Raw genomic sequence first — 138,982 nt, 5'->3', positions numbered from 1 at the left:
AAGCAGCAGACCTTATCCCAGGCTGCAGGAGCTGGCCAGTCCTAGAATCATGTGCAGAGGCTTAGGGCCTCAGGGCAGGGGCACATTCTGGACTGTCAGCTTTCTTCCCTCTGTCAGATATCTGCCTGTGGCTGAGAAGCAGTGGCCTAGGAAGACCACCTTCTCCTGGCAGTACTGGAGCTTGTCTCAGGAAACTTTGCAACCCTTCTGGAACAGAAAACACATAAGGTCAATAAATGCATCCTGGCAAACAACAACAGTAGGTCCTCCGCATACTGAAAAGGAGAACATCCAGTAAGGGGCTAGTCTGCCAGTCTACTCCCTATAGGGCTGTGTAGTATGGAGCACTGGCTGGGGGAGTTTTGGGAATCTGCATCAGATATACTGGAATACTGAACTGGTAAAGGCAAATAGGTACTGGTAATCCTCATGTAGGGGCACAGAGAGGAAAACATTTGCCAACAGGGAAGAGTTCTACAATGAAAGGCACTAACTCTATTTGGGGGGGCTTTCAGAAGAGGGGGACTGTTCTTGCTGACATCCTTGTCCATTACCACCCCCCTTGTCCCGCCCTGTTGGGGCCGTCTAAGTTTCCTAGACTGTGTCTCTTTGTATTCTTATCACAAGCAAATTCCTTTAAGTCTTTTAGATTGTCAGCTCTGTTTCCCCCACTCAACACAGATGCTTTCTGTGGCATCAAGGCCACTTCTCACAGACATAGATAAGCCAGCTCAGACAAAGCCCAGCTGCACAGAGATCTCCCCCTGATTAACTCTTTCAACTCCAGAAAGCAGGTACCAGAGACATTGCAGCACTTTTTCTACTAATTTTTCTGCAATTGTCAGAATCAAATAAGTTTAAAAATAAAATAAACAAAATAAACAAACAGCGTTGCACACTCAAAACTCTTAGCAAATGTTTGAAATTGGTAAAAATATTTACCTGCCGGCATTTTATTTATATTTCAAACATCCGCCAGGATGCCTCAAGGGTGACTCGGCTGCTATCCTACAACCAGCCTACAGTGTAGAGTTATAGGCAATTAACTTTCAGGGACTTGAAAACAATATACTGTCTTAAGATGGCCGCCACTTCTCTAACCCCCAGATACGGGGGTGGAGTCTAAGAGGGTGCTCTTCTGCATTCCAAAAGATTTTTTTTTTTTTTTTTTTTTAATGAGCACTCTCTAGGATTCCTGTCCCTCTGCCATTGGTCCGTCCATAGGCACTGGTCTAAGTCTCCAGTAATCAACCCCATCCACTTTCCTTTGTCATTAACTCTCTACTTACATCAAAACAACCTTCTGCCTGGGTGTGCCACTTTTGTCTTTGAGCCAGCCACCATTTTCATCAAGTGCTGTCTCCTACCTCTGCACACTCAGGGAATCATCTAACATACCCAAAAACTTCAATACCTCATAACTTCCTTTAACCCACTCTTTACCTTTCCTGTGTTACACTATGTCAGTTGCCTTTTTAGGTCTGCAGTGTCCAGCTACAGTCTTACTTTGCTCACTACCCATTTTGTGGAATCTGTGGAATACCTGATTTTGTTCAAGGGCTATAGATATCCTCCGTACATACAGCTCCAGACTACACCGCTAACTATCAGTAAGTACAAATTAGAGACCTTCACACAATATTTCAGAAATCAAGGAGAACCCTCAACTGTAAAATTCCTGTCAGTGTCCTTCCTGCCTCCATTGTCCTTCCGCATCACGGGGCCGCATCAATCCCGAAGGAATGATACGTAAATTTGGCCAGAATTTGTCTCTGCAAACTTCCAGATTCTATCCGCGCTTACATGAACAAAATCTCCACCATCACAAACTTTCTGAACTACATCAACAATCCACAAGAGGGCACTGCAGACCTTTTTCTACAACATACATTGTCACGTCCAGTCTCTGTCAGTCGATCACCTTACAAGAGATCCTTTATCACAATTAAAGTGAACATACTATTATATATGGACATATAAGGCAAAGTGCATAATATCACACAAGGAGATGACCTTACCCAGTCCCTTTCAGCCAGTGAAACAGAACTACAGTCAAGGCAGACAAAAATAGACTTGACTTACCCCGACGAGCGCTCATTGTCAGTTCTGGTCACTGGCTGCCTGGACTCTTGCGGAGGTCACCTCGATGGTTAGATGTCCATAAAAGTATGGCCAGCCAGGAGACGCCAATTCTTATAGATTTATATCTGGGGCTCAAACCCCTAATCATTGTAAGGTGACTTTCAAATTAAATGAGTCTGTGTCCAGCGCTGGAATGTGACTAACTTGAAAGAAAAGACAAGACCTGTCCTTGCAGGAAGTTAGCAACAAGACTGCTACTTTATTGTGGGACTGACATTTATAGAAAACCATAAGGCACTTTACATAAGGCGTGTAATTAGGAAAGCAGCAACTATAATTGGGTGTTCTCACCCAGGAAATGTAACACTATTGGATGTAAGCACACAAAGGAGTCTAATACTATTGGCTACATGCAAATACTGAAACTTCACATAAACCAAATGTCCAGATGTCCACCTGGATACCTTCCACTAGGTGGTGCTAGCGAGCACTAAGTCTTTGTGTGCTTGCTGAGGAATGAAACCCAAACTTAGTTATTATTTCACAAAGTTATGTGAAATAATGCTGAATCTTTAAAATGTCCGACAATACGTAAGATGGCGTCCGAGTCCAGTGTAATATCTTTAACAGTCATTAAATCAGGAAGACAAGCTTCTCCACTTTTTACAAAGACACAAAGAAACTTATCCAACCAATATGCTAGTAGTGGATTAATGGTCCAGCCCAAGGCCAAATAGATATCTGGGATCAGGGCAGCGAGGGGAATGCGTACCAAACGTGTTTGGTCTCAACAGAATCTACAGATTCAGTCGGATCCGATGAGACCATAACCCTGATCCCACTGCCTAGGAAGCGACCATCAAGTTCTTATCATGATAGTGGAGAGTTTCTCCTGGTGTCATGCACAGTATAATCTAAGCACTTCTTTATTTTGGCAGTGCACACATGGACCTTCAAAATACTTTCCTTGTCCTGGACAAAAGCTCCAATGATTATGGGAAAGGTAAATGACCTTGAGCCTTCCCCGTTCAGCTCCATCATTGTGGGACCCCTGGACTTCTTATAGATTCTCTCTTGTCTAGTTCATGGGGATGAGAGCTAGGACATGGATGTATCCCCCATTACCATGGATAAGGTGTGTGACGCCACCCCCCCCCCCCCTCCCCAATCCTATTTTGCACTAAAAGTAAGGTAATGCAGAGTCTGGTGCATACCTCCCAACCGTCCCGGTTTCAGCGTGACATTCACGGTTTTACACCAATGTCCCGCTGCCCCGGGCGGTTGAGAGATAGTCACGCTTTTCCTGCCATTGTCCCGGACCAAGAGACGAAGTCCCGTCTCCTGGTCCCGGGACACATTGCTGTAGATGCAGAGACACGGGCTCTGGAGCAGCGCGGCTGCAAGGAAGTGAGCTGACAGCTCCCAGCACTCCCCCTCCTCCTCCCCCGGGCCGGCCCCTCCCCCCTGTGAGAGCCTCGTGTCCGGAGTCAGTGCAGGTATCAGCACCGGGCACAGCAGGACCCGGCTATAGGAGACTCCCCTGCAGCTCCTGCTTGTTCCCCCTCCTCCTCCTCCCCCCTGTGAGAGCTGTCAGTGCAGGTATCATCCAGGGAAACAGCAGGACCCGGCCATAGGAGACTCCCCTGCAGCTCCTGCTTGTTCCCCCTCCTCCTCCTCTTTCCCCTGTGTGAGCTTTTCCTGTATCTCCAGTCATCACGGGGCACGGCAGGAGAGGTGACCCGGCCATAGGAGACTCCCCTGCAGCTCCTGATAGCTGTGGAGGGGGAGGGAGGCAGCACAGACAGAGACCACATCGCTGCCAACTCTACACTGACAATCTCCACTGCAGGGACCAGGGAGGACAACTACTCCCATCAGTGAGTAAGGTCAGTGACTGTATGATAGAAGACATTTATCAGGGCTTGTGTGTCAGTTTTGTGACGTACAAGCCCTGAAATAATCGCAACGCCTTGCAAATCGCCAGACATTGCGATTATTTTGCTCCTCGCGCCTTCTTCATGCCAAGAGGGCATAAGGGAGATGCAGACAGCGGCGCCTGCGCCCTCGCTATAACCTGTGAACTTTCATGACTGAAAGTTCACAGGTTACTAAGCATTTCCACACCTGTCTGATTGTAACCGATCTATTACAATGTGCGATTTACACATTGTAATAGATGATGTGGAAAATCCCCATATACTGCCATAATGTAGTATACTGTAGTATAGCAGTATATGGTAGGATTAATCAGACAACCTAGAGTTAAAGTACCCTTGATGATCTGAAAAATTGTAAAAAAAATAAAATAAACAAAGCCCATAAATATTCAAATCACCTCTTTGCCTAGAACTGATATAAATATAAATAAACAGTAAAAATCATGAACACATCAGGTATCGCCGCGTCCGAAAATGTCCAATCTATCAAAATATAATAACAGTTATTCCCAGAGTTTAACTCCGTAACGGAAAATAGCGTCCAAGTCAAAAAATGCCACTTTTTTGCCATTTTGCAAAATATTAAAGATGTAATAAAAAGTGATCAAAAGGTCTTACAGTCCTAAAAATGATAGCATTGAAAATGGCATCTCATCTCGCAAAAAATGACCCCAACCACAAACACGTGCACTGAAGTATGAAAAAGTTCTTAGCGCCAGAAGATTCATTTTTGTAAATGTATGAAAACATTATAAAACCTACAAATTTGGTATCCCATCACACAGCTCTGTACATGGAGAAATATAAAAAGCTCAGGATTGAAAAATGCAAAAATTAAACGGGCCATTAATGATGCAGGATTAAACTAATGTCTCTAACTCCGCACCAGACTGAGGCTGCATTCACATGAACGTATGGGGGACATATATACGGCCGATATACGTCCCCCATACACTTCTATGGGCTCACGGCCCTGTACGGGAGCGTTACGGTACAGCACACGTGCGGCACCATACTGTTCCGTAGCCCATAGAAAGTTGGGACATGTCCTATCTTTCTATGTGATACAGCGCCGTGCGCTGTATCTCCCTATGGAGAGCGGCGGGGGTGAGCTGTGCTCATGCCCTGCTCCTCTCCCCAGCGCCGGTGTATGCCCGCCATACTACGTTACAGCGGGCATACATCGTGTGAATGTAGCTTATTGCTCACCATTCAGATGGTGCCAAGAAGCAGATGGGCACGTGTGGGCATTCTTAAGGACACTATTGCATATTGCATGTATACACATCGAGGTGCGGTCACACGCACCACTAGGATAGTGTTTACACACGTAACACTAGCGCATGAGCGAATGCCTCGGCCCCATCTCATTTGCATTTCCATGTGATTGCTTAGCGATCACATGCTTTCATTGGAAACGCAAATGCGATTGAGCCAAGACGCGCCCAATACACTAGCGTTGCATTTGTAAATGTAGCGCTAGTGGTACATGTAACCGCACTCTGAGGCTTTCAAAAAGCATGTGATCACCTTTTTAAAATTCAGCTTTGAAAGAAAACAATCACTGAACAGCGAGAAGGGGGTGTGGCTAGGGGTTGTGGCCAAGGGCGTGGTTAATGTCCCTCTTTCTATTTGTGAAAAGTTGGGAGGTATGCTGGTGTCCTTCGTTCAAAACACAATAGGCACATTTTACAAACATGGTTTTATTGGGTGTATGTTATAAAAATCTGAGGAGTACCAGAATCTTCTCCAGGACACAGACTGTATCTCTGATGGACAGTGGATGGACTCTTCTGGCTCAATTGGGTTGGCTCCCTGAACCTGCAGCCCTGCCCCTTTTACCACCTAGCTCCTCCCATCCTCATTTCTTTTTAATTCTTTTCTCTCTTCTTTTCTTCTGGTCCTTTTATCTCAGCTTTATATACACTGTTATTGCAGCTCTAATCTACTTTTCTTTCTCTTCCTTCATAGAGTGTTGCAAATGAAAAAAAATTCATGTGGATTTCAACTGAGGTCTTCCTCTCACTTCAGGGTTCTCATTGGAATTCTAATTTGTATCTCTTCTGTATACTGCCAAATTGGGGCAGATTTACTTACCCGGTCCAGTCGCGCTCCAGCGGCGCGTTCTCAGTGGAGGATTCGGGTCTTTCAGTGATTCACTAAGGTAGTGTGCCCGATGTCCACCAGGTGTCGCTGCTACGCTGAATTCCGTCAGAGTTCACTGAAGTTCACCGTCCTACCCTGTGTGCAGGTAAGCGCGTGTCAAGCGACACTTTTTTTATTTTAAATACAGCGTTTTTTTTCCAAATCCGTCAGGTTTTCTTACGGTCACGCCCCCCATTTCCGTCGCGTGCGTGACGACACCAATGCACCATAATCCGATCGCGTGCGCCAAAATCCCAGGCTAATTCAGGGAAAATCGCAGAAAATCTGAAATATTCGGTTAACGCGACGGAAAAAACGTGATTTGGGTCCTTAGTAAATGACTCCCATTGTGTTGGGGATGGTCTTTCTTATTGTTCTATTTCTGTATGAAAAGTATTATAAAAAAAAATAGTATTTATTTTTAAAAAAACAGGGCGGAAAAAGTAGTTTAATCCTTAATAATGTACCATAAGTGTGACCTCCCTGTCTGAATAGTATCTAACTCTCTTTTAGTTCCTGAATACTCGCCGGCTGCTCCGTGAAGCATTTCCTCCATGCGATGACACATTGTGAATGTGGTGCATTATTAAAAAACAAGAAACAATTAACGTTCATAAAGGGGTTCATGGCCGACCTTGTTATTAGTGATACTCATGTGCCGAGCTGCCTCCAGCGTGTGGGGATAATAGACTCAAATTATCTCTTTCATCTGCTGGCGGCATATAAGAAGTGATTGCCTGAAAGAACAGCTGCAGAAGAGGAAAGAGCACCACAATGGAGCAGCGAGGCGAGGTACAGGAGATCCAGACATGAGCAACGGCAAGAGAATGGGTTACATACAGATGTCATACATCCCTGCACATGATACTCAGATAACAGGTTGTAAGCACATCCCAAATATTAGCAGCCACAACATTCACACACTACATAAAGGGTACACCGGTATATAGGCACTGCACAGTACCAACTCTATACCCCGCTATATAGGCACTGCACAGTAATCATATCTATAGCCTTGCCCTGTATAAAGACACTGCACAGTATCACTTCTATTGCCCTGAGAATCATGAGGTCTAAGGAACTGCCCAAGGAGCTCAGAGACAAAATTGTGACAGTGCACAGATCTGGCCAAGGTTACAATCAAATTTATGCACCACTCAAGTTTCCTAAGATCACAGTGGCCTCCATAATCCATAAATGGAAAAAGTTTGGGAGGACCACAACTCTACCTCGACCTGGCTGTCCAGCCAAACTAAGCAATTATGAGAGAAGAGCCTTGGTGAAAGAGGAAAAGAGAAATCCCAACATCACTGTGGCTATTCTCCAGAGATTCAGTAGAGGGATGGGAGAAAGTTCCATAAAATCACTTGCAGTCTCTGCAGTCTACAGCAGTCGGGGTTTTATAGCCGATGGAAGCCTCTCCTCAGTGCAAGACATATGACAAGCCACAAACAGGGGCTCATTTACTAATGGTTGCATGCTGCACTTTCGCCGGACTTTGCACTTTTTTCTGGTGTTTAAGGTAATTACAGGTATTTAACAGGTGTCTGCAACAGGTGGGATTGTGTCGCACGCGATCGTTTTTTGGCGCAGCTGTGCTGGCTTCCATGGGACACAAATCGGTGGGCAGGCTGTCAGACGATCTGACTGATTCAGACTGAGCGCAGAATTTAACTATTAAATTGTGTCGAATCCAATGCACTTACATGCACCAGGAAGAAGAAGGTGAACTCTGTCGGACCTGAGCGGGGAAGTGACACATGCAGGATATCAGTGCACGAGTGAATCACGGCACAGTGCATTATCATCGGACAATGCACTTTCAGGGAACTCATTAGGGCAGGTAAGTAAATGTGCCCCACAGTGTGCAAAACACATGAACTCCCAGACTATGAGAAATAAGATTCTCTGGTCTGATGGGACAAAGATAGAACTTTTTGGTGTTAATTCTAAGTTGTGGAGAAAACCAGCCAAATACAATCCCAACAGTGACACATGGTGGTGGCAGCATCAGGCTATGAAGGAAAGATAAATGCGGCCAAGTACAGAGATATCCTGGATGAAAACCTCTTCCAGAGCTCTGGACCTTGTACTGGGCTGAACCTTCCTACAATACAATGACCCTAAGTACACAGCTAAAAAAACAAAGCGGAGGCTTCAGAAGATCTCTGTGAGCATTCCAGACTGGCCCAACCTGAGTCCAGACCTAAACCCAATGGAGCATCTCTGGAGAGACTTGAAAATGGCTTCCACCAACGTTCACCATCCGACCTGAGGGAACTATCAAGGAAGAGGTAGAGGATCCCCAAATACAGGTGTGAAAAACTTGTTGCATAATTCCCAAGAAGACTCCTGGTTGCACCAGTGTTTTTATCTAGGACTCCAACAACCCTTTGCAGTTGTAAGGTGATTTCCAAATGAATTGCTATAACAGGGGACAAAATGGAAGCCAATACTAGGATGAGAGCAAAACCAAGCCACAGACTCTAGTCTCTTAGAAAATGCAACTCACAACTTTATTAGCGTGTGCAGCCGCGTATACAGCAAACAAGAATATTTTACATTGTGGCGTGGAAAGGTGATAGAATAATATAATGCTATAGGCTAGCCTGAATATACTCCCAGAACCTTCCCTTTCCCAAAACATGCAGATGAACTCTAAATATTATTTCTTATACTAAACACTAGGTCTCCAGGGAAACAGAATCTTTTCACTAAATGTCCTGAGAAGTAGGTTTCAAAGGCTCCTCAGTCATCAAAATAAGATAAGCAGAATGGGGTTAGAGTGCACATTAATGAGAAAAAAATAACTTTTTTGATCGAACCAATTGGCTGCAATGAAACATAGAATGAAAAAATTGAAAGGGGTCAGAATACTTTCCGTACCCACTGTATAAGCACTGCACAGTATCACCTCTATTACCCGGTATATAGACACCGAAAGTCACCTTTTATATAGAAACTGTTGTCTTGTATGTAGACATTGCAAAGTACCGCTACTCTTGCTCTATATAAACACACTGAACGGTACTTTCATTCTTGTTCTGACAGTGAAATAGGATTGAACTTTCCAACACATTTTTTTTAATTGAATGCCCTTTATTTTGAGCGGAATCTGTACTGAATATGGAACAGGATTCTATTTTACAGAATGGACTTGTTCAAAAATCCTGTGTGTTATCCTTGCAGAATAACAATAATAACAAACAGTACTTATATAGCACCATCATATTCTGTAGCGCTTTACAAATCATATATATAGGAGACTTATACAAATATAACATTACATTACAGAGTACAAACAGTCATATGGGTACAATAGGAGTGAGGGCCCTAATCACAAGAGCTTACAGTCTATGAGGATGAGGGGGTGACACAAGAGCTTACAGTCTATGAGGATGAGGGGCTGACACAAGAGCTTACAGTCTATGAGGATGAGGGGCTGACACAAGAGCTTACAGTCCATGGGGATGAGGGGGTGACACAAGAGCTTACAGTCTATGAGGATGAGGGGGAGACACAAGAGCTTACAGTCTATGAGGATGTGGGGGTGACACAAGAGCTTACAGTCTATGAGGATGAGGGGGTGACACAAGAGCTTACAGTCTATGAGGATTAAGGGGTGACACAAGCGCTTACAGTCTATGAGGATGAGGAGGTGACACAAGAGCTTACAGTCCATGAGGATGAGGGGGGGCACAAGAGCTTACAGTCTATGAGGATGAGGGGGTGACACAAGAGCTTACAGTCTATGAGGATGAGGGGTGACACAAGAGCTTACAGTCTATGAGGATGAGGGGTGACACAAGAGCTTACAGTCTATGAGGATGAGGGGGTGACACAAGAGCTTACAGTCCATGAGGATGAGGAGGTGACACAAGGGCTTACAGTCTATGAGGATGAGGGGGTGACACAAGAGCTTACAGTCTATGAGGATGAGGGAGGACACAAGAGCTTACAGTCTATGAGGATGAGGGGGTGACACAAGAGCTTACAGTCTATGAGGATGAGGGAGGACACAAGAGCTTACAGTCTATGAGGATGAGGGGTGACACAAGAGCTTACAGTCTATGAGGAGGTGACACAAGAGCTTACAGTCTATGAGGATGAGGAGGTGACACAAGAACTTACAGTCCATGAGGATGAGGAGGTGACACAAGAGCTTACAGTCCATGAGGATGAGGGGGGATACAAGAGCTTACAGTCTATGAGGATGAGGGGGTGACACAAGAGCTTACAGTCTATGAGGATGAGGGGGTGACACAAGAGCTTACAGTCTATGAGGATGAGGAGGTGACACAAGAGCTTACAGTCTATGAGCATGAGGGGGTGACACAAGAGCTTACAGTCTATGAGGATGAGGGGGTGACACAAGAGCTTACAGTCTATGAGGATGAGGAGGTGACACAAGGGCTTACATTCTTTGAGGATGAGGAGGTGACACAAGGGCTTACAGTCTATGAGGATGAGGGGGTGACACAAGAGCTTACAGTCTATGAGGATGAGGGGGTGACACAAGAGCTTACAGTCTATGAGGATGAAGAGGTGACACAAGAGCTTACAGTCTATGAGGATGAGGAGGTGACACAAGATTGCTCATAGTGGCCCTCTCCTGACTGATCCCAATCTTCCCGCTCCTATCTGGGCTTACTGGGATGCTGTAAGAAATGGGGCTACTTGCCTGTAAGGATCCCCCTGAGGCACTCCTGACCAGTAACTGCTGTGGGGTATAGGGGCGGCCTGTCATGGTCAATGTGGCTAGTCCAGGGACCCCCATGATGACAGTTGATTCCATATCTTTATTCTATATTCCGGAGCCGGAATCCAACAGCAGCAACAACAATAGTGCAGGATCTGTCTGGCAGCAGGCTGGGGTGAGGTAGTACTGACCGGGCTGTGGTTAAGGCCTGGATAGCTTCCTCTGATTTGAGGCTGGAGCACACAAAATATTTCCTTGATTCTGGGGCTGGATAAGTCTGTTGCAGCTGTGCAGTGAATGTATGCAGGCTGTCTATCTCTGTCTCCACTACCACTCACTAACTCCAATTCTGACTCCACTTTCTACTACCTTCTACTTCCAGTATCTTTAATATAACCTCTATGCACTCACACTTGGATATGTCTTCAAGCTGTAGGAGCTTGATGGACCAACACATTGCATACTCAGCCTGGTGACTAGATTTTTGGTCAACCAGCCGGTGTTAGACTGCGGCTCGTTGGTGCACCAGATAAAATTATTCTGAAGGCCTACCATTAATCACCCCAATGGTATATACCCTTCTACCCTCCAAATTGAGTTGTTGTCTGATGTAGCTTTGAGGTCCAATATTGGGTCACACCATGGGTCCACCAGACAATCTTCTGCTTCTCGATGGAACATCATACACAGCATTGTGAGAACCAGACTTAACCAACATTGGGGGTTATTTACTAAGGGCCCGATTCGCGTTTTCCCGACGTGTTACCCGAATATTTCCGATTTGCGCCGATTGTACATGAATTGCCCCGGGATTTTGGCGCACGCGATCGGATTGTGGCGCATCAGCGTGAATTCCGGTGCGTTCAGATGCTTTTCAGCGCAGCAGCGCCACCTGGTGGACGGCCGAGGAACTGCCTTATTAAATCCCGGCCGGACCCGAATCCACCGCAGAGAACGCGCCGCTGGATCGCGAATGGACCGGGTACGTAAATCTGCCCCATTGTGTCACCAAGGAGTCCTGGACTAAGAGGAAAAATTTTTTATAACTACAGAAACATCTTAATTCCAAGCCTGTTATTCCAACATTTCCATCTAAATAATTGCATGAAATCCGTTGTCACAGTGATGTGACCTCCCTGGAGGAGCTCTGACTTATGATGATTACAATACTTCAGCTAATGAGCTATTTATATAAAACAAGGTGATTCAAGAACAAGTGGTTGTGATTGAGGATTTGGTGAAGATTCTGGATTAATTAGGCAGAAACTTAACACCTTCAGTGCTGCAAGGCCTTGGTCAGACATGAGGGGTTGTGACATAGTCACATGCTGCTAATAAAAGTTTTTTCTGAAAAATGTGGGATTCTCATGAGAAACTTTGAGGAGGTTATGTGGGTTGGTCACCTAAATGGAGAATGTGACTGCACTGCATATGGGGGCTCTGTATATGTGAGGTTAGGAATGGGACGGTATTTTGTTTCGTGTGGCATATTCTAGGACTTTATTTGGTTGTCCTATCACTATAAAAGTTAAAGGGGTTGGCCACTATCAATAAACTTTACCAGGGTGAGAACAAGACCATAAAAGTTTCACCCATATAGTACATAACCTTGAAAAATTAAGGTAAAACGCACTTGGGAGCGGCGAGTGAACCACCTGTAGCAGGACTCGTGGATGGAGGAGGCTAAGTAATTCCTTGGAATATACTACAATATGTGAAAATGACCTCATAGTGACAAAATAAGGAAAACTAGGAATGCTGGGGTGGTCGAACAGGTACCATCCAATCTTCAGAGCTTTGCTCTGGGGACAGGAACAGGAAGGAAAGATAAGGACATATTCAAGCGTAGATTGAGGTATAAATTGAGGATTGCAGTAGATGTGATGGAGGTTCACCCTATGACTTTCTTGGTACATGTGCAATGCTCTAGTCCACGGTGTAAAGCAAAAGGCTCCTATGTTGCTTATTACAGGAATTTGAATTATTTGTTGCAAAATGATACTACTAGTTTCATCTCCCACTATTCACACTGGACTGATACAGATTGTTACTGGACTTCATTCACTGCATTCTTCCCTCCTGTTGATATAAGTTTCTTAACACACTGGCAACACTGTTACACCTGTTTCTTGACAAACTACTATGGCTGTAAGTAGGCCACCTGATGAAGGCTTCTGTACGAAGCAGAAACGTGTAGTTTATTTTACAACAAGTTCCTATAATAAGCACCACTTGGACGTGGAGTCTTAAATCTACACAAAATAAGGAAAAGGACAGAGTTGCATTAGGTAGTAGCTATGTTTTCTACTATTGACAACATGCACAAGACTTTACAATACTAAAAAAGAAATTAATTTTCAACTTCTCTCAGTGCACTGGGGGTTAGTCCTGACACTGCTCTGCCCTGTGTGCTCTGCATTGAGTTGTTCTATAGCACTTCCTGAGCTGTTGCAGGTTTCTGTTGTATTTTACATCTGTCATTCAGTGGGAAGACCCCATCATACAGCAGTATCATCGTATATAATGCTGGGAAAAGATACAGATCCATCAAGTCCAACCTTAAACAAAATGTTTTTTTCCAATGAAGCTTTTCACTGTGGAGGGCTAAGGGCACAGCAGTGTGAGGAGTGCACTTGGCAAAGCCAGGATTTAAATCCATTTTTCTACTGTCCTTCACACACAAAAATATGGTTACGCAGCTCTCTGGGGTTGCTACCTAACACTACCTGGGGGTGTACAAACTGCTGACAGATTCCCTTTAAGGTAGACAATGGGGGTCATTAACTAAGGGCCCGAATCGCGTTTTTCTGTCGCGTTACCTGAATATTTCCGATTTGCGCCGATTTTCCCTGAATTGCCCCGTGATTTTGGCGCACGCGATCGGATTGTGGCGCATCGGCGCTGGCATGCACGTGACGGAAATAGGGGGCATGGCCGTAAGAAAACCCGACGGATTCGGAAAAACGGACGTATTTTTTTAAAAAAAGTGTCGCTTGACACGCGCTTACCTGCACCCAGCGGAGGACGGTGAACTTCAGTGCACTTCGACAGAAATCAGCGCAGCAGCGACACCTAGTGGACATTGGGTGCACTACCTTAGTGAATCGATGGAAGACCCGAATCCTCGACTGAGAACGTGCCGCTGGATCGCGACAGGACCGGGTAAGTAAATTTGCCTCATTATATCACTCAGACCAGTGTAGGTTTTCATCTCATGTTCCTTCCATTTGCTTTGAAGTTTTCCATCCATAGGAGAGAGTGCAATGTGCTGCGGACTAGAAAGAGCTTGGTGTAGCATATATACTGCTGTGTGCTCAGAATGTATATGATCTACGGACCTGCTGTCACAGACTGTAGAACTGAAGGTCTATGTGGTCTGATGTCTTATGGGATTTTTACCACTCAAAAAAAACAGCAATAACCAAATTGTAGAAAGTATAAAATTACACACAAAAGAAGTCCACCAATGGTCAGATAACCAAATATACCTGATAAATAGATCACAGTTACCTATATAGAAGGCACCTTCCTCAGAACTAGTCAAGGGATTTACTTACAGACAAGTATTGCACATTATCCAGAGGAATAACAAAGGGCAATGAACACATACACAGGTATATACAGTACAGACCAAGGTTGGATGCAACCCGGCACAATAACAAAAATGTTAAAAGCATAAAATAGTTTTTCGCCTTGCTTTGTGAAGAGTAGTGACAAAGCAAGGCGAAAAACCATTTTATGCTTTTTACATTTTGTTATTGTTTCCTTTTTTTGTGGTGTTATTTGATTTTGGAAACTATTTATTTAATCTAAAGGGGGTAACATTGTGTCTGTGCCTCCTATTATTTGTATCATTGTTTATAAAGGGATTTTTGCAAAAGCGTTTCTTGATTCTCATTCTACATACATTGCCCCTTATTAAGCTAGAATTTGGAGTGCAGGGCTTGATATATTTCTCACTTAGTGCCTGTACGTTCCTTGAATGGTCATCCCATAGGCCCGGGGTTGTCACTAAAAATTGTTCAAGAAAGCAGTGGTCTTTCATAGGGTAAATGGGAAAGATCTGGGAGGCAGGGAGGCAGCTTCCAGTATAATGCAAAAAAATTGGAAGGGGGGGGGGTGGAATTCTTCTTAAAGGAAACCTACCATTTGATGCATTATGAAGCAAACATACCTTGCGAATGCTGTAGCTACACTGATGCAGAAACATATCTTGGTTAATCCCTGAGCTGAGTGGTTTTGCTGAAAAAACAATTATAACATTCAGGACTTTGGGAAAGCTGTATCAGGCTGGCTGCCTAGATCAACATGTTAGACACTGAGCTTGCAATTACAAAATGGAGGTTAGTAAAGCATGACTAATCAACCTGAGCTGGAACACTCATGCACAGCAGCTGGGGGATGGTGCAGCAATTGATTATTCTGTCTGGCAGGGAGAAAAGTGATTGCATCCTCTTCTCCTGCAGAGAAAAACTCATGCGCTAGGAGAAGCGCTTGACCCAAGCGCTGAAGGAGCCATAGAAGGGAGAGAGCTTCATTATCATAATGTTATATCTGTTTTATCAGCAAAACCACTCAGCTCAGGGATTAACCAAGATATGATCCTGCATCAGTGTAGCTACAGCATTCTCAAGGTATGTTTGCTTCATAATGCATCAAATCAAATAGTAGGTTTCCTTTAAAGGGGTGGTCTTCTGGCAAGGTGTCACTGTATGTATATATATACTGTATATATGTATTTTTTTTAAATCACAGAATGTCTGGCAGAAATATTCAGCTGTGAAGTCACTAAAGAAAAATAATAGTGCTAAAATATTTTAATTATGGTATACCCCACCTCCAGTTAAAAGTATACCAAAAAATATAATATATATATACACATATATAATATAAATATAATAAATATTAAAAGCCCTACCACCACCAACAAATTTGTACTCCCCTCTAAATCCCCTATCAATTACTGACCCAGTAATAGATCAAACCCAAAAATCAGGTATATTGGATATCAAAATTAACCAATAATATTGTAAAACAAAATTATGAAGGGCTGCTGTGTTGAATCACAAGAAGAAAATGAATTTGGAAAAATGAAGATACATAATAAGAGATGGGGAGATAAAAACAACATACAGTAACAAGTCTCATTTCTTAAGCAAGTACAAAACTTGACCTGGTATCTTCGGAGTAAGTAGACGTGACAGTAGCAGGGCAGAAAGTCACAATATAACCACATGAGGAAAACCGCAGCAGAGTTACAAAACAAAGTTTAAATGGTCACTAAATTTCCAACAAAGTTGACATATAGTAACAGTGCAGGCTGATCTACAAAAATATTTTAGAGGAAAAAACTTAGAGGAAAATGTTTTTTTTTCCCATTCCTAAACTCACATTCACTCAGTCTGTCTTGTCCTCCAAAGATAGACTTCCTCTAATAAAGGTATCAGATTCCATGTCAGTACAATGGGATGTATGGGGAGGAGAAGAGTGATCAGGTAGAGACTGCAGCATCCTTCTATCTCACCCTGAGTGCTTTGTTATCTCTTCATGTATTTTTATGCTGAATCTCAGGTAACGTATCCATTAGGGGTGTAAGAGCCAATCACACAGACGCCTTTTTTCATGCAACCTATTTAACCCTTTGAAGTGAATATGTCTAGGAAAAATAAAATCACACACAGTATGATTCTTGGTTAAAAAATTGTGGACCTCCCCCCTCTTGTTTGTCTACGGAATGTTCTTCATGACAACGAGTTAAAGGAAATCTACCATTCAAATCCATCATGATAAACCAGGGACACTTACCCCAGGGACTGGGGGGTAATCTTCTTATATTTGTTATCTATGGCCTTCTTAAAGTATCCTAAGATGCCTGAAGGGCTATTTGGGGTGCTACTAGAGCCCCACCATGCTTTTACTTCAAAGGCTATTACACTGTCTTCCTTCCCACTGCCTGCAGTACTCCAGCACAGTGTAACAGCGTGTAAAGTTGCGGCATGGAGAGACTCAGGTAACACCCCTATTAGGGTAATTTTGTTTATCAATGAAGGACCATGACTGCACCTGAATTAGTTAGATTTCCTTAAAGAGATCATAGGGGGTCTGTTTTGTGCTTAAAGGAAACCTACCATTTTTTAATGCATTGTGAACCAAACATACCTTGAGAATCCTGTAGCTACACTGATGCAGAAACATCCCTGATCCAAGTGGTTTTGCTAAAAAAAAAAACAATTATAAAATCGAGGACCTTGGGAAAGCTGGGTGCATACTGGTTGCGGTGCATAAACACAATACATGGAGCTTCCTGAACTGTCCATACAGGACTAATCAACCTGAGCTGGATGACTCATACACAGCAGCTGGGGGATGTTTCAGTGATTGATTACTTCTGCCTGTCAGGGACAACACAGTGAATACAGAGTTCTCTGGAGCAGTGCATAATAAGGGTAAGAGGAGAGGCACCGGGGCAGCCACAGGAGCGACAGAGCCTCATTATTATAATTTTATAATTCTTTTTTTAACAAAACCACTCAGTTCAAGGATTCAACAAGATATGTTTCTGTATCAGTGTAGCTACAGCATTCTCAAGGTATTTTTGTTCCACAATGCATAAAAGCAAATGGTAGGTTTCTGTTACCTGCTGAATGTGGGTTGTTTCTGGAGAAGGGGCGGGCCAAGAAAGCAATCTGCTGCTCCGGCTAGTTGTCTTACAGCCTGTTGCAGGAAGGAGGATAGGGTCAGGCTAGGGTAGACACTTAGAAATGATTAATTTCTATATTTCTCAGAATACGTTGTATTATAAGAAAAAAGAAGGGTGAATGAAATGAGGACATAATTGGCAGAAGAATTGGGATATTTTGTTTGTACTGTGCTTCTACAGCACAGGACATCAAGGACCACCACTTGCCCACCATATCCATGTCATTTCCGTGAATTCTTGATGCAGCACATTTTACGAATACACTGTGCAATGGAAATGCACTCTGGTGGGGATGAAAGAGGATCATCAGGATTGGCAGGTGTGTGATCGTCTAGCAGGTGGCAGCAGAATTCTGGCCCTATTATAAATTTACCTGTACGGTGACGGCTGGGTACGGTGTACTCATATCTAGTCTAGTATATAACGGGAGCATGTAAAACAAGGAATACAATTAGAGAGAAACAAATCATTATTGTGGTACTTTTTCATGTTTTTCATGTTTTTTACGTTTTTAGATTTGTATGTGTTTTTCCTTTGAAATTAGTAGGGAAACTGACGCTACAAAAATCTTAAACATACAATGGGGGTCATTTACTAAGGGCCCGATTCGCATTTTCCCGGCGTGTTACCCGAATATTTCCGACTTGCGCCGATTTTCCCTGTATTGCCCCGGGATTTTGGCGCACGCGATCGGATTGTGTCGCATCGGTGCCGGCATGCACGCGACGGAAATCGGGGGGCGTGGCCGAGCGAAAACCCGACGGATTCGGAAAAACTGCCGCATTTAAAACAATAAAAGTGTCGCTTGGGACGCGCTTACCTTCACTCGGTGAAGTTGAGTGCGTTCAGATGCTTTTCAGCGCAGCATCGCCACCTGATGGACGGCGGAGGAACTACCTTGATGAATCCCGGCCAGACCTGAATCCACCGCAGAGAACACGCCGCTGGATCGCGAACGGTAAGTAAATCTGCCCCATTATGTCACGGGTGCTCCTGCGACCCATGTCCTGGGTCGCAGGTGCACCTGTGTGCCTCCTTGTGCCTCTCTATGACAACAGCAGCTTTTCTCACCTGTCCTCGGACCAAAGGCAGTCCCCATGCTCTGGAACGCGCGTTCCTGCCTCCTAGGGCGCACTTGCGCCGGCTTTCTAAGATTTAAAGGGTCAGCGCGCCAATGATCAGCCGCCTTGTTTGTTAAATGTCTGCTCCTTTCCTGTGTCCCCTCTCGGATCTGAGTTTGATACCCTGTGCGTTTATACTGATTTCCCGTTGTGACCCCGATTCCGTTCCTGACTTCGCTCCTCTGCTTCCAGCCCTGACCTTCTTCTTTCCCTTGACTCTGATCCTGTGCTGCCTGTCCTGACCTCCTGCCTGTCCCCGAATACGATTCTGCTCAACGTCTTTGTACCTCGTCTTGGCCACCACCGCGAGCAGAGTCACACCTGTGGAGCGACTTGCTGGTTCCAACCTGCTTTGCGGCGGGCTCTGGTGGAAACCGGGTACCACTTAGATTCCGATCCCAGGTGTAGGCATGTGAATACGGCCTTAGTCTCTGTTAGTGCCACAGGCCTGAGGGTGTGGTCACACATCCCGCAAGCGCTGTGTTTACAAAGGCAGTGCTAGCGTATCCGGGCAGGCCTCAGCCCAATCGCATATGCGTTTGTATGGTAACTCATGCGATCGGTAACAAGAACCCAGTAAAACAATGCAACACACTGGGTTCTGGTCACCGATTGCTTGTGTTTCCACAGAAACACATATGTGCCCGGACCAAGGCCCGCCCCCATATGCTAGCGCTGCATTTGTGAACACAGCGCTAGCGGTATGTGTGACTGCTCACTAAGGCACAGGATTTAATATCAAAGACATCAATGTCATACACTTGGTGCAATAATGTCACTGGATTGCAATCCATGAGCCGGCCAGTTACCGATGGAGGGCGGTGCACATGTTGGGAAATAAGTCAATTGCAATTATTCTTTTTTTTTCTTGCCACAATAGGGGTATTTATTAATAATGGACACAATTTAAATTGAAAGCATCATCCAGGAGGTCTTACATTAAACGGGTGACCAGAGGTTAAAATACATGGCTGTTTTTTTTTTTCCAAAAACACTTCCTCTCCTGACCATGGTCACTGCATAGTTTTGCTACTAAGCTCCATTAATATCTATACTGCTGAGCTGCAATATTGGTACAAACCTTAGTTGGCACACATGGTGCATTGATAATTTAAGTGGGCAAAATTAAGGGTCTCAAAGCGGTCACTTAGGAGGGAATTATTTATTTATTACTTTTTAGGAGGCAGGCAGCAGGCATTATGACTGTGTGGGGCACTATTAATTTCAAAGAACATTTATGGTAATATTTATTTAAGGGTGGCATTATTCATTGTAAGAGACACACACTGCTATATTTATTGGTGGGGACATACAGGGGACATTGTTAATTTAACAAGTTGCACAGGTCAGAAAATAGTATAATTTCTTTGTGGAACCAAAAATGGTCCCTTCAGCTGTTTCATGCACAATTATATGGAGCACCATATAGGGTACAATTTTTTGGCACCATTATTTGTAACAACATTGGAACATGCTAGAGGAGCTGTATACGTGGATAAGTAAGGAGCCAGACATCTTAGTTCTGTCTTGCAAACTTTACACATTGTGGCTGGAAGAAGTCAACGTGGTGGCCTTGGTCATGACTTAATGCATACCTACCCCTTGAGTCAATGTCTAACTTATAACTCTAAAAAATAACCCAAGTCTTAGCAAGGAAAAGTATCTCAGGGTATTGCATGCCACTAGTACCCCCTGCCCTACTAGCGCTATCTATGGATGGATGTCCAATTCCCAGGTAAGATCATGGGTATGGGATAACTTTAAGGGGCCATTATACCTAAAAAATTTAAATATATGTATCCTTATCAGATATTCCTACTATTATTTAGCGAGATCTTCAAATTTTTTATCCGGGGATGAACTGTGTTTTCAGGGGTTTTTACCTTTTATTCAATGTAGCATGGAACGAAGAGTAAAAATGGCCGTCGCGCTCCGCTTAAGGATTTCAAATCCAAGGATGCTATGCTCCCAGGGAGCAATGTGTGAATGATCACTATATGCACCGCTCCTCTATTGGCTGTGTTCAAGGCAGCCAGAGGGTGCATAGGCTGGAGAGTTACTGGCGAAATCGGGAAGTATAAACACGTTGGGGCACATACCCCATTCTTACCTGTCTGACGGGATTCACAGAACGATAATGCACTGTGCCGCCATTCACTAAGATTGTGTGCCCGATATCCTGCATGTGTCGCTTCCCCGCTCAGGTCCGAAGGAGTTTATCATCTTCTTCCTGGTGCATGTAAGTTAAAAAAAACACGCAGGAATTGCTAACAACATTAAATTACTACAACCCCTTTCAGAAAATATTCTTTGCTTGTTATGAGCACCAGCGCTAAGATGCTAATAATTTGGCAGAGCACTACGCCAGGCAGTGTTGTCATGAGGACACAGTCACAAAACTGTATTGTTTTTTTTTTCTCTTTTAACAAATACTTATCATTATATTCCTATTGTTACCAAAGTCTCATTAGTATTTAATGTTCTCATTTACGGCCCATTTCAGTCTATTTACCAGCTGATAGGATGTGTATTCAGTCTGTGTTTGGTCACCCAGCTGGCAGGAGGAATTGTAATTTGGCAAAATGAGGGAACAGCTGAACTCCTAATTACTAATTCAGCTCCGACATAAAGTAGCACATTCTCATAGCACCTAGTGCAATCTGCACTGCTACCCGTCCACAAGCTGCTCTCCGAGGAACGTGTACTGTGCATCTTGTATACAGCACCCGGCTAGGACATAGCTATACATAGAAAACCAGAATTAGTTCTTTGTCAACCTGTTTGTACTTTGCAAACTAAGTTAAAAAAAAAAAAACAGTGTTAGGGCTCTTTCACATTTGCGTTGGTGCTCAGCTTCAGTTGTGCATCCGTTGTGTTTTGTCTTTGTTGTGTCTCCGTTTTTCTTCGGTTTTATCACTGTGATGCATCCACTTTGTCCCTGTTCCCGCAAAAAATGTGAAGGTTTAACATGGTTTGAAAACATCACACCTGGAGGTAGTGAAGGTGGTGATGGATCCCTGTTATGTTTTACCATAACCTTGCAATTTGTTAAATGGACATGTCTCATTTTATGTCCTTCTTCCTCTATAATTGCACACCTACAAAAACTTATCCCCAAGGCATACTAGCTAAGTGACGGACCATCTCCCTTCTCCCCTAGTAGCGCTCCTGGGTACACAGTCATAATTGTTTCTATACTGATGTTACCTCCATTGTTATATGGATGTATCATTTACCGTTAAGTTTCTTTATATGTATTTATTTTTGTTTCCAATAACCTGATTCAACATAAATTTTTCCATGGACATTGGATCAGTGAAAATACGCCCATTAAAATCAATGGCTTTGTGAGGCATCCGTGGAAATCACTGAACCACAGACATGAAACACAACGCCAATGGGAAAGAGCCCAAAGGCATTGATTAAAATGGGCGTTTTCACATTGGCTTGTATTTTTACTGATCCGTTGCCTGTAGAAAAAATGATGGAACATGTCTGAATACCCGCAGCCGATGTGTGACGTAGCTATGTGTCACGCGCTGTTTAGTGGTTAATGATATCTTTATTTTGGGTGGGTTAATTTGTATGACGTAACCCAGAGACTGCCTGTATATCCCAAATCATAAGAACGTGCGTCTTCTCACTATCCTGCCGGCTGCAGAACGCTCCTGGATAAGGTAATGCTTGGTGCGCTCAGCACTTTAGGAACAATACAGTCAGCATGTCTGAGGATTACACGTTCCCCTTAATGAACAAATGGCTTGAACTTGCCGGTCCAGCAGCACTTGTGCTTATGTGTCAATACAATTAATGTAAGAGTGTTGGGTACATAGAAGGAATCAGTAATGAGGCAGATGGAGAGCACAGACAGGCGATCGCTGCTCTCTAGAGATAAGAACATATGTCTCTTAAATACATACAATTGTAAAAGTTACCATATAGACCAGGAGTGAGGAATGTATAATGTATAGATCCAGGATAATCCGCACCTTCATCTCATTCATCAAACCAGAACCCTACACTGATGAGGAGCAAAACCGTGCTGTCTACTGACGGATGCGCCAAGGTTTTTTAATGTGACGGACATTGACTTACAATGAAACTACCTACAGGTGGCAATGGAGACCCAGTTATCTTCTCTCCAGAGGAGAGCTAATTTCTTCCATACTTAGAGAAGAACTCTGTCCCATATCTGTGTGACAATTAATTCATTATTTGAGTCTCCTCCTTTTTGTTCTATATTCGGTACATGGGAAAAAAGGCTGAACTTCTTCTTATTACCGGCATATGTTTTTTGACATGAAAAAAAATCTCATGTTTCAACAAGTTGCTGTTCTTGACTGATCTTGTTAATGGGTGACTGAGTTAATAATATCTTAATGTGCTCATCCATCTGTAAACAACATTTTAATTTCTTTATTACCTACCAATGTAGAGAGCTATGTGATAAAAAACTGTCTCTTATTACAAATAGAGCATATATAATACATAAAAGAATTTTATTTAATCAATATATATATCTAAATAAATAAGAATCAATAAATATATCAATATATCATCAAAATATACAATGTTAAATGATAAAATTTAATAATTCAAAGTCTCAGTCCCAGTCCCAGTCACAGATGTGTTATCACAGAACTGAGCGTGTGTATTGTGACCCTGCGCATGTCGGATTAGGGAATCTTTTTTTTGCGGAAAGTGATACAAAATGGGGGTCATTTACTAAGGGCCCAATTCACGTTTTCCCGACGTGTTACCCGAATATTTCCGATTTTCCCTGTATTGCCCCGGGATTTTGGCGCACGCGATCGGATTTTGGCGCATCGGCACAGGCATGCAAGCAACGGAAATCAGGGGGCGTGGCCGAGCAAAAACCCAACAGATTCGGAAAAACCGCCGCATTTAAAAAACCGGAAGTGTCGCAGAGCTTGCACTTACCTTCATCCAGGATAGGCCGGTGTATCTTCAGCGCAGCAGCGCCACCTGGTGGACATCGGAGGAACTACCTTGATGAATCCCGGCCGGACCCGAATCCACCGCAGAGAAATCTGCCCCAATATGTTCTATTGGTGGAATCTATACAAATTGGAAACATAAGAACATCAAGAAAGTACTTCTTTAGTATATGATGCATGTGGGGAGGGCTTTGCTTACATTTGAACTAAAAGGGGCAATCTTAGGGCAGCAGGGTGGCTTAGTGATTAGCATTAAAGCCTTGCAGCGCTTGGGACCTTGTGCGCTATATAAATAAAGGAATTATTATTATTCCAACATAGGTTGATAATTACATCTGCGAAATAAAGTAATATGTGTAATATAACATCCGTAAGTTTAAGAAACAGGGGGGAAGGATATAATAATGTCACAACGAAGAATAAGCTGTCACAGCAGAAGCAACCCACGAGCCTGCAGGAGCGCTGTGCTCAATGTCCTGCTCCACTGCCCAGGCTTAAATGAAATCTACCACCAGGATAAAGAATTATAAACCAAGCACACTGACATACTGGTGAGTTCCCCCCTGGCAGGTTCTGCTTTTCTTTTATCTTCTTAGGACTTTGTTTTTAGAATAAAAAGGTTTCACAAATTATGCAAATGGTCCTCAGGGGCTCCAGACTCTATAGACTCATAAAAACCTCTTTTTCTTAAAAACAAAGGCATATGAAGATACAAGAAGAGCAGCTTCTGCCAGAGGGGGCACTCACCAGTATGTCAGTGTGCTTGGTTTACAATCTTCATCCTGGTGGTAGATTTCCTTTAAATACTGGTGGAGAGGTGGTGCGCACCTTCTCACAGTTCCAGTTCTGCTACTTTGCAAGGTGTTCGGATCAAAGTTGAGTCACACTGTGCATGCTCTGACATTGCATGCATGTGTACCACCTCTCTGCCAGTGCTTGAATGGAACATGTCATAAGAAGTTGGCCTAATGAACCACTACCAGTATGTTGTCAAGCATTTGAACACCTTCCAGATCACATTTATTTCATAAAACTGGTGGCATCATCCAGAAAATCAACTTTTAAGTTAGTTTTATAAAGTCAAGGAGGCGGAGAGTTTAACATTAAAGTCAAGCTGTCACAGACTTTGTACACCTCCTACCATGTGATTGACATTGTGCATTAGACTCCAGGAGATCTGATCAATAATGTCCCTGGATGCAGGACCAACAATTACAGTGAAGTGGGCATTTTTAGGCAAGGAAAGCCTGATTTCTGTTTTAAACTCTCCGCCTCCCTGACTTCATAAAACCAATTTACAACTCACTTAAAAGTTGATTTTCTGGGTGATGTCACCACACTGGACCATGAAAGAGACATCACCTAGAAGCTGCTCAGTTGCTCGACAATATACTGGTAGTGGTTAATAGGCCAATTTCTGATGACAGGTTCCCTTTAAGCCATTGAAGCCGGGCAGGACATTGAGCACAGGCTTGTGGGTTTCTTATGCTATGAGAATCACTCCTTTTCTTTATTGTGAAATTATTATATCCTCCCTCCTGTTTCTAACATTACATTACACACATTACTTTCTTTCCCCAGATGTAATTGGAAGGCTTCCCCTTTTGGTTCTAATGTAAGCAAAGCCCCCCCCCCCCCCCACATGAATCATATACTAAAGAAGTAGTTTAATAATATTTCCAATTTATAAAGATTCTACCAATAGAACCTATTTTGTATCACTTTCCCCAAAGAAAGATTCCCTAATCTGACAGACGCAGTCAGTATACACCCGCTCAGTTCTATAATAACATTGTACATTTTATATGCATTTATTGATTATTATTTATTTGTTTTGATATATCTTGATTAGATGAAATTCCTTTATGTATTTTATATGCTCTATTTGTAATAAGAGACAGTTTTGATTGTTCCGTTTGTATGTATGTATTTTGTCTTAGATTGAAAATAAATTCATTGTTACTAAGAGTTGCGTGTCTAGCCCAGGATGTTTATTCTCTAAGTTTGGCCACGTACATGATCTGGGCACATCCAGACAGTCTGACTTCCAGGGTATGCTGCAGCTCAGTACCGACTTAGGAGCATCGTTTTATCATAACAATCATCTGCCACTATTGTCCCATAATTTAGCACTGTGTGTTTATGTGTTTATTTGCATTTAATCCTATTATACAGCAATACAACTATCCCAATATTGTTCCTCCCCATGCCTGTTCATATGCATATTCATGTTCTTCTAGCTCAGCCATGCCTCCAGCTTCCTTATTTACAAGGTGTTTCTCTTCAGCCATGTCTCTTGGCTCAGCTACCTCATTCTTCTCTTCCTCAGAATAGAGACGTGTGCAGCGTCAGGAAATCAGGAAGCTGGAGGCACGGCTGAACAGTAAGGACATGAATATGCTGGCCTCAGGTCAAAGGAAAGACAAAGATCACACTCGCATGGGGTCATTTACATAGATGGTGAGTCAACTTTTCAAACCAGCTGTGGAACCTTTGTGATAGGGATAGTTGTACAGCTGTATAAAAGCAGTTCTCAAAGACATGTTTAGTGTCGGTGAGTTTAACTGACAGGTTCCCTTTAAATGCATCCGTTCAAAAGATATGACCCCTGAAAGTTTGAAGTTGTTGGTAAAAAAAAGACAGGCCCCCACAGGAAATATATAGATGCTTATTGTCAATGAAACATGTTGATAAAGGGTTACAGATAGTGGGCACGTAATTCATGTGACTATATTGGGCACATAAATACATGCCGCCAATTAATTTCCACTGGCACTGCTGCCCTGGGGGAGGCATTGAACACTCATGTAAGCAGGCAACATGCCAATGCCATGTGTAGTGAAGTGATCTCCAACAAGAGGTTCTTTATGGGTGTTACACACCGAAATGTCAAAGTGATTAAAAGTAGATAAGTGAAACATGACACAGCTGGAAAACAGGAACAAGAACAGATTCAGGAGAAGAAATCATGTATTCCTAGGAGCAGAACTATTAAGGGGGATGGCATACGTGGCGTTTTGAAAGCGTTTTTGGGACGATTTTAAGCAGTCTGTTAAAAAATGCATGCGTTAATAAACGCTTGTGTTTTTGACAGGTTTGACCAATTATTTTAATTCAAACTGGTCAGAAACGCATGCGTTTAAAAAAAAAAAAACGTTTTTTGACGGACTGCTTAAAAACGGGCCAAAAACGCGTTCAACACGCCATGTGTGCCATCACCCTAAGACTCATGGTAGAATGTGCCTAAAATGTCATAAACTAATGTCAGCATTAAGTATAATAAGAGCTTCTATCTCTTTCTGCATTCATGAATCAGCTCAGAGTATCCCCAGCTAGAACTCACAGCAATAATAATACTAATAATTTGTTTATTTATATAGCGCCAACAGATTCCGCAGCGCTGCACAAATCAGTCCCTGTCCCCATAGGAGCTCAGAATCTAATCTACCTTTCAGTATGTTTTGGAGTGTGGGAGGAAACCGGAAGACCCGGAGGAAACCCATGCAATCAGTGGCAGACGGATATATGGGATAAAGTGTATACAGAGCTCTATGCAAGTCATGGGTAAGGGGGACAATCTTTTATGTCATCTTGAAAATTGCCAAATCCAATCAAAGGCAAGTTTTTTCAAAGAATTGTCTCAGGAATTGATTGCCATAATCTTAGCACAGAGATTCTCTATATAGAATCTAATGCAGGTTCATTACAACTGGGTCCAGCGCCTTCAGCTCTTGTGTTCAGCACCTTGGACAACACGTGACGTAGCTGTGCATCACAGGGATTGTTCCTGGTTGTTTGTAACTTTCTTGTTGATAACTTTTGAATCTCATTGGCGTGTATGTGTGTATATATATTTAAATATTGTTGGGAAAAAAAACTTTATTTGTTGAGGATCCGAAATGTTGGAATCAAAACTAAAAGAAAATATTAAAACACTAAAAATAGTATTGTAAACACTTCAGATTTTTTTATAGCAATGTCTGAATTGGCCCCGATATCGTATTACCTTATATACTCGAGTATAAGCCTAGTTTTTCAGCACAAAATTTGTGCTCAAAAACCCTAACTCGGCTTATACTCGAGTCAACTAAAACATGAAGACAAAACTCACCTTTCTGACGTCACCCGTAGGTCCGCTTCTGTCTGAGACAGTCGAGGACCTACAGGGGACATTGGAAAGATGAGTACAGTGTTATTTTTTTTCCTACTACAGGGGCTGGGCAGGCTGTATGCTACAGGGGCTGGGCAGGCTGTATGCTACAGGGGCTGGGCAGGCTGTATGCTACAGGGGCTGGGCAGGCTGTATGCTACAGGGGTTGGGCAGGCTGTATGCTACAGGGGCTTGCAGACTATATACTGGGAGGCTGTAACCAATGCATTTCCCACCCTCGGCTTATACTCGAGTCAATAGGTTTTCCCAGTTTTTTGTGTTGAAATAAGGGATCTCGGCTTATACTCGGGTCGGCTTATACTCGAGTATATACGGTATGTTGTTACATAGCAGAAACCAGGCAGTACTCCAATAGCTATGGTGAAACAAAGTGGCTACGTTTTGGCTGATCCTTACGGCCTTTATCAAGCAGTTACATGGAAGTTTATGTGAATGAGAGGTAGCAATTTATTAGCTCATTACCATACATAGATACAAGATAGCATAGAAAACATTAAAAAAAAGAATATATCAGGAGAAGTCCAGACTATATAACCGAGCACATAATAATAATAATCCTTTATTTGTATAGCAAACACAGATTCCGCAGCGCTGCACAGAGCTTGCCAGATCAGTCCCTGTCCCCAATGGGGCTCACAATCTAATCACCTACCAGTATGTTTTAGCGTGTGGGAGGAAACCAGTGGACCCAGAGGAAACCCATGCAAACACGGAGAGAAAACAAACTCTTTGCAGATGTTGACCTGGATGGGACTTGAACCCAGGACCCCAGCCCTTTCCACATGTGTGAGTATTAAATGCGCATGTCATTAGGATGGAGAAGAGAGACCCCAAATCAGGCTATCTACCAGGCATCCTAGGGCATGCGTACGAGTGTATATGTAAGAGCGCTCCCACATGTAGACTAAGAGTAGGCGCCCATGCTGGCTATGTCTGCTTATAAGTCTCCCAAGAACAATTGGCGGCCATATTACTTATGGTGAAGCAGCCTATAGCTCAATTTAACCCATTGAGGTTAATACATGGCCATTAGGAAGCGGACAGATCCCTCTCCACGTGCGTAGGGCTGGGTTACACGGCAACCACATCATAAAGCTGGGAATGACAATAGATACACACTCCCTATATCGTTAATGGGTAACCTCACTAAGTCCCAAATAAGACGTAGGTTACCACACTCAGCATGCCCCATATTGTCACACTGGGGGTATTCGGGACAGACACTTGTCTGGAAGATAAGAGGGACAGGATAAAATGATTCAAAAATTGTCTGTTCAGGGGCTGACTACAGAGTGAAAAATAATTAAAAAATTACAGGAAAAAGATATTTTAAAAAGATACAAAAAGAAAAGAAAAATTTCTAGTTGCTTCCTCTCTGTGGTGACAGGTGATATTCAGTTAACATATTGGGGAAGATTTACTTACCCGGTCCATTCGCGATCCAGCGTCGCGTTCTCTGCGGAGGATTCGGGTCCGGCCGGGATTCACTAAAGTAGTTCCCCCGATGTCCACCAGGTGTCGCTGCTGCGCTGAAGTCCGTCGGAGTACACTGAACTTCACCGTCCTACCCTGGGTGCAGGTAAGCGCGTGACAAGCGACACTTTTTTTTAAAATACGGCAGTTTTTCCGAATCCATCAGGTTTTTTAGGGCCCCCCCGATTTCCGTCGCGTGCATTGGCGCAAATCAGAAATATTTGGATAACCCGTCGGAAAAACGCGATTCGGGCCCTTAGTAAATGACCCCCATTGAGTTAAAAAAAAGTGCAATATTACAAAAATGCTAATTTACAGAATTACACATTTCAGGGAGTCAAGATGGACCAGGCATAAGTATGGGTGACCCCAAACCCAATCTATAAAACCCTATTAAGATATAGAGATATAACATTGATTTATATATTTTATGTATTTTTTTGTTTTTGGGTAATATTAATATTTGGATCCTCTCCCAGTGTGCGGAGCTTTCGTGGATGGATTTCCGCCTCCTCCTTCATCTCTGTGGGAACATTTGTGAAAACCACTTGACTACTGAATCACTGAGGGTACTACTAAGCTTTGTAAGATTTGTTGTTTCCTGTTGTTATTTCTTTTATGTTTGTTTTCGCTCTCAGTTTTCTTATTTCTGTGCATCGATACTTTTCCAGACATGAGAAGAGCACATTATTTCATATATCTAGCAGTGGGTGACCTGTCACCTGCTGTCACTTTCCTTATTCATGCCATAAGTCTCTCTTTTCCCTGTCATTTTTGGTATTTTATTTTATGCAAATTAGCTAAATAGAAAGCAAATAAATATGAGGTTGGGTGCAGCAGCAGGCACAGCCACACCCCTGGTGCACTGAGGAGCTAATTTGCATAAAGCTAATAAGAGAGTTTACATACATATTTCTGGGAAACACGTTTGGAAAGCTGGTATAGTGCCTACAGGGTTGGATTTAACCATAAAGCAACCTAAGCTATTGATTTGGGCCCGCTGGAGGTCAGGGAGGCCCCCAAATGATGTCCTCACAGTGTAGTGTCCCCACACTGTGCTCCTAATATATATCATATATACCCTCACCTCACAACTGACCACAATGGGCCCCCACATATATCATATATACCCCTCACACCACAACTGTCCACACTGTGCCCCCACATATATCATATATACCCCTCACACCACAACTGTCCACACTGTGCACCCACATATATCATATATACTCCTCATACCACAACTGTCCACACTGTACCCCACATATATCATATATATAGCCCTCACACCACAACTACCACACTGCCCCCACAACTACTCCTTTTCCAGTGGAGTTTTCATCAATTGGGACTTTTTATTTGTGTTTTTTTATTGTTTCGCTGATTTGCTTGGGCTTTGTGTTTGACTAGTGTATCAATGTGATAAATATGTGCTCCAAATATTCTCACAAATCTCAGGCTTGTGTTATGTGACAGTGGAAATGGAGTTCAAAAGATGAAATAATAAAGTGTTGGAAAATAACTGGCGGCACATGACCGTTTTCGGTTTATAAATCACAGAAAACGCAGTGAGCAGATTTTTAGGACCATGGATGCGATTCTGAGCATCGTTGTGATATGATACATGGGGGGGGGGGAGATTTACTAATTCTGGTGCAAGCATGACTGTCGGCATTGGATATCAGTCTCCGGAAAGCATAGCCCGATGTATTACAGTGGCCATAAAAATGCCGACATCAATGAAATGTGCGCCAAAATCTTACATGGACTGCACCTGGTCTATTGTGTGCCAAAAATTGCATCTAAAAATGCCGACAAAATACACATAAATGTGACAGATAATGTGTCACGCCCACTTGCGCCAAATAAAGAAGGATGAGTCGGGATATCTGTTCTTTCTGCTGCATACTCATTATAAATGATCCGCAACAGTTCTGCGCCAAAAAAACTAAAGATCCCGGCACTTTTTAGGCTCAGATACGATAATACATGTCCCCCATGGAGTCTCTTCTCCCCCCTGCTATCATGATTATTGTTCTGAGTTGCATGAAAGCCGAGACTCCTTGCATCACGATGCATGGAGTCCCACCCCTGACTCTGTAGTTGGTTCATGAAATCTGTAGTTGGTTCATGAAGTCATAAATTCACGGATTGGGATTGTTTGTCTGAAAGAGTCCTAAAAAAGCCATGACCCCTCCCATGTAAAAAGAGAAAACTGACAAAATCATTGCAAAAGCAGAAAATTCCTATTTTTTTTAATAAATGCCCTTTATTTTGTCTGCAAACCACAAAAAATGTCATATTTAAACTACATCTACCATCAGTTATATAGAATGTAAGTTGCTCGAACTATTCTGCTTGGTTTCTATTCTAATGGATGGAACGCTGTCATTCTTGCATTCTAGCTGTTACACTGGGGCTCATTTACTAAGGGTCCGAATGCCGCACTTTCGTTGGGTTTCCCAAATATTTCCGTTTTGCGCCAAATTTTGCGCGGATTGTGGCGCATCGGCGCCGGCTTTCACGCAACAGAAATCGGGGGGCGTGGCCGTCGGACAACCCGACGGATTTGGAAAAATTGCGGAATTTAAAAAACGATTTGTGTTGCAAGATCAAGCACTTACATGCACCAGGAAGAAGAAGGTGAACTCCGGTGGACCTCGGCGCAGCAGCGTCACCTACTGGATATCGGGCACACGATCTTAGTGAATCCCGGCAGACCCAAATCCTCGTCGGACAACGCGCCGCGGGATCGCGACTGGACCAGGTAAGTAAATGTGCCCCAATGTCTCTACCTCTGCTCCTGCTCAGCACTTCCCCCCTCTCTCTCTGCCTGATATAATCTCACTGCAGCCAGGGCCGGATAAGAGTAGTTGGATGCCCAGGGACGCAAAATCTGGTGGGCGACCATGTTATTCTAAATTCTCATTAATATCCTTAACTTTCTCCAGGGGTAATATCTCTGACGCAGCAAGACGAAACACGTGTCGGGCAAGACGAAACCTTGGTCTGTAGATACCTGTGTATGTGTCCCTTGTCCTCTGTTATTCCTCTGGGTAATGTGCAATACTTGTTTGTAAGCAAATCCCTTCACTTATTATGAGGACTAGACCTTCTATACCTTTATACAGTCCTATTGTGATCTATTTGTTATATATATATTTTTAGTTATTTGACCATTGATGGACATTTTCTGTGCTGTGTATGTTGTCTTTTTAAATAGATTTGTTTTAATTGATTTAATTAAAGTGTTATTTTATGCTCTCCACATTTTGGTTTTTGTTTCCTATGTTTTGTGATGTTATAGATTTATAGATGCAGAAATATAACGTAGATTAAAAGATAAAAGATAGAAGATAGATAGATATGAGAGATAGATACAGTAGAAGATCGATTAATAGATGGATAAATAATAGATAGAAGATATATAGATAAAGTTAGATAGATAAGTGGTTAGATGGACAGATATATAGATAGGAAATAGACACATTGGGGCTCATTTACTAAGGGTCCGAATCGCACACTTTCATCGGGTTTCCCAACGATTTCCGCTGAATTGCCCCGGGATTTTGGCGCACGCGAACGGATTTTGGCGCATCGGCGTCGGCTTTCAAGCGACAGAAATAGGAGATAGATAACTGGACAGATAGATGATAGATACCGTATATACTCGAGTATAAGCCGACCCAAGTATAAGCCGAGGCCCCTAATTTTACCACAAAAACCTGGTAAAACCTATATATTTTTTACTCGAGTATAAGCCGAGTTTGGCTTTTCAGCACATTTTTTTGTGCTGAAAAACTAGGCTTATACTCGAGTATATAAGGTATATAGACAGGAAATAGATGATAAGCATCTTCCCCCGAGCATTCAACCAAGAGGAATTAAAAGTGCAACACATCCTCTGCCCACAAAAGTCCACATGCAGGGGGCCCCTTTAGGACACCTAACACTGGCCCCAAACACCGGCCCTGACTACAGCACAAGAAGTTCCAGCACACAGTGGGAGGTGGGAAGTATTCCTTCATGCTGTAACATCCTTTCAATCTGCAGCATGGAGGGGCTCTGGTAACAACCCAGTACACTTTGTGGCTCTGTAGCATAATTTTAAACATTGATTTTGGAAAGGAGAAGGCCAGAAATAACAAATATAAGAAGATTACCACAGCCACCGTACCTGGGTCTATAAGTAAATGTACCTTTATCATGATGGATTTTAAGGGTAGAATTCCTTTACGGTGGTTTCACATTGGTGTTTTTTTTCACGAGTAATTTTTCACTGAACCCTATTTGGCTTATACAGATATACAGAGATTGTTTTTCTCTTCCTGGCTTTGGTGATTTTCCCTGATGTCTTACTGACCCATTCCTTTCTTTTTCACATTTCAGTTTTTTTCACTGATCAGTGATCAGTTTAGAATTTGTTTTTTTTTGTGTTCACTGACAAAAGTGGATCAGTGAAACCCCCTTTAAGCACAGGACTATTAATGAATGACCCACACCCGCAAGTTACATAAAGGAAACTAACAAAAATAAGACAAAGCATTTTACATCTTTTAAAATGTGTGCAAAATTCTGTGCAATATGGCGTTGTAGAGTCATAGGACTCCCCCTCGGTTCTGTTTGTTACTATTATAAAAATGGCCAGAGTACGGTGGGGACTGTAACATGAACATGTAAGAATAACTCCAACAAGTGTAGTGCACACCACCACTTTTGGTCCATGGATGAATGTTGAATGTTTTCTACCTTTTTCATGTGTATTATTGATATGACAAAGGACTGCGTTCCCGTTTTCTTCTTGTATTCCGGTTACTAATAAAAAATAAAATTTCAAAAAATTCTATGCGCAGAAATGTAGAAATTTGTGCAAATTAGAATTTAGAGCCAATGAATCTGCAATAATTGACAATAAAAACACTCAAAGTTCCAAATGACAAACACTGCTACAAGTGAATGTAACATTGTAACAACTTGTAACTTGTAAATATGTAACAATACTTTGGATACAATCCTAATAGAGAAGAGGAGCAGACAGACCCTCCCCGGTGTAATGGAGACCCCTAGCACTGCCTTGCATTGCCTGCAGTGACATTTTCCAGCAGCACATGCAGCCAGGGATGTGATGGTGTGGTTGGGCTAGAACAAGCTGCTGGGGAGGGGCATGCTGTGATGCAGCAGAAGCATATGACAGCAGAAGCAGATCAGCTCCAAACAGCAAGTCACACACTGTTTCCTTATCTCCCGACTGCTATTTTGCTGCAGTGGCCTCATTTAGCATTGACTTGCCACCGGCAGCTGCAGCCGGCGAGGCCCGAAAGGACGAAACCCCACGACAGATACAGCAAGATACGGTGGTGTATTGTGCCCTGGTCTGTCTGGAATGGCTCTCAAGATGATGCTGATGCTGGGCTCAGCGGCAGACGGTGCTCCCCTCCTCTGCTAGCTTGTGGCAGTATGGATGTTGCTCTTGTGACGACCTCTGGTGATTCCATCAGTAATCCATTGCGGATAGGCATGCTGAGTAATCCATGGGCGAGGACGTAGACACTCGGAAAATTAACCACAGCTTTCTTCGGGACCACAACTATGTGACTGAAGGTAGATGCCCATTCTTATTACTTATCCGCCACCCCTTACCTGTGCCATCCCCTTACCTTGTGTGTAGTCTATATCCCGCACCCTCTTACTGTCTTGTACTTGTGATATCGTGTCTATGTCTTGTCCTCACGATATTATAATTTGTAGTGGGTGGGGGGTGGGGGGGTCTCTAATCCCGTCCGGTTCTTCAGGGGTTAATTACTGCAGACATTGCATTAAGTAGGAGAGGAGATCACGGCAGGTTACAGGGTGATTTCATTTCAGGCTTCATACATGTTGTCATAGTGATCTTTTAGGTGAATTAGAGACTGAATTGCAATAATTTGGCCTTGTATAGGACTCCTTAGTGTGTGGGAGGTTGTATAAACCTATAGATGTGGATATGGCGGGTAGTATGTTGTATAATATATATTTGTGCATTGCTCATCTTTTTATAACTATTCCCGAAGAAGCGGAATCTATAATCCGGATTATTCGGCAATAATTTAAGAGCCGCCTTTTAGATCAGGCAGCAGTATGGAATAAAATATAAGACTACAATGAGAATACAAATGGTAAATCTATAGGTTCTTGCTTCCAATCTCGGAGAAGGTAGTAATCCCCAGGGTGCAATTTAACTACTCAGGGGCAGAATCAGTTGTGACTTGCAGTTTGCAGCTGAAGAGGAGGTTTGTGCGTCGAGGCTTGGAAGCAATTAGATTACCTGGATAATGTGTAGGGAAAACCTAATGACTCCGATATATGTGGATGAGGGACGATCCTGTACATGGGGATACTCAGATGTAATGAATCTTCCCCTCCATATGTTTACTATAGTATAATTCAGGATGGGACCAATTACTGTAGAGATAAGACCACTCTAGTGGCCACTTTCCTTTCTTACTAGTCAAGCAATATGGAAAATACACCTTATCATCATAAACGTTATAAAGTTGCATGGTGGATGCAGAGAAGTACTGGAGGATCCTGTGCTGAGTCCAGAATTTATAATTCTAATATATGTATATAATTCTCAAATATCTTCTTGATGTTTTTTGGGGGGTTCCATTTACAGATCCTATTACAATTGAAGAATTTTTAGGAGCCGATAAATGGAATTTTCCAGGATTAAAATATTGATGTGCTGTCCCTAGGATTGGTGATCATTATCAGATCGGTGGGAGTATGATGCATGACACCCTAGTGACTGCCTCTTTTCATCATGTTCGTCGGTCATGACACCTCATTGCAACATTGTTCCTTTCAAAATGAATAAGCTTGAGCTGTGATACCTAGCTCAGCCACTATACAATCTATGGCGCTGTGCTTGGTAGGTAGGAGAGAGAATACAGCAAAGTACCTTCAAACAGCTGATCAGTGGAGGTAGTTGGTGATGGGCCGATCTGATATTGATAACCTATCCCAAGGAGAACCTTTAACCTAAATGGATTTTGGAGTGTGGAGCACAAAACATGCATGTAGATGTTGACTGTGGTTTGCCCTTTTTAGAAAGGCCACGTCTTGTAATTGGTCCCCAGTTTAATGCATGGACTCAATGGAGAGGACAGCATGCTCAGTTCTGGGTAATGGTAGGGTTTGCGGTACCTATGTTATACCCTCAGAGAGAATGATAGGGTTTGGGTACCTATGTTATACCCTCAGAGAGAATGATAGGGTTTGGGTACCTATGTTATACCCTCAGAGAGAATGATAGGGTTTGGGTACCTATGTTATACCCTCAGAGAGAATGATAGGGTTTGGGTACCTATGTTATACCCTCAGAGAGAATGATAGGGTTTGGGTACCTATGTTATACCCTCAGAGAGAAATGGACAACCCTATGCTGCTGAATAACATCACCAAATCATATCAAATTGTAGCCAATAGTAAAGGGGCTTCCAATATTAAACTTTGATGGCACATCCAAATGATGACATTTGTCTGCTGATAAAGGGTTACAAGTCCTCCACATATCACCTAAATTTAGCTGCCAGTGGAGCAATGTACCTTAATTACAGCCATTTTTCTGATATGCAAATTAGCTTTTCTGACTCATCTCTGGCAGCGTGAGAGAGGAGAAGAGTCAGAGATATCAGTGAGCCACGCCCCATTATTGTGACTGACAGCTCTGTGTCTCTTGATATCACTGCTCTGCCTCCTTGTACTTAGGGACCGTCTGCTAATATTCTACTACAGACATATAAAGCTCTAGGTACAGATGGGAAATAGTGTGTCAATTTTTTACACGGTGCCTTGTGTTACATTCATGACATGACCAGTAACATCATTGCAGCCTTCTAAGAATAGCAAACTGTACACCATGTATGTGATTACATGAAATCACTGTGGCCTCCATGGAGGATGGAGAGGAGCAGAAGTCCATGGAGGCAGCTGTGACTTCATGTGGTCATATACATGAATGGGGTACAGTTTGCTATTATTAGGAGGCTAAAGGACCTGAGACCTGACCACTCAGGTCACATGACATGAACTGTGACCAGTAAGGAGGTATAAGGCATTGTGAGGAGTAGATGTGAGGTCTCGGCCGAGAAGGACACGTCCCCTCTTATGCCAGGGAATATAAGATAAAAGGTGATTTCCTTGGATGTAAGCGAAACAAGTTTTAAATAAAAAAAATGGCGTCAGTCAGTTATTAGAGCTCTATAGGAACCTGTCACTGGCTGTATATGTGCAAATGAGCTGACAAAGGGAACCTGTCACCAGGAAGGTCATTTTTACATAATGACAGGTTTCAATAGCTTCTAGCATGCTGATTTATTGTGCATTATATAATTCCTCTGCTTTTTAATAATATCTTTAACATTACCTGGCTCCCTGCCAGCAGTGTGTGGTGAGTACTGGTAACAGGGGTGGGGGCAGTTGAAATGAGTATTACTTGTGGCAGTCAGCTGACGTAAGTGGGGGGCAGGAAGCTGAAGGAGAGCGAGGGCAATGAGTGCGGTTGAGGGGCGGAGAATGGACATGCAGTAGGATCTTTTGACTTGGGTACATTAAGGGCATTCTGGAGAGTTGTGGTGTTAGAAGCTGACATGTAGATAGTTGACACACACTCATCTTTATTTAACCACATTCCATTTTGGCTATCAAACGTTTTCTCTTGGCTTGTTCCATGTTCCTTTTTGGGGCCCTCTACATCAAACTTTTTTTTTCAGGATGTGACTGTCAGAGGTGAAAAAAAGACTGCCATGGGCCATGGACGTGTCCCTTCTGCCCGCTTTCAATCTGTGGTTTCAGGACCCTTGGAGGACTTTCAAAGGTCCTGAAATGGCTCCTGAGTACATGTCAATTGAGAGCAAGAACGGATGTATGAGAATTTCAGGTCCTTTTCAGTATAAATTTTGGTGGATGGTTTGGGTGGCCATAGGTCTCCTAGAAGGTCCGGGCCCTGGGCTACTGCCCAAGCCGCCTATATACTAATCCCCTACTAGTGACTAGCATATACAGCATCCATGGCCAGAGAACGTGAGAGCATTCCTCCTGACTTGGGAGCTTTGCCCTCTCTTCCAGGAAACCAGGTGGTCTCCCCTCTTTTCGGGAGGCTCCAGGATGTTCTGGCAAGTATGATTGATTGTTAGCATTATTATATGATCTAGTCTTACCCAACATATTATTCTTCCAATCATAATTCTTCTCTTTGGTTTCCACTGTACTCACTGGTTATCATTCTCTGATCAGGCCTAAACTAATTTGGGCAATTGCCTGGCAACAGGTACGGGATGACCACAATGGATTTACATGTTCTTGTAAAGAACATGTTGCCAAAATTTCTGTTAAATAGAAGGTAACACAGGTTCCACAACACAAGTTTTTTATCCATAGGGTAGTATTGATTCAATGACTTTTTACTAGGGGAGATTTACTTGTTAGTACAAATGGAGTTGGAACACCAAACTCTTTTAACAGTCTATGAATTGCTCAACTGGCACCATAAACATGATATATGGCTGTGAGCTGTTACATGAAGTGTATCCTCCATGTCCCAATCACTTTCACTGCCATTGATCATTTTTATTACTCTGTCAATTTATTTAGCCCATGCATTATAACTGATCAGTTTTAGTGCAATACTGCAGATAGCCAGAGGGTGCGCTGTTTCGGAAAAATATATACATAAACTATAGAGAAGGTAAGCAATCAAAATATTAAATCCATTAAGTTACATGGAGGCTGGGTTCCTATATTGTATCTAGATCGGGCGATGCTATGTGTTTACAATATTTAGTGGTCATATATTTGCTTTGCACCTCAAACAATATATATTTTATTCTATTCACATTGTGTCATGATGGTACCATATGGATTCTGATACGGCTTTAATACTTTGGGCGCAATCCAGAGCTCAGCTATGGATAGTTATGAAGGATTTGCTTACATGTACAAAACAATCTCCTTAGGACAGTGGTGGCGAACCTATGGCACGGGTGCCAGAGGTGGCACTCGGAGTCCTGTCTGTGGGTACCCAGCACCGAATTTACCAGATGGGACTCAAGGCTTCCTCCTGCAGTCCAAGACAGCCCAGGAGGCACCACGCTCAGTTCTATTTTAAAGTGACACCTACTTGGCTGCCAGGACTATAGGAGAGAGAAGGTGTGGACAGAGATGGATTATCAATGGAGCTCCTGCTTTGGGTCCCCTGATTCTTCCTGTTCAGGGGAGACTGGAGGGAAGCTACAATCCAAATGTCTCTTGCTTTCTATTGTATTGTTGTCCCCAGGACACCAATATGATTGAAACTTGTGATACTGCTGAGATCAATAGGTTACTGCTCATATTGTCATGTTGGCACTTTGCAACATAAAAGTGGGTTTTGGTTGTAGTTTGGGCACTCAGTATCTAAAAGGTTCGCCTTCACTGCCCTAGGAGATCAATTAAGTATATTGGATGAACTTTATTATGTGCTGAGATTTTTTGCTATGATCGAGGCAGAGTCAGTGTCTCAGTGTCTTGAGAGAGAAGGATTTTCACTTCATATTATTCAAATAATTTTTTTATATCTTTATATAATTTTGAATATTTAGGTGTATATTTAGGGGGTGTGGTAAACATTTTTCTTATATACTACATCAACAAATTCTGCTTGGTTTGTAAAAAAAAAAAAAAAAAGATAATCCCTGCCATAAAGATCTGTATTCCAGCCTATACAATGTGTGTCTATGGAGACTGCATAAGCTCACATATGATCTCCCTGTGTTTGGTTAAACTGCTCTTAACCCCTTCGCTTTCAGCTTGATCTTTGAAATTACTGCTCATAGCATACTACAGCCAAGGAGAAAGCAGAAAAGGTTAACACTTACAGCTAGGAGAGGAGAGAGAGACCCATCTTCAATTCTGTAGACAGATTTGCCTTAGCAACGTAGAAGTAACATTGTAACTAAGGGGCACATTGCAGTCCGTTTCTTTACAAACTAAGCAGAATTTCTTAATGAAGTAAATTAGAAAAATGTTTACAACACTCAACCCCCACAATATCAAAAAGCATCTGAAATGATGGTAACTCTTTAAACAAAACTTTATTTGGGGGGGTTATTTATCATATGCCGGCGCTTGTGTGTCAGCATATGATAGCCCCGCCGTAGCTCTGGCACAGCCGGATACATCAATAGGCTTTCGACCTCTTGTTGTATCTGACTATGTCTTACACAGCGTTAATAAACGCATTCGGCAAATAAAACATATATGAAAATCTGGCGGCTGCAGTGAGTGCGCAAGCACGGGGACAGGAACACCCACTCCCCGCGACTGCGCCCCCCTGGCGTGAAGGTGGTGGATAGGGGTAAATAATCACAAGTGCTAGCTATAGGCTAACGTGGCGCAGGAGCCCTGATAAATATGTTCTCTATACAAGAACCAGATGAGATTACAATAATTTTTTACTTCTTCTGGATTACAAGAATTTTAGGCCACTATTTTCAGAATAGCGTTGGTGTCAGTCACAGCTCCGGCTTTTAAAAATCTAATTTTAGGTCATGAGTTTCAAGCTGGTATGGACCATATGTATTGCACCTAAACCCTTAGGATTCCTGGTTGCACCACTTTATCCAGCAGCAAAATTCATCATGATAAATCAGGGACACTTATCCATACATCCAGACACCGTGACTGTGGTCATCTACTTATATATATATTATCCATAGATTCCTTTCTTCTAAAATCAACTTTTAAAATTATGCTAATGGAGGTAGATTTCCTTAAACCCTTGTACTGAATCTAGACTTGAGATCTGAAAGTCATAAAGACTGTTGTTGTCTTTATTATCATTGAGGCAACCATCTGATACCAGGACGAGTCATATTGGTCCGGCACTGGTCAGGACTGGGGGAGTGCAGAATGTACTGGAACACTAATAAAAAGCTCAGTGTGAAGGTGCGAAGTCCTTTAGATAGACCTTTAAATAGGGCACAGAATTGGATTGTGCGGGACCTGTAGTCAGAACATGGAGATGGCTCTATAGACATCCCAGTAAGTCTCCATATTCCACGGTTGGTAGAGGAGAGTAGGACACCATGGCACGTGGTGCCAGCTCTGTGGCTCCAGTTGGTGGGGTGTCTGTAAATCTTTTAAAAAGTTATTTGGATTGTTATTCCCACACAAATTCACTGCCCTCTGTTAGGGGGTACTGTATTCATTATAAACTTGTGCTTATATAAGTCTGTAATGTAATAAGGAAGGATTGAACTACTTGGTGACAGGTAATTCATGACCTTCAAGATGTCATTAAGCCGCACGCCTGCTCCCAGAATGCTTTACCAGCCTGAGCGCTGTCATGGGGATTTAAGCTATATGATGTTAGTGACATGATCAGATGAAAGAGAAAGTGCAGGGAGGAAAGTGGCAGATAAGACAACTGGGATAACTCCATACACATCCACTGCTTGTTGCTTAGTACAGTCAGATATGGATGTGATATGCACCAGTCTCAGAGACAGGGGCGTAACTTGAAGGGGTGCAACGGTTGCAGTCACAACTGGGTCCAAGAGACTCAGAGGCAGCGGTGCACCATCCATGAGGTCTCTTGAGCCTCTTGCCTCAGGCAGCACCAGTATAGTGTAGTATAGGATGCACTGCGATAGAGAAAAGGATGGGTGCACACTACAACCGGACAGCCACGTCCTTCCAAATGTAGAAAAGCAAAAAACGAACGGCACTCCAAAATAGTGTACCAAAGTTAATATGTTTACAGTGAAACCATAAAATCCAATGTGCATGTGCAATACTATCTATCATCTATATATCTCATATCTATCTATCTATCTATCTATCTATCTCATATCTATCTATCTATCTATCTATCTATCTTCCTGAGATAGATATGAGATCGAGATAATTTTTTATGCTGTTGAGACGAGTTTATGATGTGGAAAATGACAACGTTTGCTCTGCTACATCTGACAAACTTGGCTCTTATACATCTGCATATCGACGTCTGTAATCCAATAGTCACCACACTCCACATCAAGGACATCTGCAGAATGCGATGATATCATTCCACCAATCAATATCATCAATATCTATTTTTATCTGACAGCCCTTGCCGCAGTGACAGCCCGTGGCAGTGTGCTCCATGAGATAGTTTCGGCTTCTGACTGGAAGTAACCCATGTCACCCTGATCCCTCGTCTCATCTTACAGCAATTAAATAAACTGCTTTGTATGACAGAAAGACAGCACCTTCCACCAGGCCAATGTGCAGCGCAGGCAGTAATGGATGCCGCTACATTGTGCTTCACTCACAAATAACAGGGAAGGAAAATTGAAGGAGCAGTTTCAGCTACACGTACATTAGAGGGTAGGATTAAATGTTTTCTTCATGGAGGTACAGCTCCATGCATTTCATAGGAAATCACTGGTTCCACCTATAAATAAAGGGTTTGCCAGTTTTAGACAAGCATTTCAACAACATACCCTTTAAAGGGGTATTCCTCCCACGAAGAAAATATTCTTAAATGTACTCAGGATAACAAAATAACACATTCTCCAATTCACTGTTATTAACAAAAATACAGCATTTCGCGGATATAATTCCAAGCTGTCTCTATCAGTCCTGCTGCACACTATTTTGGTTGCCCCCGGACCCAACCCCAAATCTTCTGACTTTACGGTTGGGAGGATATATTGTTCTCCTGTCGGACCGTGCACTGAACTCCTCTTTGCCTCTAGCCCCCACATTTACATTTTAGGATGAGCTCACACTCACATACAGAGACTACCATCCATCAAGCAAGGAGAGGAAAGCTACAGGCAGATAAGATAAGGTCTTTATCCAGGGGAGGTGGAGGGTGGCATATAGCAGAGCTGATAGTAAATGTTACGACTGTTATAGCAGAGCTGAGTATGTCATGTGTAAAATGCATCTCATGCAACTCATCATCTCTGATCTGTCTCATCTCTCTTTCTATGTGTCAGATAGTAGTGAATGTTCAGAAGCTAAATAAAAGTGTAGATAAACTGATAATCTTTCACAGTTCTGATGGGTGAACTGTCAGAGAGTCGCTGTAGAAAGACTCTGTGGACACTCCGGACCACCTCAAGGGTTGGTAGTATGCTCACGGTGCCAGCCAAAGTAGCAAGCAGGAACCGTCCGTGCCTGGGATGACAGCAGGAGTGCAACGTTGGTACACAGGATGGCACAGGAATTCTGGGATGGATCAACAGAATAGGAACCACACGGAGAGACCACAGGAACCGGACACAGGAATGAAAAGGCAGAACCTCGGGGTGGCAGGACCTCGGTAGGCAGGACCTCAGGAAGGCAGGACCTCAGGAAGGCAAGACCTCAGGATGGCAGGACCTCGGGATAGCAGGATGGCAGGGGAGATAATGCACCACAAGGAAGGGCACGGGTGTACCGTGACATAAGGAAGGGTACGGCCGTGACATAATCTAACCACATTGTCAACACACAGCATCTCACAGCACAGAGGGTTCATGGAGTGTCTGCTTAGAGAGTCCCTGTCCACACTCTGGAGTCTTACACTGACCAATAAGATGATCTTTATTGTGTATATATCACTAGGTCATTGAAATTTGAGAATTTTCTTTCATGGCCAAACCCCTTTAAGGTGTTTGCTCACCAATAGCGTTGTGACTAGGGGTGAAGTTGGAAACTGGAATGATTCCGACCTCTGGAACCCCCACTGATCATGAGACTGGGTATCCTTTCAAAATACTAGTAATGTGTACAGCCAACCCCTTTCAAAATACGTAAGGGATCCCTGCGATTGAAACCATATCAATGTACAATTATTACCATATGCTGTGAAAAGGGGAAAGGCAGAGTTCTCACCCGGGTAGATTGGCACCTTCTTTTTTCCGCTTTTAATTACGGATTCAAAACAGAAGATCCATTAAAATCTATATGGAACAGATTGGTGGGCAAACTATTGAATCATTACCTATTAACAAAAATTAAAAACAGCTACAAAGAGGTTTTCTTGCTCTGGACGACTTGGTGCATCCATGTAGTATACAGACACCCTCAATGGGTACCATGTAATGCATCATTTCTCCAGTGGTAGCGCTGCGTTGGTTATAACTGGAATCAAACAAAGTTTTTTAACCAGAGCCAAAAAACTATATAGGGATATAGGGATTATAGGGATATAGCCTCCTACTACTTTTGGCTACGGCTCAAAAACCTACATCAAATTTGTATGTGTGATTTCAGCCTAAAGGTGAACTGTGGATGTCCCAGGAGCAGAACATTGTGTTTTAAGGTTTTATTTAGACAACGATTCTAGCTAAAGTCCTCTGTCCAAAGAACAAAATACATTTTGATATATTAATAAGGTACAGTGTAAATCTTTTATTAGGAGAGGTCTCACTCATCCTAGGAATCCATTCCAAACATGCATGGGAATATGTATTTTATATTCTTGTCTGCTTAGCTATATCTATATTGTTTGATTATTGCAAGAATTTGAAATTTTGAATACACTACAATCATGCTTAAAGGAAAATGTGGGTCCTGCTACAACACTCAAATGTAGAGGAAAACTGTGAGTCCTGCTTCCCTCCAATCATAGAGAAAGCCTGTGAGTCTTTCTTCCCACCAATCACAGAGAAAGCCTGTGAGTCCTGCTTCCCCGACCATTCATAGAGAAAGTATGTGAGTCTTTCTTCCCACCAATGGTAGAGAAAGCCTGTGAGTCCTGCTTCCCCAACCATTCATAGAGAATGAGTGAGTCCTGCTTCCCACCAATCACAGAGAAAGTGTAGACAAGCCCTTCATCCAGCCTTCATCCAGGCACATCACTAACCAGCTATCCTGTAGTGTGGTACATCATGCTGAGGAGACATGCAGAGGTTGGGAGAGCTTGACTTCAGTGCTAAGCTCTCCTCCTCTGTGACTTTATAGAACTAACCTACATCTCACTTCAAAGTTATCTGGGTAATATAGAAACTGGAATTCTTACAATTTGACAGAATACATATTAACAACAAACATGCAAATTCACATATTATAATTAAAATGTAATGCAAATAAAGACCAATAGGGGGTGTTGTTAATCCAACCTATTCTCTTATTTATACTCAGAATTTAAATAATAAATGAACAGTAGATGTGCATCTCATATCAAAGGAGGCCTATAAATAGGGTCTTCCAGTTTTTTTCAGGCATAAAATGTATTAATTATTAAGTCGTAAAACAGGGGGCAGTAAATCCTCCTAACCTGCCCTGTATTGCATCGGCTTGTCCTATAAGCGGTGCCTAAAGATCCATAAAATTCAATGGAGCGCAGGAAGTTTCCCGTGGATAGGAATAAATGTCATTAATGAAAAAAAATGAGTCTACATGGTAACTGGTCCTCATTGTTACTGGTTCTTGATGATGTTCATCCAATCACTGGACTCACTGGTAAATTGTATATAATTGGAGCTGTCACCATCACTCTGCTAGTACAGCAGGAACCGGCATTAGAAAAGAATAGTCCATGGAGACATTGGGGCTCATTTACTTACCCAGTCCTGTCGCGATATAGCGACGCATTCTCCGACGAGGATTCGGGTCTTCCGGCGATTTACTAAGGTCGTGCTCCCGATGTCCACCAGGTGTCACTGCTGCGTCGAGGTCTGCCGAGGTTCGCCGGAGTTCACCTGCTTCGTTCTGGTGTATGTGAGTGCTATTCTTGTGATACAATTTTTTTTAAAAATCCCACGGTATTTCAGAGTCCGTTGGGTTTTCCGATGGCCACGCCACTGATTTCTGTCGCGTAAACGCCAGCACCGATGCGCCGCAATCCGATCGCGTGCGCCAAAATCCCGGGGCAATTCCGCGCAAATCGGAAAAATCCTCAGAAACCCGGAGGAAAAACACAATTCGGACCCTTAGTAAATGTGCCCCAGTGTTTCCCCAGTAATAAAGCTTGTTGAAAATAATCATTTTTGTTTCCCAGGTTGTTTATATGTCTTATCTGTAATAAATTAATGATAGGGAGTAAATTATTATTGTGTTGCACCTGACCAACTCAGGACTATTAAAAACATGTACAGGCGGTCCCCTACTTAAGAACACCTGACTTACAGACGGCCCCTAGTTACAAACGGACCTCTGGATGTTGGTAATTTACTGTACTTTATCCTTAGGATACAATAAACAGCTATAACAGTTATCACAGGTATCTGTAATTAATATTTATTGTTAATCCTGGTTCATATGACAATCCAACATTTTTAAAATCAAATTGTCACAGAGACCAAAAAAAAATTCTGTCTGGGGTTACAATGATAAAATATACAGTTCTGACTTACATACAAATTCAACTTAAGAACAAACCTACAGAACCTATCTTGTACGTAACCCAGGGACTGCCTGTAAATCGTGGTCAAATGGTTTAATTTAATGCATTTGGGGGAAATAATATGGAAAAAGCAGAAAATCCCTTTAAGAGAAGAATGAAAATGTATTTTGTATTCTGATCTAGATCTGTAACATTTTCCCCATAAATTACTGCAAATCATAATAAATATGATAGAGAAGTGTAGAAATGTGTGTGATGAGATTACTAAAACATGGTCTCTAGAGGTATTTGAGTGGAATTAGGAAGCAACTGCAGCTCGGTAATATTCCAGCTATTTCTTACTGTTTTATGGTTAAAGGGTGAAAAGCAAAGTGAGTGTAAAGTAATAGCTTAACCTTAAAGGGAACCTGTCACCATATTTTCCACAAATACAGCTAGTGACGGGTTCCCATAGCTCTCTATTAACTAAATACCACTCTTATCATTCCCTCACATCCCCAGAAAATAAACTTTGTTATCTTACTTGGCACCAGCAGCGGGGGGGATGTCCTGCTCGTCCAAGTCCAATGACTCCTCCCCATGCCCATTCCTCCTTCCCAGAATTCAGCAATTTATGTCATATGACCAGGGTGATGTCATCAAAAGTCCTTTACCCACTAACATTAGTAAAATCTACTCCATGTATCTGATCACATGAAATCACAGCAGAAGCCAATGTCAGGGCAGTCACTTCTGCCTGCCCTGACGTTGGCTTCTACCTGAGCATTCTCTGAGTAACCCCTTGGGGCTTTACATTGGTGTCTCCAAACCTACGTGGGTCAGCTTCAGCTTCCACCTATATTGGGACAACTCTGAGATGTAATGATTGGGTGACTCTGTTGCAGCAGAGTCCAGATCCTTTATGGGGGTTAAAGTGTCAAAAGCAAAAAGGATGGAGGCCATAGCTAAAATGGTTAACCCTGACATCTTGAATTGACAAATGGATGGTAGATGTTAGGAGTTTGTCATATACAGTTTGACAATGTCCAATCTATGCTTACAGTATCCTACTGTGAAGAGCACACCCCTTTGACAAATTTGAAATTCCCACTTCTTGATTCCAGTAGAACTTACCCACTAACATTAGTAAAATCTACTCCATGTATCTGATCACATGAAATCACAGCAGAAGCCAATATCAGGGCAGTCACTTCTGCCTGCCCTGACGTTGGCTTCTACCTGAGCATTCTCTGAGTAACCCCTTGGGGCTTTACATTGGTGTCTCCAGACATACTTGGGTCAGCTTCAGCTGCCACCTATATTGGGACAACTCTGAGATTTAGTGATTGCATACCTCTATTGCAGCAGAGTCTAGATTCTTTATGGGGGTTAAAGTGTCAAAAGCAAAAGGGATGGAGGCCTTAGCTAAAATGGTTAACCCTGACATCTTGAATTGACCTATAGACGGTAGCTGTTAGGAGTGTGTCCTATACACATTGAGAGTGTCTAATCTATGCTAACAGTATCCTACACGGAAGAGACACGCCCCTATGTCAATTAAAAACACCCAGTTGTCATTTTGTTTATTTATTTCTTGAAAGAATAGAAAAGTTATGGTAAAGCTAGGGCCTAGATCATCTATGGTTGGTTTTTTGATATGAGGTTTTAATTATTCTGCCCTTAGATTTGTATCTAGTGAGTAAATTCCATGGCCTGCCATGTAATGATTACACCATAAATCCACGTAGCACTGAGTGAACTGTGCCTGGATAGAGTGCAGCCTCCCAGAACGCAGAATACATTATTAACAAAGGCCGTATTTCTTCCTAGGATATTACAGGCGCTTTATCAGGAGTGGAGAGGCAGCGGCGTGACTGATGCCGGCGCCTTCTTTGTTATGGAGCTCACGTTGCAGTCTCATGCCGGAGCGCGGAGTTACAGATTTGTACATATATTCTATTATTTCTGGTGAATTAATAGGACGGATCTCCCAGATCGCACATACGTATTTCATTTGCTATATGCATATTACATGAATGACTATGAGCTGGCATGTATACGGTATATAGGGCATGTATTGTGATGGGTTTATTAGCAGGTTTTATAGGCAATAAATATGTATGAAGGTTGAACTCTCGCCGGTGTCTAATGTGGAACTAATCCTGGAAATAGAGACTAGAAGATTAGAAGTGTGTGTAAGCGACTGTCATTTACATATAGGGGGAAATATTCTCTCATTTAGATAATTCACATAGTTGATGCGAACAGAGGTCCAATGGGGGTCTTTGTGCCATGTATATATTATGTATGCAGGGGCGGGTAAAGACTGCCATGTGCCCTGGGCTGTATGAATATTATAGCCCCTACAAGTCTGGAATCACTTCCAACATCAGGTACTAGAATCAGCTTCTTGGAGAATGGAGGATGTGTCCCTTCTGCTGCTTTTAATCTGCATGGGCCCCCTATAAGGCTTGGGCCCTGGGCTACTTCCAAACCACCTATATTATAATCCACTTCTGGTTGTATGTTCTATCACACATTATAAAAGTGTTTTCCACAGACTGAAGGTGAGCCTCCTGTGTGCCTTCCCTAAATCAGAGGAAACACTGAAAATTTGTGTCATAACTGTGAAGAATATACCCATTTACACCAGAGAACAAGGATTGGGTATTTTTAAAAACCAATTTAGTGTCCCTAAGTATTTTTAATCACTATGTATTCTTTTATTTTTCGAATATGTGCAACCAAAATCTCCTTAAAGAGAACCTGTCACCAGATTTTGACTCCCCTGACTAACAATGTCTGCTGATAAAAGGTTACAACTAAAATTAGCTGCTAGTGGGGCACTGTACCTTAATTACAGCCATTTTCTGATATGCAAATGAGCTTTTCTGACTCATCTCTGGCAGCCTGAGAGAGGAGAAGAGTCAGAGATACCAGTGAGCCACGCCCCATTATTCTGACTGACAGCTCTGTGTCTCTTCAAATCACTGCTCTGCCTCCTTGTATTTAGGGACCGTCTGCTAATATTCTACTACAGACATATAAAGCTCTATGTACAGATGGGAAATATTGGGGCTCATTTATTTACCCGGTCCAGTCGCGATCCCCCAGCGTGTTGTCCGACGAGGATTCAGGTTCTGCCGCGATTCGCCGAGGTCCGCCAGAGTTCACCTTCTTCTTACTGGTGCATGTGAGTGCTTGATCTTGCAACACATTTAGTTTTTTTAAATTCCGTGGTTTTTACCATCATCCTTGCTTGTTAATGGTTTTTACAAACCAGTCGGCTTGTCCGGTGACCACACCCCCTGATTTCTGCCACATGTCCCATTATAGTACCATTGTGCACATATGTTGTTACTAATAGAATTTTAAAGCTGCAGCTCTGCAAGTGTTACTTAGGCCCTTCCCTCTGCTCAGTGGGGGAAGCAGGCAGCTCTTCAGGATGATGCACATCCCCTTTTGCAGTGATGCTGTCTTTTTTTTTTTTACATTCATGCTACTACTACTATCTTGCAAAAGAAAGTAAGACTAAATAGCTGTCCAGGGCTGCTAATAGAGAGCCAAATAATCATTCCCTGTTTTTGAATTTCCATTGAAAGGCTTATAGAGATCTGTACATGCATAGTGACCCCTCTACTCCTTGTTCCAGGGATCAGAAGAAGACATTATTTAGTTATTCCCACATGTATTGGGTGAATATTACTTTAAATAGGGGTATAGAGCTGTAATGTTTCCATAGCTCTGTAAAATACTGAAAGGTCTGGGTGAGTATTTTTTTACTCTGCAAATGTATATACATTTCTTATGGTGGCTTCACTATCTCTAGTAGAATCTCTACAGTAAGTTGTAAGTGAATTTGTCTTTTTGTTTCAAATATTTATAGAAGCTGTCTCCAGAATCCATTGATATACAGCACCGATCCTGCCGATATCTCTTCTGCTATTTTTGAAAAATTCCAACTGTGGAAGATTCAATTATTCGTCTTTGTTAGTCACGAAGATACTGAACCTTGTTACACTTCACCCTTTTATTGCTAAGATAAAAAGATAAAATGTTGCCTGGCTTTATCAGTCATATGTAGAACACTACAGAGGACAAGACATTGGATTAACACGTGAAGAACACATCAGCCAGACGTTCCTGACCATAACATGGCTGCAGATGAAGGGTCATGTGATCTCTTACTGGCCATGAGCAATTGTCCTGCCAGGACCTTCATCTTATATTTATGAAAACTATCATAAGGTCCTGGCAGGGTGATTGTTTATGGACAGTTAGAGATCACATGACCCTCCATCTGTGGCCATTTTGTGGTCAGGAATCTCTGGCTGATGAGGTAAAAGACAGGAGGCTTCACTTTATACATCAAAAAACTTTTAATAGAGGCATATTGGTAAATTACCTAATATCCTGCTCCCCCATACTTGCACACACATTACAAAAAACATGGAGTAAAGTGGCCAGCCCTTTAGAGGAAGGTTTTACCAGGCTGTTGGAAGCAGGAGCAATCTGGAGGAGTCCAGAGGGTGGAGTCAGAGGGCCACCAGGTCAGCAAAAACATAACTGTACTGCCCCCTGTGTGCCTTATGTTTGACAGTCCTTAATGCCCCCAAAATAGTTATTTTTCCTACAAGGAAAGTCCCTGTGTAATCCCTAGGGATGGCTGGAAGACCCTAGTATAAACCAATGTTAGAGAATCCAGACACATTTCAAGGGTCATTTACAGACCTTTCCTCAGGGGATTAAGAAACTAAGGCTGGTTACATAGACACTGGTCCCTAACTCAATCACAGTGGTGTGGATAAACAAGAGTGCGATGAGGGAGCAACCCCTACATTCTGTAACCCCCCAATCTTGAGTCAGTATAGCATCGATGGGGGGTGAGCGGGGAGTAGGATATACCAGTCCCACAAATACCAATGATATGCAGAGGGTGGGGGTCAGTGGGAGGAAACGCCTAGGAAGTGTCACCAGGGGTTGGTCCACATACAGTATAGCACTTACCGTGTGAGTACATCTCCCTGGCAGGAATGTAGCAATCTCTGTTAAGATGTTAAACCCGACTGCAGTATATAGAGCTCTGTGAGCCCACCATGTAATATTAGCTGCACTGCAAATAGTTGTGAGATTTTTGGCTATATACTAGGGGGCAGGTGCTGGCTGTATACTAGGGGGCAGGGACCGGCTATATGCTAGGGAGCAGGGACCAGCTGTATACTAGAGGGCAGGGGCTGGCTATATACTAGGGGACTACTGGCTATATACTATGGAGCAGGGGCTGGCTATATACTAGGGGGCTGCTGGCTATATACTAGGGGGCAGGGGCGGGTTATATACTAGGGGGCTGCTGCATATATACTAGGGGACTGCTGGATATATACTAGGGGGCAGGGTCTGGCAACATACTAAGGGGGCAGGGACCGGCTATATACTAAGGGGCAGGGGCTGGCTATATACCAGGAGGCTGCTGGCTCTATACTAGGGAGCAGGGGCTGGCTATGTACTAGGGGGCTTCTGCCTATATACTAGGGGACAGAGGGCTGATGGCTATATATTAGAGGGCCATTGCTGGCTATATACTAGGGGGCTGCTGCCTAGATACTAGGGGGCTGGCTATATACTAGGGGGCAGGGGCCGGCTATATACTAGGGTACTGCTTGCTACATACTAGGGGTCAGGGCGCTGGCTATATACTAGGGGGCAGAGGCTGGCTATATACTGGGGGACATGGGCTGCTGGCTATTAACTAGGGGGCAGGGGCTGCTGGCTATATACTAGGGGGCAGGGGATGGCTGGCTATATACTAGGGGGCAGGGGCTGGCTAGATACTAGGGGGCAGGGAGCTGGCTATGTACTATGGGGCAGGGGCTGGTTATACACTAAGGGGATGCTGGCTATATACTTGGGCACATGGGCTGCTGGCTATATACTGGGGGACAGCTGACTATATACTAGGGGGCAGGGGGCTGCTGGCTATATACTGGGCGGCTGCTGGCTATAAACTAGGGGACATGGGCTGGCTGGCTATATACTGGCTGGAGGCTGTGACCAATACATTTCCTACCCTAGGCTTAACGTGAGTCAATAGGCTGTCCTAGTTTTTTGTGTTAAAATAAGGTACCTCAGGTATAAAATAAATTATACTCGAGTATATACGGTAGTCCCTTCCATAACATCATCATACACAGCCAACCAATACTTAAATAATACCGTTATACTTCTCACTGGTAACAGACCCATACAGAGCCCAATTTGTACAGCAGAAAGGTTCCAGTGGGAGTGAAGGGGGACGGGGAATATGGAGCATATGAATAAGAAATGACATGAGGGGATTTCCAGACTATGCAGACTCATCAGAAAAGTGCAGGTTCTATCCGTGTTTGGAGAAAAAGCTGGACCAGAATTGATCACCCTTCTGACCCCTCAGGCCTCACTGGTTGTCTACCAATGTCTACCCCAAGTGCCATCCCTGCCAGCACCCTAATAACAAGGCAGCAGTGCCAGTCACATGGTAGCTATACCATGATGAGATATTTCCCAGTAATATTCTGAGCCGGCATATACAATGCGCAGCAGTAAATGGCTTCCTTGGACAATAAATGATTTAGATGACAATTAGATTATGATGCTTTCTGCTTCTATGTCTTCAGTCACAATATAATTACTAACATTAGTTACACAGAAATCGTGTGGAAAACGTGCCCATAAAATGTTAATACATGGAAACGACCTACTTCCCCGGGAAGTCGGACTAACATCCCATTATATTACACCGTACGACTGCGCTGCACCAGGCACCACAAGGGGAACTTCCAGTATTTTCATGTTTTCTGTTCACATACTGTATAAGAACCTACCTGGTAGTCCCTGCTACAGGGAGCTATAACTGACATTGGATCTCTAGACTTTCCTCTAGACCCCAGAGTGTCAAGCAGACACCTCATGATCCCTATAGTGCCATGAGATGGAGTGTGCTGACAATGTGCTTAGGTTATCAGGGTACAGGGTTTATCTACACTTTCATTTACCTTCTGAACAGTCTACTAGTATCGGACACATAGAAAAAGAGATGAGACAGAGCAGAGTCATGAGATGGATATTAGACACAATGGGGCAGATTTATCAAGTGTCTGAAAGTCAGAATATTTCCAGTTGCCCATAACAACCAATCACAGCTCCCCTTTAAAATATTCATGAGCACTGGTAAAATGAAAGTTGAGCTGTGATTGGTTGCCATGGACAACTAGAAATATTCTGACTTTCAGACACTTGATAAATCTGCCCCAATGAGGCAGTCGCAATCCAGCGGCCCGTTCTCCGACGCTGATTCTGGTCCTGCTGGGATTCACTAAGGTTGTGTGCCCAATGTCCACTAGGCGTCGCTGCTGCGCTGAAATCCGCCAGAATTCGCCTCCTTTGTCTCTGTGTATGTGAGTGCTATTTTTGCGCCACACTTTTTTAAAAAAATTCCGTGGTTTTTCCGAATCTCTCAGGTTTTCCGACGGCCACGCCCCCCCGATTTCTGTCACGTGAAAGCGATGTTAAGGCGCAAATAGGAAAAATTCGGGAAACCCGGCAGAAAAACGCAATTCGGACCCTTAGTAAATGTGCCCCAATGACCCACTCAAGCATTGCTACCTCTCCTATAAAACAGGAACAGGAAGTACAATTGCAAGCCCCTTCCTGCTAAGGCTGTATCCTGATAGACAAAGGATAAAGCATAGTTATAGTACAGTTCTCCTCCTGTAGCGAGGGCTTCCTCAAGAATCCTGGCCCTGGATACAATGCTACCCTCTGCACTCCTTCAAGTCACCTCACTACCGCAACCTCACTACCGCACCTCACCACCGCACCTCACCACCGCACCTCACTACCGCACCTCACTACCGCACCTCACTACCGCACCTCACCACCGCAACCTCACTACCGCAACCTCACTACCGCAACCTCACTACAACACCTCACCCCCGCAACCTCACCACCGCAACCTCACTACAACACCTCACTACCGCACCTCACCACCGCACCTCACTACCGCACCTCACCACCGCACCTCACTACCGCACCTCACCACCGCAACCTCACTACCGCAACCTCACTACAACACCTCACCACCGCACCTCACCACCGCAACCTCACTACAACACCTCACTACCGCACCTCACCACCGCACCTCACTACCGCACCTCACCACCGCACCTCACTACCGCACCTCACCACCGCAACCTCACTACCGCAACCTCACTACAACACCTCACCACCGCACCTCACCACCGCAACCTCACCACCGCAACCTCACTACAACACCTCACTACCGCACCTCACCACCGCACCTCACCACCGCACCTCACCACCGCAACCTCACTACCGCAACCTCACTACAACACCTCACCCCCGCAACCTCACCACCGCAACCTCACCACCGCAACCTCACTACAACACCTCACTACCGCACCTCACCACCGCACCTCACTACCGCACCTCACCACCGCACCTCACTACCGCACCTCACCACCGCAACCTCACTACCGCAACCTCACTACAACACCTCACCACCGCACCTCACCACCGCAACCTCACCACCGCAACCTCACTACAACACCTCACTACCGCACCTCACCACCGCACCTCACCACCGCACCTCACCACTGCAACCTCACTACCGCAACCTCACTACAACACCTCACTACCGCACCTCACCACCGCACCTCACCACCGCACCTCACTACCGCAACCTCACTACAACACCTCACCACCGCACCTCACCACCGCACCTCACCACCGCACCTCACCACCGCACCTCACCACCGCACCTCACTACCGCACCCCACCACCGCACCTCACCACCGCACCTCACCACCACACTAGAAAGGAAGTATAATGGAGAAGAGCAAATGTGCAATTTTTACCAATGGGGCTTTGCCTGTATGATTCAGTGCGTAAAATAAATCTCCTCAATGTGATCCACTTCCCCCAAACATACCAATATATTAATATTGACATAAGTAAAATTACTTATCCAGCGGCGCGTTCTGTGTGGAGGATTCGGGTCTTCCGGCGATTCACTAAGGTTGTTCCCCCGACGTCCACCAGGTGTCGCTGCTGCGCTGAAGTCCATCGGAATGCACTGAACTTCACCAAGCCGGGCCGGGTGCAGGTAAGCTTGTGTCAAGCGACACTTTTTTTAAAAAAATGCGACGGTTTTTCCGAATCCGCCGGGTTTCCGTACGGCCACGCCCCCGATTTCCGTTGCGTGCATGCCGGCGCCGATGTGCCACAATCCGATCGCGTGCGCCAAAAACCCGGGGCAATTCAGGGAAAATCGGCACAAAACTGAAAAATTCGGGTAACCGCCGTAAAAACGCGATTCGGGCCCTTAATTAATGACCCCCATATAGTGTTGTCTATATCAACTACAGGATGGAACAATATATGTTACAAATATATTCCTTAAAGGGGTTGTCTAGGACAAGAAAAACATGGCTGCTTTCTTCCAAAAACAGCGCCACAGCTTACCATGGTTTGTTTTGGAATTGCATCTCAGCTGTATAGAAATAAATGGGACTTGTAATACCATGCACTACCCGTGGTTCAAGAGAGGAGCTGTTTTTGGAAGTTAGCAGCCAAGTTTTTCAATCTTTGGGCAACCCTTTAAGAAGTAGCCTCCAGAATTCTGCAGGAATTTATCTGTATTGTTTGTTATACAATGATACACATTGCTTAGAAACTTGACATCAGCTCCAGGCGAGAATAATTCTCCTTGCAGCTCTGGATGTGAACAGAGTAGAATACACACTGCAGCTGCAAAACAGTAGATAAACATTTACACAAGATTCTGCTGTATATGTAGATCATATCTAGGTACAGAATGAATACAGTGATTACCTTTTTGTCTATCATTTCTCTGGAGGTGTGATACTGGAAGAAAGTGAAATCAGAGCAGATATGGAGCGGCCGCGTCCTGCCACTGGAGGGGGAAATAGAATTTGGATGAGTAGAGATCCGGCAATGACTTGCCTCAGTCTCTCCTAATGCTCAGTGCTGGGTGCATAATGCGGCGTGATTTGTTTCTGCTTGCTTTCATTTTTTATTACTGATATAAAGTATGACTCCGCTTCCCATGTCTCAGCAATTCGGGACGCATCCTCATCCGCCTTGTGCTCTGGCACGGTAATGGCGGGCATCACTCTGCACAATGTGCTGCAGCTGCAGACACAGAGCGTCGCACAAGGATCGCAGTGGGAGATATCTCCCTTCCAGTGCAACAAATATTAAAGGGGTTGTCCGACTAAAATAAAATTATTTTAATATTTAATAAAGACAAAGCAATAACAGGACCGCTGGTCCAGCACTGTGTGTGTGTCCAGACGGTCCATTGCCCCTTTTGTACCGGTCACTGATGAGACCAGTAATTGGCCGCAAGCTACTACTACTGGGACAGAGGACCTAAAAATTAGGTAGATAACCCTTTAATGGGAGTCATCAGTTTTGACCATAATAACTACAAACAGTTCTAGGTATAGTAGATAACCCCTGTAAAGGTGGTCATCAGTTTTAACCATAGTAAACTGCAGACAGTTCTAGGACCTAGAAATCTGTATATTCATACGCTGTGTAAATAAGCAAGTAAGTAAGTTAGTTGCAGCAGGGCTGTGAAAAGTGAATTCTAAATCCAGTATTGCAGCTCCTGCAGGTGCTCTGGGCGGATCTTTAAGCCCAAAGAGCTTTCTACTCTCAGCAATTTTTCCACAGCTCCTCCCCTCTGCTCTGAGTCACTGCTGTAAGTATCCAACCATAATCTTTTCTTATGATATAGCTCCTACTCCTAGCAGACAGGACAGTGATTTCTTATGTTATGGAGGAACTCCTCCGGAACCTGTATTTATGTGATTACTGTAAAGATGCCTAGTATTTTTTGGGCAGATGTTTATCCATGGCATCAGTGTCAGATTGACTCAACAGAGGACCAGAGGAACCTCAGATAGGTCGTGGCTCTAACCCAATACTGGACTCTAGAAGTCAAGCAGAAAACAACCCAATTTAAAGGCTACTGGAGGCTGCTCTAGGCTGTGGCCCAATGATAATTGTATCAGGTTTGCCAAAGGAGCCCCAGTCTGACACTGCTTTACATATTTGTAACAATTGCTGTCTTCATGATGGTATAGAGTCCTAGTTGTATCACTAGTTTGCTAGCATTGAGTAGCGAACTATCCTGCATATATTTTGGAGCTGTCCTTTGGGATTGACCAGTCAAGAACTGTGTCCTGAGCAATGATCCTACACTGCACTGATATCCCTTCTCAATGCTACGTGGGTTTATCCCGGCATTGTTCCCCAATGGTTGGTACGGCTTAGTGACATTTACTGCATAGAGAATCTCATTCATGTGGAACCTTACTAGTTTCTCCCACTATTGGATTATCTTTAGCTCCCCTGACAAATTTCGGCTTGATGCCAACCATCTACTTACATTTGGGTGGTTGTTCCCCTTATTTTTTGTTATTTCTGAGTGGTCTCACCCGTCGTGCGGGATGTTATGGTTGGCTTGATCCACCTACTGTTTATATGTCTTACATACACTTATAATTATTTGATCTCTTAAATAAATGTGTTTAAACTTTAAAAAATGAAAAAAAACCCACATATAATTACTGTCTTCTAGAGAAAATCTGACCAGGTTACAAGGAGGCAATCCTGATAAGGAATCAGAACAGCCGTGGCCATTCTTTGCTTTGCTAGGACCCACCAGTAAAATTCCTTTTGGGGGGCCTACAGTGACACAGAAATATTATTTGACCCTATTTGTAAATCTTTTAAACTGCTCAGAGCCCCAATGTTCTCAGCTCTGCCTCCGTCCCCTCGGCTCTAACTGGTCATGTAAGTAGAATCTCTTGTCTTGACCTCAGGCCCCGTCTGATCTATGAGCCGATAGTATACATCTTCATACTGGAGCTAATGTCATTGGGGCTACAAGAGTAATGTGGGGTCTGGTTTGCCAATGTTATCTCAGTGATCTGATGTGTGGATATTATTCTATGGATCCATAGGGTGGATGAGTTGCTGTGTGCTGAATATCTGTGCCCTGCACCTCTCTTGTAGGAAATGGGGGGCTGGTTATCCATCCGGTACAGGAGATCACCATGGGAGTCACCTCTAGGCTAGTCTGAGTCTGGTGTGATCACAGAGGTCCAGACTATATCCAGCAATACTAAAAATTTCCTAGAAGAGACAAAATGGTACAAGCAACAAATTATATGTCTGAAAATATAGTGTATTGTTATAATAGTTTGCATTTAAAGGGGATGTCCACTTTCAGCAAATAATTGATATGGTTTGTGTTTTGAAAAGTTTCAGTATACTTTCTGGATCAATTTCTCACTGTTTTATAGATCTCTGCTTACTGTCTTTCTATAGGAAGCTTAGGTCCATGATCATGTGATGTCACACAGGTGCACGCTCATCATAACACAGCTCTGATTAGTCTCTCTGATATGACGAGTCGTGCACCTGTGTGACATCACATGGCAGGGGATATATAACGAGCTGTGCACCTGTGTGTCTTCACATAATCAGGGACATAATGAGCTGTGCACCTGTGTGACATCACATGACCAGGGATATTAAAGGGGTTATCCGGGTTTAAATTTTTTTTTATGTCCGGGCTGGGGAGGGCTAGTTAAACACAATAAACATGTACTTACCTCCTCCGGTGCTGCCGATGTCCCGCGCGGCGGCCCGTCTTCTCTGTGCGCCGGTTTCATTACACCGGCGCACAGGGAGCTTCCGGCCGGCCGGATGCTCCCATGCGCACCATCTCTCAGCACTTACAACGCTGAGAGATAGGAACGCATGGGAGGAGCCGTCCACATCGCGGACCGGAAGCTCCCTGTGCGCGGCTTCCGTGCCCCTGTAAACAAACAGGGGCACGGATCGAAGGGACCGCGGTGCGGGACAACGGCGGCGCCGTTGGGGGTAAGTACATGTTTATTATGTTTAACTAGCCCTCCCCAGCCCGGACATAAAAAAAAATTTAAACCCGGATAACCCCTTTAAATGCTGTGCAGCTGTGTGGCATCGTATGACCAGGGATACAACGAGCCGTGCACCTGTGTGACATCACTTGACCAGGGATACAATGAGCCGTGCAGCTGTGTGACATTGCATGATCAGGGATATAACGAGCCGTGCACCTGTGTGACATCACTTGACCAGGGATACAATGAGCCGTGCACCTGTGTGACATTGCATGATCAGGGATATAACGAGCCGTGCACCTGTGTGACATCACATGACCAGGGATATAACGAGCCGTGCACCTGTGTGACATCACATGACCAGGGATATAACGAGCCGTGTACCTCTGTGACATTACATGACCAGGGATACAACGAGCCGTGCACCTGTGTGACATCACTTGACCAGGGATACAATGAGCCGTGCAGCTGTGTGACATTGCATGATCAGGGATATAACGAGCCGTGCACCTGTGTGACATCACTTGACCAGGGATACAATGAGCCGTGCACCTGTGTGACATTGCATGATCAGGGATATAACGAGCCGTGCACCTGTGTGACATCACATGACCAGGGATATAACGAGCCGTGCACCTGTGTGACATCACATGACCAGGGATATAACGAGCCGTGTACCTCTGTGACATTACATGACCAGGGATATAAGGAGCTGTGCACTTGTGTAACATCATATGACCAGTGATATAACGAGCCGTGCACCTGTGTGACATCACATGAAAAGGGATATAAGGAGCTGTGCACCTGTGTGACATCACATGACCAGGGATATAAGGAGCTGTGCACCTGTGTGACATCACATGACCAGGGATATAAGGAGCTGTGCACCTGTGTGACATCACATGACCAGGGATATAAGGAGCTGTGCACCTGTGTAACATCATATGACCAGGACCGGTTTCTATCCACAGAAAGTAAATAATAAAGCTTCCTGTTGAACAACAAGCCGAGATCTAGGAAATGGTGAGAAATTGATACAGAAATTATATTGGAAAAAAGTAGAACTTTTCACTACACAAACTATATCAATTATTTAATAAGATTTTAGCAGATTGTATTTTTTTAAAGCAGCATTGGTTGAATAATTTGGCACCTTCACATATAGAAAATCCATATATTAATATTATATTATATTTTGCTATTAAAACACAGCATTTTTTTAACAAATACAACATGCGCTGTAGAAACATATTTTTAGCAGTTTCCGTCTGCCTGTTCATTACTTTGTAATTTATGGAAAGCTGGGAAATGTGTATTGTTATCATGACGGGATGTGTGGGCATTCCTCTAATATAAGTAGGCACATCAAATTCTAAAAGACATAGGGAAATGTGTACTGTATATGTTAACCTTTTAGTTACACTACTTATCTCATCAAATTTATCCTGAGTTACAATCTGTATTATATTCTAAAGCTGAAATCTTTAAACCCATCACATTGAAAATGCATTTCAGTCAATGGGTTATTGTTATAGAGCAGGAGGAGCTGAGCAAATTGAGAAAATTTAGTATACTTGTCATTTATTTATAAATATATATATATATATATATATATATATATATACATATATATATATATATATATATATATATTGACTTTAGGAATGGGGTGGGTGGTCCTATTTACTGATTACTAACGGTTCCTGAATGACTGTCATTGCTGCCAATTACTCATTTCTAAGGGTAAAATAGAAGACATTTAACTAATTATGGGACAAGTTATGGCTTGTTAATCTACTCTGCTCCTCCAGTTGTATAACATGCTGCCTAGTGATAGGTCAATCGCGAACGAGCCGGCACGAAGAGCCGGCTCTTTCGCATGAACGAAGGGAGTTGGCTCCCCTCAGTGAGCCAATAGCTCACTTAACCCCATCCCTAATCGTCTCACCACGCCCCCTTTAACCCTATAAAAGTGGTGTGGAGTCGGGTGACTGGCTGCACTGAGGCTCCTTATTATACATTTAATAGGGAGCTGTTCAAAGCCAGAAGAGACGGCTCTTCATAGTGAGCAGAGCTTAAAAGAAGAGATGGACTTCTCATCACTGCAGATAGGACACTATGAACAAGCTGCCCAGCTCCTCCTGTTCTATGACATGCTGCCTGCAGATAGGACACTATGGACAATCTGCTCAGCTCCTCCTGTTCTATAACATGCTGCCTGCAGATAGGACACCATGTACAATCTGCTCAGCTCCTCCTGCACTATAACATGCTGCCTGCAGATAGGACACTATGTACAATCTGCTCAGCTCCCCCTGATCTATAACATGCTGCCTGCAGATAGGACACTATGGACAATCTGCTCAGCTCCTCCTGTTCTATAACATGCTGCCTGCAGATAGGACACCATGTACAATCTGCTCAGCTCCTCCTGCACTATAACATGCTGCTTGCAGATAGGATACTGTGTACAATCTGCTCCGCTCCTCCTGCTCTATAACATCCTGCCTGCAGATAGGACACTGTGCACAATCTTCTTATCTCCTCCTGTTCTTTAATATGCTGCCTGCAGGTAGGACACTATGTACAATCTTCTCAGTTCCTCCCACTCTATAACATGCTGCCTGCAGGTAGGACACTATGTACAATCTTCTCAGTTCCTCCCACTCTATAACATGCTGCCTGCAGATAGGACACTATGTACAATCTGCTCAGCTCCTCCTGCTGTATATCATGCTGCCTGCAGATAGTATACTGTGTTCATTCTGCACAGCTCCTCCTGCTATATAACATGCTGCCTGCAGGTATGATACTAATGTGCCTAGCCCATTCTGCTCTGTAACATGCTACCTGAGAGTTGTACTGCATGTTAAACCTGACAGATTCCCTTTAAACAAAGTAGTAGACTTTGTTCATAAATGAAGATGAAATAAAAGGTAAATGAAATGATTTATTTCTTCTATTAAATCTAGTCATGTTGTACGTGTTACCTGTAATGGGGGGCGCGTCATAATGGTTTCGGCTGTCAGTGGGTGATTAGGTCTGTGACAAAAAATGTGCAATAAGGCCCCATACTTTGACCCCCATGTAGGGAATATGAGTATGATCTGGCTAGTGATTTGTTGTTGGTATTTTCCGCTCTGTCGGCTGGGAGTAGTTACAGTATATGTGGTTGCCTTAGCCTGATACGTACCATTAATGGCCTCCTAGTTGCATGACGTACACTATCTCCCTTCTCAGAGAAAAGATGGTAAGAAACTTTCCATCTTTATAATTTAGGAGAGAAAAGAGAGCCGCCTCAGAGACTCCCAGGCTGTGGAAAAGGTATGCTCGTCCTACATTGTGGACTATCCTGAGAGACCCGCTCCCAGCTTCCCATTGCGCTTCACAAGGGCTGAAATATGAGCTGTGGTGAGTCCCATTGTCCACCTCAGAGGGCAGAGAGTCCATTCTACATGTGTATGTTCATTCATCTTATTATACATTCAACTGTACAACCAGATTCACTATGTCTTCTAGATCTATGCTGCTACATTCATTCCGTAAGATTCCGTAAGATTCATTCTAGATTATCCGTCCAATTCCTCATATGATGTCCATTTCATCTTTGCCTTTGCACCTTTGTTGATGTTGTTCTTGAATAAGAGATCTTACATAACTTTGGACACAACCCTTTTTTTTATTAGACTGGTCCCACAATGATAGAGAGTCCTATTAGTCATGTTAGGGTTTCCCTGCAGCACCTCTACAGGAGAACTCGAGTATTACACAGTAGTAAATAACAATAATCAGATGAGATGTTTGATTTTCTTGAGACTCAAAAAGAGAGAGTCATTGTAAGCACCCCCCTTCCTAATACATTCTAAACTTAAAGGTAACCTGTCACCAAATGTTACCCCATTAAGCTACCAGCCCCCTTAGGCAGGGTATGAAATGTCTTTTAATAATAATAATAATAATTCTTTATTTATATAGCGCCTACAGATTATGCAGCGCTGCCCCATTCCCCATGGGGCTCACAATCTAAACAACCTACCAGTATGTTTTGGAGTGTGGGAGGAAACCGGAGGACCTGGCGGAAACCCACACAAACACGGAGAGAACATACAAACTCTTTGCAGATGTTGACCTGGGTCTTTTCTAGAATTCCCTCTTTTATGTCATCTGTTAACTATAAAATTTCACTTCCAAAGTCATGTAAAAATGAGCAGAGAAGAGTCATGTCTTGTCTGAGTCGAGTTTAGAGACTGCAGAAGAGTTTGAATTCCGATGCTTCCTATCTACGTATCTTCTGCAGCCCCTAAACTTGACTCATCTCAGACAATTATAACTCTTCTCTACTCATTGTCACATGACTTTGAAGGAGATTTTTTTTTATAGGTAAATGGTTGAGATTTGACATAAAGGAGGTAATTCTATAAAGGACATTTTATACCCTACCTGAGGGAGAAGGGATAAAATCTGATGACAGGTTCCCTTTAATCTTGGTGCCCCAAGTGAGTTTAGTCTGAGAAACTTTGTGCAGTTGTGGGATTTCCAAGACCGAACCTAGAATCACTGAACTGAACAGACTTGCTATATCTGTGGGTTGCCAGCTTTCATGTATGAGGATTTTGGGGATGGAGATCTGCCTCTTTATTATCACTTCAGTGTAAACTCAAATTTGGTGAGTCGGTTGTGTTACCTCGGGCCTCTAGAAGCATTGGGTCACCAACCAAACCATCCATATTATTATCCAACTACTCTGTATCACAGACCCGGAACTTAAAGAAGAAAAGATAGAGCAAGTTGAAGCTTTACTTTGGTTCCTTTGTTCTCACAGGAGATAAGCCATCAATAGATGCATCTAGGAGGAGCTCCCTGCCATTTCCCCACTAGTGATGGGTTGTTCGCGAACAAGCCGGCACGAAGAGCCAGCTCATTCGCATGAACGATGCAAGCTGGCTCACCTCAGTGAGCCAATGGTTCACTAAACTCCACCCTAAACGGCTCACCACGCCCCCTTTAACCTGATAAAATCGTGATAAAAGTGGTGTGGGGTGAATGATTGGCCTGCCGCTCCCTATTATATATTTTATATGGAGCTGTTCAGGAGCGGAGTGAGCGGAGCCTAATGAGCCAGCTCGCTAAGAAGAGCCGGATTTCCCATCACTATTCCCCACTGAACCATTGTGTACGTGTATGGGGAGCGTGGAAGGCATGGGCATCAATGAAATAAAAGCTCATTTTAATGGGTGTATGAGGCTTCAGACTTGAACCGTTCAATAAATGTAGGTGAGAGATCTTCCAATCCTTGAACTCTTTGGCTGTCTGTCAAAAACAGATTTACTGGTGGTAGACTATCACCAATGGATTGCTCGTTACCTTATGGATTAACTAAAACCGTTTTTATCCTGGAACGTCCATTTTCCATAAAAAACAACTTTAGAAAATATGCTAATGAGATGGAGGCATCAGCCAGTCCTACATCAGCCTGGCTCTGTCTACTAATAAAGAGCAGGAGGCGCTCGGCTGACATAGGCCCAAGCTCCTCCGGCTCATTACCATATTTTTATTAAGTTGTTTTTGGGGTAAAAATGATTTTCCAGAAGATATGAAAATACCAGTTAACTCCTAAGGTAATGAACATTGCATTGGTGACAGTCTAGCACAGTGATGGCGAACCTTTTAGAGACCGAGTGCCCAAACGACAACAAAGACCCGCTTATTTATCGCAAAGTGCCAACACAGAAATTTAATTTGCGATTTATACTCCCTTCTCTGTCACAGTTTTCATTGATACCAGCTCCTGAGGCACCAATATAGCAGAAAATAGTCCCAGGGAGAGCTGTCACTTTAAAACAGCTCTGTGCACAGCAAGTCCTGGGCTGTCTGGGACTGCAGGAAGATGCCTGGAGTCATCTCTGGTGATGGCCTGAGTGCCCACAGAAAGGGCTCAGAGTGCCACCTCTGGCACCAGTGCCATAGGTTAGCCATCACTGGTCTAGCACCATTATATCTGGTGGTAGATGTCCTTTAAAGACAATGAATCATGATGAACCAGGGACATTTACTTATAGTTCCAGGAACTGTGACTGTGGTCATTTTCTAATATGTGTTATCCATGGCCTCCTTCCTTCTAACTTTTACAATTATGCTAATGAGCTTGAAGGGGTTTGGGTGTGTTACAGAAGCCCCTCTGTGCTCTGGCTTTACAAACTGTTGTCACACTGCAGCAGCACATCTCAGTCTCACCCTCCCCCCCACTGTAATCTCAGCACAAGGGAGTATACAGTGGCCAAGAGGGGGTTCTCCTTCAGAATGTAACAGCCTAAGAATCTGCTGCACAGAGGGGTTCCGGTAACACAGTCACTGAGCCTGGATCTATAAGTAAGTGTCCCTGGTTTATTATTTTTGATATTGATGGTAGATTTTGTTGATGATATTGATTGAAATTGTCTCCCATAGAGTGTTACGAAAACAACGTACCGTAGCTCACGGTACTGCACTGCTACTTATCTCAGTTGTCCTTAAATACAGATTCAGCATCCGCCACAGTCTCCATTATCTTGAGTACAATGAAGCATTCAGCACTTATTATATGCCTTGTAATAGCAGCTCCCACATAACCATAAAGCATCAATTTACATAAGAGATTACATATACTTTAATGAAAGTCATCTACATTGTTACTTCTAATGCTCACATTACTAGAGCGATGTTTCAGCACCATGGACAGTTTGGTCTTCAATATTAAAATAATTATAGTATTCTTATAATTATTTATATTAATAATGATAATAATAATCATTCTTTATTTATATAGCGCACACAGATTACGCAGCGCTGCACAAAGCATGCCAAATTGGTCCCTGTCCCCATGGGGCTCACAATCTAAACAACCTACCAGTATGTTTTGGAGTAATAATGAACTTATTTATAATATTGATATTATTATTATTAGGAAATTAGTATCAGCGTCAGAGTAAGGGGGGGAGGGGGCAAACTGGGCATTTTCCCAGGGACCCCTGTCCTAAAGGGGCCCTATGCATGTGGTCTTTTTCTGGGCAGATGCCCCCTTATCGTGCAGGACTCAAGGGAGAAATCTTACTGAATGTGACTGTTCATAAAATAGTTTTATTTTGGGGCCCCACTTTTAGTTTTGCCCAGGGCCCCACTTTGACTAAAATCGGCCCTGATTAGTATGAAATAGATATATAAACTTAAAAAGGTTTTCCATGAATATTCAAACCCCAAGGGGCGTTCAAGGTAAGAAGAAAAAAGGGAAAACCGACTTCGACTCCCGATTCCCGCTTGGCTCTGAGACTTGAGCTAAATCCGCTATATCCAATGACTGGCCTCATAGGGCAACACGGGAAGGGAAGTCCCTGGAAAACAGAATTAACATTGAGTTTCAGAGGAGGCCACCCATTGAGTAAAGTATGGTCTGCCAAAGTCCTGGTGTGATGTGAGAATCAGTAATCAAAAGCAGGGCAGGTCCTCTGATCCGCAAGGAATGTGCAGCATGGCCTGAGACCGGAAGTATCGGAGTAACGTGAGATCCGGGTGGCGTAAGGAGTTCTTTTTTCTTCTTACCTCTGTTGAACATGTTCATTGAAAACTCCTTTAAGGTGGCCATATGTTTTTAGACAAATGTTGGCCGGTGTGGCTGCCTGTCTGTGGAGATCTCCTGGCCAAGAGAGATAAACCACTGTGAAAGGAGTCTGGCTCCAGTCTATTCCCTTCTTTCTATTGGGAACATATGTAGCAGAGGTCACCCATGCACGTGCCTGATAGGGTCAGGAGAAATATCTGTTGTCCAACATCAATCTAAGGCCACCTCTAGTCAAGACGTCAACTTCAGGAGAAATATCCACTGGTGGAAAAGAGTCATGGGGGCTTATTTACTAAGGGTCCACGGAACGCACTTTTGCCGGATCACGTCACAATCACGTCGGCTTTCATGCGGGCCGCCGGACGATCCGACGGATTCAGACTGAGCGCGGGATTCAATATTCAAATTGTGTCGCAAGCAATGTACTTACATGCACCAGGAAGAAGAAGGTGAACTCTGTCGGACCATGATCGTCGGACACTCCATATTTCGGGAACTCCAGTGGCCAGGTAAGTAAACGTGCCCCATTGTGTGTATATTTTAAGTAGCTGAAAATGGGCTTTTTGTTAGAGAATCTGAATCCCTAATGTAACCATATACCATTGTCCGCTCAATACATATGACTCGACAAGACGTAGGGATTTATCTTTAGAATATATAGTGCATTGAGTTAATATAAAAGCCTTAGAATGACCATCTGTTACATAATGCAGGCTGGTGGTTTGCAAGGTTACATTTTTATTTCATCCAAATGATTGATATCTTCCTCGATCAATACACTGTTTTCAGATCATTTATTCATAGTTAATGTTTCCTGTAAACAACTTATATACAGGTGGTCCCCTACTTAAGAACACTCGACTTACATACGACCCATAGTTACAAACGGAGCTCTGGATGTTGGTAATTTACTGTACTTTAGTCCTAGGCTACAATAATCAGCTGTAACAGTTATCACAGGTGTCTGTAATGAAGCTTTATTGTTACTCCTGGTTCTTATGACAACCCAACATTTTTAAAATCCAATTGTCACAGAGACCAAAAAAGTTCTGTCTGGGATTACAATGATAAAGTATACAGTTCCGACTTACATACAAACTCAACTTAAGAACAAAGCTCCAGACCTTATCTTGTATGTAACCCGGGGACTGCCTGTATAACAAAAGCTTATTGATGTTTTGGAAGATCTCCCATGGAGACTTGCGCCGATTTCCCCTGAATTGGAAATGGGGGGGGGGGGGGGGTGGCCGAACGAAAACCCGACGGATTCGGAAAAACCGCCGTATTTAAAAAAAAAAAAAGTGTCACTGGACTCGTGCTTACCTTCACCCACAATGGCTTGGTGAACTTCAGTGTGTTCCGATGCTCTTCAGCGCAGCAGAGCCACCTGGTGGACGTCGGAGGAACTGCCTTAGTGAATCCCGGCCGGACCCGAATCCACCGCAGAGAACGCGCCGCTGGGTCGCAAATGGACCAGTTAAGTAAATCTGCCCCAATTTCTCCTAATTTCTGAGCTTCCATTGAACCTCTCCTGAAGACCCCCTCTTACTCTTAGACCACTCCCTTACTCCCACCTTATACATCAAGACCTGCCACCCCTTTTTAGGTTTAACTTTATTAAGAACAGAATAACAAAACAAACATTTATTGTAGCATAAAAGAAACAGGTCTCTCATGAGATCACTTTTTAATGCAATCTTGTGTGGTCTTCTCAAAGAGGTTTTATTGTACACTCTATTACATGTTGCAGGATACTGTATATCTACTTCAGTTCAGGATTACATATATATATCTTTTTATTTGTCAACCCACCTCAACCCAACCCACCAATTTGCCCTCAAGCCGCCTGGGAACATACACTCTATGGCAGGGTTTGCTCCTTCGTAGGTTTGAACAAGCTGGATTTGCTTGGATTGAAAATTTAGAATTGCCCGCAAGTACATTAATGGTAGCTGAACCCTACAATGAATTTATACATAAAGGGGTTGAAAAACATTGCTGTTTTTCCCCAAAACAGCTCTCTTGAACATGGTTTGTGTCGGTATTTAAACCCTGCTCCATTCATCACTGTAGGGCAGCACGGTGGCTTAGTGGTTAGCACTACAGCCTTGCAGCGCTGGAGATCTGGGCTCAAGTCCCAGGGTCAACATCTGCAAAGAGTTTGTATGTTCTCTCTGTGTTTGCGTGGGTTTCCATCGGGTCCTCCAATTTCCTCCCACACTCCAAAACCTACTGGTAGGTTGATTAGATTGTGAGCCCCATGGGGACAGGGACTGATGTGACAAGCTCTGTGCATCGCTACAAAATCTGTGTGCGCTATATAAATAAAGAAATTATTACCCCCAGGTTACATACCAGATAGGTTCTTTAGATTTGTTCTTAAGTTGGATTTGTATGTTAGTTGGAACAGGTGTATTTTATCATTGAAACTCTAGACAAAATTTTTATCACAATGACAATTGGATTTTCACAAATTTTGTGCTGTCATGGTAACAAGGATTATCAATAAAACTGCATTACAGACACCTTACATCTAATTATAACAGCCTGGGACTAATGTAAAGCTTTACTTTACTTTCTTTAAGGGGGTGTCCTGACTTTCTACCAACAGGTGAGGGAATTGAAGGATTGACATGCCACGCTTATACATCTTATCTCTCTCGGGAGCGTTAGACCCCGCACTGCTCTCATACTGATGGCTTAATATGTAAATATATTTGTAAATATCTTTTGCTGGAACACGTCACAGCAGAAGGCGCTGGCACAAGGTTTGGGTGACTTACAAGTTACCCATTAGACTTTTTATCTTTAAAATGGGTTTATCCTAAAATGGTGTATATTTCTTTCCATTGGTAACCTATACAGCAGTATTGGGTAACACAAGCTATAATGGTGCAGCGTGGGAGGTCATCATAATTATGTATGTCCTATACTAGTCCATAAACAATGTATGGGATGCTTGACAGGCGGTTCATTATGCCTCTGCTTTACTCTTTGGGCTTAGTTTCTATGGTGATGACAATGATGATGGTTTTGTACTCGTCTCAGCTGGTCCGTAGGTGTGTAGCGCTATGCAGAATCGTGGAGTAGAGCAACAGTTGTGGAAAGGTTGGGTCTCATTAGCTGCTGTTACTGTGGTTACTATAGAAATACGGGGGGAAGCGAATTGTTAGTAGAAATGAATGAAGAAACTGGTGATACGGAAGTGGCCACAGAATGAAAATAAAGAGTAGATCTTGGAAAAGCTCATTACATAATAAATAATGGCATTTATTCTACAATTGTTAGATAATACAATCAAACCTGGTCCTTACTAGCGACTCTTGGTTTATAACAATGACTTGTAGTCCAAGTGAAATAGACACTTGACACAATGCACCCTGGTCCATAACACTATGACACAATGCACCCTGGTCCATAACACTATGACACAATGCACCCTGGTCCATACACTATGACACAATGCACCCTGGTCCATACACTATGACACAATGCACCCTGGTTCTTAACACTATGATACAATGCACCCTGGTCCATAACACTATGACACAATGCACCCTGGTCCATAACACTATGACACGATGCACCCTGGTCCATACACTATGACACAATGCACCCTGGTCCATATCCCTATGACACAATGCACCCTGGTCCATAACACTATGACACAATGCACCCTGGTCCATAACACTATGACACATTGCACCCTGGTCCATAACACTATGACACAATGCACCCTGGTCCATAACACTATGACACAATGCACCCTGGTCCATAACACTACGACACAATGCACCCTGGTCCATAACACTATGACACAATGCACCCTGGTCCATAACACTATGACACAATGCACCCTGGTCCATAATACTGTGACACAATGCACCCTGGTCCATAACACTATGACACAATGCACCCTGGTCCATAATACTATGACACAATGCACCCTGGTCCATAACACTATGACACAATGCACCCTGGTCCATAACACTATGACACAATGCACCCTGGTCCATAACACTATGACACAATGCACCATGGTCCATAACCCTATGACACAATGCACCCTGGTCCATAACACTATGACACAATGCACCCTGGTCCATAACACTATGACACAAGGCACCCTGGTCCATAACACTATGACACGATGCACCCTGGTTCTTAACACTATGACACAATGCACCCTGGTCCATAACACTATGACACAATGCACCATGGTCCATAACCCTATGACACAATGCACCCTGGTCCATAACACTATGACACAATGCACCCTGGTCCATAACACTATGACACAAGGCACCCTGGTCCATAACACTATGACACGATGCACCCTGGTTCTTAACACTATGACACAATGCACCCTGGTCCTTAACACTATGACACAATGCACCCTGGTCCATAACACTATGACACAATGCACCCTGGTCCATAACACTATGACACAATGCACCCTGGTCCATACACTATGACACAATGCACCCTGGTTCTTAACACTATGATACAATGCACCCTGGTCCATAACACTATGACACAATGCACCCTGGTCCATAACACTATGACACAATGCACCCTGGTCCATAACACTATGACACAATGCACCCTGGTCCATACACTATGACACAATGCACCCTGGTCCATATCCCTATGACACAATGCACCCTGGTCCATAACACTATGACACAATGCACCCTGGTCCATACACTATGACACAATGCACCCTGGTCCATAACACTATGACACAATGCACCATGGTCCATAACACTATGACACGATGCACCCTGGTCCATAACCCTATGACACAATGCACCCTGGTCCATAACACTATGACACGATGCACCCTGGTCCATAACACTATGACACATTGCACCCTGGTCCATAACACTATGACACAATGCACCCTGGTCCATAACACTATGACACAATGCACCCTGGTCCATAACACTATGGCACAATGCACCCTGGTCCATAACACTATGACACATTGCACCCTGGTCCATAACACTATGACACAATGCACCCTGGTCCATAACACTATGGCACAATGCACCCTGGTCCATAACACTATGACACAATGCACCCTGGTCCATAACACTATGACACAATGCACCCTGGTCCATAACACTATGGCACAATGCACCCTGGTCCATAACACTATGACACATTGCACCCTGGTCCATAACACTATGACACAATGCACCCTGGTCCATAACACTATGACACAATGCACCCTGGTCCATAACACTATGGCACAATGCACCCTGGTCCATAACACTATGACACATTGCACCCTGGTCCATAACACTATGACACAATGCACCCTGGTCCATACACTATGACACAATGCACCCTGGTCCATAACACTATGACACAATGCACCCTGGTCCATACACTATGACACAATGCACCCTGGTCCATAATACTGTGACACAATGCACCCTGGTCCATAACACTATGACACAATGCACCCTGGTCCATAACACTATGACACAATGCACCCTGGTCCATAACACTATGACACAGTGCACCCTGGTCCATAACACTATGACACAATGCACCCTGGTCCATAACACTATGACACAATGCACCCCGGTCCATAACACTATGACACAATGCACCCCGGTCCATAACACTATGACACAATGCACCCTGGTCCATAACACTATGACACAATGCACCCTGGTCCATAACCCTATGACACAATGCACCTTGGTCCATAACACTATGACACAATGCACCCTGGTCCATAACACTATGACACAATGCACCCTGGTCCATAACACTATGACACAGTGCACCCTGGTCCATAACACTATGACACAATGCACCCTGGTCCATAACACTATGACACAATGCACCCTGGTCCATAACACTATGACACAATGCACCCTGGTCCATAACACTATGACACAATGCACCCTGGTCCATAACACTATGACACAATGCACCCTGGTCCATAACACTATGACACAATGCACCCTGGTCCATAACACTATGACACAATGCACCCTGGTCCATAACACTATGACACAGTGCACCCTTGTCCATAACACTATGACACAATGCACCCTGGTCCATAACACTATGACACAATGCACCCTGGTCCATAACACTATGACACAATGCACCCTGGTCCATAACACTATGACACGATGCACCCTGGTCTATAACACTATGACACGATGCACCCTGGTCCATAACACTATGACACAATGCACCCTGGTCCATAACACTGACACAATGCACCCTGGTCCATAATACTATGACACAATGCACCCTGGTCCATAATACTATGACACAATGCACCCTGGTCCATAACACTATGACACAATGCACCCTGGTCCATACACTATGACACAATGCACCCTGGTCCATATCCCTATGACACAATGCACCCTGGTCCATAACACTATGATACAATGCACCCTGGTCCATAACACTATGACACAATGCACCCTGGTCCATAACACTATGACACAATGCACCCTGGTCCATAACACTATGACACAATGCACCCTGGTCCATAACACTATGACACAATGCACCCTGGTCCATACACTATGACACAGTGCACCCTGGTCCATAACACTATGACACAATGCACCCTGGTCCATAACACTATGGCACAATGCACCCTGGTCCATAATACTATGACACAAGGCACCCTGGTCCATAACACTATGACACAATGCACCCTGGTCCATAACACTATGACACAAGGCACCCTGGTCCATAACACTATGACACAATGCACCCTGGTCCATAACACTATGACACAATGCACCCTGGTCCATACACTATGACACAATGCACCCTGGTCCATACACTATGACACAATGCACCCTGGTCCATAACACTATGACACAATGCACCCTGGTCCATAACACTATGACACAATGCACCCGGGTCCATAACACTATGACACAATGCACCCAGGTCCATACACTATGACACAATGCACCCTGGTCCATAACACTATGACACAATGCACCCTGGTCCATAACACTATGACACAATGCACCCTGGTCCATAACACTATGACACAATGCACCCTGGTCCATAACACTATGACACAATGCACCCTGGTCCATAACACTATGACACAATGCACCCTGGTCCATAACACTATGACACAATGCACCCTGGTCCATAACACTATGACACAATGCACCCTGGTCCATAACACTATGACACAATGCACCCTGGTCCATAACACTATGACACAATGCACCCTGGTCCATAACACTATGACACAATGCACCCTGGTCCATAACACTATGACACATTGCACCCTGGTCCATAACACTATGACACAATGCACCCTGGTCCATAACACTATGACACAATGCACCCTGGTCCATAACACTATGACACAGTGCACCCTGGTCCATAACACTATGACACAATGCACCCTGGTCCATAACACTATGACACAATGCACCCTGGTCCATAACACTATGGCACAATGCACCCTGGTCCATAACACTATGACACAATGCACCCTGGTCCATAACACTATGACACAATGCACCCTGGTCCATAACACTATGACACAATGCACCCTGGTCCATAACTCCGTGACACAATGCACCCTGGTCCATAACACTATGACACAATGCACCCTGGTCCATAACCCTATGGCACAATGCACCCTGGTCCATAACACTATGACACATTGCACCCTGGTCCATAACACTATGACACAATGCACCCTGGTCCATAACACTACGACACAATGCACCCTGGTCCATAACACTATGACACAATGCACCCTGGTCCATAACACTATGACACAATGCACCCTGGTCCATAACACTATGACACAATGCACCCTGGTCCATAACACTATGGCACAATGCACCCTGGTCCATAACACTATGACACAATGCACCCTGGTCCATAACACTATGATACAATGCACCCTGGTCCATAACACTATGACACAATGCACCCTGGTCCATAACACTATGACACAATGCACCCTGGTCCATAACACTATGATACAATGCACCCTGGTCCATAACACTATGGCACAATGCACCCTGGTCCATACACTATGACACAATGCACCCTGGTCCATAACACTATGACACAATGCACCCTGGTCCATAACACTATGATACAATGCACCCTGGTCCATAACACTATGATACAATGCACCCTGGTCCATAACACTATGACACATTGCACCCTGGTCCATAACACTATGACACAATGCACCCTGGTCCATAACACTATGATACAATGCACCCTGGTCCATAATACTATGACACAATGCACCCTGGTCCATAACACTATGACACAATGCACCCTGGTCCATAACACTATGACACAATGCACCCTTGTCCATAACACTATGACACAATGCACCCTGGTCCATAACCCTATGGCACAATACACCCTGGTCCATAACACTATGACACAAGACACCCTTATCCATAACACTATGACACAATGCACCCTGGTCCATAACACTATGACACAATGCACCCTGGTCCATAATACTATGACACAAGACACCCTGGTTCATGTATTAAAAGATAAAAATTTATGGGGACAAACACTCTTCGGGCATTGGGCAACCTCACAAGATCTGTGTGTAGGTCAGTGAGTTAATGGACAGTGTGGGTAGGCTCTGCTACCTCAAAACATATTTTTGCATAGATTCTAATAATAAATGTAAACTTTAAATGAATACATACCCACCTGGATTTGTCTACCCACTCTTCCCATTTGGATAGCACCAACGAAGTCCATTTTTGTTCTTCTCCTTCACTTGGTCAAATCCTCAGGTTACAGTGCTCCACAACAATGACACTTGTCCCATAATATGCCAGATTGACACTTGCTCCTTAGTATAACAGTTGGTATGACTCTTGGTCTAATGATACATTGATACTTGGTCCATAGTAATGACCTTCAACACCTATGAGAATTGTGACACCAATCTCAATACATTGATACAATCACATCAAAGAGTGATACAGTTGCTATGGCCGCTGCCACGTGGGTTCTATAACAATACGCATCATGGAGAAGACATGTGTTTGCATCTGTAATAATGTGTTGTCTCTGCTTTGTGTTGTATCGTGGTGCACGTCTGTTGTGTCTGTGACCCCTTTGTCAGTAGATAAGTAGCTGTGGGCCCTGTACGTCGTTGTGTTTCGTTTGGTGTCTCATCTGGATGACTATACTTAATAGACCTTAAGTTTGTATTCTTTTTGTTTTTGTTTTTTTGTGCCTGTTGGATTAGGCTGCCTTGACATCATAACCACAAGCAATGGTAGGTCTCCCCATCTTCTCTTATTGATGACTGTGCATTTAAACTGCAATCTTTTTGTGTGTGTTTTTTTAAATCATTTGTGACTGTGTGGCTATACCTGATGATGTACTATATACCTGTATATTTTATATTTATATATATTATATATACTATATATTTTATATACCTGATGATACAGCATATCTAATCTTTTAACAAACTTTGCATAAAACTGTAGCCCAGTTTGTGTTCATGAGGAGTAATGGAGATTGTGGTCTTTATGTGACTTGTAATCTTACTTTTCCAGCCGCTGTCATCTCCTCTGTCCTCTGTCTGCGAGTTATCTGTGCACTTGCAGCTGGTGGGCAGAGATGTAGCTGCTGTAACTCTTCCTCCCTCTATCTCCTTAGAGCTTCTAGCTCATTTGTTTCCTCAGTGACCTTCTGTCCTTCTTGCTAGCAAGTCTGAATGCAGCAGAGATTTTGGAACTAAAAAAGTTGACAAAAAAGTAAATGGAGAAAGAAATAGTTTCATCTCCAAAAAATATATTTGAAATAGTTTCATAGTTTATACGGTTGAAAAAAGACACTTGTCCATCAAGTTCCACCAAGGAAGGGAAGGGATTGGATGAGGAAGGGATTTAGGGGAAACAATTCTATATAACATAGCCATCAATGTTATTTAGGTGTAAAAAGGCATCTAGAATCTTCTTGAAGCTCTCTGCTGTCCCTGCTGTGACCAGCGCCTGAGGCAGGCTATTCCACAGATTGACAGTTCTCATAGTAAAAAAAGCCCTGTCGCCTCCGGTGATTAAACCTTGTTTTCTCCAAATGGAGACAGTGCCCCCTCGTCTTTTGATTTGATTTTCTTTTATTCTCTTGAACCACTGTTTTATGCAAAGTTTGGTCAAATGCTGATGACTTCTACTACATTAATGTAAAGGAGAGAGCTGGCATGAAAAATAAGTTTACACATCTCTTCCTGCAACTTTGTTTCTAGCACTCCTCCCTCTCTGTTACACTACCCACCGAGGTCAGCAGTGATGTCCCTTTTGGGGTAGGTTGTGACAAACCTTGGTACATGGTTCTGGGAAATATACAAATATGTTTTCCCAGATGGGACAAGGAAAACAATGCCTTTTTTTGCTTTCTTGCAAGGCAGCCTCCTTAACATCAAGCATGACTTACAAGAAGCCTAATGACATGATGTGGGATTATAGCCAAATCAGTATATGTATTCCAGAAGGAACACATCATGATCATTAGGCTTCTTGAAAGTCATGCCTGGTGTTAAGGGGGCTGTCTTACAGGCTAGCAAAAAGAGGCATTTTTTTCCATGACCCATCCTGGAAAATGTATTTGCATATTTCCCAGAATTCCCTAGTGGAGCATCAATGGTTATAAGTCTCCAAACAACTAAAAAGCCGCCTAAGGCTGGGTTCACATCACGCTATTCCATACATTGTAAGGACACATCGGGCGTATTCTTGATGTGTCTGTACAACATTTGGCACAGATGTATCCCACTGTGTGTTATTAAAGTGGGAAGCGTTGCCCGGGGACCCCTCCTCGCCCCGCATTCAGTGAACAATGGCAGCGGCAGGGGGTAGGCTACAGCTGACCAGGGATGCATTAAGAATACCATGTGCCCTGGGCTGTATGAATATTATAACCCCTACAAGTCTGGAGTCACTTCCTGCATCCGGTACTAGAATCGACTTCTTGGGGAATGGAGGACGTGTCCCTCCTGCCGACTTTCAGTCTGTGGTTTCAGGACCTGCTTCCACTCCCCATAGACTTCTATTGCCTCTGCAGTGCGTATACCTCGCTCAGCAGGAGGGAGCAGGACGGGCGCAGGACGTAGCTTCCTATGTCTTTCAGCGCATGCGTCATATACTGGTCAGATGGCGACAACAACCATGCCTTCCCCTACCAGTACATGTCAATGTATGGCAGCAACATACTGTTTGTGCCGAGGTCACTGAGTCATGTAAATCCCCCAAATAGAACATCACTACTGACATCCCGCAAGGAGCGGAGGGGCAAGGGGACATTTTTATTTTTTTATGCCAGCTCTCTAAAAAAATGTAAAAAAATGATCTAGACATTTCCTTAAATCATTCAGCAATGCTAAAAGTTACACCTATTAAAAGGTGAAAAGGTATTGTTCATTTATACTTTATAATTATGCAGATTTGAGCATTATACAGGTGTCCATGCACATTTTGGCCAAACTGCTGTAACACCACACAGAGTAGATAATTGATTTGCCTCATCTGTAACAAAACCAAGTGCAGGTGATGCACAATTGCTGTAGTCCTAGTGCAGTGGCTGGGGTTTGGCACCCTTAGAGGGAACACTATAACAGTCCTAATGGACCAGTTGTTTAGAGTCACAAATATCCAAATATTTAAGGGGTTGTCTGGAATTGTTATTTTTGTTTAAGGAAACCTACCACCACGGATCTATCGTACTTATTAAGGTAGATCCGGAGGCAGGTTCCTCTCATGTAGAGTAGCATAGCCCTTTTTAAGGCTAATTCTTTCATGGCCGATAACTTTTATAAATTTTAATTCCCCCAATATTCAAATTTTCTAAAGAGGCCACTGGGGCGTGGAGTAGCCAGAGCTGAGGCTACACGGCACTGCTACTCCACGCCCCAGTAGCCTCTTGTGTTCCGCCTACCAATACATCTTCAGCGCGCCTGGTAGCAGCGCACACTCGTCAGCGAAGCTGGGTTCTGCGCATGCGCAGTAGCTCTGGCTTCAAAGCGGAGACTGCGCAGCCTGCGTTCTGCGCATGCGCAGAACCCAGCTTTTCAGACGAGTGTGCGCAGCTACCAGGAGCTGCACGCTGAAGATGTCAGGGTAGGCAGAACATAAGAGGCTACTGCTGAGTGGAGTAGCCGCGCTGTGTAGCCTCAGCTCCAGCTACTCCACATCACAGTAGCCTCTTTAGAAAATTTGAATATTGGGGGAATTAAAATTTATAAAAGTTATCGGCCATGAAAGAATGAGCCCTAAAAAGGGCTATACTACTCTACATAAGAGGAACCTGCCACCGGATCTACCTTAATAGGTAGATCAGTGGTTGTAGGTTTACTTTAAAGGGTGTAAAAACAATACTCACCTCTCCCAGTGCTCCCATACAGTGCACACACCACGACAGCAGCAGTTACAGGCTGTAGCAGGCGCGTATCACTGATGGCCTCTGTACAGTAAACAAACAGGTATCAGCAGTGATCGGGGTCGGTTCTGGGGTTAAAATGGAGCATCAAGTGAGGTAAGTAGGTATTACGGGGTATTTTTAATAACCCCTGCATAGGGAGGCTTTAAAAAGGAATATTTCAGTTTGTAAACTTCTGATGCATGAAGAGCTAATGGTAGTTCTCAATTCCAATTTTAGGTGACAAGTTCCCATTAATAATGATTTCATAATTTAATTCATGAGACACTGGTTATTATTTAACCCCTTAAGTCCGCAGACCGTTTTAGTCATACAGATTATTTATCTTTATTATTTAAGTTTTTCATTTTTAACATTTCACAAGCCATGGACTTGTTTTTTTGGGGAATAGTTGTATTTTTTAATGGCACCACGATAAACCTGTTTTCATTTTGTAATAGTTTTGTTTTATGAATGACATGTGCAATTTATTCTACCATTAAATGGAAACTAAGTTTTATTTCCTTTGCAAAATAAAAATGCTTGTTTGATTTTTTTGTTTTTCTATTGATACAAGACAATTCTTAGTTTTATTGGTTTCATTTTGAGTAAACACATATATTTGAATATAATCAAAAATTGTGCTGAAAAAAACCCAACACGGCTCATACTCGAGTGTATAAAAAAGTATCCACCCTCCACTGACATCCTCTTCTCCTCATGGCACATCATCTCCATTCAGCTCCGGTTTTCCGGCAGTGTGGGCAAAGGCACAGAGCATAGACTTGCTTCTGCCCACAGTGTCAGGGCTGCAGGAAGAAGACAAGCAACAAGGAGGAGAGGATGCTGGGGGGAGCGGGTGGATAAGTACTAAATTTATTATTTTTAAGGGGGGTTCTACTCCTGGATAGGGAGGCTATGCTGCTGGACAGGGGGGGGGGAGGGGCTGCTGCTACTGGACAGGAGGGCTCTGCTCCTTGACATTAGGGGAACTCTGCAGCTGCACGTTAAGGGGGGTCTCTGCAGCTGGAGGTTAAGGAGGGGCTCTGCAGCTGGTCGTTAAGGAGGGGCTTTGCAGCTGGACATTAAGGAGGGGCTCTGCAGCTGGACATTAAGGGGGGCTCTGCAGTTGGATATTAAGGAGGGGCTTTGCAGCTGGACATTAAGGAGGAGCTCTGCAGCTGCACATTAAGGGGGGTCTCTGCAGCTGGACGTTAAGGAGGGGCTCTGCAGCTGAACATTAAGGGGGGCTCTGCAGCTGGACATTAAGGAGGGGCTCTGCAGCTGAACATTAAGGAGGGGCTCTGAAGCTGGATGTTAAGGAGGGGCTCTGCAGCTGGACATTAAGGAGGGGCTCTGCAGCTGGACATTAAGGAGGGGCTCTGCAGCTGCACATTAAGGGGGGTCTCTGCAGCTGCACGTTAAGAAGCGGCTATGCAGCTGAACTTTAAGGGGGGCTCTGCAGCTGGATGTTAAGGAGGGGCTCTGCAGCTGAACATTAAGGGGGGCTTTGCAGCTGGATGTTAAGGAGGGGCTCTGCAGCTGGACATTAAGGAGTGGCTCTGCAGCAGCACATTAAGGGGGTCTCTGCAGCTGCACTTTAAGGGGAGTCTCTGCAGCTGGACATTATGGAGGGCTCTACTGCTGGATATTTAGGGGGGCATTTCCCTTGGCTTATACCCAAGTCAATAAGTTCTTCCAGTTTTTTGTGGTAAAATTAGGTGCCTTGGTTTATACTTGGGTTGGCTTATACATTTTTGGGAGAGATAGGATAATAATAAAAAAGATTCTTGAATCTTTTATCAATATACAGATGTAGTGACACCAAACATGTCATTGTTTTATTTTCTCCATAGTAAGGGATCTTGTACTGAAAAAAAAAAGTATAATTTTTTTGTGTCTTAGAATTTTATTAAACGTTTTTAGTAATTTTTTTTCTAACAATGGGATTTTATAATGTCATTGTTTGATTCTGTGATTTAATGCAATTGAACTGCCAACCTTTGTTTAATTTTTTGTAAGCAGACCATGGAATAAAATGTTGCCCTCCGGTCGGTTGCTTTACGATTTTCTTTCTGACAGTTTCATAAATCTCACTGTATCCTCCTCTGCTGGATGTCATCTCTCTTGCCATACATAGAATCTATAAAAACACTTCAAATAATCATTTTCCTTATGAGTCATCAATAAGAATAGAAAATGATGCAATTCACTTCTTCACCGCTAAGAATAAATTCTAGGGAATGAAAAAATTATCAACATGTAGCATATAAAATTATGGGGGAAAATTGCTGATTTGGTAACAATGGAGGTGAATGTTTTCTTATTGGAAATGTAGAATACTCTAAACTATTCCCGCACGTGTGCAGCGCTGCTTTCTATGGAGAGGGGAGGGGTCACCGTATTCCCGCCCGTCTACGGAACATCATAATACAACTCTCAGCTGCTGAAGAACCTCACAGAACTCCTTCTTTTTCATCTGATCCTCCGATAGACAGAACACAAACTAGATACTTACAGGGAGGCTTTATAGAGAGAGAGAACTACAGCTCTCAACTCTCCATTGTAGGAGAAAATACCATCACCAGCAGGGGGCCTGATCCAACTCTACTATTTGCCAGACTGTACCAAGTATTATTGGTAACAGGAGATAACAATCTTAACGGGACCTTTACCGGTGACAAGAACGGACCTCCTGCTACTACATTCAATTCTATGAGGGTAGTCAGAAATTGCCCAGCACAGTGCAATGATATGAGAGTGCTGGAGATACGTGAGCGCTATGCTCAGCAATTTCCTATGCTCTCATAGAATTGAATGGATCAGCAGGTCAAGCATGTGTCCTGCTGCTCCATTTAGTTATGAAAACGGACCAGCTGCTTTGCTGGGGGTCCGATCTTGTGACTAGTGGGGATCCAAGTACAACATAACCCCACCGGGGCCTGCCTGACCGCAGCGTGGGGGCAGCTGGATTCCCAGGGACTTAAGTGGCTGGTTGTAGTGCTACCTAGCACTAATGGTGCTTGGTTGGTGGCTTGGTCCGCTAATATAGGCCTTGTCCAGACCTGTCAGGGCCAGCAGGGAGAAGCAAGAAGAGGGGTAGGCCGCAGTATAGATAAGGGATCCCCCTGTGGAACTCCTGGTGTATATGTGTGGAAACGGATCCCCAGGCAGGTGGTGAAGGGGAGGCCTGTGATGTTAGTGGAATCAGCCAGGTATCACACTTGATAACAGGAATCTTTAATGGCACTCAGTCCATAATATCAGCATGTAACAGGTTGTAAATGGTCTTTCCTGCAGACACACACAAGACGGTGGATTGGTTGGCTGTAGAGATGTTCCATTGGGGAGCAGGATTTTAGTAGTACCTCAGCCTTGATCCAGTGGTCAGAAGGCTGGAAACAGGAGCCAGTTTGGCTCTGCTGCTTCTGCAGCAAGTTAGTTGTAGGAATGCACCTCTCTGGTGGAATCTCAAGAGTAAGACTGACCCAGAGCCCTAACCAGAGCCTAGATTTATAGACTTACTTGTCCAGACCTAGGTACATTAATTTCAGATATAACAGAAATAGATAACACATTGGGGGTCATTTACTAAGGGCCCGAATCGGGTTTTCCTGTCTGGTTACCCAAATATTACCGTTTTGCGCCGATTTTCCCTGAATTGCCCTGGGTGTTTGGCGCACGCGATCGGATTGTGGTGCATCGGCACCAGCATGCACGCGGGGGCATGGCCGTACGAAAACCTGATGGATTCCGAAAAACCGCTGCATTAAAAAAAAAAAAGTGTCGCTTGACATGCGCTTACCTGCACCCAGCGTAGGACGGTGAACTTCAGTGCACTCCGACGAACTTCAGCGCAGCAGCAACACCTGGTGGACATGGGGGGAACTACCTAAGTGAATTGCTGGAAGAGCCGAATCCTCCACAGAGAACGCGCCGCTGGATCGCGACTGGACTGGGTAAGTAAATCTGCCCCATTCACTCCTTAGTGACAGGCATTATGTAATACCATGCACCAAACACTCCTTTTGGGCAGTAGATGACAGCAAAGGATCATTATTGGATAGCATTAGTATAGACTAAATGAAACTGAAAGAGAAATTTCAGCCTTATATGTGATGTATTCTTAAAGGTGCTGGATTTAGTGATGACCCGTCTTGTAGGACATAACACCAGTAGTCAGACCCCAATAATCCCCTATCTTGTCAATAAACATAATACTCGTTACATTTCTTATGACCTTACAATCAGTAATGGTTAGTTCTATGCACATATTTATCATATCCCCTAAGGCAGTGATGGCAAACCTTTTAGAGGCAGAGTGCCCAAACTACAACAAAGACCCACTTATTTATCGCAAAGTGCCAACACAGAAATTTAATTTGTGATTTATACTCCCTTCTCTGTCACAGTTTTCATTGATACCAGCACCTGAGGACACCAATAAAGCAGAAAATAGTCCCAGGTAGAGCTGTCACTTTAAAATAGCTCTGTGCTCAGCAAGTCCTGGGCTGTCTGGGACTGTAGGAAGATACCTGGAGTCATCTCTGGTGATGGCCTGGGTGCCCACAGAAAGGGCTCTGAGTGCCACCTCTGGCACCAGTGCCATAGGTTAGCCATCACTGCCCTAAGGCATCTAACTTTTTTTAGTTTATTTTACTTTGTTAGTTTATTTCTGTTTTTTTTTTTTAGTATTCCAACACATAGCCCTTCACCCGACACCAGTTTTTTTATTTTTTAAATATGAATAGCCTTAGGTACAAATGTTATATTATACAGATGTCCTATCTATCACATCTCCATTTATGGCCCTCCAATGGCTACAGAGCCTCTATACCTTCCCCTTAAAGGGGTTGTCCAACAGCATAAAAAACCTATTGGTGATGTCTCAGGTCTGTGCCACATGTAAATAAACAGGGGTACGGAAGCCGCGCTGCGTTCAGCTTCCGGACGGCCGAGGTGGTCCCTATTCCCAACGTTGTATCATGTGGGACGGTGGGCCTTGCCGGCCCCTGTTTCGTTTCGTGCCCCTGACTGTTTACATGATGCACAAACTGAAGTGCAGCGCAGGACCCCTGGAGGGTAAGTATATGTTTATTTTTTTTTAACCAGTCACCATCCAGCCACCAATAGATTTTTTAATGCTGTTGGACAACCCCTTTAACAGGGGCCACTATCCATCAATTATAGACCTTAGTAGCCTTCAAACTGGAATATCTTCTGTTGGACCTCAGTAGCTACAGCCTTATACTGACAACCCCAAAGCCTCTATATATGAGAAGCAATGTATCCCCCATTTTAGCACCATATGTGGTGCCACCAGCCGCAGGGCCACGTAGTTTCCCTGATGTTATAAAATCTATAGTGACGCTTCTACCATGTAGAGGTCTTCTTCCGGATTGCTGGAGCGAAGGTATTGACCCCCTCATCAGTACCATACCCCGATGCTGCACACAGCGCTGTGAATCTCTCTCTTTGTAGTGACATTTTTCCATGTTATTATTCCTCCCTGTGATGCTTTGATTGCAGTGAAGTGCAGAATTTCTTCTGATCTAGACAATTGGCTTAGATTACCGTTACGGGAGGCTTTGGTCTACATAATAGTCTCATAATCTCATGTGTCTGACGTCAGTGCTCAGTGCTCAGTGTGGGTGGGAACGGCTTGTTTTGAACCTGGTTGTATTGTTGAATGGAATAACGTTGTGCGCTGAGGTCAATCTCCTCCGTGTTTAGCGATGGAGGATCAACACAACAAATCTAGAACATATGTGCTGCCGTCATCACTGGAAAAAGTGCACAGTCAGACACAGATCTGTTTAAGACCATGGGCGCCAGGTACTGCAAAGCTCTGCTATCAATAGAGGTACAGTTAAAGGGAACCTGTCAGTAGTATTGATCATACAGAGTTTACAAACAGTGTTAAAGAAAACCTACCATCAAAATCAAGCACAATAAACCAGGAGCACTAACCCATAGATCAAGGCACCGTGACTGTGGTAATCTTCTTATATTTGTTGTCCATGGCCTTCTTCCTTCTAAAATCAACTTTTAAAATTATGCTAAGGAGTTTGAAGGGTTCTGAGGTTGTTAGCAGAGCTCCTCAGTGCTGCACATTCACAGGCTGTTACAATGAGTAGAATATGCCTCACCCAACCCCTGCTCTCTCCCTCCTCCCTCCCTCCCAGGAATGCAGGGGGAGGGGAGTGCTGCTCTGCTCATTGTAACAGCCTGTGAAGCTTCAGCTCTGAGGGGCTCTGGAAATACCCATCAGAACCCTTCAGGTTCATTAGCATAATTAAAGTTGATGTACGAAGGAAGGATGCCATAGATAACAAATATAACAAGACTAGCTTCTTATATTTAGAGTCAAAGGGGCTGTGCAATGTCCCACCTGGGCCTGACCTTTCGGTGTGGGGGCAGCTGGGTTCCCCAGGTACCTGAGTGACTGGCTTTGTTGCGGCCTAGCGCTATTCTGGTCATATTCGCTTGTACAAAGTGGAACAGGCCTCATCCTTGTCAGGCAGGGCCAGTGTGGAGATTGCAAGAACATGCCGCAGTACAATGAAGCGGCACTACCAGCGTATTTGTGATGTAGGCATCTCCAGGTAGTTGGTAGAGGGGAGACCCATGATGTTAGCAGCAGCCAGGGATCACACGTGGAAACAAGATGTAGAACATAAAACTTACAGTCTCCATGACTTCAACGCAGCAAATGTAACAGACTGACGTAGAAAGGTCCTACCTGCCAACATCCAAGGTAGCATTACAATAGGTAGAATTATGAGCACAGCAGGGTGAGGACTTGCACACAAAGTAAATATGCTTAAGTCCTAAATGTTTAAACGAGTTGATCTGCATTGCCTTGTTTGATGCTGTACTCAGGTTTTAATGCCTGCAGGTAAAAGAAGATTTTACTTTTACCCTTGCAGTGCAAGATTTCTCTCTTTTTGACATGCCCTCCATGTTCTAGAAGAAACTATAACACTGGAATATAAATCCATATTACACAGCCCTGCAGCTACTAGCATTATACATAAAGCTGTGATTACACATTTCTCCAGGGCTAATACCTAACACTGTCTGCAGCCTTGTATGGTCAAACCTGCTGACAGGCTGTCCATATTGAAGTGTCCTTTTCCGCAGTAACATTGACCACCATGAAACCCTTACAATAGATAATGTGATAGCGGAAGAAGCCGACTGACCCATTTCTTATATAAAAATCACTATGTGGATGTTATGACTCAAAATGCCGTAATTTCTGCCTACACTTTACCATAGAAACCAAGGAACGAAATGTACTGAGGTACAGAATGTAGGAGTCACTCCAAGGAGCTTCCGATATTACCATGTAAATCCTTATAGGTGTAGTGCTGAGCGCTCTGTGGTGTATCATAGTCAGTATATTATGTATTATTAGAGGTATTACATGGATTACTTTATTTGGGTGACAAGACTATACAGTGTCTAGATGTAGTAGCAATGAGTTTTCAATTGGATCCTATTTGTGATTTATAAAGCTGTCAAAAAGAATATCTATCTATCTATCTATCTATCTCATATCTATCTATCTATCTATCTATCCATCTATCTATCTATCTCATATCTATCTATATATCTATCCATCTTTCTATCCATCTATCTATCTATCTATCTATCTATCTATCTATCTATCTATCTCCTATCTATCTATCTATCTATCTATCTATCTATCTATCTATCTATCTCCTATCTATCTATCTATCTATCTATCTATCTATCTATCTATCTATCTCCTATCTATCTATCTATCTATCTCCTATCTATCTATCTATCTATCTATCTATCTATCTATCTATCTATCTATCTCCTATCTATCTATCTATCTATCTATCTATCTATCTATCTCCTATCTATCTCATATCTATCTATCTATCTATCTATCTATCTATCTATCTATCTATCTCTCTATCTAAATAAAGTAAAAAGCGGGCAGCACTCCATGGTTCAAATTTCAAAATAAAAGGTGAACTTTATTGAACAAGTGGCGACGTTTCGGTGTGTGACACCTTCATCAAGCTTGATGAAGGTGTCACACACCGAAACGTCGCCACTTGTTCAATAAAGTTCACCTTTTATTTTGAAATTTGAACCATGGAGTGCTGCCCGCTTTTTACTTTATTTATCTACAAGAGGATCAAGCCAGAACCTTTGGGGGCGCTGCACCCCTCCTTATTAGGAGTCCATAAGATTGTGCTGACTTGGATTTTACTTCTTCTATATCTATCTATCTATCTCTTATCTATCTATCTATCTATCTATCTATATATCTATCTATCTATATATCTATCTCATATCTATCTATCTATCTCATATCTATCTATCTATCATCTATCTAGCCTCAGGTCCCCCATAAATAAGACAAAGGAACAAGCAACACTCCAAAACAAGGTTGTGAACAATTGTATATGTGGTCTTTGTTTATAACCTACTTTTGGAGTGCCATATCTATCTATCTATCTATCTTTCTAGCTATCTCATATCTATCTATCTATCTCATATCTATCTCATATCTATCAGTATATCTATTTATCTATCTATCTGTTAGGTCTCTTATCCTGCCATTTCTTCCATTCTTTATAAGACAAATCCAAACAAAGGTGTGTATTATATTGTTTCCCCCTCCTTAGGACCCCCACTAGACAATCTTTGAATTCTCTCTTGTTTCTTTATTACTGTAAAACATCCCCATTTGCCATTAAAAGCGTTTCAGCTCCGGATAACGTGACATTCCTAGCATTCGCTCAGATGTTTTATATTTATCTCCATGCATAATTCATGCGATGGTTGTTTCAAAGTTATTGGCTTGTAGTTGAGTGTTCGGCATATTGTGTTATGAGCGCAGTTGTTTTTTTAGGAAAGCAGACACGTTATTTCTAGTCTGTCCTTATAATTTAGTAGAAAAGCGGGATATGCAGTGATAATATCTCTTCCCTCTGCACTTCTGTACAACAATGGGGGTGGGTAATACATTCATTGTTTGGGATTTATGAAATATTGAATAAGACCTATTTGCTTCTTGGACAGAGGGGGCGCTGCTTCCCTCTTCATGTGGACGCCTGGTGCTCCGCCTTATGGTGTATTTGGCAACATATATCAATTGTAGATAGATATATATGTTCCCCCAACGTTCGTTTGCATGGGGCCAAAACCTTAGGCTTCTCTGCACATTACAAAAATTGGCGCCTGCATGCAATTTTGCATTGAAGTAGAATGTTCTATAAAAATTCATAAATATTCATGTTTTTTGCATAGAGTCCGACCTATGCAGAACATGGAACATACAACACATTACCACCTACCACTTATGCCTTTTCTCTATATTTTACATACCAAAAACCATAGTAAAAATTGGCGCCTGCATGCAATTTTGCATTGAAGTAGAATGTTCTATAAAAATTCATAAATATTCATGTTTTTTGCATAAAGTCTTACCTATGCAGAAGATGGAACATACAACACATTACCACCTACCACTTATGCCTTTATCTACATACCAAAAACTATAGTAAAAATTTTACAACGGGGGGTTTATATGATTATGAAAAGTTCCTGTGTTCCCCATATAGCATCACAGAAAGCTGTATACAAAGTTGTATGGGGAGATAGATCTTTGATAGGCTGGAATCCTTCTTCCTGGAATCCCTTGCAGACATATCTCCGGCATTACCCTCCGAATGGACACACAATTTGGTTTGCTGCCATCCATTTCCATTGGCAACATTGCGCCAAGCGTGATTAAAGGGTCCCTAATTTTGCATGGTGTACTGTTATCTTGGTTTTTAGAACTGTGTAAGGCGTTATGTGGTGGCTCTTGTTTCTAAGGCTAGCACGCAGTCCCATGTATGTCTATTGGCTTATACATGCAGCTGTGGTTTCCATGGATTCATGTACGAGCCACAAAACTCAGAGCAGGTCCTATTCCTGCCTGAGCTGATGGCTCAGGCCGTTTTTACTATTTGACCTCACTGATGGCACACAAGTCATTATAGCAACTGAACACCCCCCCCCCCCAAAATGACATCATAAGGGGCTGCAATGGAAACAAAGATGGCGGCATGTAGCCACCAATGTTAAGTTACGAGCTTGGTGTTAGCCCGGGGGCATTCTACCTACAGGGTTAATGTAGGTAGACCATGCATCATTAAAAGTTTAACTTTTCACTCAAAATTTGAGCCTTTGCTAGGCAGATGTTGCAGATTGAAACTTTACATAAGCTCCATATATATGGCGGCTGTATGCCAGCCATAAAAACGGCAGATAATATACGTCCGCCTTAGAAGTGCATTGTGCACGGCACGGTATGGTGTGCCGTAGAACGCCTCCCTGTGGAGAGGGGGGGTGAGGAGCCCTCACCCCTCCAGCCAAACCTATACAGACAGTCCCCTACTTAAGGACACCCGACTTACAGACAACCCATAGTTACAGACAGACCCCTCTGACCTCTGGTGAAGCTCTCTGAATGCATTACTATAGTCCCAGGCTGCAATGATCAGCTGTAAGGTGTCTGTAATGAAGCTTTATGGATAATCCTTGGTCCCATTACAGCAAAAAATGTTTAAACTCCAATTGTCACTGGAGCCAAAATTTTTTTTGTCTGGACCTACAATTATAAAATATACAGTTTCGACTTGCATACAAATTCAACTTAAGAACAAACCTCCGGACCCTATCTTGTACGTAACCCGGGGACTGCCTGTATGAAAGCAGCATGACTATACAGGCAGTCCCCTACTTAAGGACACCCGACTTACAGACGACCCATAGTTACAGACGGACCCCTCTGCCCACTGTGACCCCTGGTGAAGCTCTCTGGATGCTTTTCTTTAGTCTCAGACTGCAATGATCACCTGTAAAGTGTCTGTAATGAAGTTTTTTTTATCATTTTTGGTCCCATTTCAGCTAAAATTTTGAAAATCCAATTGTCACTGTGGCCAAAAAATTTTTTAGTTTGGAACTACAATTATAAAATATACAGTTCCGACTTGCATACAAATTCAACTTAAGAACAAACCGACGGACCCTATCTTGTACGTAACCCAGGGACTGCCTGTACTTGATATCCCATGGTTAGCTACAAGTTCAGGGGGGATTTATTAAGCGCCGCTGCATCATATGCCCCCACCCTGCAGGATGCGCCGAATAAACCAAGTGACTATGACCCTCTGACTCCACTCCCCTCCCCAAACACTTGACATTGAGTAAGGGGTAAAATAGATGCAATTCCAAGTGTACAAGCCTTGATGAATCCCCCCCAAATCCTTGCCATTTCTATAAAGATGTCATTATGTCTATGGGTTACCTTGCTTACCTAATGGGTTACAGGAGACCCTCTTTCCCCTAATAACTATTGAATATTTACACATATCCTTTTGACATTCCATAAACTCCTGAGGAAGGGAAATTCCTACCGAATACAGGCAGTCCCCTACTTAAGGACACCCTACTTACAGACAACCCCTAGTTAAAGACGGACCCCTCTGCCTCCTGTGACCTCTGGTGACCTCTCTGGATGCTTTACTATAGTCCCAGACTGCAATGATCAGCTGTAAGGCGTCTGTAATGAAGTTATTGATAATCCTTGGTCTCATTACAGCAAAAAAATGTGAAAATCCAATTGTCACTGGGGCCAAAAAAAAAAAAATGTGTCTGGATCTACAATGATAAAATATACAGTTCCGACTTAGGCTACATTCACACACATGTATGGGGGACGTATATACGGCCGATATACGTCCCCCATACACTTCTATGGGCTCACGGCCCTGTATGGGAGCGGTACGGTCCAGCGCTCACCTCCTCCTCCTCTCCCCGCGCTGCCGTGTGCCCGCCGTGCTACGGTGCAGCGGGCTCACGGCAGTGGGAATGTACAGACCCAAGTACAGACCCAAGGAACCTATCTTCTGTGTAACCCGAGGACTGCCTGTAGAATACATTATGGATAGAGATTGGATAAAAAGTGCAAAACCTCAGGTGGCAATAGTGCATGTACATGCCATATGCTACAATATTATGGGGCTAAGAGGTGAGGGACAGGCAACCCACATACATGTGACCCTACTGCAAGGGTGGACCTGAAGCCCCATAGACAGCCACAATGTCTATTGTCTATCATGTCCACCAAGTTGCCACAAACTCTTTACCTTACATTTCAGCAAATTCTGGGCAATTAGCAACTATTTTTGATAATGACTTCCATTAAGTCATCCATTTACTTGTTCTTATAAATGTACGTATGCAATGTATCCCCTGGTCCATGTGTATCGTGGGCATCAGCAGATGATCGGTCAGCAATTGCTCAGTCATGTCACGTGTAAAATGTGATTGTAACGTTTCTTGCCGATTCATCTAAACATGAAATATTAATGAGGCCGCATGACTCAGCACAGCCTTTTATCTGAGATGACGAGCAAACAATTAACCCATTAGTAAGTTGTTATTAATGGAGTTTAGAATCGCTGTGATGTCAATGCACATTTCTCATACTGTAAAGTGGTTTCTACCCCATTACTCTAAGTTTCCCTGTACCACTTAGATCTGATCAATGTGTGGCAACTGAGAGACCACCGTATTGTATGTACCTGAACCAGACCTCTAGTAATGTATATTTATATATAAACTTACGTAGAAAATACCATATAGAACTCACAGTGACCACATAACAGCTTCATGTTTCCCCTAAAATAGGACATCCCCCGAAAATAAGACATAGTAGAATTATGTTCAAGCTTAGAAATATAAGGCCTCCCCTGAAAATAAGACCTAGTGGCAGCCTTTGCAGCAGCTCCCATCACGTTGTACATTAGTATTTGTAGATCATTTAGACACCACAAGAGGTTGTGACCTGCGGGAAGAAATCATGGGATAAAATCTCTGACTGTTGCGCTACAAATGTGATGCAAGCAGCTACCCGGACACGAAGGGGATTATTTAAGGAAGGTGCTAAATAATGAGAGATTGCCCAATGAGAGATGCCCAACGAGATATTGGGGACAATGATTCCAATGGAAATTAAGTCACAAAAAATTCTACATGAAATAAGTTTGGAGAGAAGAAAGTTTTTTTTTGTCCAACAATAAATGTGAATTATTTTTCATGGAAATACAAGACACCCCCTGAAAATAAGACCTAGCGCCTGTTTAGGAGCAAAAATTAATATAAGACACTGGGGCAGATTTACTTACCCGGCCCATTCGCAATCCAGCGGCGCGTTCTCTGCGCTGGATTCGGGTCCGGCCGGGATTCACTAAGGTAGTTCCTCCGCCGTCCACCAGGTGGCGCTGCTGCGCTGAAGAGCATCGGAACGCACTGGAATACACCGAGCCGGACTGAGTGAAGGTAAATGCAATTTTCGCGACACATTTTTTTTAAAAAAATGCGGCGGTTTTTCCGAATCCGTCGGGTTTTCGTTCGGCCACGCCCCCGATTTCCGTCGCGTGCATGTCGGCGCCGATGCGCCACAATCCGATCGCATGCGCCAAAATCAGGCCCTTAGTAAATGACCCCCATTGTCTTATTTTTGGGAATACAGGGTAGTAATATATTAACAGTGCAAAGTCATGGGTGCCAGGTCATATGAAGAACCTGTCCTTTCATCGGATAAAATAATTAATAACAGCACTGAAGTAGATTTAGACCGGAGACAAAGAGAAGGATGTGGACTGAAAATGGCAAATTACTAAAAGAAACCAAACCTTGAGACATTGCAGATGTTCGTCTGTGGAGCTTCACGTTATATCTCCTGGAATTCCGGTAAAAAATAAAGAAAAACAACTTAATCTAAGGTCAAGTAAGACCAATCCACTACATTCCAATTTTATTTAGTGGAATAACTTAGGGAGCAACTTAAAAAGGGGTACAACCGTTGCCAGGAGCATTATGTGGTCCATCTTCCACCTGGGAGGAGAACAATACTACAACTAAAAGTGTAACTTTTTTTTTTTCAATCAGATATTTTTTTTTTGTTTTGTTTAAAACAGTTAAAAAACCAAACATACAAGGGAAGACAAACCACCACCCCAATCCCTCCCCAGATGAGCACCAATGTCCATGGCATCCATTATCTTGCCGATAACTGCCTTGCCAGTCATGTGCACACGTTCTGTAGAAAACAAGAGCATACAATTTAAAAAAAAAGTACCCAAACAAATCAGAAATATACTTCCATCTATTGGCAGCCCACAAAACAAAGCAAAATACAATGGAGTAGTCACAGATTGGCAAAATAAGGGCTTAGCCCAAAATGTTACGAAATAGTAACAAAATTTTCAACAAAATTGTAAATGAATAGTACAGATGATTATAGTAAACTTTGTAATATACTTTATTAAATAAATCTCTTCTTGTGTACTTACTTTACCTCTGCCTTTCTTCCTTATTTAAGCAGTTATATATCAACTTCCTGTCTTGTATCCACAGACAGCTGAAAGATAAAGGACTAATAAACTGATAAAGTGACTAATGACTTAACTCCTTACAGACAGTCTCTGCATAGTCTAATCTCCTCAGAGAGCTGAATCATTATGGCAAAGAAGCTAATCTGTGTCTTTTTTTGCTTCTTTCTCCTGCAGTGAGCAGTTTATCTGAAAGACTTCTGTGGTCCGTCTACTTCAGATAGATAAAGAGGCTATTATTAACTTTTTTTCATAAGTAGAGCTTATGAAAAAAAGTTAATAATTACCTTATGTATCTGAAGTAGACGGACCACAGAAGTCTTTCAGATAAACTGTTCACTGCAGGAGAAAGAAGCAGTAAAAAGACACAGATTAGCTTCTTTCCCTAATGAAGTTTCTAACTCCGTTAACAATTATCACCTGCTTCATTCATATCTGAAATGAAAAGAAACTATTTTCAGAGTTGGTTTAGTTACACTTTAAACATTATAGCTGGGAGCCTTGAGTGCAATGAGCACTTTACCAGAAGTTGGAATGGGGACTAATTTTCCATGATCACCTTCACCTGGGAATGGAAAGCATAGTCATGCCTAGTCTCTCCATTAGATTTACATGAAGTTTTTCAGTCCCTTACCAGTTAAAATGTGTTGTATCAGTATCCCTACACTACATGGTGTATTGCAAATACAGGAACAAATCTGACTACATTTGTAATATAATAGCTACTAGGGACATCAAAATGCATGATGCTTCACTCACTGGCATAATAGTATTCATTTTGGATTGCAATGATGCAAAACGCATCCAATTTACATGTAAATGCTCAGGATAACAAATCAAATCTTTAGATTCATTTATAAAGATTGTTATGTTTTACAGCAAAGTCATCAAAATTCTCTTCAAAGACGTTAAAAGGCGCAATAAAATCTAATCTACCTGTGTTTAAATGATTAAAACAGACCCAGTAAAGTGCCACACCATACATCATACCTGACCCTCCATTCTGTAGCACTATTCAGTATTCTAAGATCATTTGAAAAGGGAAGAAATTACATGTCATCTAAGTTTAATCAAATGTTTCTTTTCCATTTTATAGTATTTTTAATTTTTAATGTGTAAAATATTTCAGTTTTCACGGTGGCCACACAGGTTTAGCGCTTCCTGTTTTCTATCACTGACTTTACTGTATAGACTAGGTCAGTTATGCAGAGCAATTTCTTTATTATTAAAGGCTGATTGATAGGCTAAGAAAAGTTAACAGTCAATGTTGCCTGGATTTTAGATGATTCAGAGGTAAGAAGGAAGGGTGTTTGTGTTACTCAGGAAAGGTTCAAGAGAATTATAGTTCCTTAAACAGATTGGCCTGGAATTTCACTTGATGGCCGATCACCTGATGTTTGGTAAAGGGTAAATACATGAACACAGAGGTGAGGGCTCCCACCTACTTTCAGTGGGAGCCACGATTGAGATTGTAGCTTCTGGTCACTACCATATGATCAGTACTGGGGGCAGTTTCTGCCAATTAGCTTTTGGATAGGTCATCAATTGACATTCCTGGCCAATTAGCCAAGACTATATGCTGGGCACTTACATAGAGTTGAATGTAGAATGGCTGCTCATATGGAGCATGCTCTTCGTTTAGCTGGGCTTTGGAAGGGCGTCAGCAGACCTCTTTTTCATAGATAGGTAAGGGCTCGTGAGGTAGAAACCCCATCTATCCTGTGATTATAGTCTAGATGGGAGAACCCCTTGACTATGGCAATCTCGAGCTGCTCCGTCTTCTACTCTCTATCACCCCAAACAGCTTCTGAGGCCTCCCCTACACCCCTTCTCTTCCATCTTTGACTACAAACTACACTGACACCGATTTCTCATTCAATAAATTGGGTACAGCAGCCATTTTATTAACAAACATGACAAATAACATAAAAACAGTTATTTTACGCATATGTATATATATATAATTTTTTATGAACATTCTCCCCAGTAGGAGGTCCTTGGATCTATTAAAGCCATCACTTCCAATATGCAGCCAATGTCCTTATTACGCCCATCCACTACCACGGGTCTGAAAGCATGGGTCCGGAGGCATATGCAACATCCCTGCCAATGCAAGGCAGAGGAGTTGTTGCGAATAAGCCCCTTATATGTGTGTCCCCCCTGGTAGTGAGTCTGATCAGCTCCCCTACAGGACACTACACATATACTCAGGTAATTGTGCAGCGGTAGATTCTGCCTGGATAGGCAAGGGTTAAAGCAAAGTTAATGTTATCATCCAATGATGTTCCACTACTGTAACTGGAGTGTGATTGGAGAAGGAGACCACATGACTAGGGAGGAACTAAACCCTTAGTCAGGGGAGGAGTTAGCTCTCTTGGATCGAGCTACTCACAGAGCACATGCTCTGTCCGCAGGCCTCCTAGGCCTCTTCAACTCTACACAGAGTGACACAGGACAAACAGGACAAAGCTGCAGCTTCCAGCTTTGGACACAGCTACATCCCAGCCTGCCCCTTCATCCAGGCTGGTGACACAACTCCTCAGGTTCCTCTCCAAAATCACTCCAGTACTGCGTTTGTACAGAATCGTTTGGCGTGTTTTTACCGTTGGTTGAATAAAGAACCGTGAGTTACTTTTATGCACTACATTGCCTACGTCTGGTCCCTGCTATGGCTGTATTACCATCAAGGACGCCCCATCTATCTACCAGGGACACATACTAAAGACTTTAAGGGCTGCCCCAGGGAGAATCAGTACCACAGCCTCTCCCCCCATATAATTTCTTGCCAACACCACCTGCTGGAGACCTGCCAGGCTGTGAGACAGCCCTCCGGTCCCCATACCAAGCACGTGACTATAGCGTGCCTAGGCCGCAAACGCCAGCCACTCCGGTATTCTGGATCCCGGCTGCCTCCAGGCTCCAAGAAAAGGCTAGGCCCCGGTGGGGGATGTTTCACATATATGTAATTTTCCCCACTCCCCGGGACAGCACCAAGCAGGAGCCCAAAGATCCAGACAACCAATCAGGATCCTTTCAAGGATATGGTTTGAATGGGCCACCCTGTTTATCCCCTTTTCCATATCACCAACTCTAAAGACTCCTAACCCGCCATCGCTGCTGTGACTCCAGCCAAAACCACCCATCTATCTTAGGCCCTATTACCTCCATTTTCTCCCAAACCACATAACAGCTGATCCTTCATACCCATCAATATAGTGAGTGGCCAGGCTTAAACCAAAATGGCTTCTCCTATCCTCCCTATTCCTCTTATCTCCTCCACCCTACCAACCCTTCTTATGACTCCTCCATCCCTAGCTACCTGCCTGTCATGGCGGCTTCCTCCGCTCCGGTCTTGCTTCTCCTTTAAAGAATGTTTAGAGGTCAAGTAGCATCAGCAAATGTATAGTGTGTATTTTGGAGAAATCTGTAGTAGTATTTTGGTAGCATTAGCTTCTGTAATGGGGACATCTATTACTGTGATGAATGCATATGGCTGACGCCTGCTTTTATGGGGCCAGCTATGGCCATAATGGGATGAGTTTGGCTGTAATGTGTTCCTTAGTGAAAGGGTAATGCAGTGCAATTACCGGATCTTCTTAGCTTTCTCCCAGGAACATTTGCAATGCAAAGTACTTCTGCATTGCTTCACCTTTCCTTCACATCTAATGGTAAATCCCTGGGCCACCGCTGCGATTCAGCATCCCTAGAAATCTGACTACCGAAACGACTGCCATAAGTAACTGCTAAGAAACGGCTGAATAGATTTAATTGGGAAGTAGGTTTCATGCAAAAATAGAAATCCCGGCTCTCTAGCGATGAGTAGAATGAGGATTGTGCCTAAAAGGATGTGACAGAGGATCCGAAAATATATCCAGAACCCTGACAGAAAGCTAATCAGCTTCCTAAAAACATATTTTACGAGTCTTCACTTCTCATCCTTGATTTTCAGTCTTTGTTTAACACTGTGAAAGGCAAATGACATCTCAGCAGAGAATAGCGCTGCAGATGTTTCAGGCTTCCGTCCTGCGGAGCGTGATAATTGCGATCTATAAAGCGCCATCAGACGACGCATTGTGGCTAATTAATATAAGCTGACGCCTTTTTAGCTTGGGCGTCGTAATCCGGCCACCTTCATGTCGCCAGCTGCCATATCCCATGTGGCTATGCTGCATGTACACAACATAAAGCTGAACAAATATATTTTATTACAAGCGGTCCCCTACTTAAGAACACTCGACTTACATACGACCCCTAGTTACAAACGGACCTCTGGATGTTGGTAATTTATTGTACTTTAGTCCTAGGCTACAATAACCAGCTATAACAGTTATCACAGGTGTCTGTAATGAAGATTTAGTGTTAATCCTGATTCTTATGACAACCCAACATTTTTAAAATCCATTTGTCACAGAGACCAAAAAAGTTCTGGCTGGGATTACAATGATAAAATATACAGTTCCGACTTACATACAAATTCAACTTAAGAACAAACCTACAGACCCTATCTTGTATGTAACCTGGGGACTGCCTGTATACTGTTAGGTCCATAAATATTTGGGCACTGACACACATTTAGGATTTTTTTACCCATTTACTAAAACATATTCAAGCTATATTATGGACCTAAATTCAAAAGTTCTAGCTTTCATTTAAGGGTATCCATATTAAAATTGGATGAAGGGTTTAGGAGTTTCAGCCCCCTCACATGTGCCACCATGTTTAAAGGGACGAAAAGTGATTGGACAATTGACTCAAAGGCTGTTCCATGGGTCGGTGTGGGCAACTCCTTTATTACCGGTATGTCTTTCTTAAAGGAAACCTGACACCACGAATCTACCTATTAAGATAGATCGGGTGGTAGGTGCCTCTATTGTACGTGAGGATAGCCCTTTTAAGGGATAATCCTCACGTCCCCTGTATCTTTTTATAACTTTTATTTCCCTAATGTGCAAATTTTCTAAAGAGGCTACTGGGGCGTGGAGTAGTCAGAGCTGAGGCTACACGGTGCGGCTACTCCACGCCCCAGTAGCCACTTTGCGGAGAACTCTGGCTTCGAGGATGAGGGCACGCAGCTGCGCTCCGAAGATATGCCGGAAGGAGGATCAAAAAGGCTACTGGGGCGTGGAGTAGCCGCGCCGTGTAGCCTCAGCACCGGCTACTCCACACCCCAGTAGCCTCTTTAGAAAATTAGCATATAAGGCATGTAGGGCAATAAAAGTTAGAAAAAGATATAGGGGACATGAGGATAGCCCTTTTAATAGAGGCACCTACCATCCAATCTACCTTAATAGGTAGATCCGTAGTGGTAGGTTTCCTTTAATTAAGCAGATATAAGGCCTGATGTTGGTTTGAGGTGTGGTGCTTGCATTTCAAAGATTTTGCTGTGAAGAAAACATGTGGCCAAAGGAACTCTCTATGGAAGTGAAACAAACCATCCTTAAGCTGCAAAAACAAAAACACTGGTGGGCTCATCAATGCAAAAAGACCTGGACACCCACAGTAGGCAACATTGGTGGATAATAGCACAATAATTTGGTGAAGAGAAATCCCTTCACAACAGCCAAGGGAACAAAACTCTCCAGGATGTAGGCAAATCAATATCCAAATCTACCTCGAAAGTTCTATAATTTATTTACTCCCCCGTTACTCTCCTGGTCCTGAGGTGAGACTCGTAGAGTTAGGTGAGAGTGGATGAATTATAACATGTGACATAGCCAGAGCGTATAGAGTTATAATAAAAGAAGTCCTGAGAAGAATAGTAGGACACATCTACCAACAATAAAATGGTAGATGTCCTTCAAGGAGAGTTCCGCTTGAAACATATTTAGCCACTACCAGGAGACAACATCAAAAGATGTTTAGATGTCTCCTCCCATGCCTTTATATACAGAGTCTTGGTAGCTTGGTATCTAGTGCTTGCAGGATAACAGGCGGGAGGACAAAGGATGAAAAGTTTCATGCAGTTAGGGAGTGTGATAGGCCTGTCTTTATGAGCATGTTTGTGCTTTGGTGGGTGGGTGGGTGGGTGGTTGGCTGGTGGTGGTCTGATAGTCCTGGGTAGGACATTCCAGAGAACCTGTGCAGCTTGGGTGAAGTCCTGGAGTCATGAGCAGGAGGTTCAAATTAAAGAAGAGAATATTCTAAAATCGCTCACTTGATGTCTGCGTTTGGGTTCAGCCTTGTGACTCAAACATAATCCAGCAAATTGATAGCCCTTGAAACTAGTCATGGTCAATCATAGCCATGGCTAGTTGCAAGGGCTGTCAATATGCCGGATTAGCTGTCCGGCTGGCAATCTGTCATTATGTCCGGGTCTCGTGGCTGATCCCGAACGCGGACATGAAGTCTACTCATCTCTACTGTCGGATCAAAGAGCACGGGTTGGGCAAAGTGAGGGAGGAGAGGTAGGGAGGTGCAGCACTGTGCAGAGCTTTGTGGATGAGGGTGATTAGTTTAAACTGTATTTGGAAAGAGACAGGCACAAACTGGAGGCATCCAGGCAGCACCTGGCTGCTGCAATAAGAATATATTGTAGAGGAGAAAGTTTAGGAAGTGGAACAGATTAGTAGGGAATTACAGTAGTCGAGACGAAAATTAATCTTAGAAGTTTTGAAGGGTGAATTGTGCAACCTACATGCCAGACTGTGGATGGCTGGTATTCGGAGAATATGGGTTATCTGACTGAGCGCATGTTCACTCTACTAAGAATTAATGTCAAATGCTAACTTAATAAAAACTTTGCCACCAGCCCCTCCCTCCTTCAATTATGACTTTGAATTGATAATACAAAGATGAACTCTGAACATTAATATTAAAGTATTATCCAACAAACATTCTAATGGGCTAGAATGCTGTTTATAGCACTTTGTACCTTAGGACTATGCTAGCAACATTTACCTGGGAACTCTATGGCGCTATCCAAGTACCGCTATGTGGTAATATCTGGTCACTACAAAGTCATAAATAAGGTCTTTAAGGCAGAATGTATTCAAACAGAGTCAACAGTCCTAGGACATATGATTAATCGCATAACAACAACCAGCACCCCAACTATTATCCATTTGAAGAGACCATAAGGCTCAGCCAAGCACAGCACTGTACATTGTATAGAGCGTGGTATTGCAGCTCATGTCCATTCATTCAAATAGAATGAGATAGATATACATCCCATATATAAGAGTAACCGAACTCTATAAAAAGAATAGGAGTAACTTATATGCAGAATAAGTAGAATCCTACAGCACTGTACCCGTATATAAAGGATGCAATATATAATAATGTGCTCTAGGAGTAGTACAGGATAGGAGTATTTGTACTGTGCCCATATATATAGGATAGGAGTAGTAGTACTGTGCTGTTCCCATATATACAGGATAGGAGTAGTAGTACTGTGCTGTTCCCATATATACAGGATGAGTAGTAGTACTGTGCTGTTGTCATATACACATAATAGGAGTAGTAGTACAGTGCTCTGCTCTGTGCATATATACAGGATAAGAGTAGTAGTACTGTGCTGTGCCCATGTATACAGGATAGGAGTAGTAGTACTGTGCTGTTCCCATATATACAGGATGAGTAGTAGTACTGTGCTGTTGTCATATACACATAATAGGAGTACTAGTACAGTGCTCTGCTCTGTGCATATATACAGAATAAGAGTAGTAGTACTGTGCTGTGCCCATACATACATGATAGGAGTAGTAGTACTTTGCTGATCCCATATATGCAGTATAGGAGTAGTAGTATTGTGTTGTGCCCATATATACACAATAGGAGTAGTAGTACTTGCTGAGTCTATATTCACTTGGATGTGGGTGTAATGTAGTTCCCTACATATGGGATGATTTATCTAATAATACTATATATGTAGGACTGAACAGATGTTTTACGTATATTGCAATGGGGGCTTTTTGAAGAGGCGATCTAAGCAGATAATCCCTTTTATCTACAGACTTTGTACCATATATATCATTATTAATGCCGCATATCCAATGTTCTTCTCTTCCAGCTGATATCATCTCTACAGTTGAGTTTAATCACACTGGAGAGCTGCTGGCAACTGGGGACAAGGGGGGTCGTGTTGTAATATTCCAACGAGAACCAGAGGTAGGTGTAAACTTTACTGTACATTTAACCGCCTTATGTCATAACTTGGGTTCCAGAAGGCAGGAACAATAGTTCTGGGGGGTTAGCTCAAAATTGGGGAATCAATATCAATAGCTAACAAGTTTGATTGGTGCAGGGTCCCCTTAGTCACCCAAAATCCTCCAACATGATCATGGGGTGCACATTGCTTTATTTGACAGATAGGAGTTTGACCAAAACTCCAAGGTTTGCCAGAGATATTAGGACATATACAGTATTAGAGATGTGGCCTAATGGTTTCCCTGTCAGTTTAACACTATTACTGTGTAATACTGAATTATGTAGGTGATGAAAGGGTTATAGTTTATAGTCACTGGGAGGGACCAATAAAAAGTTGAAATTAGTTTGATAAAATGTATGAAAGATGAATATATTGTATCCAATCTATCAGGTAGAGCAGATAGAAGGTTCACAGAACGTCTGTCCCTGGGGCACAATTTATGTCCGCATGATGGGGGATAACTTGCTGACTGGTGGGAGTCTCAGTGATGGGACCCTCAAGAATCATGAGAACGGGGGGACAATGGGGAAATGAATGAACAGAGCAGCTCTATTCATCTCTATGGCACTGATGGAGATAGCCAAGCATTGTATTCGGCTATCTCCATCAGTTACATAGACAGTGAATAAGACGGCAGTGCGCATGTGTGATCATCCACTCCATTCTTTTGGGGTGCAATAAGGGTACAAGAAGCCCCCGTTCTCGTGATCCGTAGGTATGCCACCACTGGGACCCCCACTGATCAGCAAGCTATCAACTATCCTGTGGATAGGGGATAACTTTTTGTGACTCGACAACTCTGTTAATACACCGTTGAGATGCAGAATGGTGGAGTAGAGAGCCGGCAGCTCCCTGCTTCACAATTACACTCAACCATAGAGTTAATTTCCGGACACAGCTCCCACTTCCTGGGACAGCATGGCATTCGGCATATATTTGTAACCGTTCCACCATATTTGGGACGATTGGAAGGGTATGGTAAATCTCATGATGAACAAGATTGGATAGCAAATCAATGAAAGAATGATGCAATCTGTAGACTTTGTGGAAGAAAAACTGAAATACAGACATTGTAAGAGCAGCAGGTTATAGAGAAATTTCTACAACTTCCCATAATTCAGCGTCATGATATATAATCTTCATCACACTATGTCATATACCACTTCATGGCATCGCTCTGATTCTCTCCTCTGCAGTGTAAGAATGAACCCTGCAGGCAGGGCGAATACAATGTCTACAGCACTTTCCAGAGCCACGAGCCCGAATTCGATTATTTGAAGAGCTTGGAAATAGAAGAAAAAATTAACAAGATTAAATGGCTCCCCCAGCAGAACGCAGCCCACGCCCTGCTGTCAACAAATGGTAGGATCACAGATCATCTGCCTCCATGTGCTGCTACAGGAGGGAAGCGATTGTTTATGAGGCTGCTAACAAGTGCTGTTCACAGCTACACAGGCCTGCACATCCCCGGGGGCATGTCTGTCAGTCCTGCCATATTCTGTATGTCTGAATAGCTTCTTATACCATTAAGAGCAGCAGCATATCTATGCATTCATTTTTTGGTTTCTATCTGTTTGTAGCAATGGAGAAGCTCCTACTTATTATTTATTAAAGTTTTAATTTTGGATTGAGAGTTAGAGAAGAGCGGACTCATAGTGCCGGATTGGCATATGAACGGCCAATCCGGCAAATTGATTCTCCTAGCTACTAGCCATGGTTATGATTGGCCAGGGGATGCCTGGCCAATCATAGTGTTATGCTTAAGGGGTAGTGGACCCCCTGGACCGCTGCAGACAATGACATAAAACGACACCTGGGACCAGGGTCTAAAAGGCACCCATTTTTCTCCAGAGCTCGCCACAAAGCGGTTTGGACTTGCTGTGATGTGGTACCACCAGGTCGTTTCACAGGTGTGATTTTGTCGGCGGTGGCAGCCAAGGCAAGGTACAGAGTCAGAAGGCAAGATCGTGGTCGGGGACAGGCAGGAGGTTGAGTCAGGCGGCAAAAGTTCAGGGTCAGAGGCGGAGCAGAAGGTCAGGGCTAAAAAATTAAGCACTGAATATTTCACATGTACCCAGTTAAATAAGCTGTTAGCCAGGGTGGGAGATGGGCCAGTAGGTAGACATGAGTGGTGGTCTTGTAAGTATGGAGTAGCAGTGATCAGAGAAGAATTGCCTTTTTTTATATTTTTTTCAACCCATTCTACACTTTTGCAATATACTTTATGTATTTGTTTCTATTATTACACAAATTTTAGGAAGTTTTAACCCTTTGAGATGTAATTGAATTGAAATGCAATGGAAGTGAAATATAGAATTACGTTTTCTCTATCCTACACGTATATGATACATGAAATAAATGGGGGGGGGGGTACTAGTGGGGGGATTGATTAGGTAAATAGATGGCTGCTGGGTTTATAGACAAAGGGGTTAATGAATGGATGGGTGCATGTGTGTACAGAAATGGTAATTAGATATATTGGAAGGAATGGATGAATAGATGGGTGTGTGGAGGTAGCATGGATATTAGATGTCAATAGACATGTATGGGCTATGTAGATACTTACTATTTATGATATTATATATGGACAAAATGTAACATTATAATCAAATATTCTTCCATTCCAGATAAAACTATCAAATTATGGAAAATCAGTGAGCGTGATAAGAGGCCAGAGGGCTACAACCTCAAAGATGAAGAAGGGAAGTTGAAAGATCTTTCCACCGTGACCTCCTTACAGGTAAGATGTATGTTGTGGCGTGTAGGTAGGATTTAGGCATAGAATAAACCTTTAAATGCTCAGAACTATGGATAAATATATATCCTATCAAAGTATATAGAGGCAGAATATGGCCCTGGTGTAAGAAGCAAATGTTACTGCTTTCATGATGACGACTTGGCTCCTGTCCCCCTAAACTGGTTGCACAAATTGAACATCCGCCCTTGATATGTTACCTTCTATTGCCCACCACAGGGCCACTAGTGCCACCCAATAGTGCCATTAATCCCAGTACAGTAGTTACCTTTTGAGAACTATGCATGAAGGAGAACAAAAGCTTCAGAAGGTCCCTGCTCAATTGATTATTAAGTGCTAAAGATTTTGAGAAATTTGAGGATTTACCGTGGTCTGACACCACATGTCTCCATGTTCTAAATATTCCATTGTATGGTCTTCCATTTTCAGGTGCCTGTTCTCAAGCCCATGGATCTAATGGTAGAAGTTTCCCCAAGGAGAATATTTTCTAATGGACACACTTATCATGTCAACTCCATCTCTGTCAACAGTGACTGTGAGACGTACATGTCAGCCGATGATCTCAGGATTAACCTCTGGCACTTGGCGATCACAGACCGGAGCTTTAGTATCCTTTCTTATAGCTCAAGCTGATGACTCTAAAGTCTTGGGCTTAAATCACACATACTGTATGCGTAGATGTCCCTGGATGTCCACGGATAAAGGGTTTATATCTGTAGTACAGGACATTGAAGGCGGGAACAATTGAGGAGAACATTCGTTATACATGTAAATGATTGGTTAGCGATGATCTCTTGGTCTTAAAGTTGACATATTGATGAAATCCGTTCAGTCAACTATTGAAAAGGGGAGGGCAGGTCTCCCTCTGGGACCCTTTCCAAACTGTAAGATGATACTAGTTGTCATCCTCTTCCATACATGTCAGCACTTTATTTAAAGAGAAACGTCCATCACCAAAAATCTGATTCTTTGATTCCTTTTATATGTGTTGGTTCTTTGATTCTGACCCAGTGGCAATTTTTTTGCAACAAGCAGCTTTGCACCACCCACCTGTCCAAATACATCAGTAGAAGGGCATCTATTAAAGGAAATCTTCCATCTGGAATGTACTTACCCAAGTATCTCCAGTGCCAGATTTCCCTGAGGCGCCTAGAGGCTGGATCTTCCCTTCAAAATTGAAAAATTATGTTTTAAAATATGCAGATTAACTTCAATGTGGCCTCAACATTGTCCCTGTGAGCTCATGGGCTATGGTTATTTCCCAAAACACTCCTGAGACGCCATTTGCATGTTCGCAATGTCCACTGAAGCCACCATTAAAGGCCTGCGCATGCGCAGGGGGGTTCCGTTGCGCCTCCAACATCGGGGGCTATGGTAACTTCCCCAGTAGCATTTGCAGTGTCAGGGTTCTGGGTTAGTAAACCCCCCTGGACCACCATGGACGATGACACAAGCCAACGACTGGGAGCGGAATCTAAGTGTCACCCGGTTTTCACCAGAGCCCGCCGCAAAACGGGTTGGTCTAGCTGCAGGGGTGATGCCACCAGGTCGTTCCACAGGTGCGACTTGTCTGCGGTGACAGCCAAGGTCGAGGTACAATGTCAGCAGGCAATCTCGTGGTTGGGGACAGGCTGGAGGTCAAGACAGGCAGCAAAGTTTCGGGGTCAGAGACGGAGCAGAAGGTTAGGGCTGACAGTGGATGAGCGAAGTCGGGAACAGGTCCAGGGTCACAATGGGAGGTCAATACACAGGACGCAGATAACAGTTTTCTCAAAGGCATAAAGCCTTGGCATGGTTTGTGGGGAGAGGCTGGATTAAATAGAATTCTGCCCTTTAAATCTTGTGAAGTCTAGGACACGGGGGCGCATGCACAAGTGACATGCAGTTAAACTGAACCAATGGTTTGGTGTCCCAAATCACCCTACAGTATATAATCTCTTACACTTATACTCACCCGGGGCCCTGCACAGTCATTGAAGCCAGTGTAGGACACCTGGTATACTATGCCTGCTTCATTGAAGCAACACATAGATGCTGGGAGCACCCAACGTCCTCATCGGACTCATCTGTAGGGAAGGCCTCTTTCACATGGTGTATGATTTCTACAGTTCTATATTTGTGTGTGCATGAATCTGTATACATGTGATGTTTTTTATTCGTATGTGCATATATGTCACTATATCCATACCATATCCACATAAAATATGGTGGGCTCACCCATATTGGATGGCTGATGGATGCACCGCCCCCTGGTTCTGGTCTCCCTGGATGCTACACATATATACAGAAGCATAACTGGGTAGAACCACATGCAACACAGATTTGTTATCTTCATTTATGATGTAGGACCCTTCTCCCACCGCTGAGGAGATCTTATCCCAATATTGGTTTCCAGCTTGATGGTTACATCACTGCTCAAGAGATTTTTTAATATTTTTACCCAGAGCTGAGGTTTTGTATTAAATTATTTATAGTATTCTATCCTGAGAATCTACAGAAGTAGAACAAAGGCTTCAGTGCCTTGATGTCTCTCTCCATAAGGCCGGCCGACCTATAGGTTCAGTATGTTCACTCATTACAGTATGAGGAGCGCATGTGCTCAGCGGATGAGCCGCGCGCTTTGTAAGGCTTCAGATGTCTAGATTCAATTATTTTGTGTCAATTGAAGCAGAGTCTTAGTTCCTGGAGAGCTGATTATTTTCCATATACTCTCGGGTATATTGTAGAGTCTCGGTGATAGCATCGCTTTCAATTATACAGCGGGGCTGCCACAAAGAGAGATCGTACCCACAATAGTCGTTTATTTTTGGGCTCGCTACTTCCAGGAGCCTGGTATCCTATTTTAATAATGGCTGTTTGCCTCCTTTTAGGGCTCCTAAGGGTTTAGATTAATTAGGAAATCAAGAAAAGCCTCTCATTTTAATCAGCATAATGTTCTATTCCAGTCGGGCGTCTTTCATCAGTAAATCCTCTCAAGTCACATGGCGTTCACGGCTCTGCGTAGAAATCTGCCAAGGAGATTAGGATGTGAGTAAATTCCATGTAAAATAATGCATCCGCTGCAGAGAAAAAAGATTTATTCAGGATTTTCGGCCAAAAGCAAGCAAAAAAAAAATCTAATATTTTTCAATAGAGGACGTCTAAGTACAGGTCATTAGATTGTCCTCTTCTGTCCTGTTTCTAGAAATTCTTTTGTGTAGGTTGTTAGTAGGAGCAGGATAGCACCCATGACAAGCCGCTCGGATTTAAGTGCCTGAACCCATTGGGTGATTGGAGGTGTCTAGCAGCGGCCTACTTCTCTATGTACATTAAGAAGTCATGCATACCGTATTTTCTGGACTATAAGGCGCACATAAAAAAACTAAGATTTCCTTAGAAATCCAAAGTGCGCCTTATAGTCCGGTGCGCCTTATGTATGGAGGAGGGCAGTGACTGGAAGTGACTGGAGGAGGGCAGTGGACCCTACTTACATAGGTCCCCGCTACCGGAGACCGGAGACAGCAGATCTCCAGCGGGAACTGCAGACCACGCGGCACGATCCACGGTCTGCAGTTCCCGCTGGAGATCTGCTGTCTCCGGTAGCGGGGACCTATGTAAGTAGGGTCCGCTGCCCTCCTCCACCTGAACGGACCCTCTTCCCCATCTCCCTGTGTGACCGCTCACCTCTTGCCGGGTTGCCGGGTCTGTGGAGAGTCGCTGGTTGCGACCTCTCCGCTCGGCTTTCAGACCACGCCTCCGGACCTCTTCCTAACCTTGCGCCTTATAGTCCGGTGCACCTTATATATGAAATTATTCATGGTACCTGGCCTTTATTTAGAATGCGCCTTATAGTCCGGTGCACCTTATCATCAGGAAAATACGGTAGTTACAGAACAGTTTCCAGAAAAGTCCTATAAAGATACGATTAGGGGTGCATGGTAAGATCACGAGGTGGCCTTGTTTGTGGACGTTAGAGCATGTCATTGCATTGCTACATGTGATGTGATGTGACTGTGACAAAGTTGTAGAAAAATCCGAACCATCTGTTGTTTTGGTCACAAATAACAAGTGACTTTAGACCTAGAGCTCCATGTAGTTGAGCAACTTCCATGCACTTCAACTCCTCGTACAAGTCACGCAACAAAAAGAACAAGAACAAGTCACCCTGTAGGCAATGGATTACATAGTAATTTCATCTGCTATTATTTTTACACCAAATCATAAAATTGTTACTTGTTAAAAAAAAAATCCTTAAAGGGGTTTTCCCACGAAGAAAATTCTCAAATCTCAATCCTCTAGTGATGTTATCACAATAAAGATCATTTTAACCCCTTACTTTACAATCTTACTCAGTGTTATAAAATTTTCCAATATACTTTATCTATCAATTTATCACAGTTTCTCTAGATCTCTGCTTGCTGTCATTCTTTAGAGAGCTTTTATCACCCCCTCCCCCCCCAACACATGTTACTACATTCTTGCAGCTCTTAAACTACTTATGCTAACCATACTTTTGTCTCAAAGCTTAGTTATATATGTATCTTTAAAAAATCTGTTTCAAAAATATGCTAATTTGCCTGTATTTCTTCAGTGGGCGTTACCAGAGCCCTACTAGGCACCAGTGTTAAAACTACCAAACACTCCTTCCTCCCCGGGGTCACTTCAGTAACACACCACCTGTTCTGGCCGCCGTCACTCGCCAACATCACTCTCCAAGCTCTTCAAAAGCTCTTACATTCAGACGGCTCATGCTTTCCATTGCACATGTGAGAGGAGGTGGAGATGGATCTTCAGATGTAAGTCTCATAGGACTCATGTCTAGGAAAGCTTTTTTTTTTACTCTTTCTCTTTGTACAGCCTTCATACAGGTCGATTTGGGACCCTAAACAACAGGTCCATAGGGAACAGTACTTGGTTTAGGGCCCCAAGACAACCAAAAAGGTTCTCTTTAATAATCTCCTAAGGGGAAGGTTGAGGGAAACATCTCTGGCAGCTTACATCATAAATCTTAATGCGCAGAGTATGGTTGAAGGAGTTATGCTGCTTAAATTGTTTCAAATGAGATTAGAGTGTTGTACAATATTTTGTGCTCTCCTCGCCTTATGGGACCAGTCACAACTGCAACCTCTGTAGTTACACCACTGATGGTTTGGCTGTTATCTCAAGTCACGTCACTAGGCTTCTTGAAAGTCGGGCATTGAACTAGAAGGGACTGCCATTTTTGGAAAAAGTAATCAAATATTCCTATATTTGAGAATATGGACAAGTGGATGCTATGTATATGACATTTCAAGCAAAATGGGCAAAAATGTAGCTGCTGTAAAAGATGTAGACCACAGGCAATTGATAAATGGAGAATTAGGACTCATTTCCCCTCTTTTCCTCAGTGGTAATTCCCGGTACACAGCAGACACGTACCTTGTAATTGTCATGGACTCCCCGTCCCCCCTTTGTGTATCAGTGTAATTGACTTGAGCATTGCTGGAGCATATAAAGCCAGCGTGACGCCACCTGATGACTTGTAATGGCTTTTCCCTGCGGTTTTAAGCAATCGTGAGTAACTACTGCAGTCCCACCATTTGTAGCTGGCTGATAATACAATCTCCTTGTAGTTGGTAATTATTTTTATTGGTTTTACGTTGTGCGCCTGAATCCGAAGGGTCTCATTTATATGCAAAGCAACCATCAGCAATGTGAAGTGTTACAGGGCTCATACAGCAAAATCCTTCCTGTACAGAGGGTTCCAAAATGTATAATGTTAAAGGGGTATCATACAATTACGCTATAGTGTATACAATCTTATCCGCAATGGACCTTGGCAGGGGCTATGATAAAATGGTGGGTTACATTTCACAAAATTTATCAAAGTAGGTACAAATATTTTTGTAGCATTGCAAACTTTGGAAAATTGTCCAAATCACAAGGAAATTTTTCAGAAAATCTGCCGTTAATTTGCCTGCACTTTTTGGATGCGGCTCTGCAAAAGATCGAAACCTATATGTCTCCCATAAGGGGAAATTTGCCTTCGATTTCAATTATTGTTCCATATTTTTAATATTTGTGCATGTGTGTTGAGAGCCAGCACATATTTATGAGGATTTCAGGGTTAACGGTCCCTCTCTTTATAATCTCTGAAGGCACGGGCGTAACTACAGTGGTAGCTGCCATAGGAGCTGCTATGGGGCCTGCAGTGTCAGGGGGCCCCAGCATCTGACCTGTCACATGAAAGAATGGAGGATGTGCACAATTATATATATATATATTTTTTAAGTGGGAAGGGGGGGGGGGGCACATTCAGAACCCTGCTATGGGGTCCTGCCTCCCCTAATAACGCCCCTGTCTACAAGGTAGAGTCAAACTTGGTGGATGGTTTGGGTGATCATGGGTTCTCTAGAATCCTCTAGGCTGCCGCCCAAACTGCCCATATTATATCGCTCCGTAAAGGGATCACCCATCCCGAACCTCCGATCACCGTAAAGAACTCTACATGCCATAAGTGCGATAAGAGGTTCAGATTGAGAGATCCCTTTATCCTATTGGGCAATGGGCCTGATACTGGTCCACATAGGTTCATGTGAGTCAGGCCTAAAGAATCTAGGATGTCTCCATAGACATAAAGGGGACTGTGCGCATGCGGCACCACCAGCACAAGCCGGTCAGGTAGGGGGACTGTAATATAGCAGGTCCATTACTAACAGGTCGCTTTCACACAATATTTTTTGCACATTAGCCAATGTGTTGTACCTCTATTCCCGTACTGAATTAAGTAGGTTAATTCTCATAACTGGAAATGACTTTGGTAATTTTCTGGAATTGATTGAACTGCCATTCGTTGTACAAAGGAGACAATTACACCGCTATTAGGATTGTTCCAGCTTTTTACATCAGTCAGTTGTAAGAGGAATCCTTAATTACCCCCATAGAACGTGAATACCGCCCCCAATGTGTCATTACTTATCCTTAATCATCTGTAATATCAGACATCGTAGACATCAAACCTGCAAACATGGAAGACCTGACCGAGGTGATCACAGCAGCCGAATTTCACCCCTATCACTGCAACCTATTTGTGTACAGCAGCAGCAAAGGATCCCTGAGGCTGTGCGACATGAGGGCGTCCGCGCTGTGCGACAAGCATTGTAAACGTAAGTCGCTGCTACAATCTCGTCCTTCTAGAAAGAGCAGAGCTGCCATTATTGTACTTTATGTATCCTGTAATATCTATAAGCCTTTGCCTTTGAATGTTATTAACGTTTTCTTTTGTCATAACTTTTTTTTTTACTTTTCGGTGTACAGATCTGCACGACATCTTATTTTCTATGTAACAAATTGTCAATCTTTAATATTAATATTAATATTCCATGCTGTGAACTGGGAAGCTTGAAAAAAATTCCAAATGCGGTGAAATTGATGAAAAAATTTATTTGCACCATTTTCTTTTGGGCTCTGATTTTCTGGCTTTCATTGGGCTCTCCGTAAGACACCTCTACTTTATTCTTTGGGTCGATATGAGGCACAGGGGTACTAAATTTATATAGATTTTATTTTAAAAAAAATAATAAAACATTGGGGCACATTTACTTACCTGGTCCCTCGGAGTTGCCGTCTGCAATACACTTTACCGCGATTCACTAAGATTGTGTGCCCGATTTTCTGCATCTGTCGCTTCTCCGCTCAGGTCCGCCGGAGTTCAGCATCTTCCTCCCGGTGCATGTAAGTGCTTGGCTTGCGACACAATTTTGAAGTTAAATTCCGTGGTTTGTCTGAATCCGTTGGATCGCCCGATGGCCCGCACCCCGATTGCGCCAGAATCTGATCGTGTGCGCAAAAACCCCTTTAAAATCCCTGTCCCAGTGGTGCAAAATGGAAATCGTTGCGGTCCGTGGAGCTCTTAGTAAAGGAGCCCCATTGGGAGTCATTTACTAAGGGCCCGATTCGCGTTTTCCCGACATGTTACACGAATATTTCCGTTTTGCGCCGATTTTCCCTGAATTCCCCCAGGATTTTGGCGCACGCGATCGGATTGTGGCGCATCTGCGCTGGTATGCATGCGTCGGAAATCGGGGGGGGGGCGAACGAAAACCCAACGGATTCGGAAAAACCACCGCATTAAAAAAATATATAAAAATGTCGCAGGACTTGCACTTACCTTCACCAGGAATAGGCCGGTGAACTTCAGTGCATTCCTGCGGGCCGCGGGGAACTTCAGCGCAGCAGCGCCACCTGGTGGACGGCGGAGGAACTACCTTAGTGAATCCCGGCCGGACCCGAATCCACCACAGAGAACGCGCTGCTGGATCGCGAATGGACCGGGTAAGTAAATCTGCCCCATTGTCTTCATTTCACCATATCCTGTCACTAATAACATTATTTTTTTGGGACGGTACGACCTATGGATTATTTTTTATTGCATTAACACCTATGGAGGATGTAGCTTCTCAGGCTAATTTGCATCCATGCCTTCACTCTAGTGGTAGATGTCCTTTAATGTTGCAAAATGGTGAAAAAAGTGTTGATTCAGACATCGGGGTGATATTTTCCTTAATGGGGTTCACCAATGGAAATAATTGTTTCTATATTTTCATTGCTGGCCCTAAGCTCTAATACAGACAGCATGGTGGTAATAGTAAGAAGGGGAATAATGAATGATGATATTATATACCTAAAGGGGTTGTTGGCTTACAAAATTGTACTCAAATATTCCATTAGGGAATTCAAACTTAGGTTTCTCCTATTTTGGTTAAATATTGACCGTTACAGAGAGCGTCATTCACTGTGGAGGACCTGACATGTCTGGGAATCACATGAACAAATATAGGAAACTGACAATACTTCATTTGCCCTCTGGGGGCACTGTAGGGAAATGGAAACACTCTCCTCCTTAAGTTACAGCTGATTTTTGGGGTTTCATCATTTTGTGAGTAAGTTTTTTTTTGTCACAAGAACATATTGGCCAAATTATAGACAAAAATAACTTCTATAGATGGTATTTTAGAATGGTGTAGGGCTTGGTGCATGTGTTAATTGGAATGATATAAACCCACTTTAGTAGCAAAACATCATTAAAAACATCCAAGCTAATTAATGCTGACCTTTACGAGTAATTGTAGCATGCCAATAATTGTTTCATTACCATCAAGCGCATGCAATTAGGTTATGATGCAGCCATTTCCAGGCACAGATCCAGCAATGAACCTCTGCAGTTCTGGACTCGTCAGAATTGACGAAGACGAGGCACAAACAACTTGTTTGTTACATTTTAGGTCTGTGGATAATTGCTATGACTGTACTTATTACAGTGCTGGAATTATTATTTTAGGATTTTGTGGATGGAGAGAAGAGGGGAACCTATGGGCTCTGGCTGGATTGTTGGGGGTAGAGTTAAAATATTATTTTACTATTGGTGGGGAAGATAGGTGGGTTGGCCCTGGCTCAGAATAGAAGACCTGACCTTAGAGATAGGCAGTCATTTTTTTTTTTTTTAAAAAGCATCACCCGTCACTGATGGACTGCCACTAAGGGAACTAGATCTTGCCACTAAGGGAACTAGATCTTGCATGGATCCATAGCTTTCTCCATGGACCTTTGGAACAGTAGAGCATAAGGAACATTGGGTGGATCCATCCGAGCCTGTGCGTAGAATACTGGCATAAAAAGCTATGAAATGTACACATTTCCTAGCGGACGGCCAGGAACTGTACATATTTCCCCCCTTATGCCACCTCTACACCAAGTGGCAATTATAGGGTTAACACAGTGGTGGTGGGGTTTCTCCGAATGCCAAACTTCAGTCTGAACATCGTGATTCGGGACCGCTCTCCCCTAGTGATGAAAGGATCACTTTCCACGATCACAACAACTCTTCACAGCTTTTAGAAAGGTACTGGACCCCTGTTCCAGTCATACTTGAAATTTTCTCTCTAGTTCCTGGTGTTCTAGAGCAGTCATTGTCATTAATTTGAGCACTGTATTGTCAGGTGGGTGGAGCCAGACTGACCGCTCCAGCACAGGACCACCCATCTGAGCTGTATTAGCATAATTTCTTGGTATTATGAGAATCCAATATGCTAATTAGGCCCTCTACTGTCAGATGGGTGTTCTTGAGCCAAAGTTAGTTCCAGGTTTCAGTAGGCCCCTGGTTCCAGAGCCTGAAATGAACTCATGTGGCAGAATAAAAATTTCAGAAGCTAAAACAGTCTCCTGTTCCCTAATATATTTCCTAATTAATCATCCCAAACAGCCCCCTCATGATTATTTTATATAGAGCCCCCTCATAATTATTTTATATACAGCCCCCTCATGGTTATTTAAAAAAAAAGCCCCCCTTACCTCCTATGGATACCTTATACAGCCTTATGTGGGCCCCCCCAGCAGCTCTGGACCCGGCACTTGCCCAGATATGCCCATTGCTGGCCCTGTCTTGAGCACCTGACAGGCAACCTGACTCCACCCATTTGAAAAATTGAAAAACATTTTTGCTCCTGAACATTCAGTGGTGAGTTACTTATGAACAGATGAAGGATATTGATGCATCCCTCAGGACCTGACTCCTATTCTACACTATTCTAATTGTTTGTGCCTAAGGGTAAGGAGGGATGGCACAAATGTAAAACGTTTTTTTACCTATAATAAACAATTATTTGGAAATGTGTCACAGAAATTGGTCTAAAAAGGATCATTGTAGTAAATACAATGGCGCACATTTACTAAGATTGTGCGCCCGATATCCTGCTTGTGTCGCTTTCCCGCTCAGGTCCGCCGGAGTTCACCTTCTTCTTCCTGGTGCATGTAAGTGCATTCTTGCGACACAATTTGAGAGCTAATTCCCACGCTCAGTCCGAATCGGTCGATTTGTGTTGTATGAAAGCAGCGCAGCTGCACCAAAATTCGATCTTGTGCGAAAAAATTGCAGCACCTGTTAAATACCTGTCACAGCCGCGTAAATCCCCAAAAAAGTGCTGCGCGACCCTTAGTAAATGAGCCCCCATGTCTCCAGGTTGTCGTGATTTTCAGCTTGAGACAAATAGAAACTCTACCATTATTCAGGGTGAAATTCCGGAAGTCTTCTGAGTAGTTTTTGGAGCAGTGAATTCATGCTTGTAGTAGTATAGTAATTATCAATTAGACAGATGTGGGGTAAGACGCTGTATTCAGCCTTCTGGCAGTCTAGAATTAAGCATGACAAGTTTTACAAAGGGAAGTGTATAATTTAGCATAAGCATTCATACCGTACAGTCTGAGCAAATTCATTATTGGAACAGTATGGGTCTGCTGCTAGGTGTGTAGTCACAGCCCCAGGAAAACAGCGTAACTTACTGTATGATACCATTTATGCATCTAACCGGTGGTGTTCTCCAGCATTTGCACTAATATTGCCCCTTCACAACACAAAATAATATTTCTGTCACATGCATACAACTAAAATAGTAGACAATATTTTAGGCAAGTTTATCAGACTGAACTTGGTCATGGGCATCCGGCCTAAGGCCTCATGCAAACAGTCATGTGCTCTCCGCGGTTATGGGGAGGAGGCGTGAACCCTCCTCACTCCTCTCCATAGGATGCCAGGATGCCGTCGTAGTCCAACAAAATGCAGGATCAGTCCCATATTTTGCACGGTGGACACAAGCTCCACCTTGTATGGTTCCCCCATAGACCTCTATGGAGGATGTGATACAGCCGCAATTTGTGCATCCATATCACGGTCCCCAATACGGTCATGTGCGTCCACATAATGCTCATCATACGTTCATTTGTGATTCAACTGTGGGCTCCCCACTACTGAATGGGCATGGCCTCCCTTAACCACATAATACCAACTAATATTTTATAACATATCACATTTTCTGAACTATATTAATGAAAATCTGAGTCTGTCTGTTACATGTATCAAAGCTAAATCTGCCATTGACCTGACATAAAGTGATACAAAACCCCCAAGCTATAAACTCAGCATCTCCACATTTAGATAAGAAAAGGACTTTGGTTATTTTATCACAGCAGTATTTAACCCAAGAATACTAGTACAGTAATGTAAAAGTAACAGTAATGTATGCATATAAAATATTCTAATGTGTTACATCCTCTTTGAGAGAGAATTCCACCCACAGCAATCTATAAACAGCACCATTTAAACATGGACAAGAAATGGGAAGAACAGACATATAAGGTACTAGTTTGAAGAAAAGTCTCCAAAAACTCAAAAAAGCAACCATCATAGTGCCACATTCCAGAACTTGTAATATGTCCATGTTAAGGCATCCATAATTAAGAAGGGTCAGGTGAGGGTTAAAGGTTTAGCCCTTATATTAACCATCAGCTGTCCTTGCTTACTACATAACGACCTCAAACTAGATGGCATTCCTTATACTGATTAATTAGGAGACATAACCATACTTCAAACTGAGAGGGTGCATTAGAGCAAAATCACAAGCCAGAGAGGTCTGAGATACTCATTTCACAACCGGATGGCAATGCAGTACATAACCAGGAGGCAAGGGGTGGTCAGGAGAGAAATCAGGAGTCTGGGAAATCAAATCCTTGTCATATAGTATAAACTAGCTGGTAAAGGTAAACCAAAATCAATGGCAGAGAAATCCAGCTCCAAAAAGAGCTTAAGAGCTTCCTAGTGATATTTCCACATCTACCTTTGAAATATTTTTTTTTTGCACTTTTCCAGTAAAAGATTAACAAGAACAATATAGAAGAACTGGACATAAAATAACAGACTACAGTACCATGTTGTAACAAAGGCAGTAAGCAAACATATGGACAATTGCCAGCATCAATAACACATGTGAAGCAGGGGATATGTTAAGTTGCATGCTATTCGTCAAAGAGGATAAGTATACTATAGACACAACTACACACATATATACGCAACCAGAAGAACCCACATGTCTACACTAATGCAAGACAACATAGACAAACAACAAACAGACCCTCCTCAGCATACCCTAAGAAATAGGGGGAGATATAAATTGACAGGCATTTATATGGCCATATAAGAGTTCAGGTTCCATCGTGACCAGATGAGCATGAACTTATAGGGACACTTCCTGTTAATATACACTGAACGGTATTAAGGAATAATGTTATTAATAAACAGGATCCATCGTCTCACAGGAGGGGGCTCCTGGTGCTTCCAGGACATAATCACTACCTTTCGGGCATAGTATAAGGCAAACCGGTCAAAAATCTTGTTATAATGACAATGGGCTATCTCATTTAGTATACCGACACGGTAGACCTGCGGGGACATAATGCATGGGAAGCCAAAGTGTGTATTAAGAAGTTCAGGACCTCTGACCAGAAGACGCTAGTCCAAGGGTAAGCCCATACACAATGTAGGAAGGTGCCAGTAGCAGCCTGACAAGGAAAGCAGGAGTCACATGGCATCACACCCATGCCGTGGAGTTTCACAGGAGTATAATAGAGGGGGTGTAGAAATTTAGACTGTATCAGGAGATTCCTGGTTCTCACCACCGAGTCAAAAAAAGGAGAGCGCGGCTTCCCTCCAGTCATCATCAGAGAGATCAGCAATGTCTTCTTTCCAGCGCAGGAGAACCTTGTCCTCTTGTCTACATAGACCTGGGTGAGTGGCTTAGGGAGGTCCGGGGTGCCCAGCAGGGACTCAGGTTTAGAGAATTCCACTGTCAGGGTGGTAGAGCCAAACTGAGCCCTAAATGTGTGTCTCAATTGTGAATAGTGAAAAGAGGCTATGGCAGGTAGAGGTTAGAGGTTTTCATTTTTATTAGATAGGGACTGATAAAATCATCTTCTAATAACTAATGTTTCCTTACAGTTTATGAAGAACCGGAGGACCCAAGTAACAGGTCCTTCTTTTCGGAAATCATCTCATCAGTTTCTGATGTCAAGTTCAGTCACAGCGGTCGTTACATGCTCACACGTGATTACCTCACCGTCAAAGTTTGGGATCTAAACATGGAAACCAAGCCCATCGAAACGTACCAGGTAAGTTACTACAACAACCTCAAGGGTTAATCTGGTCCAAAAAGAAACACCAGAAGAACCAAATTAGGTCATTCTAAGGTTCATTTATAAAGGTTTCCTGTTCAAGACTTTAATGTATCAAGGGGAGAGTAGATCGAATGGGGGAATTCATGAATGTGGTGCAGAGCTCAACAACTCTAGTATAGTTCTGCGCCAAGTTTATCATTTCGATGATTAATCTGTTGCAGTTTAAGACCGTTCAGTTCTACATTTAGACCTGCTTTTAGCTGGTCTAAACTGTGCCCCACAATGTGGCATACCCTCTTAAAATTTTTGGCACTTGAACTAATTCTGGGGGGCAGCTTTAGGCTCCAGCATCGCAACATTCTTTGGGTCTTCAGAAAACCACCAGATTTAAGGTGTACGAGAAAGTGATGTTCCATTGTCCCAAAAACTCAAGTTACCATCAGCCCAGCCCGAAGGCTAATCCAACTGGGATCAAAAGCCCTACAGGGTTTTACTAAAATCTTGGGAAACCCCTTTAACTAAACCATATAAATTAATATAAGAAATAGATTTGGTATGGTTCATTCAATTATGTAAACTTTTTTTTGGATCAATGTGATAAGTATTTACACTTCTTATCAACAAATCACAATAAAGAAGGCAACATTCAAGCATGGAGGGGGGGGGGTACTTAAAACAATCAAGTCAAGTTACCAGTTTAAGGCCTCATTCACATGGCCGTTGGGGGACATATATACAGCGACATATATACGCCGGATATATGTCCCCCATAGGCCGGCAATGGGCTTGCGGCACCGTACCGTAGCCGTGAAAAGATAGGACATGTCTTATCTTTTCTCGGAACATAGTGCCATGCCCCTTGTTACTCTATGGAGAGGAGTGGGGCCGAGCAGTGCTCACCCCTTCTCCTCTCCCCGGCTCTGACATGTGCCTGCCGTGCTAGGGTACGGCAGGCACACGGCAGTGTGAATTCAGCATAATACTGTACTTTCACTTTTCCCAATGGGAGAGCTCAGATAACAAAGTTGGCATCTATCTTGACAACGCTGTCCCGATCATCGTTTACACGGTTGATGTACTACGGTTCTCACCTGTCAAACAAATAGAAATCAAATGAAGAAAATAAATACCTTGGAAGAGGAAAAAAAGAAAAAAAGAAAGAAATCCCATCTGTAAATAACGAAATGTGGTGGTAGTAGGTTTTGTCGAATTTTCGGTGAAATATTTTCTCATTCTGTAGGTCCATGATTACCTTAGAAGCAAGTTATGTTCCCTGTATGAAAATGACTGCATATTTGACAAGTTTGAGTGCGCCTGGAACGGCTCTGACAGGTAAATACATTTTCAAACACAGCAGAGAATACATAAGTCCTGCCCAATGGATCAACTTTTTTATGTTCTAAAAATACCTACTGGATTTGTGAGGAACAAGATCTCAAACCCACGGGAATAGTTCACATTTACTGGGGGAATAGTGGGTAACTTCTTGCTAGTCAAAACTTGACAGGTGAACAGATTAAAGAAAATACAAACACCAAATTTATCAGAGGCACAATATTGTGAAGGTCATTCAACATTTTGTTACCTCTTTCGATAGTAAAAAAAAATTCTCTATTTGTGCTAACGTATGACTAAGTTTTGCCATAAAGTTGATTTGATTCAGATGTTCTGGGACATCCTGCTGTGGGAGAGGGAGCGAGAGCTTTTTTTTTTTTTATCAATTGTAACTTTATTGAAACATAGAGAGCGATATAAGGCGAACATTCAATGAGAACTATAACAAGAAACATGCTACCATGCTGTAGCGAGAGCTTTTTTTATTTAGAATACTGAAAGCAAACTCTTTTTATGTATTTACGTATGTTGATGTTTTTTTTCCCTCATCAATAGAAAGATCATATCTTACTTTGGTTTTCCTCTAGTGTTATCATGACTGGGGCATACAATAACTTTTTCCGAATGTTTGACCGTAACACGAAACGGGATGTCACCTTGGAAGCTTCAAGAGAGAGCAGTAAACCCCGCGCAGTCCTTAAACCCCGCAGAGTGTGCGTCGGTGGCAAGAGAAGAAAAGATGACATAAGCGTGGATAGTCTGGACTTTACCAAGAAAATCTTACACACAGCTTGGCATCCCACTGAAAACATCATTGCCATCGCAGCGACAAACAATCTGTATATATTTCAGGATAAAGTGAACTCAGATATGCACTAGGATTACCAATTTTTTTTTTTTTAATAATTTTTCAACCAACAATTCTCGAAGGCATCGTCTTTGATGACCTGACCAGGATAGTCTCCTTGGTGATGGAAATGGTATAATGGTCTTTCTATAATCCTTGTACAGATAAACCTCAAACAGTGTGGGGGGGGGGGGGCTTCCTTCTTGTCCCCCCTACTGTCCATCCTTTTTTTTTTTTTCATTTCTTTATTTTTCTTGTATCATAGTATGGTATATGAGCTTTGCAGCAAAAAATACTAATACAAAAGGATGACTTAAAAGATAGCCAAAAAGATAGCCTAAAATGGTCATTGTAGACGAATTTAAATACGAGGTTCCAAAAAGTATGAGATACCGACGACCGATAATTTGTATTCACTCTAATTCAACTTTAAATCTTGTAAGAAACTTTAGGACCGCCATCAACGATCAATGGGTTGACGCTAACTGGGCCCTACAAAGTATGCAAAGAGGTTCAACCTGAATCCTAACATAGGTATACACCGAAATTTTGTATCAGTGGGTCCCTCTGTTTAAGAACGAGTATAACAGTATTAGTTAAGGGGGTGCCAAATATACACATTAGAAAGGAGATGAAGGACCGTAATCAGTTGACCCAATGGAGTCCAGACATTTTTGATGGTGGCCATGAGTGACCTACAAAAGTTGGATATGATGCAGATTAAAAAAAAAAAAAATTGTGTAGACAAGAGGAATAAATTATACACAAACAATGACAACGTATTACAAGTCTATATATTACATTGTCATAGCAAGAAAAAAAATCTAAAAAAAAAAAAAGCAACATGCATGAATCATATTATAACAAAAATCAAGACTTGTCACATTTATATTATACTTCAACATGCAACGAAATGAATATTTTCCCTAAATAATCCAAAAAGGGGGAAAAAAGAAATCCATCTTTTGCATGTGAAAATTTAAGTGCTGGAAGCTTTTGCCTATTTCCATCAATATTTAAAATATATGTAGATATATATGATTTACATTAAAAAAAATTATCCGCTCCACGTTTGATGCAGCAAGGTTTTTTTTTTTCTTCTCCTTAATTAAATTACATGTGATTTGTCGACACAAAAATTGTCTGGAAAGTAAAAAAAAATTCCACAACCATTAATAGAATGGTATAATCAATTCGACGCGTACAGAAGTATAAAAGAGTACCGGTATGTTAAAATAAATTATGGAAACCCTCAGAGCCTTTGAGACTGATCTGGACCATAATTATAGGGGGAACACTCCTTTGCCACGTAAGTAGACACCAGCACTAAAGTTGGTGGTATGTTGTAGGTGGAGGGGGGGGGCATGTCTAAATGTGACTAAGGCAGAATTTTGTTAAAGAAGACCCTTCACCACCTCACACTTCATGAACATACCATATTGTGGGGACTACTACACAGATTCAGAGGCTCTTTTTTAGTTTTCTTTCCAGCTCCTATGGTTCCCGAGATAACAGTCCCTGTATCTGACCATTGTATCCCACACCACTGTCAGAGAGGAGTTGCTGGAACGGAGGAGGGGGGTGTGTGTTATGAGAATCTTCTCTCGTCGCATCGTCCAACGTAGCCTCTAGATGAGCAAAGAGAAATCACACTGTGAACGTACACAGCAGCTTCTCTGACACTGTCTGCTGCTGATTGGGAGGTATCAGAGAAGATTATCATAGCACTCGATCCCTCCTCTGCCGCAGTTCCTCCTCTCAGAGAGTATTTTAATGGTCAGATACCTGGACTAATATTTCAGCAACTGTGGGGCCCAGAAAGAAAATTTAACGTGCCCCTGAATCTGTGTAGCAGTTCTTACATCATGGTATGTTCATCGCCACATGTGTGACTTAGGGAAAGGTTCTCTTTAAAGAGGAAATTAAGTTGTGCTGTGATTGGTTGCTAGGTTTGTCATAAGTGACTCGTGATCGGTGTCACTGCCAATTGTGTGTGTATTTGGCAGGAGCGGGGGGTTGAGCCGATCCCAGACGTTCAGTTCGTTAGGAGAACCCAAACCGGCAAAGTTTATCAAGAAACCAAACTATGTGGTTCTGATCCTCTCCCCCCCCCCCCTCAGGGGCAAAACTCTTATTAAGAGCAATGGATGTTATTTATCAAACAGGTTTTTTGGCCTAGTTTTCCAAAGCAACCAATCCGAGCTTAACTTTCATTTCTTACACTGCTTTGGGAAATAGAGCCAATCATTTTATTAGTCTTAGGAAAATTACACCTAAATCTCTGAGCTTCACCTAAATGGTCAAGAGGCTCATGGGAATTTAGGTGGACTTCCCCTTTAATTTTTTCCTATTTTTTTTTTTTTATAAAATCCGACTAAATTTGGGGATACAAAGCTGTAAAGAAAAATATCCTATATCTGATTTATTGAGAAAGAAGCTGCATGCGTCTGATGCAGCACATAGGGGATAACCCCATTTCTTGATTTATTTAAAGCTGCAGTTTGGTTTTTTTTCCGACTCCATTTATTTCAGGATTACCGTATATATATCGCTTTATTATTGATCTATTTTGTGACGTGCCGAGGCACCGGACACAATGGCTGCTTGGTTTCATTAAACATGAGAGAAGTGTAAATGAAACTCTCATGTAATTCAGCGTCTCTATGCAGTTAATAATGTAAAAAGAAAAAAATCTCCAATGCGCTTCTGAAATCCAGAAAAAGTAAAAAAAAAAAAAAAAAAACTTAAAAAATGTTTACATTTTAAACCTGCTTCAGTGAGAATTTTTGTCACGGAATTATAGTGGAGTTTGCACTTATACACCCTGGGGGTGGCCATTTTGTGACACCATGCCAACTCTAAATTCCGAAATCCTGCTGTACTGATATCTATGAGACCCGAGGACTGTCAGATTGACCCATCAGAGCCTTAGAGAATCCTTAGGCTCAGGGGTGGATTAGGATTGCCATGGGCGCCCTGGGTTTTACGAATATTATAGCCCCTACAAGTCTGGAATCACTTCCTACATCTGGTACTAGAATCAGCTTCTTGGGTAATGGTGGATGTGTCCCTTCTACCTACTTTCAATCTATGGTTTCAGGAACTTAGAGGACCTTCAAAGATCCTGAAACGGCTCTTGTGTATATGTGTATTGAGAGCAGGAACAGATGTTTGAGGATTTCATGGGTGAAGGTTCTTCTTAGTATAATATTTGGTAGATGGTTTGGGTTGTCATTGGCCCTAAACCCCCAAACCACCTATATTATTTACACTAATGCTTAGACTCAAACCTAACACTGGACCTTATAGATACAGAAGAAGACAACCTAATTTGGACCAAGGTAGGGTGATGAAGGGTGGGTACCCAGAATAATCTGTTGGGTCCAAGGGACTACAATCTGGCACTGGACTTGACACAAATTTTTTCAGAGGTATCAAATAAGCAGTTTCTCATGTTTCAAAATGGCTGCCTTCACTGTGTATAAGGATGTGTTCAAATGGCCGTGTTTTTGAATTGTATATTCTTGCCTACTTCCGGTCATGTGACCATCCAGCAGTTGGACCGCTCACTTTCAGACTATAAAAGCATGCTGGGAGTTACAGTGGTAAGATGGCTGGGGAGTCACAAGTTGAACGCCGCTGACTAGTCAGTTTTCAGCAAGAATTACCTCAGAAATATGGCCGTGTGAAAACTCCCTTTAGTGACAGATCAGTTTTAAAGGGCACCTGTCACCAGGATGGTCAATCAAAAGGTAAAGAAAAGGGACACATTTGCACCCATTTCATGTCTCCTTTAAGCCTCCTCTGAAGAGTCCTGTTATCTAGGAGTCAGGGAGGCAGACCAGACAGTCACATGACTTGTATCAGCTTTACTAATTGGCTGACAGACTCACAGGGGGAGGAGCATAGGTGACAGACAGTGGATTTAATTATCAAAACAATCATAATATAGCAACCAATCACAGCTGATCTTTGTTCACCATCGCAAACCAATAGCTTTCATTCGCAACAGTTATAGAAAATAAAACTGATTGGTTGCCATATTTGATTAATAAGGACCTGTAATCTTACTTCATGTGAGTCAGGGAGTCAGGGAGGAGGAGCACATGTGACAACGATTCTTACTCATTTTATAGGCAGTTTAGGATATTGTGACCTCCAGGTTTGACAGGTTCCCTTTAAAATATCAGGCCTTATTTATTAAAACTGGTTGACGTTAATAATGGTTGTTGCCCATAGTAACAAGTCCTACATTACTGCTTTCAATGGACAACTGGAATCTGGTTGCTTATGGCAAGACCCACACCAGTTTTAGTAAATGAGCCCCTACGTGTAATATATACGCCTTTCTCGAGCTGGTCGGCTCCTGTACATACTGCATGTTTTATAGTTTGGGTTTGAAGGAAACGGCTGCTGCTTTCAAGCGCAACAAGCAAAACTTTTTTATATATCTAGCTCAGTTTCCTGTATATGTTAAAGTGATACATACAACGTGTATGTTCTACTTTTCTAACCTTCTGTACATACGTGTGAAGCACAAGCATGTGCACCGATTTTCAGCCATACTGCACACAGTATAAGATGTGTCAGCTTTTTGTTCAAGGAAATGAGGAATGTCTGTTTATACTGTATAATGTACTTATTCTGGACAATATATGTATATATTTACTGAACTGATGTAAGCTTTTTTTTTTTTCCTTCTGTACAAAAAGAATATAATTTTAAAGATTGTTCTAGTAACATGGACAAATGAATGATGTGAACTAAAGCAGATAAGGTCTGACTTATTTGTGTGTGGTCTCAATAACATGGGTTATTTTAAAGTCAAAAGGTGTGGCCATTCCATTTCTTTATTGTGCAGGTTGTGATTATTTCCTACATGAGTGACTGAGTGAGAATATGCTGGTACTTCCTGCTGGGATAGAGGGAAGGGGGAGCTGCTTTGTGAAAATTCTGTATATGTAAATATGTAACATCCCCGAAGCCCCAGGTCGTGATTATTTCCCACTTGAATGACTGTGAGGGTGTGAGTGAGAATATGCTGGTACTACCTGCTGGGATAGAGGGAAGAGTCAGCTGCTTTGTGAAAATTCTGTATATGTACATATATAACATCCCCAGAGCCCCAGGTCATGATTATTTCCCACTTGAATGACTGTGAGTGTGTGAGTGAGAATATGCTGGTACTTCCTGCTGGGATAGAGGGAAGAGGGAGCTGCTTTGTGCAAACACTGTATATGTACATAAGTAACATCCCCGAAGCCCCAGGTCGTGATTATTTCCCACTTGAATGACTGTGAGGGTGTGAGTGAGAATATGCTGGTACTTCCTGCTGGGATAGAGGGAAGAGGGAGTTGCTTTGTGCAAATTCTGTATGTACATATGTAATATCTCCAGAGCCCTTTTGATTCATTAGCATAATATTAATAGTTGATTTTAGAAGGAAGGAGGCCATGGATAACAAATACAAGAAGATTACCGCGGTCACGGTGCCTGGATCTATGAGTGACTCTGGTTCATCTAAGCTTGATTTTGAAGGTATATTTCCTATAATACAATTTTTTATTTTCTGAAGCTAAGAAATTATCCACACTTGCTGTTTAATAGGACTACATATGTCCCTGATGTGCTGATGCCTGTACGATTGGGGATAACAATCAGAGTTGGTACTCCCCCTTTAATTCCATGGGTCAGTGCATATAATTTAATACCAAAGTTTTGTTTTTACAACTTTTGCGTTCCTAAGATTCCACGATGTAAAGATGTCCGTTGACTATAGTCAGAATTGGTCCCTCAGGTCAGTATATCTAGCTTTAGGCCCCTTGCACACAAATGTAGAATTTTCGGCAATGTGCTACCCATATTGTACCATTTTCCGGGCCCATTCACTTAAATGCACAATACGCCCATCCATATGAATGGCCATATTGCCACTGCATGGCTCCCTATGCAAACGGGATGGGTGAGCAACGCTCACCTCTCCAGCCGAACGATTGCCAAGCCTGGATTCGTCCCGGGCGTAGCTCATGTCGGGTTCATGAAGCCTTAGGGTGTATACTCTGGACATCGGCACAACATGTACTGACCCTAGCTTCACTATGTGCATTGTGCAGGACCTGGGGGTCCCAGTGGACTCAAGTCACCGGATCCCTGTGTGACTGCAAAATGTAGGGAATGCAGTAACCGAAACAGGTAAGGTAAAAGGATTTGAAACCCTAAACCAAACAGACTCCTTTCTCTGGAAAGGTCTGCCTTTCTTTGGCAGACCAAGAGGTCCAATCCCTTTGAAACCCCTAAGATGCCATGGTCCGCGTTACCCTAAGGATATCACAACTCAGCTCTTTTCTTTTCGACTGAGCCCTAATGCAATACAAGCCCCAACCAAAGAGTTGCACTGTTTCAGCCATTTTTTTCAAATCCCAACACCTCCCATTACAAAGAGTTTCCTAAACACATTTCCTATTGGGCACTGAAAATAAAAAAAAAATGATTTCAAGATGGACGGATACACATTTATAACTGAGATTTCCTAGACACCATCCACCAGCACATCGTCGGGACATGTTGCATATTGAGCGAGCACAGCCGTGTAGAAGCAATTTTTGTCGAGGCTATTTAGAGAAGTTTCACGCATGGCTTGTACGATTCATTGTTAATAGCCGGGTTTACTCGTCTCACAAGCTCTCAGAAAATCGTCGTTTTTTTGTTGTTTTTTTTTACTCCAGAGCGTTTCTATTTAATATTTGCCCCGGGCCTCCGGTTATTGTATCAACACAATAACGCCACACTTCTCGTGACATCTATTTTTTTTTTAAACCCATTGTGACAGCAAAAGCCTAATAGCAGCTCTGAAGAGCGCGCCCACAACTGTGTGATGTGAGCTTTGTCAGATTAGACAACCCACCATGACATGCCGTGTGCCATCTAGGATCAAAGTGTCTCAACTGTCGACAAGAAGCAGGGAATTACACGTTTTCCCGTCTCCAGAGGAGAGCGGAAAGACTTAAGGCGGCAGCTTGATCCAACTTCTCACTGTGAATTTCTGCCAGCACCTGGTTATCAAGTGGAGAAGACTGTGGGCAATCATCACAGATTCTTTGACTACTGGAAGTGATGAGAACAAAGGGCAGGACGCTGGTGGAGACACACGCTCGCTGAACACGTCTTGCCCTAGACGTGTATATAAATAGCAGACGCCACATTGCGCATGAAATGGATATTCAGGAAAGACGCCCCCCCCCCATTCTTCTTTATAAGTGACCTACTTACCGACTATTGATGGAAGCCGAAAGTTGTAGATAAGAAGATGTAAAAGGTCTGAATAAAGAACCAAGGGGTCATAAAAATGTATAAAAAAGATAAAAAAATAAAATTTTGAAATGTTATTTTTTTCTTACTATGACTCAAATGAACCCGTTTTTATTAGGAGAATTGTTGGAGTTGTACCAACATTGTAAGTTTTATGCTATATACAAGTTGATTTGGGAGGGTCGACTTCTGGGACCCCCACGGGTGACAAGAATGTGACCCACAGCAAACAAGAGAACAAAGGTCCCATTCTCAGTTCAGTTCAATGGTATGGAATTGGAAATTTCAGAGCACATCAAGAATGGTCTCCCACATTGATATGATATTTGACTAGCAACCAATGATGGATTTGAGGTAAGTACTGGACAAAGCCACTCACTTACATGGAGTCAATGTATAAAGAGTAGCTTGACAACAGAGGGGATTTTTACACATTTATATGGCTACATACCTGATTTTTATTTCTCTTTTTTTTGGCATGGACAGGTTGAAACTCTGTAAGCCAGCTGTTCTCAACCTGTAGGTCTTGACTAGAGATGAGCGAACATGCTCGTCCGAGCTTGATGCTCGGTCGAGCATTAGGGTACTCGAAACTGCTCGTTACTCGGACGAATACTTCGCCCGCTCGAGAAAATGGCAGCTCCCGCCGTTTTGCTTTTTGGCGGCCAGAAACAGAGCCAATCACAAGCCAGGAGACTCTGCACTCCACCCAGCATGACGTGGTACCCTTACACGTCGATAGCAGTGGTTGGCTGGCCAGATCAGGTGACCCTGGGATAGACTAGCCGCTGGCCGCGCTGCTCGGATCATTCTGTCTCTGGATGCCGCTAGGGAGAGAGCTGCTGCTGCTCAGGGAAAGCGTTAGGGTGTTCTATTAGCTTACTGTTAGGCAGGAGTGATTCTCAAAGAACCCAACAGCCCTTCTTAGGGCTACAATAACGTTCTACTTTTTTTATTTTAATTTGCATCTTTTACCATTTTGTGAGGAATTAGCAGGGGGACTTGCTACCGTTGTGTTTAGCTCTTAGTGGCACACATATCCATAGCAAAGACCGAAGTGGGAAAATTCAGTAGGGGTTGGATTTCTATTAGGCAATAACTCAGTGTCATCTCATCTGGCATAGTAGTGTGCTTCCTTTGATACTTGGCTAGAAAATAGCCATAGGAGAATACAAACAGCTTCTTGAAGCCTACAGTAGCGTTCTATATATTTGATTTCTGGTTGATCTGCTGGTGGCTGTAGTTTCTGCAGTGCATGTACTTGCCAATTCTGAGCAATTTGTAGTGAGACTTGCGACCGCTGTGTTCTGCGCTTAGTGGCGCACATATCCATAGCAAAGGCTGAAGTGGCAAAATTCAGTAGGGGTTGGATTTCTATTAGGCAATAACTCAGTGTCATCTCATCTGGCATAGTACTGTGCTTCCTTTGATACTTGGCTAGAAAATAGCCATAGGAGAATACAAACAGCTTCTTGAAGCCTACAGTAGCGTTCTATATATTTGATTTCTGGTTGATCTGCTGGTGGCTGTAGTTTCTGCAGTGCATGTACTTGCCAATTCTGAGCAATTTGTAGTGAGACTTGCGACCGCTGTGTTCTGCGCTTAGTGGCGCACATATCCATAGCAAAGGCTGAAGTGGCAAAATTAAGTAGGGGTTGGATTTCTATTAGGCAATAACTCAGTGTCATCTCATCTGGCATAGTACTGTGCTTCCTTTGATACTTGGCTAGAAAATAGCCATAGGAGAATACAAACAGCTTCTTGATCTTGAAGCCTACAGTAGCGTTCTATATATTTGATTTCTGGTTGATCTGCTGGTGGCTGTAGTTTCTGCAGTGCATGTACTTGCCAATTCTGAGCAATTTGTAGTGAGACTTGCGACCGCTGTGTTCTGCGCTTAGTGGCGCACATATCCATAGCAAAGGCCGAAGTGGCAAAATTCAGTAGGGGTTGGATTTCTATTAGGCAATAACTCAGTGTCATCTCATCTGGCATAGTACTGTGCTTCCTTTGATACTTGGCTAGAAAATAGCCATAGGAGAATACAAACAGCTTCTTGAAGCCTACAGTAGCGTTCTATATATTTGATTTCTGGTTGATCTGCTGGTGGCTGTAGTTTCTGCAGTGCATGTACTTGCCAATTCTGAGCAATTTGTAGTGGGACTTGCGACCGCTGTGTTCTGCGCTTAGTGGCGCACATATCCATAGCAAAGGCCGAAGTGGCAAAATTCAGTAGGGGTTGGATTTCTATTAGGCAATAACTCAGTGTCATCTCATCCGGCATAGTACTGTGCTTCCTTTGATACTTGGCTAGAAAATAGCCATAGGAGAATACAAACAGCTTCTTGATCTTGAAGCCTACAGTAGCGTTCTATATATTTGATTTCTGGTTGATCTGCTGGTGGCTGTAGTTTCTGCAGTGCATGTACTTGCCAATTCTGAGCAATTTGTAGTGGGACTTGCGACCGCTGTGTTCTGCGCTTAGTGGCGCACATATCCATAGCAAAGGCCGAAGTGGCAAAATTCAGTAGGGGTTGGATTTCTATTAGGCAATAACTCAGTGTCATCTCATCCGGCATAGTACTGTGCTTCCTTTGATACTTGGCTAGAAAATAGCCATAGGAGAATACAAACAGCTTCTTGATCTTGAAGCCTACAGTAGCGTTCTATATATTTGATTTCTGGTTGATCTGCTGGTGGCTGTAGTTTCTGCAGTGCATGTACTTGCCAATTCTGAGCAATTTGTAGTGAGACTTGCGACCGCTGTGTTCTGCGCTTAGTGGCGCACATATCCATAGCAAAGGCCGAAGTGGCAAAATTCAGTAGGGGTTGGATTTCTATTAGGCAATAACTCAGTGTCATCTCATCCGGCATAGTACTGTGCTTCCTTTGATACTTGGCTAGAAAATAGCCATAGGAGAATACAAACAGCTTCTTGATCTTGAAGCCTACAGTAGCGTTCTATATATTTGATTTCTGGTTGATCTGCTGGTGGCTGTAGTTTCTGCAGTGCATGTACTTGCCAATTCTGAGCAATTTGTAGTGGGACTTGCGACCGCTGTGTTCTGCGCTTAGTGGCGCACATATCCATAGCAAAGGCCGAAGTGGCAAAATTCAGTAGGGGTTGGATTTCTATTAGGCAATAACTCAGTGTCATCTCATCCGGCATAGTACTGTGCTTCCTTTGATACTTGGCTAGAAAATAGCCATAGGAGAATACAAACAGCTTCTTGATCTTGAAGCCTACAGTAGCGTTCTATATATTTGATTTCTGGTTGATCTGCTGGTGGCTGTAGTTTCTGCAGTGCATGTACTTGCCAATTCTGAGCAATTTGTAGTGGGACTTGCGACCGCTGTGTTCTGCGCTTAGTGGCGCACATATCCATAGCAAAGGCCGAAGTGGCAAAATTCAGTAGGGGTTGGATTTCTATTAGGCAATAACTCAGTGTCATCTCATCTGGCATAGTACTGTGCTTCCTTTGATACTTGGCTAGAAAATAGCCATAGCAATAGGATAGCATTGTTTGGTTTTAAAAACTCAAAAAAAAACAAAAAACACAAAAAAAAAAAAAAAACACAAAAAAAAAAAAAAAAAAGTAAAAAAAAAAATAAAGTTATAACTCTCATTTTAAAAATGTTTAACCCGAGGGCTAGGGGTAGAGGACGAGGGCGGGGACGTGGGCGTCCAACTACTGCAGGGGTCAGAGGCCGTGGTCCTGGGCGGGGTGAGACACCACCTGCTGATGAGGGAGCAGGGGAACGCCGCAGAGCTACACTCCCTAGGTTCATGTCTGAAGTTACTGGGACTCGTGGTAGAGCACTGTTGAGGCCAGAACAGTGCGAACAGGTGATGTCGTGGATTGCTGACAATGCTTCGAGCAATTTGTCCACCACCAGTCAGTCTTCCACGCAGTCCACCCATGTCACCGAAATCGCCACTCCTCCAGCTCCTGCACCTCAGCCTCCTCCCCCCCAGTCTGCCCCCTCCCAGGAAAATTTGGCATTTGAACCGGCATACTCTGAGGAACTGTTTTCTGGACCCTTCCCACAGTCACAAACCACTTGTCCGGTTGCTGCTGAGCAATTTTCCGATGCCCAGGTTTTCCACCAGTCACAGTCTGTGGGTGATGATGACCTTCTTGACGTAGTGGAAGTGTGTAAAGAGGTGTCCGACGATGAGGAGACACGGTTGTCAGACAGTGGGGAAGTTGTTGTCAGGGCAGGAAGTCCGAGGGGGGAGCAGACTGAGGGATCGGAGGATGATGAGGTGACAGACCCAAGCTGGGTTGAGAGGCCGGGTGAACACAGTGCTTCTGAGACGGAGGAGAGTCCTCGACCTGAACAGGTTGGAAGAGGCAGTGGTGGGGCCAGACGGAGAGGCAGGGCCAGAGCTGGTGCATCAGCGCCACTGTCAACTAGTGAAGCTCCCGTGGTGAGGGCTCTTGCGGCGAGGGCTAGATCTTCAGAAGTGTGGAGGTTCTTTAAGGAAACACCGGATGACCGACGGACTGTGGTGTGCAACATTTGCCAAACCAGGCTCAGCAGGGGTTCCACCACTACTAGCTTAACTACCACCAGTATGCGCAGGCATATGAATGCTAAGCACCCCACTCAGTGGCAACAAGCCCGTTCACCTCCGGCCGTGCACACCACTGCTCCTTCCCCTGTGTCAGCTGCTAGTCAGCCCCCTGCCCAGGACCCTGCCACAAAAACCCCATCGTCGCCTCCACGATCCTCCACAGCATCCACCAGCGTTCAGCTCTCCATACCCCAGACGCTGGAGCGGAAACGCAAATATAGTGCAACCCACCCGCACGCCCAAGCCCTTAATGTGCACATCTCCAGATTGCTTAGCCTGGAGATGCTGCCCTATAGGCTAGTAGAGACCGAGGCCTTTCGCAACCTCATGGCGGCGGCCGCCCCTCGGTATTCGGTCCCCAGCCGCCACTACTTTTCCCGATGTGCCGTCCCAGCCCTGCACCAGCACGTGTCAGACAACATCATCCGTGCCCTGACCAACGCCGTTTCTGACAAGGTCCACCTGACCACGGACACGTGGACGAGTGCTGCCGGGCAGGGCCACTATATATCGCTGACGGCACATTGGGTTAACTTGGTGGAGGCTGGGACCGAGTCTGACCCTGGGGCTGCTCATATACTGCCGACGCCGAGGATTGCGGGGCCTACCTCGGTCCAGGTGTTTCAGGCCTACTATGCCTCCTCCTCCTCCCACCCCTCCTCCACCTCCTCCTCCGAACTACCATCCGTGGGCACGGCGCCATCAGTCGGTAGCTCTAGGCACAGCAGCAGTGCCGTCGCTAAGCGACAGCAGGCGGTGCTCAAACTGCTGAGCCTAGGCGACAAAAGGCACACCGCCCAAGAGCTATTACAGGGCATCACGGCGCAGACTGATCTGTGGCTGGCACCGCTGAACCTCAAGCCGGGAATGGTTGTGTGTGACAACGGCCGTAACCTGGTGGCGGCTCTGCAACTCGGCAGACTGACACATGTGCCATGCCTGGCCCATGTGTTAAATCTGATAGTGCAGCGTTTCCTCAAGACATACCCCAATCTGTCTGATTTGCTCACGAAGGTGCGCCGCATCTGTGCGCATTTCAGGAAGTCCAGCCCAGATGCTGCCACTCTCAGGGCAGCGCAGCGCCGCCTCCAACTGCCCGCTCACCGACTGTTGTGCGACGTGCCCACGAGGTGGAATTCAACACTGACCATGTTATCCAGAGTTTACCAGCAGCGCAGAGCGATTGTAGACTGCCAGATGTCAACTTCCACCAGAACTGGTAGTCAGGTCAGTCAGCTTCCTCAAGTCTACAATGAGGAGTGGACGTGGATGTCTGATATCTGTCAGGTGCTGAGTAACTTTGAGGAGTCAACACAGATGGTCAGTGGCGATGCCGCCATCATCAGCCTCACCATCCCGCTGCTTGGCCTGTTGAAAAACTCTCTGGTCAGCATGAAGTCGGAAGCTTTGCGCTCGTCACAAGAGACGGGGGAAGAAGATTCCCTTGTTGATAGCCAAAGCACCCTGAGGTCTGTTTCTCAGCGCATATCGGAGGAGGTGGAGGTGGAGGAGGATGAGGAGGAAGAGGAGGAGAATGTTGGCGAGACACAAGAGGGGACCATTGTTGAGTCCTTCACTGTTCAGCGTGTATGGGCAGAAGAAGAGGAGTTGGAGGAGTTGGAGGAGGAGGAAATGGACAGTCAGGCCAGTGAGGGGAGTGAATTCTTACGCGTTGGTACTCTGGCGCATATGGCAGATTTCATGCTAGGCTGCCTATCCCGTGACCCTCGCGTTCAAAGAATTTATTCCAGCACCGATTACTGGGTGTTCACTCTCCTGGACCCACGGTACAAGCAAAATCTTCCCACTCTCATCCCTGGAGAGGAAAGGAGTGTGAGAATGCATGAATACCAGCAGGCCCTGGTGCACAAGCTGAAACAGTATTTCCCTTCTGACAGCGCTAGCGGCAGAGTGCGTAGTTCTGCGGGACAAGTAGCGAGGGAGAGTAGGCGAGCAGGCAGCTTGTCCAGCACTGGCAAGGGTACGCTTTACAAGGCTTTTGCCAGCTTTATGTCACCCCAGCAAGACACTGTCACCTGTCCCCAGTCTCGGCAGAGTAGGGCTGATCTTTACAGAAAGATGGTGAGGGAGTACGTAGCTGACCATACCATCGTCCTAAATGATCACACAGCTCCCTACAACTACTGGGTTTCAAAGCTGGACATGTGGCACGAACTGGCGCTGTACGCCTTGGAGGTTCTTGCCTGCCCTGCCGCTAGCGTCTTGTCCGAGCGGGTTTTCAGTGCAGCTGGTGGCATCATCACCGATAAGCGTACACGCCTGTCGACTGACAGCGCTGACAGGCTGACGCTTATTAAAATGAATAAAGGCTGGATTTCTCAGAATTTCCAATCTCCACCAGGTGAAGGAAGCTCAACCTGAATAATTGATCCACTCCTCCTCCTCCTCCTCATTTTCCTCCTTCTCCTCCTCTTTGTACAGTAAAGCAGAGGAAACTGGCTATTTTTTGACAGGGCCCACTGGCTCTTGCTATAGTACTTCATGCATTTAATTTTTCTGGAGGGCCACCTACCCGGTCCTCTGTTTGAAACAATTTTTGTGAGTGCCACATACAGGCACTCAATCTATTCCATTTTTCTGGAGGGCCACCTACCCGGTCCTCTGTTTTAAAAAATTTTTGGGACTGCCACATACAGGCACTCAATCTATTCCATTTTACTGCAGGGCCACCTACCTGCTCCTCTGGTTTGAACAATTTTTGGGACTGCCACATACAGGCACTCAATCTATTCCATTTTACTGGAGGGCCACCTACCTGCTCCTCTGGTTTGAAACATTTTTGGGACTGCCACATACAGGCACTCAATCTATTCCATTTTACTGCAGGGCCACCTACCTGCTCCTCTGGTTTGAACAATTTTTGGGACTGCCACATACAGGCACTCAATCTATTCCATTTTACTGCAGGGCCACCTACCTGCTCCTCTGGTTTGAAACATTTTTGGGACTGCCACATACAGGCACTCAATCTATTCCATTTTACTGCAGGGCCACCTACCTGCTCCTCTGGTTTGAACAATTTTTGGGACTGCCACATACAGGCACTCAATCTATTCCATTTTACTGCAGGGCCACCTACCTGCTCCTCTGGTTTGAACAATTTTTGGGACTGCCACATACAGGCACTCAATCTATTCCATTTTACTGGAGGGCCACCTACCTGCTCCTCTGGTTTGAAACATTTTTGGGACTGCCACATACAGGCACTCAATCTATCCCATTTTACTGGAGGGCCACCTACCTGCTCCTCTGGTTTGAAACATTTTTGGGACTGCCACATACAGGCACTCAATCTATTCCATTTTACTGCAGGGCCACCTACCTGCTCCTCTGGTTTGAACAATTTTTGGGACTGCCACATACAGGCACTCAATCTATTCCATTTTACTGCAGGGCCACCTACCTGCTCCTCTGGTTTGAACAATTTTTGGGACTGCCACATACAGGCACTCAATCTATTCCATTTTACTGGAGGGCCACCTACCTGCTCCTCTGGTTTGAAACATTTTTGGGACTGCCACATACAGGCACTCAATCTATCCCATTTTACTGGAGGGCCACCTACCTGCTCCTCTGGTTTGAAACATTTTTGGGACTGCCACATACAGGCACTCAATCTATTCCATTTTACTGCAGGGCCACCTACCTGCACCTCTGGTTTGAACAATTTTTGGGACTGCCACATACAGGCACTCCATCTATTCCATTTTACTGCAGGGCCACCTACCTGCTCCTCTGGTTTGAACAATTTTTGGGACTGCCACATACAGGCACTCAATCTATTCCATTTTACTGGAGGGCCACCTACCTGCTCCTCTGGTTTGAAACATTTTTGGGACTGCCACATACAGGCACTCAATCTATCCCATTTTACTGGAGGGCCACCTACCTGCTCCTCTGGTTTGAAAAATGTTTGGGACTGCCACATACAGGCACTATCCAAATTAAATTGTCTCCATAGCAGCCTCCACACGTTGTCTCCATTGCTACCTCCAAAAGTCGTCCATATAGCTGCCTCCATACATCGTCCCTTTATCAAACGAGGTGTGTCAGGCAGAAATTTGGGTTGTTTTCATGGATTCCACATCAAAGTTGTTAACTTTGTCGCCACCCTGCTGTGTTATCCACAAAATATACTGGCAAACTTTTACCATTTAGGGATATTATTTCAGCGCTTCTTGCGCATCTGTTTACATTCCCCTCACCCGCCATATCCCAAACTTATAAGAACGCTACTACACTTGATCTTATACAAAAGGTTCTTAGAAGTGCTGTTTGGGGAGTAGCCTAGAGACAGGGGCTTGGATTGGCGAAAGCTCGCCTGGCAGCGGAGCGCCAGCTCCATGCCAAGATCCAACTAACATAGTTTTAACTGCAGCACCTTTAATCTACTACTAGTTCACTGCCTCCATACATCGTCCCCTTATCAAACGAGCTGTGTCAGGCAGAATTTTGGGTTGTTTTCATGGCTTCCATGTTAACTTTGTCGCCACCCTGCTGTGTAATCCACAAAATATACTGGCAAACTTTTATCATGTACCGATATTATTTGAGCGCTTCTTGCTCACCTCCTTTGGTTCCTCTCTGCCACCCATTGGTTTGAAGCCTGAGTCCATTTAGGGTATGTCGCCATGACACTCTCTAGCCTGCTGCCGCTGCCTCTGCATGCCGTCCCCTATAGTGTCAGGGTCAATTATTGGATGTTTTAGATGCTATCTAGCTTCATTCTGTCACTCTGTCATGGCCATGCTGTTGCCCATAATTTTGGCATAATGGTGCGATTATGCAGCCTCAGAGGCATCCATGCATGCTGCTCCTGCTGTTTCCTGTCCATTTCCGTGGTGTTTCCATCCTTTTCTGAGGTTCCCAGGTGTTTGGCCAAGCTTCCCTGTGCAGAGCCTTGGTCCCCTTGAAAAATGCTCGAGTCTCCCATTGACTTCAATGGGGTTCGTTATTCGAGACGAGCACTCGAGCATCGGGAAAAGTTCGTCTCGAATAACGAGTACCCGAGCATTTTAGTGTTCGCTCATCTCTAGTCTTGACCTATTTGGGGACCAAACAACTGTTTCACAGGGGTCATGGTAAGACCTAATTGTCTTGTCACATGACCTGACCTGGTACAAAACACACATACCGGCACTGCAGACCTGTGCGCAACCTCTCCCAGCCTCCTGCAGCAAAATGAGAAGCCATAATGCCAGTGTCCAGGTGAGTGGAGAGCTACAGAAGACCAGAGAGGCTATGGGAGAGCACGCAGGTAGGTACTTTTAACTGCTACCATTCTGTTGACTACTGGCAGGTGCTGTGACTACTGGAGGCATCACTATTACTATTGGCTACAGGTGATGTGACACTGGGGACATCACTGTTACTATTGGCTGTGACTACTTGGAGGACCACTGTGACTACCGGGGGCATCACTGTGACTACTGGCAAGTGCTGTGACTAATTGGGAGATCACAGTTACTACTGGCAGGTGCTGTGAATACTCGGGGGAACCACTGTGACTACTAACTACAGGTGCTGTGACTACTCGGGGGAACCACTGTGACTACTGGCAAGTGCTGTGACTAATTGGGAGATCACTGTGACTACTGGCTGGTGCTGTGACTACTCGGGGGGACCACTGTGACTACTGGCTACAGGCGCTGTCAACACTCGGGAGATCACTGTGACTACTGTGGGATCACTGGGACTACGATTCACAACAGTAGCAAAATTACATTATGAAGTATAAGCAAAATTAATTTTATGGCTGAGGGTCACCACAACATGGGGAGCTGCGGCATTAGGAAGGAACAGAACCGCTGCTCTAACCTAGTCCATATACTTTTTGTCAGGATCAATCCAGAGTCATTTGCAATAGAATATGGAGACACTTTGTGTACATAGATACGCTGTGAATCACGGGGTTTGCATCCACATCTCGGCACATTTGGGATGCAGGTTATGTAGCAGATCACATTATTGAGTTGCCTCCAGTGATAACAGCCCCAT

General features: G+C 43.4%; 1 protein-coding gene and 1 non-coding gene across 4 annotated transcripts; both read left to right on the top strand.

Moving 5' to 3' along the window:
* The first annotated feature begins 34,415 nt into the window (after nt 1-34,415).
* PPP2R2C (protein phosphatase 2 regulatory subunit Bgamma) lies at nt 34,416-125,754 on the top strand. 3 transcript variants are annotated; one of them, XM_072126116.1, is made up of 11 exons: nt 34,418-34,887; nt 62,860-62,991; nt 76,431-76,460; nt 102,044-102,141; nt 103,378-103,543; nt 104,809-104,921; nt 105,366-105,543; nt 111,896-112,060; nt 118,720-118,889; nt 120,136-120,227; nt 120,818-125,754. In XM_072126116.1, exons 2-11 carry the CDS (start codon nt 62,982-62,984, stop codon nt 121,107-121,109), a joined length of 1,314 nt encoding a protein of 437 aa, XP_071982217.1. In that variant the 5' UTR covers nt 34,418-34,887; nt 62,860-62,981; the 3' UTR covers nt 121,110-125,754. The 3 variants fall into 3 exon arrangements, with proteins under 3 accessions (XP_071982216.1, XP_071982217.1, XP_071982215.1); XM_072126114.1 differs by lacking the exon at nt 62,860-62,991 and having other exon boundaries at nt 34,420-34,887; XM_072126115.1 differs by lacking the exons at nt 62,860-62,991; nt 76,431-76,460 and having other exon boundaries at nt 34,416-34,887.
* LOC140088102 (small nucleolar RNA snoR127) lies at nt 77,648-77,783 on the top strand. Its single transcript, XR_011850059.1, has one exon. It is a non-coding gene; the product is annotated as a small nucleolar RNA snoR127 (small nucleolar RNA).
* Nucleotides 125,755-138,982: the final 13,228 nt, after the last annotated feature.

Source organism: Engystomops pustulosus, chromosome 1 (genome assembly GCF_040894005.1).
Source record: "Engystomops pustulosus chromosome 1, aEngPut4.maternal, whole genome shotgun sequence".
NCBI lineage: Eukaryota > Metazoa > Chordata > Amphibia > Anura > Leptodactylidae > Engystomops > Engystomops pustulosus.
This window is presented reverse-complemented; position numbering and strand designations above follow the sequence as displayed.

Coding starts and splice junctions, on each gene's coding strand:
- PPP2R2C (XM_072126114.1), top strand. CDS start 34,818: ATGGGCGAGGACGTAGACACTCGGAAAATTAACCACAGCTTTCTTCGG. Junction 105,544..111,895: donor GATCACAGACCGGAGCTTTA/GTATCCTTTCTT, acceptor CTGTAATATCAG/ACATCGTAGACATCAAACCT. Junction 118,890..120,135: donor AGCCCATCGAAACGTACCAG/GTAAGTTACTAC, acceptor CTCATTCTGTAG/GTCCATGATTACCTTAGAAG.